Source organism: Zingiber officinale, chromosome 8A, assembly GCF_018446385.1.
Source record: "Zingiber officinale cultivar Zhangliang chromosome 8A, Zo_v1.1, whole genome shotgun sequence".
Lineage (NCBI taxonomy): Eukaryota > Viridiplantae > Streptophyta > Magnoliopsida > Zingiberales > Zingiberaceae > Zingiber > Zingiber officinale.
In genome coordinates, this window is record NC_056000.1 from 2,926,898 (window position 1) to 3,034,375 (window position 107,478).

The 107,478-nt window shown below is 39.2% G+C and overlaps 9 protein-coding genes and 1 pseudogene across 10 annotated transcripts; 5 read left to right on the forward strand and 5 right to left on the reverse strand.

Moving 5' to 3' along the window:
* Window positions 1-18,788: 18,788 nt before the first annotated feature.
* On the reverse strand, window positions 18,789-26,136 carry LOC122011914 (leucine-rich repeat receptor-like serine/threonine-protein kinase SKM1). Of its 2 annotated transcripts, XM_042568347.1 has the most exons (12): window positions 26,045-26,136; window positions 25,869-26,001; window positions 24,058-24,205; window positions 21,938-22,003; window positions 21,598-21,669; window positions 20,143-20,214; window positions 19,924-20,067; window positions 19,591-19,671; window positions 19,449-19,520; window positions 19,300-19,371; window positions 19,126-19,197; window positions 18,789-19,039 (listed from the first exon to the last, which is right to left on the reverse strand). In XM_042568347.1, the coding sequence occupies exons 2-12, from the start codon at window positions 25,954-25,956 to the stop codon at window positions 18,949-18,951; spliced, it is 978 nt and encodes a 325-aa protein (XP_042424281.1). In that variant the 5' UTR covers window positions 25,957-26,001; window positions 26,045-26,136; the 3' UTR covers window positions 18,789-18,948. The 2 variants fall into 2 exon arrangements, with proteins under 2 accessions (XP_042424281.1, XP_042424280.1); XM_042568346.1 differs by having other exon boundaries at window positions 25,869-26,125.
* A 1,904-nt stretch (window positions 26,137-28,040) lies between these two features.
* Window positions 28,041-31,930, reverse strand: LOC122011915 (DNAJ protein JJJ1 homolog). Its single transcript, XM_042568348.1, has 3 exons — window positions 30,218-31,930; window positions 28,587-28,648; window positions 28,041-28,472 (listed from the first exon to the last, which is right to left on the reverse strand). Exons 1-3 carry the CDS (start codon window positions 31,853-31,855, stop codon window positions 28,415-28,417), a joined length of 1,758 nt encoding a protein of 585 aa, XP_042424282.1. The 5' UTR covers window positions 31,856-31,930; the 3' UTR covers window positions 28,041-28,414.
* A 326-nt stretch (window positions 31,931-32,256) lies between these two features.
* Window positions 32,257-33,794, reverse strand: LOC122012658. The gene is made up of 3 exons (XM_042569265.1): window positions 33,517-33,794; window positions 33,276-33,424; window positions 32,257-33,095 (listed from the first exon to the last, which is right to left on the reverse strand). The coding sequence occupies exons 1-3, from the start codon at window positions 33,762-33,764 to the stop codon at window positions 32,431-32,433; spliced, it is 1,062 nt and encodes a 353-aa protein (XP_042425199.1). The 5' UTR covers window positions 33,765-33,794; the 3' UTR covers window positions 32,257-32,430.
* Window positions 33,795-34,140: 346 nt separating this feature from the next.
* Window positions 34,141-35,413, forward strand: LOC122011645. The gene is made up of 2 exons (XM_042568023.1): window positions 34,141-34,466; window positions 35,008-35,413. The coding sequence occupies exons 1-2, from the start codon at window positions 34,274-34,276 to the stop codon at window positions 35,304-35,306; spliced, it is 492 nt and encodes a 163-aa protein (XP_042423957.1). The 5' UTR covers window positions 34,141-34,273; the 3' UTR covers window positions 35,307-35,413.
* Window positions 35,414-35,595: 182 nt separating this feature from the next.
* On the forward strand, window positions 35,596-36,368 carry LOC122010462. Its single transcript, XM_042567004.1, has one exon. The coding sequence runs from the start codon at window positions 35,757-35,759 to the stop codon at window positions 36,159-36,161; it is 405 nt and encodes a 134-aa protein (XP_042422938.1). The 5' UTR covers window positions 35,596-35,756; the 3' UTR covers window positions 36,162-36,368.
* An 845-nt stretch (window positions 36,369-37,213) lies between these two features.
* Window positions 37,214-46,866, forward strand: LOC122011916 (cyclase-associated protein 1-like). Its single transcript, XM_042568349.1, has 10 exons — window positions 37,214-37,621; window positions 38,120-38,288; window positions 38,406-38,470; window positions 42,959-43,277; window positions 43,369-43,516; window positions 43,653-43,762; window positions 43,873-43,928; window positions 44,019-44,075; window positions 45,072-45,215; window positions 46,486-46,866. The coding sequence occupies exons 1-10, from the start codon at window positions 37,343-37,345 to the stop codon at window positions 46,570-46,572; spliced, it is 1,434 nt and encodes a 477-aa protein (XP_042424283.1). The 5' UTR covers window positions 37,214-37,342; the 3' UTR covers window positions 46,573-46,866.
* On the forward strand, window positions 38,478-42,952 carry LOC122011918 (annotated as a pseudogene).
* Window positions 46,867-53,117: 6,251 nt separating the features above from the next.
* LOC122011917 (homeobox-leucine zipper protein HOX19-like) lies at window positions 53,118-54,424 on the forward strand. The gene is made up of 3 exons (XM_042568350.1): window positions 53,118-53,632; window positions 53,723-53,802; window positions 53,888-54,424. The coding sequence occupies exons 1-3, from the start codon at window positions 53,162-53,164 to the stop codon at window positions 54,204-54,206; spliced, it is 870 nt and encodes a 289-aa protein (XP_042424284.1). The 5' UTR covers window positions 53,118-53,161; the 3' UTR covers window positions 54,207-54,424.
* Window positions 54,425-54,915: 491 nt separating this feature from the next.
* Window positions 54,916-58,232, reverse strand: LOC122011919 (transcription factor BEE 2-like). The gene is made up of 11 exons (XM_042568351.1): window positions 58,051-58,232; window positions 57,869-57,960; window positions 57,679-57,734; window positions 57,188-57,508; window positions 56,912-57,121; window positions 56,742-56,810; window positions 56,616-56,684; window positions 56,463-56,534; window positions 56,063-56,245; window positions 55,868-55,999; window positions 54,916-55,402 (listed from the first exon to the last, which is right to left on the reverse strand). The coding sequence occupies exons 2-10, from the start codon at window positions 57,882-57,884 to the stop codon at window positions 55,916-55,918; spliced, it is 1,080 nt and encodes a 359-aa protein (XP_042424285.1). The 5' UTR covers window positions 57,885-57,960; window positions 58,051-58,232; the 3' UTR covers window positions 54,916-55,402; window positions 55,868-55,915.
* An 18,372-nt stretch (window positions 58,233-76,604) lies between these two features.
* Window positions 76,605-77,923, reverse strand: LOC122011985. Its single transcript, XM_042568431.1, has 2 exons — window positions 77,245-77,923; window positions 76,605-77,174 (listed from the first exon to the last, which is right to left on the reverse strand). Exons 1-2 carry the CDS (start codon window positions 77,618-77,620, stop codon window positions 76,822-76,824), a joined length of 729 nt encoding a protein of 242 aa, XP_042424365.1. The 5' UTR covers window positions 77,621-77,923; the 3' UTR covers window positions 76,605-76,821.
* Between the last annotated feature and the right edge of the window lie 29,555 nt (window positions 77,924-107,478).

Consider the following 107,478-nt stretch of genomic DNA (forward strand, 5'->3'; position numbering starts at 1 on the left):
TGGTTCCAAACACCTTCCTCATTGATTAAAGACATCACTGAATTAGTTTGTTTCAAATATAATCAATCAAATGACCTCCAGAAGATATGGTTGACAAATCCGTCAATATATAATGCAGTAGTAGCAAATCCGTCTATATCAATCTAATTTGATAAAATTTTAAATGATTTCATTCTTTATTCGTGTTGACCTAATTTTAATTGATTCCCTCCTATGAGAACTAATAATGCAGTAGTAGCAAATTTTAATAAATTTTTAAAAAGAATGATACCCTTATTTAACTTTTCAAATGCAACTGAAAAATATAAATAAATCAATAAAATTAGATTACATAATACTTATTTTTTTCTCCAGCATACATTTCGTCTCACCAGCCCTGTTAAAAACAAATCAATCATATTAATTAAAATAAAAATTAGAGAAGTTAAGAAGCCATTGATTAATGTTGAAAACACTAATTAGGAGACATTTAATCAGCGTACATAATTAAAATCAGGAACAACCATCACCACCATCATCGTTATCATCATAGCCATCATCATCGTCGTCATTGGAAGGAACCTGACTTTGAGCGGAGGTCAACTGAAGGTGTCGCATGATAAATTCTTGCTGTTGGCGCAATGCTCTCATATCTTGCTCCATTTTCGCCCTTTCTAGGTCTCTTTACACCCTTTCTTGGTCTCTTTGTGATATTATTTCCTTCAGATTGCTAACCTCATCAGTCAAGGTATTTACTTGGGTCCTAAGTGTTGTTGAGGAGGAAGATGATCCAACTATTCTTTGGGTTCTGCTCAAGGAACTCATTCCCAAAATCCTTCCCCCTTTTGGTCCTCCACTAGCCTCCAACCATAAACTCAAATTATTGCCAACAGACTCCTCAGACCCCTGACTATCGACACCAGCTTGTGAGCATGATTGGGCTAGCTCGAGTTCATCATATTTGTCCTATTTTTTAAAAAAACATAAAGATATTGATTAGATATAATAGAAACACATATAATATTAAGACATCTACCTAGAGTACAATTAAGTAAATAAATATTTATTCAAACCTTGACTGCTTTTGCTCTCGCCCCACTCCAAGTGTTATTTTTTTTTAAAAAAAGTGCGGGTGAAAGTATCAATGAAAGAGGGCTCCTTCCCTAGCTCCTTGGTCTAAAAAAACATAATTAAAATAATGAAATAATTTGATATAAATAATTAATTTGTGGAAGAGTTAAAAAAATTACCAATCTCCGTCTATGCTCATCTATGTTAATGGAGCCTCCCGCATATATAGCAGATGAGTCACCAGAATTGTGAGATTGATTCATTCTATTCAGGTCACTCCTTTGCTTACTCTCCTCTGTTGCCCAAAACTGGGTGATCCTCTCCCAATTTTCTTCGGTGATGAAGTTTGGTTTTTTCCCCCGATGCTTGGCGTGACTTAATACATGTCTGATGTGATCGCCACATTTTTTTTAAATATTCTGCGGATCTCCATTTCATCATTAGGGTCCCAATTATTTAGCCGCTGAAATGGAAATTTTTTTAATTATATATTATTTTTAAATTTGAATTAAATTCAAGAAAATATACCTTGAACTCGCTCCACCATAGTTGTTTTGTGGCTGGTGGGGTGCTTGAATATGTCATCGACTCTCCTCCCCAATGGTTATTCACAATTCTATTAATCTCGCGAACAACTTGTACAGGATTTTCAAATCTGCATTAAATTACAAACAAATTATGTTAAATAATTAAGATAAATAAAAAAAATAAAATATTTTATAGTACTTACGAATCTCCAATGGGGACTAAAAATTCTCTATCATTTCTAAACTCAGCAAATGAGCTTCTTGCAGAGTCAGGAAGATTTGTGGGGGCTGGTAAATGAGCTGGGGATGGTAATGGCGGCGGCGAATTTGAAGCCGGTGGAGATGGTACATGTGATGATCCTGCCTGATCAGGGGTGGCATAGGTACACTGGCAGGTGATGAATTTGTTTGGTCCTGTGAGCTCCGTCTACGCCCACCACGTCAAAATATATGCTGAAAATTCCAACAATATAGGATAAAGTAAATTATAGATATGATACATAAAAAAAGGACATTTAAAAACCTTACCATTTTTTACGTAAAGCTTATAGAATAAGGAGGAAAAAATATGAGATAGTCACCTCTAATGACCTGTAGGAACAAATACAATGTATTAACAAATAAAATAATTAAAATTATAAATGAGACATTATAAAAAAAATATGGTAAATTTCTTTAAATAATCTAACAAAACTTACCCATCATCAAAAATCAAAGTCATCATTATCGTTATCATCATCCTCCCCCTCCCCCTCCTCCTCCTCCTCCTCCTCCTCCTCCTCCTCCGACTCCTCTTCCTCTTCCTCTTCCTCCTCCTCATCATCATCATCGTCAACATCATCAATTTCACTTCTATCCACGTTTATCACTACACCGCTAGGATCTCGTAAAGTTGGAATAATAAATTCCTCAGTCTGAAAGGTATTTGCAACTTCCTCTTGTTGATATGCAATGTTTTCCCAACGTGCCTCAATTTTTTTTCGTGCTTTGGTTTTACAAACAGCCCACCAATCAATCTTATCACGTTTTAAACTCGGGTATGCAGAATAAAATACTTGGATTGCTTGTTGTGCCAATACAAATGGTTCATATCTCTTATAAAATCGCTTATGATTTATTTCAACCAAATTATAATGTGGATGCACCTTCATCCCTCTAACAGGGTCAAACCAGCGACACATAAATAATATAACTTGCATTTGTGACCCTGGGTATTCTACTTCTATAATTTCATCCAACAAACCATAAAAATCATTGCTTGGACCTCCTTCATTAGATGACGATACACACACCCCACTATTCATGGTATTCTTTCCCATTCCATATTCTTGAGTATGAAAATTATATCCATTTATGAAATATGCTGGCCAAGTGCGTACGAATGATTTTGGACCCCATGACAGATGGATTAGCCATTCTTGCTCAAGGTGAGCTTGATTACCTTGAACCTAAGGTCAAAACACCAATTGTTAAACATATGCATATGATTCAACCAAATAGATATTATTTACTTACATATGATTTGAACCATGCAGCAAATTCTTCTTCGCAAAATCTATCGAACTCTTATGGCGACAATTCAGAATATAAGTTTTGAAATATCCTACTTAAAAAAAAACAGATTATTACACAACCAATTTACGGCATAAAAAGAATTAAAATATAAATATATACTTACTCGTAATACGACGATACTTCTGGACAATTTAGTAAAATATAGGTTTGGGCTGCCCGCCATTCTTTACCAGTTAAATATCTTTGTTTACATGGTCCACTTGGTCGACCAAGGTAGTTAAAGATTGAAAATGAATTGACATTTGGATCAATAGGACCCTCATCATTTTTGCCCGCTTTTCGCCTTTTGCTAGGGACATGAGATTCAAAATAATATGATGCAAAAGTTGTTACTTCCTCCACAATGTATGCATTAACAATAGAGGCTTCAACACGTGCTTTATTTTTCACTTTTTTCTTCAAATGATATAAGAATCTGTTGAAAATCTAATAAATTATGTTAACTATTAATACATAATCCAGCATAATTAGTAATATTTTTCCATTCAAAGAGTTAAAGTACAGGAAAAAAGAAATTCTACCTTTCAAATGGATACATCCACCGAAAATGGACGGGTCCTCCAACTTTAGCCTCATATGGCAAGTGAACCAAAAGATATTCCATGGAATCAAAAAAAGAGGGTGGAAATATCCTTTCCAAATTGCACAAAATGATTGGAATATCTCTCTCTAACTTCTCTATGTGTGAACGTCTCAAAACTGTTGAGCAAATATCATGTAGGAAAATACTTAACTCCGTAATCGCTCCCCATACAAATTGTGGTAAGAGTTCCTTAAAAGCAATAGGAATCAATCTTTGCATTATTATATGATAATCATGACTTTTCAAGTCAAATAATTTGCATTCTTTGATATCAACACATCTTCCAAGATTAGAGACATACCCATCTGGAAATTTCAAAGATTTCAACCATTCACATAGGACACGTCGTTGATCCTTATTTAATGTATAAACTGCTTTTGGCTTTGGTCCCCTACTATTTTCATCGACATCAAGAGTGGGTCTTTTACAAATGAGTCGCATATCTTTTCTTGCATTGAGATTGTCTTTTGTTTTTCCATTGATATCCATCACTGTATTTATCAGATTATCAAAAGCATTCTTCTCAATATGCATTACATCGAGATTATGATGTATCAAATGACTAAACCAATATGACAAATCCCAAAATATACTTCGTTTAGTCCATTTATGTGTATGCCCATAATCATATGTTGTACCATGAGGGTTTTCAATAACAGATGGAAAGTGAAGCACTCTGTACCAAATATCTAGACCTGTCAATCTCAAAGGCGGAAGTGTTCATTCAATCCTATTTTTAGTGAATTCATCTTTATTCCTTCTAAAATTATGATTTGTTGGTAAAAATTGCCTATGACAATCAAAATAACTCGGTTTCTTCCCATGTTTCAATCTGATTGACTTTGATCTCTCCATACATATGGGGCATCCCAAGATCCCAGCAGTACTCCAACCTGATAGCATACCGTAGGCTGGAAAGTCATTTATGGTCCAAAGAAGAGCAGCCTTCATTATAAACATCTGGTTAGAATTAACATCATATGTAGGAACACCTTCATCCCATAGTTGTTTAAGTTCTGCTATCAGGGGTTGCATATAAATATCTATCAACTTCTTTGGATTTTGCGGCCCAGGTACAACCAATGTTAAAAACATATAAGGTGTTTTTATGCACATCCCAGGTGGAAGATTATATGGCGTTAAGATAACTGGCCAACAAGAATAATTTCTTCCTGATTTACCAAATGGAGCAAATCCATCAGCACATAGACATAATCTAATGTTTCGAGTCTCCTTTGCAAAATCTGGATATGTTCTATCAAAATTTTTCCACGCATCTGCATCTGATGGATGACACATGAGCCCCTCTTCTGTTTTATGAGTTGCATGCCAAGTCATGTGTTCTGCTGTTGCCTTTGATGCATACAGTCTTTGTAATTTAGGAGTTAAAGGTAAATAAAACAACTGGCTGTATGATTTACGTCGTTGTTGACTCCTTCTGGTTGTCTTATACCTATCTTGATTACAGAATTTACAAACATCTGCATATGCATCATCTCCCCAATATAACATACAACCATCTCTGCAAACATCAATTCTTTCAACCGGAAGACCTAAATCTTTCACCATTTTTTTCATACTGTAAAAATCAGGAGGCAAAATGTGATCACGTGGCAATGTATCATCAAAAGCTTGAACAATATCATTAAAACAATCTTCGGAGAGATTATGATCTGCCTTTATTTTTAATAGTCTGGTGGTGAGAGATAATTTAGTTTGAGTATCACAATCAGCCCATAATGGTTCATTTGCGGCACTCAACACTTCATTAAATTTGTGATATATTTCATCAAGACCTGGTACATCGGGCTCCTCCGACGGTGATGTATTAGAAACAAACATTTGTTCACCTGTTGAGGGAAAACTAGAACTTGCACCAAGCGTATTGGGAATAAAATTCTGACATCTTGCATCAATTACCATCCTCTGATATGGATTTACTTGTTCATCATAACTCTGATCCCCACTAACAGAGGCTTGGAAATTCCGTTCATTATCCTCATTAGATATGAACGGTTCACCATGACATGTCCAATTATAATAATTGGGGGTAAAACCAAATCTACAAAGATGTTCTTCAACTTTATCGGTGGGTAAAAATTTGCCATTGTGACACTTTCTACATGGACACCTTATCTTCTTGCCATCCATATACTTAACTTGACTAGATGCAAAATGCAAAAATTGTCTCAGGCCAGTGATAAACTCATTAGTTAACCCTTGACGATTAAGTAAATTCTTATTATACATCTAACTTCTTTGATTCTGCATTTTACCTGTATGTAATTATTTAGTTAAACATTATTAAAAGTTACTACAAATTAAATCTTATCATTGAAGACTAAGCAACAAAGAACATCAGATCAAAATGAAGGAACACAATTAAACATCCAACTATAACCTAATTATTTAAAGTTAACTTAATATACAGATAAGAAAATGTATATTAATGTACTTAGGAATACCGAAAAGAGGTGAACAAAAATGGTTGTCCTGATCGTACACTGATATCACGGCAAATTGATCGAGACCTGCAAAAAATAACACAATGAATTATAAGAGCAACTTTCAAATTTTAAATAAAAATGTATACAATATTAATTTCCATGCTGCCGCACTTAACGGGGGTAGCCGCGGCCATCCGGGGGCATCCACGGCCAGCATGGGCAGCCGCATTCCTAGCATCCGACAGCGGCCACAATGGGCAGCCGCTGCCACCCTACGTGTGCAGCCAGATTTGGCCAGTGACTGCCAAGGCCGGTCAAGCAGCCACCTGCGACCAAATGCGGCGACTCGCCCACCCACAACAGCCCACGCCAGGATTCGTCGACTCCCGCCTGCCAGCAGCCACGGCCAGGCAACGGCCAGGCGCGGCGACTCGCGCCTGCCGGCATCCACGGACAGGCCACGGACAGGCGCAGCCAGGCGCGCCGACTCGGCCAGGAGAGGCGACTAGGCCAGACCACGCTCAGGCGCGACGACTCGGGCCTCTCCGCAGCCACCTGCGGCCACTCGCGCTTGCTGGCAGCCACCCGCGGGTGACACCGTCTGCGCGACCATAGAGGGGAAAGGGGAGATGCATGGGAGAGGCCGAGATAGAAGATGCATACCTACACAGGATTCCACCGTCGGAGATCAACGCCGCCGCCGGGGTACAAAGTTGCCGCTGAAATGAGCGCAGATCTGGGAAGGTCGCAGTGGCAGAGACGAAGGGTAAGGGACAGAGACGAAGAGAAACAAAGGAAACTAGAGCCAAACATATTAGATCTAGGGTTTTTTGCATCAAACAAGTTTTGTTACCAATTTCGTCCTAGAATTTGGGACAAATCCTGGATTCATCCCAGATTTGGGGACGAATCCAGGATTTGTCCCAAAATTTGGGACAAATAGATGGATTTGTCCCAAAATTTTTTAAAAAAGAAAAACAATTCAAAGACTTACATATAGACCTAAAGATATCGGAATTTCATAAAACAAGTTTCTATACGTTCGTATCATTGTTCTGATCGTAAATATATATTTATAAATATTTTTGACCAAATATATTGATTGTTTGAATTTTTTATCCTAATTTGACCTAATTTGATTTTAAAAAATGAATCTCTCAAAATATTAATTAAAAATTATGGATGATGATATATTTACAATCCGGACAATAATACAAATCTATAGAAATTTATTTCATAAAATTCCGATATCTCTAGGTCCAAATTTAAGGTTTCTGTCACTTATCTACTAACAAGCATTGCATAACAACTTTTAATTTAGTCGTAAACTATATATGTTTTAAAAAAACATCTACCTAGAGACATCAGAATTTTATGAAACAAGTTTCTATGCTTTCATATCATTGTCCTGATCGTAATTATATATTTATAAATATTTCTGACCAAATATATTGATTGTTTGAATTTTTTATCCTAATTTGATTTAAAAAATTGAATCTCTCAAAATATTAATTAAAAATTATGGATGATATTATATTTACGATCAGGACAATAATACAAATCTATAGAAATTAATTTCATAAAATTCTGATATCTCTAGGTCAATATATAAGCCCTTTGTGTTTTTTTTCTTTTATTTTTAATATTCTCAATTCTGGGACGAATCCTGGATTCGTCCCAGATTTGGGGATGAATCCAGGATTCGTCCCAAATTTTGGGACGAATCCAGGATTCATCCCAAACTTTGGGACGAATCCAAGATTCGTCCCAAAAGTTTAAAAAAATAAGAAAAATCGTAAAACTTACATATCGACGTAGAGACATCAGAATTTCATGAAACAAGTTTCTATGCATTTATATCATTGTCCTGATCATAAATATATATTTATAAATATTTTTGACCAAATATATTGATTGTTTGAATTTTTTATCCTAATTTGACCTAATTTGATTTAAAATTTTAAATCTATTAAAATATTAATTAAAAATTATGGATGATGATATATTTATGATCAGGACAATAATATGAATCCATAGAAATTTATTTCATAAAATTCCGATGTCTCTAGGTCAATATATAAGCCCTCTGTGTTTTTTTTTTTTCTTTTTTTTTAATATTTTCAATTCTAGGACGAATCCTGGATTCGTCCCAGATTTGGGGACGAATCCTGGATTCGTCACAGATTTGGGGACGAATCCTGGATTCGTCCCAAATTGTGGGACGAATCCAGGATTCGTCCCAAACTTTAAAAAAAAGTAATCAAATCGTAAGGCTTACATATCGACCTAGAGATATCGAAATTTCATGAAACAAGTTTCTATGTGTTCGTATCATTCTCCTGATCATAATTATATATTTATAAATATTTTTGACCAAATATATTGATTGATTGAATTTTTTTATCCTAATTTAACCTAAAAAATTTAAATCTCTTAAAATATTAATTTAAAATTATGGATGATGATATATTTATGATCAGGACAATAATACGAATCCATAAAAATTTATTTCATGAAATTACGATGTCTCTAGGTCAATATATAAGCCTTCCGTGTTTTTTTCCTTTTTTTTTTTTAATATTTTCAATTCTGGGACGAATCCAGGATTCGTCCCAATTTAAAAAAAAAAGAAATCAAATCGTAAGGCTTACTTATCGACTTAGAGATATCGGAATTTCATGAAACAAGTTTCTATGTATTCGTATCATTGTCCTGATCATAATTATATATTTATAAATATTTTTGACCAAATATATTGATTGTTTGAATTTTTTTTATCCTAATTTAATCTAAAAAATTTAAATATCTTAAAATATTAATTAAAAATTATGGATGATGGTATATTTACTATCAGGACAATAATACAAATCCATAGAAATTTATTTCATGAAATTCCGATGTCTCTAGGTCAATATATAAGCCCTCCGTGTTTTTTTTTTCTTTTTTTTTAATATTTTTAATTCTGGGACGAATCCTGGATTCGTCCTAGATTTGGGGACGAATCCTGGATTCGTCCCAAACTTAAAAAAAAAAAAAAAAATCAAATCGTAAGGCTTACATATCGACCTAGAGATATCGGAATTTCATGAAACAAGTTTTTATGTGTTCGTATCATTGTTTTGATCATAATTATATATTTTTAAATATTTTTTACCAAATATATTGATTGTTTGAATTTTTTTATCCTAATTTAACCTAAAAAATTTAAATATATTAAAATATTAATTAAAAATTATGGATGATGGTATATTTACGATCAGGACAATAATACGAATCCATAGAAATTTATTTCATGAAATTCTGATGTCTCTAGGTCAATATATAAGCCCTCCGTATTTTTTTTTTAATATTTTAAATTCTGGGACGAATCCTGGATTCGTCCCAGATTTGGGGACGAATCCTGGATTCGTCCCACATTTTGGGACGAATCCAGGATTCGCCCCAAACTTAAAAAAAAAAAAGAAATCAAATCGTAAGGCTTACATATCGACCTAGAGATATCGGAATTTCATGAAACAAGTTTCTATATGTTCGTATCATTGTCTTGATCATAATTATATATTTATAAATATTTTTGACCAAATATATTGATTGTTTGAATTTTTTTATCCTAATTTAACCTAAAAAATTTAAATATCTTAAAATATTAATTAAAAATTATGGATGATAGTATATTTACGATCAGGACAATAATACGAATCCATAGAAATTTATTTCATGAAATTCCGATGTCTCTAGGTCAATATATAAGCCCTCGGTGTTTTTTTTCTTTTTTTTTTAATATTTTAAATTCTGGGACGAATCCTGGATTCGTCCCAGATTTGGGGACGAATCCTGGATTCGTGCCAAACTTTAAAAAAAAAAGAAATCAAATCGTAAGACTTACATATCGACCTAGAGATATCAAAATTTCATGAAACAAGTTTCTATGTATTCGTATCATTGTCCTGATCATAATTATATATTTATAAATATTTTTGACCAAATATATTGATTGTTTGAATTTTTTTATCCTAATTTAACCTAAAAAATTTAAATCTCTTAAAATATTAATTAAAAATTATGGATGATGATATATTTATGATCAGGACAATAATACGAATCCATAAAAATTTATTTCATGAAATTCCGATGTCTTTAGGTCAATATATAAGCCCTCCGTGTTTTTTTTTTTAATATTTTCAATTCTGGGATGAATCCAGGATTCGTCCCAAATTTAAAAAAAAAAAGAAATCAAATCGTAAGGCTTACATATCGACCTAGAGATATCAGAATTTTATGAAACAAGTTTCTATGTGTTCGTATCATTGTCCTGATCATAGTTATATATTTATAAATATTTTTGACCAAATATATTGATTGTTTGAATTTTTTATCCTAATTTGACCTAATTTGATTTAAAAATTTAAATCTCTTAAAATATTATGAAAAAATTATGGATAATGATATATTTACGATTAAGACAATAATATAAATCCATAGAAATTTATTTCATGAAATTCCGATGTCTCTAGGTCAATATATAAGCCCCCCGTGTTTTTTTTATTTTTAATATTCTCAATTCTGGGACATCGTCCCAAAAATTAAAAAAAAAAAAGAAAAATCGTAAGCCTTACATATCGACCTAGAGACATCGAAATTTCATGAATAAGTTTCTATGTGTTCGTATAATTGTCCTGATCGTAAATATATATTTATAAATATTTTTGACCAAATATATTGATTGTTTAAATTTTTTATCCTATTTTGATTTAAAAAATGGAATCTCTCAAATTATTAATTAAAATTTATGGATGATGGTATATTTACGATCAGGACAATAATATGAATACATAGAAATTTATTTCATGAAATTCTGATATCTTTAGGTTTAAATTTAAGGTTTCCGTCACTTATCTACTAACATGCGTTGCATAATAACTTTTAAGTTAGTCGTAAACTATATATGTTTTTAAAAACATCTACCTAGAGATATCATAACTTTATGAAATAAGTTTTTATGCATTCGTATCATTGTCCTGATCTTAAATATATATTTATAAATATTTTTGACCAAATATATTGATTGTTTCAATTTTTTTATCCTAATTTGATTTAAAAAATTGAATCTATCAAAATATTAATTAAAAATTATGGATGATGGTATATTTACGATCAGGACAATAATACAAATCCATAAAATTTATTTCATGAAATTCTGATGTCTCTAGGTCAATATATAAGCCCTTCGTGTTTTTTTTCTTTTATTTTTAATATTCTCAATTCTGGGACGAATCTTAGATTCGTCCCAAAAGTTAAAAAAAAAAAAGAAGAAAAATCGTAAAGTTTACATATCGACCTAGAGACATCAGAATTTCATGAAACGAGTTTCTATGCGTTCATATCATTGTCCTGATCGTAAATATATATTTATAAATATTTTTGACCATATATATTGATTGTTTGAATTTTTTATCCTAATTTGACCTAATTTGATTTAAAAAATTGAATCTCTCAAAATATTAATTAAAAATTATGGATTATGGTATATTTATGATCAAGACAATAATACAAATCCATAGAAATTTATTTCATAAAATTCCGATGTCTCTAGGTCAATATATAAGCCCTCCATGTTTTTTTTCTTTTTTTTTTTTAATATTCTCAATTTTGGGACGAATCCAGGATTCGTCCCAAAAGTTTAAAAAAAGAAGAAAAATCGAAAAACTTATATATCGACCTAGAGACATCAGAATTTAATGAAACAAGTTCCTATGCGTTCATATCATTGTTCTGATCGTAAATATATATTTATAAATATTTTTGACCAAATATATTGATTGTTTGAAATTTTTATCCTAATATGACCTAATTTGATTTAAAAAATTAAATCTCTCAAAATATTAATTAAAAATTATGGATAATGGTATATTTATGATCAGGACAATAATATGAATCCATATAAATTTATTTCATAAATTTCTGATATCTCTAGGTTAATATATAAGCCCTCCGTGTTTTTTTCCTTTTTTTTTTTTAAATATTTTCTATTTTGGGTCGAATCCAGGATTCGTCCTAGATTTGGGGATGAATCCAAGATTCATCCCAGATTTGGGGATGAATCCAGGATTCGTCCCTAAATTTGGGAACGAATCTGTTATTCGTCCCTAAATTTGGGACGAATCTGATATTCGTCCCAAATTTGGGGACGAATTTAGCAACGAAATATTTTTCTGTTGCCAACTTGAAACGAAATATTTTTGTTGCAAATTTCGTTGGAAATTTGGGTCGATATTTATTTTTGTCGTTAAATTTATCCCAATTTTGGGACGAATTATTTTTGTTCCAAAATTTTGTCCCTAAATTAGTGTTCTTTTGTAGTGAATGGACATCTTCTAAAAATTTTCGTCTCTTGCAACACGGCCATAATATAATCAAACTTCAAAGGTAAACTGTTAAAACTTTTTTCAAAAAATATCTCATCTTCAACCTCATAACCATTGAGTTCCATCTCATTTTTTATCTCCATTAAACGAGAAAAATAAGCCTCAATTGTCTTTGTTTTCTCCATCATACATCCTTCAAATTTTCTTTTCAATGTCATCAAGTTATTCCTTTGGACTCTGTCAGTACCTTGATATGTTTTGTCCAAAATATCCCACGCCTGTTTTGCAATTTTAGTGGTGGAAATTTTGACAAACACAGACATATCGATTGCCTGGTGTATCTGAGATAAAGCCAAGCTATCACGACTCTAGTTATCATCATCTGCATCTTTCACTAAATCTTCATTCACAGTGACGGATCCAGACAAAAAAAAGAAAAGGGTGCTCAAAGAAGGGAGCTAGAGTTTGTCTTCCTTCTCGCTGCCCCTCGGACTACAGCATACTGGTGAAATTTTCCGAGAGCAAAGGGGTGCTGAAGTACACCCCCGCTCCCCCTAGATCCGCTACTGCATTCACGTACTTCAATAATTTGTACGCTGTAATATGTGTCTCCATCTAAAGCTTCCAATAAATATAATTCTGTTTTCCTGTTAATTTGGGAACCGAACAAAGAATACTACTATTTGCCATCATCAGTAATCACCAAGGCTTTGATACCACTTGTAGAACCAGCCGAAAATCACAACGTAGGAATATTCTTAAGTGACGAAGAATCAGGAGACCAAACGAAAAACCTTCGCATGCTGGATCGTCTTCGTTTGCTGATTAAGACAGCTCTTCAGGGAGGAAATCGAAACCGGCAAGGCCGAGTAAAAGGAGATCACCAAAGAAGAGAAGAAAAAATAGAACAATTGCAATCCTTTTGTCAAACTAAAAAGAACAGAACTAAGCCGAACAACAATTAGTTTCTCCTTACCTCACAAATAATCTAACGGCAACATTAACATATTTATATGACCCAATTTACCCATAAAACTAAAATAACAGGTTAACCTAATACAAATAGGAAATTACCAAAAAGCCAAAACTAAAATAACAGGTTAAGAGAAAGATGAATGTGAGAGAAAAATATGATGAAAGAGAATGATGAGAGAGAAAGTATGATGAGAGAGAATGAAGAGAGAGAAAGTGTGATGAGAGAAAATGAGAAAAGAGCGTGTGATAGGAGAGAGCATGACGAGAGAAGATGAGAGAGAAAGTATGATGAGACAGGATGAAAAGAGAGAAAATGTAACGAGGAAAAATGAGGAGAGAGAGAGTGACGAGAGAGATTGAGGAGAGAGAAAGTGTGATGAGAAAAAAAGAAAATAGTGAGTGTGATGAGAGAGATTGAGGAGAGAGAAAGTATGCTGAGAGAGAAAGTGTGTTGAGGGAAAAAAGAAAGGAGTGTGACAAGAGAGATTGAGGAGAGAGAAAGTGTGATGAGAAAAAAAGAGAAAAGAGGGTATGATGGGAGAGATTGAGGAGAGAGAAAGTATGATGAGAAAAAAAGAAGGAAGAGAGCGCGATGGAAAAAATTGAGGAGAGAGAAAGTATGATGAGAGAGAAAGTGTAATGAGAAAAAAAGATGAAAGAAAGTGTGATAGGAGAGATTAAGGATAGAGAAAGTATATGATAACATGATGAGAGAGAAAATATGATGAGAGAGAAAATATGATGAGAGAGGATAAGGAGAGAGAAGTGATATGAAAGTAAAAATAAATAAATATATTTTGATATTTGATATTAAGAGAGAAAATTTTAGTTTTAGGTCAAGGGTATTTTTGGAATAAAGGAATATTTTGATTGATGAAAATAGGGTAATGACTCATTGAAGGGGAGATACATGGGAATGAGTTATTACCCAATTTCAAAGATTCATTCCCTTATTTGTATTCCTATTTCTATAATCCAAACATTAACAATGGCAATCAATGATTCTCATTCCCATTCCCCACTCCTATTCCCCTAAACCAAACGCCCCCTTGGTTTATTTTTTCAACATCTCTTGATCCACTACCATTGGAAGCGGCGCCGGCGAATGCAGGCGTCCGATCCGGCGTGGAAGATAGTATTACCTCTTGTTGGTGCTCCTTGTGAGTTTCCGCTCTGAAGAGCACGGCCAGCCTCTGCCACTGCAGCTTCCAATGGAGGTCCTGGTTTATGGAACTCAGCAACACGATGGAAAAGGCATTGATGGCGTTGTCGCTGACCGCAGAGCCACATGCTTCACCCTCAATGTTCAGCGGGGAATTGAATCCTGTGTCATCAGTGGGCGAGAAGAGTGCTGGGAAATCACTTGATGATCATTGAGTTCGGTGATTATCGGCGGCAGATAAATGTCGTGGTGGCTGGAGGCCATCAGGGATCTGAATTTCTTGTTCTTGTGACAACCACCGCTGACGAGCATGTTAAGAAGCGTGCCACATCGTCAGTCCAGTACCGTCGGCACGTCTTGTAGAAGTGTCTGGTAGGGTTGAAAACAAGTCGAGTCGAGCCAAACTTTGTGGTGTTCAAAGTTGACTTGGTTTATTTTTTATGAGCTTGAACTTGTTTAAAGTTTGACTTGAGTTTGGTTCGTTTACATATTATCGAGCTCTTAATTCAAGCTTGGCATGAGTGTGGTTCGTTTAGATGTTATCAAACTCTCAATTCAAGTTTGTTTGATTATTTGAAACTTTTAATTGTTTGATTAATTATTGAACTTGATAATTAAAATTTATTTATTATCTTATTTTATTATTTATTTAATATATTGAAAAGAATTTTATTAATAAATATAGTTCATGAACATTATTCATGAATGTTTATTATTTATTTAGCTTAACAAGATATTTAAGTTTATTTATTTAATTAATATAATCTTGTATATATTATATGAATATAAAAAAATCTTTTATCAAATTGAATATCAAATTTGTTCACGAACACTTGATTCACACTAGTGCCTAGTTTGGGAGAGGTTGTAGTTGTTGTGGTAGCAAATTTAGTGTTGGGCGAGTCGCAACGGGGACACTTGAGCCCCTACGTTGACACCAGCACAGCGGCGCTCCTGTGGCCTCCTGGTCAGTGCAGCTCATGACCAGCCATGATACCATGACTGAGCAGCTAGCTAGCGCTGGCGTGACGACAATTGGGAGGGCGACCTAGACGAAGGTGCAGGGTGAGTCAGTTAATTTCCTGCAGCTAGCTGAGGTAAATAGCCAAAGAAGGATTTCAGTTGTGTTTATTTGATTCATGGACGTACTGATTGAATTGAAAGCTTGGTGAGCTTACTGAATGTGCCTGTGATTCTCATCAAATGATGGTAGTTGATCTGCGTATATTTGGACTTGGATCTGGCGAGATGAACAGAGGATCTTAATTAATTGGAGGGAACTAGGCATTGAATTAATGTGAGACAAGGGCCACCATGCATCTAATTCCAAGTTCCAAATGATTCTACTTATTGTGGACACATGCAGAACAGAGGTGGTTCCACTCGCTAGATAATACTTGTAAATTTGTAAGAAAAAAATACTTTAATCCCCTCTATTTTCGATCCAGTAGTATTTTATCTTTTTCGTATTTTAAAAATAACTTTTAACTCCTTTGATCAAAGTCAAATGTGAAATAAATTTGTATAAGATAATTATATCCTTGTTTTTTGATTTTTTTTAGATAATCTTCAGAGGAAAAAATTATATTAAATTTATTTATATACGAAATAAGTGATTATATTCTCCATCTCTATTAGTGGAATCCATAATATTATGAGTTGCATCTCCTCCCGGATCTGTTCCTGATTCATCCCTAACTATATTATATAAGGTTCTATGAACAAAAGTGAAGGTATAATTTTCTTTTCTTATACAAAAATAAATTTTCTTCATCTTCTTCTAGCTCTTTTACTTTTTCATATATGCACATGAGTCTCACATCTCAATTCACTTACTATCAAAGAAGGTAACACCAATAATGTCAATCCTCAGCTGACAAGTTTTGTTTTATAAGACGCCGAGAGCGGACACATCAACAAACTGACATCAACCACAAATCCGAGCGATTGACAAAAGACACCATCATCGTATACTTCTATATTTTTTATTATCTTATGTATATTTTCTATGTATACATTATCGATTCAACTAATCAATAATTAAAGAGCTACTCTTAAAATATATATATAATTATTTTCTACATCAATTTAATATATTTGTTCCTCTTAAAAATATTATTATTAAAAAATTATCAAAACATAAGGACATAATTATTTTTTATATTTTTTCACATTTAATTTTTGTCAAAAGAAAATTAAATATTATTTTTAAAATATTAATAACATACTATTAGATAGAAAATAGGAGAGATTAAAGATATTTTCTTCAATTTTTTATTATTAATTTGCCCTTCAATAATTCGTTAATTGACTTTATTCGTGGGTACAGGAGCCGAGTCAAAAGAGAGTAGAAGTCTGGCACGGAGGAGCAAGCGGTGCCTGTTTAACCCATGCATGCGTCATGGGTGCGTGTCAGTGCCGATAAAGCTATTGCGGTACTGTGCTCTGATCTGCACCATGTCAGAAGCCTCGGACTCCAGGATCGTTTGTCTCATGCTCTGCTCCTCGATCGCCATGTTCTCGAGCTCTCTCAAACCTTGGCCTCCCAATCAAAACGCACGAAATCTGGAAAAACTTCATCGTTAAATTAGGTGGAGTAGGGAATAGGGATGACCTCCGCGTCGCATAAAAGCGCAATCCAAGGAAGGGCTGTCGCTACCATTTTGCTTTTTGTCAAATTTCCCTTCCCTTCCCTTGGCTGATGAGCAGTGACGAGGGATGAGAAGGTGGGCTGTTTGCAGAAATCCCGGCGTACCACATTCCGTCTACGGCATCCATCGACTTCTTACAGTCATTCATAGAAGCAAGAAGACGCAGTGGCTGTGTGGCTGTGCAATCCACTGAACTGACAGCAAACAGCTCCTCTGGTAAGCGTCGTACGTTCCAGTTGCATATGGATATTAAGGATGAGATAGACAGACGAAGGGCGAGATTTTAATGTTGTCGCCGTTAATTCAATTGCAAGGTTTCCGTTATTAATTTGGAAAGGTTCTGCGTAGCCGGGTGTAGTTGGGGATAGGGATGTAAATGAGTAGAGTCGAGTTTAGTTTTGAGATGTTTAAATTTATTTAATAAGATAATTAAGTCGAGTTAAGCTGAGCTTAAAATGATTGTTTAAGTTTGATTTGATTTATTTTTTTATGAGTTTATGTTAATTTGAAGTTTGACTTGAGATTGGTTCGTTTAGATATTATCGAACTCTCAATTAAACTTGACTTGAGTTTGGTTCAAACTTCAATTCTTTTAGATGTTACATAGCTCTGAATTCAAGTTTATTTGATTATTTGAAATTTTTAGTTATTTAATTGATTATTGAATTTGATAATTTAAATTTATTTATTTTATTTTTTATTTATTTAACATATTAATAAGAATTTTATTAATGAATATTGTTCGTAAACATTGTTCATAAACGTTAACATGTTGAACATATATATATGTTCAAGTTTATTTATTTAGTTTAACAAACTGTTCAAATTTATTTATTTAATTGATCTTGTGAACAAACATAAATAAACTTTAGCAAATCGAATACTAAATTTGTTCACAAACACTTGATTCATTTACAAAAACGCGTAACACAAAATTTTTTGAAGTCTGGTCTAGGTATTTAAGAATATAAATGAATTAACAAATGATTTTTTTTTAAGCCTTTGACTGTGAACATTCCCAATTTATTTTAATGAAACTTTTTTAATAATTTTTTTATAGAACTAAACTAAACATTCCTAAAATTAATCAACATGAGCTACCTAATGCCAACTAAAAGGTATGTAAAGTAAAGTAAAATAAAATAAAAGAAGGCTCAATTTAGCTTGGATGGATAGATTAGGATGATCTAGCCATTAGGAAGAATTGGATTAATTTAAACCAATCATAAATATCTACAATGTAATGTTTTTATTTTTTTAGCAGAATAAAATATATTAAGGTATGATATTTTTTTAAAAAAAAAGTTAATACAAAGATATTTAAATATGACAAATATATTATATGATCAAATTTAAATAATTTTAATATCATTAGTGATATTGTCATAAAGGTTAATAAAGAAAGAAATTCATATAATTAATCAAAATAATTGAGACAAACACAATTTACATGGATATTCTAAAAACACAATTTAATCAAAATAATTTGAATATCATTGGTGATATTGTCATAAAGGTTAATAAAGAAAGAAATTTTACATGCTCTAAAAACTGTCAATCCCTAGGGATTTGAAGGAAAGACACAAGGATATTACATGGATAGTACTAAATACCTAAAGCAAAAACTCTGCATCGGTCAGTTCAAACACCTTATGAACGCCTTTAGGCTTTGCCCCAGGCTTCAATTGGTTGCCCTCAATATACCTGCATCCAATTTTCTTATTTAAACCCTACTTAAATCATGGTATTAGTGCCTATTGTTGGAATGCAGACTGCTTAAAGAAACTTACAGTTCTTTCAAGAAAGGGTGCTTGTATAATCCGTCTGGGATTCCCCCAGTAAATGCATTATGATCCAGGTACCTGAGAAGATTTTCATATGGACCAAAGAGCAAGATTTACTCTAATCAGAAAACAAAACAATATCGAGCTACTTAGGATTGGGCATCTAGGTAGGGAACTCACAAATAAGTCAATCTCGGAATTTGAACAAGCTTCCGGGTCACTGGCCCAGTCATTTTGTTGTTTGACAAATACCTGTGACATTTATGCAAAAATAAATATCCACATCGTTTAAGGAAATTGTAAGCATGAACTCGTGATCGAGCACGCACAGAATTTCCAAGTTGTTCATGTTGGCAAGCTGATCAGGCAAACTGCCGGTCATTTGATTATCATTCAAATACCTACATATCAGACACAATGGCATATTTATCACTGAATGCATATTATGATGGAAGTAAGATATCCACGTACAAGTTACGAAGCGAAGGAAAGACATCTCCATCGCGTATAAGGTCATTTAAGGTCCCTGATAAGTGATTGTTACCTACATCACTGGTAAGAGATCCAACTATTAATGTTCTCCATTTATTCACCACCGTACTATAGAAAGAAAAACTGAGAAGTTTCAGCATCCAATGAAGTAGAAAGCCGAGTCACCGGATTAGTATTTTGAAGGGTAATCAATATGCAAGAAAATGCATGTGTATGCGCACACAGCATGATGCGTATGCAAGAAGACAAGAATATGCAATTAACACAGTAATGCAGGCACAACTGTATAGAGAGAAAGATAGCGAGCAGTACAGATGCTGTAGATTCTTTAGGTTCCCCAACTCAGGAGGAACTTCTCCAGAAAGGCGGTTCTCTTGAAGATACAGATACCTTAGCTCTGGAAGATTAGCAAGCTCCACAGGAATTTCACCTTTAAGATTGTTGAAGTTCAAGTACCTGTGCAGTTTTCAGTAAATCAGCATGGACAAATAAAATCTACATGAGAGAAAAACAAATTGTCCTTGAACTTACAAATGAGTCAGTTTCTTCAGTTGACCAATTTCAGGAGGAATGCCATCTTGCAGCTTATTCCATCTTAGATTCCTAAAGCACAATAGAAAACATGGAAACAGAACTATAATTATATTAACTATCCATCAAATGAGTTTGCAGGATGCAAAGTATAAAATATGTAAAAGCCAAGTTGTTTAGATAGGTCTTGTTTTCACAAGAAAATAACAGTCACCAGAATTCAGTTTAATAATAAAATTAAAAGAAGACCTAACATCAGTCAGGCAGCTGTTATATCTGTATTAAATGTGACAACTATCCCAGATGATTAATATTCAAATAGTCTGATTTGTATTTAGGCAAAACATAATGGTCATACTATCCATCACTAAATGAAAAATCTAAATCTCATTCTCATAATTATATAAAAATAGATTAGAGGGACAATTTTTTGGCATATCCTTGAGATGTGAGAAATTATCATGCTCATTGCTAGCAACTACAAAACATTAATCATTACATTCTCTTCATACAGAATACAAGTTTACTCAATTTACTGACAACATACAATTTTTTTTAACCTAGGCATTATGCATCACTTAGACAACTGGATCCAACCAAACCCCTCACCCATTCTAGTCCAACCTAATTATTTTTGTACTTGAGTCTTTCCATACTTTCATCCTCTCAGAACAATCATTTCTAAAATAGGTAAATGAAAACAATCCAGTATGTGCCAACTAACAAAATCACTAGCAAAGAAATGAAAAACTTCATACTGATAGCACAAGGTTCTAAGGCATATTCAAGAAGGGGCAACTGACAATATTTTCTTGCAGAAGCTAAGTTGTAGATAAGAACTTGCCATCAAAAGTATACTAGTAGTCCCTCACATTCAACATCACTATCCTGAGTGGCAACTATAAGCATGGTGATTTATTCCACTTCAGATGTAAAGGATAAACGTGATATTTCAGTAAGTGTTAGAGAAGTACATTTTTTCAGAGAAAAATAAATACTAAATTGCATAAACCTGAAAGTTGCAGATGCAATAGTAACACTAAGTGGTGAACTCTGCAAAATCACCATGCTTATTTATTCTTCCTCATTGTGCATGGTAAGATTGCATAACATTCAATTAATAACTAATATATTTAGAAAAAAAAGATAGACAAAATAATACTTAAAATGTTAGTTTGATAGGTATAATAGTTTCTCAGGCTTTCTTCAAATAAAATTCAGTAACCTATGTTCATGGTGTTAAGAATTGGACTATTTGTCCGACATTTAAATGCCAACTTGATCCTTGGCTCTAGAAAAGGCATCTATCACTATACAAGTTAATAGAATAGGTTAAAAATAGTATCTAAGGCCTGTGAATTATATCTTATAAAAGAAAATAACAGAGCAAATTTACATAGAAGACATATACTAAAACGCAAAAGCAATGGTGGAGAAATCACTGAAGATTCTCACAATATCTTCAGGTGTCTCAGCTGCCCAATTTGTGGGGGTATAGGCCCAGTCAACTTGTTATTGTGAAGGTCCCTGTCATTGCATAACCAAATTTTAAAATAGTTTTTTATTCCAAAATGAAGCACTTGCCTATGCATGAAATTGCACTTTAACAAGTTTAAATTTCTGAATAACTGAAGATGCAATTAATTGACCATGTTATCACCCATGACTAGTTGTAAACTAAACAAAATTTCTTATGATTTAAGATAACAGATGTGTAATCTTTCATTTATCATAAAGCATGATGGGATAAAGAACAAGTTTAAATATTTCTATGAAGGCAGTTGAGGGTACTAACAGTCTTGTAAGATCCAGGAGATTTGTGACAGCAATGGGAAAAGAACCAACAATTGCATAAACTTCCCTGCAAGGATAAAGGAATGAACTTCAACATAAGATAATGAAGTAGCATACTAACAATCTTGCCTATATTCTAACTTCATTACAAATTTCAGTTTCATGATCGACTTTTCTCAGGAAATTCAAAATGTCAAAACTCTTTAAGAAAATAGTTGTCAAACTACTATCCATCCTTGAAATTGTGCTAGTAGTTTCATTATAATTGGAGAGAAAAACTGAGTTTCCTTCTGAAAATAGGTAGCATTATGAATTCTCAAGCAACAAATTTAAGAGCAAACCATATTTCAAAGTAACAGGAATTTGCTTGACTGTCTTTTCACCAAATTTATAATGAGAAAAAGTTAATTGTATAAATACAATGTCTGAAATTCGTTATCTTAATGGATAAATTTTTTCATTGATTTAACGTTGTTCACATGTGTTATCTTAATGGATATATTGTAAATTGTAGTTACAAACAAGATAGTTGCTTCATTATAATTGGAGAGAAAAACTGAGTTTCCTTCTGAAAATAGGTAGATATTATGAATCTCAAGCAACAAATTTATGAGCAAACCATATTTCAAAGTAACAGGAGTTTGCTTGACTGTCTTTCCACCAAGTTCATAATGGGAAAAAATTAATTGTATAAAAACAATGTCTGAAATTCGTGATATTAATGGATAAATTTGTTATCATGTGCTAGATAAATATATATTGTAAATTGTAGTTACAAACAAGATAGTTGCCTCATTTTGTCAACATTTTCAACAATTTCTTCAACAAAGTACTATAGGCATGTTGGTGTGAATGAGGATGAACTTCTTTAGCATATACAGATGTATAGATACTTCAGAATTATAATGAATGGAAGCATGAAAGTTAGTATATAGCTAACTATTAGATATTTCTTACAGACTCGGAGCAATTTCTGTGAATAGGTTGCACAAGAAAACAATGCATATGACACAAAAAGGGCTAGTATAAAACTTTCACACATTGTTTAGTACATTATAGAGTTCCTATGTTTCCATCGAATACCACTTATGCACAATTTACCATGAAGAATACAATGCTTTATGAAGAGTATTTTCAGAGCTCTCACTGATGTTCTATACGTATTTTAAAATTGAATTGGAGCAAGGTTATAGAGCCTATAGGCATTTAATAGTACTTGTTGTCTATGTTCAATCAGACCAGCTAGAGGCATTGAATAGAATTATCACCACAAGTAAATAACATATTACTATATTAGATAAAAAAACATGACAGAACATGTGTACTTTCAAATGATCACCTTCTGGGTTAATGCATCCTATTATGCCACTACGATCTCAAACTACTAATTTTTATGTTTTATAAATCTACCACCACTAGTTTCACCACTAGGGAAATTTCTTCACTATAATTTGAGCATATCTTAAAAAAACCAGTAGATTTATGAACACACATAGCAGAAAATCTATACTTTTGCATTTAGTACACAAATCCTGCCAATACAGATTAGACTGTAAAAACTAGAATCAAGGACATATAATAGCTGAGAATCTATATTTTGCAACCCTGCACAGTTTTATATTCAGGTAACTTTATGAAAAATATTTCTGGGCATCATATTCCATGAGTTAGTGACAACTAGAGAGATTCAACAAAATGTAATAAGTGATAAAAAAATATATTTTGGGTATCATATTACATGGGTTATCAAAAACTAGAGATGTACAAAAAATGTAATAAGGGATAATTTTGTTGGATGTAACAGCTATCAAACAAGCCAGAACAATGTATAATTCCAAGCAAGTGCACTATTGAAAAATTAATCGTAATCCCATCTAATCCACTTTATATAGTATGAATGAAAATTTATTTACTTCTGAAACAGAAACTCAAAATAAAATCAAATTATGGAAGAAATGTGATGCCAAAAGATAAATTTAAAAATCCCTTAGAGGACAAGTTCATATACGTTGCTACTGATGCAACAAATTTAGCATCCAAGAAAGGAAGTGGAAAAGTTGGAAGTTAGTACATTTGCAACAAAATAGTCTTTAAAGAAGAGAGGATAGGTATTTGACATACAATTCAGTCACAACTCTATAATCTCCTTGTTGTGAGCATGTGACCCCTGACCATGGGGGTAAGTTACCATCACCACATGGGTCTTCTCCAATCCACACATAAACCACTCTCCAACCAAGAGATGCCTTAATTTCATTTAATGCTTTTACTGCAAGAAAAAAAAAAACTAGCTTCGTTATGGAAGGTGTCAAGAATCTTCCATCTATGAATTAAAATGAACTGGCCCATGTTCTAATCTTATACAAAATAAAGTTAAAAAAAATAAAACAAAGTTGTTAGCATAAGAATGAACTGCCAATACTAAGCGAAGCTGTTTCACAAACCATGCACTCATGTAAAAGTTTCGGAAAAGATGTACATGATATTACCTGGTGGCCTTACTCTTTAGCTTTAGTTGAAGATTCTAAAGTAGGAGCATACTCAACAATGTCAATCTTGTCGGGTTTGGTAAGATTGAGTTGCATGTTCTGTAGTTTAGGTTGAATAGTAAATGTTAGTGGGTGGGTGCACATGACAATGGCCTAGCGTGGCTTAATCAACCCAATGAGAAACTATAGGTGATAAAATCCTATCAAAAAAGGATTTTTGAATTGTTTTTTCTTTGGTGGTGGTCACTAGAGAGTTGAGCAAAACTTTTTCACCTCAAAAAGCATGACAAACCTACAACAAGGCCTTAAGCTGTATGCAAAATCTATTGCAAGTTAGAGAACTTGCATAAGAGTTTCTCTTCTTGAGAGTGCTTTTGGCATGAAGGAAGCACAGGACTTTGTTTATTTTCTAAATAGGTGTTGAGAGAAGTCCGGTGAGGATGGAGATGTGTTCGTTTTATAGGGAGAGACTTGTCCATGTGCCTTTTACATATGTGTTAAGTGTATTGCTTCTAACACGAGAGGAGATCCCACTATGTAGCTTTATAGAAGGTTGATCTTTTGTTCCCTAGTGGTACAATCTTCACTCAAGAAGCATACTTTGGTACAATTGACTCAAGCATCTACCTCAATAGAGTTGATTCCTTGATGTTGATATCAACAACAGGTGCTTGATGCCGATATCATTTACCACTAACTTGTGATCAAAAGGACGTCCAAATTTCAATCCAAGAATGGGCTAAACTGTATCGTTCCAATTTTAAACTGAGCCCCCGCGGGCTGGATCAACCGGTTAAGGCATGGCATCCTTGCACAATGAGTCGTAGGGTCGAAGGTCCACGGACGCGCACTGGATGAATAATCTGGGTCGGCTGTGTTAAATTCCGGAGACACCACGCTTTACCCGGGCCAGCATTCACCGCTGATTTACCTCCTCCTAGGATCCCTATGGGGCCAGGCCTAGGGGGCCGCTGGGCGGCGGGATCCGCCTTTTGCACAAAGAATGGGCTAAACTGTTGTCCTTGTAGATCTCAAGGTCACTTCCACGGTATGCCAATAAAGAAGGGTGGACTCTTTTCAACAAGCAAAAAATCAGTTGGCAATGACTTGAGAAGACAATAGATTGCCGGAGAGAGATACCTAGTCATAACAATAAGAAAACAATCGAAAGTTATCAATGAACAAACCAGAAGCCCAATCGACTTTCCTTCGCTCCCAAACTACGAAGAAAGGATATCTTGGTCTACGTCTCAAAACCTCGCTCCCAATGGAAAAATACACTCATTCATCTCTATTAAAAATAAAAAAATTCACAAGAAAAAAAAACACTCGAATGCAAGAGAAAAAAAAAATGCTGCTTTAAAGTTAAATTAGACGGTTCGGGGTGTCAAAGCGACTCGGATCTTGAAATGCAGCAGAAAGCAAAGAAATTTCAAAAAGTACCGTCTCTCTTCACGGTTCTGCATTGGCCGAGGCAAAGGAGAAGAAGGAAAGCCGCGGCAGCCAAGGCAGAGGCGGAGAAGCCAGCCATCTGAGATCTTGATATCGGGGAAGACGAAGAGTAGACGGGAACGCAAGCGCTACGGCGTCACCAGGGGAAGAAGCTCCGTGTGCGTGTCGGCGCTACGGCGTCACCAGGGGAAGAAGCTCCGTGTGCGTGTCGGTGGTGCGAACGCACTCGGCTTTCATTTTTTTTTTTTCTTAAATCACCTCTCGATTTCAGAAATTTTCTTAATATACCCAAAATACAAACATCAAACTTCATAAATTTATTTGTAATTTTTTTATAACCAAATAAATTTAAATTCATGAAAAATATTTTTAAGTTTAAATACATTATATATTTATATTCGACTATTAATGGGCAAATAAAGGTATCATCCGCGACATCAAAAGAAATTGCTTTTATTTGAATATTATCTTAAAATTAGAAACCTACTGCAGCCATACAAAACTGTGAGTCTGTGACCACAAAAGCAGGCTTGAGATAAAGATAATACAACAATATTTTATAAAAACAAAATAAAAAAAATAAGAATTGTTTGTATATTTTGTTCTAAATGAATTTAACGTTCGTGAAATAAATTTGATGTAAAAGAATATTGAAGCTTTCGATCTCAGAGCCGACGTCAACAGCCATCTCCTTCAGCTGCCGCAAACCATTGCTTAAATCATCGAGCCCATCGTCTTGTTTTGCCTTCTGAATCTGCAGCAGACACAAGCTTATCAATCAAAAATCTAAAACTTTGTCGTATCCAAACTCATGAAATCGCAAAAACCTGGATTTTCTCCATTGCTGATGTGGCTCCAGAGCACTCTCGTGGATTCGATTGGCCCTTTCCGTTGGAAGACATTCCTAAATTTTCCCTTTGGATGTATCCTTCCTTGCTTTCTTTATTCTCTTACTCTGGCTCTTGCAATTACATTTAAGGAATTATCCTTTTAACCATCCTCTATCAAATTATATTTTACCCTTATATTAAAAAAAATAACACTTAATTTCCCGTTGATCAAAGTTAAATGTGAACAAAATTGTAAAAAATAATTATATCCTTATGTTTTTGATAATACTAAGAGAAAAAATTATATTGAATTGATATGAAAAATAATTATATATGTCTTTGAGACCCGCTCTTTAATTATTTATTAGTTGAATCGATGGTGTACATAGGGAGAAAATTATATATAAAAAGATAAAAAAATATAGAAGCATTCAGTGATGATGTCTTTTGTCACTCGCTTGAATATATAGTTGATTTCAATTTGTCGAGGCACCCATTCTCGATGTCCTATAAAATAAATCTGGTCAGCTGAGAGTTGATTATCGGTATTGCCCTATTTGATTATCAAATCAATGATAACTAAGATATGAGACTCGTGTGCATGCATAAGAAAATAAAAGAATTTTCGCGTACTAAAAAATATATATTTTTATCTATATTCATGAAACCTTATATAATCATAGATAGAAATATATTTAATTTTTAAATTTATGAAAAAGTAAAGAAAATAATTATTATACATTATATTCAAAGATTGTACAATTGGACGATGAAAATATATATTTTAAATTATTTAATTTTATTTTATTTATATAATTAAATATTAACTTTTATATATTTTCACATTTAATTTTGATCAGGTTAAATATTATTTTTAAAATTCAGAAGAGTAAAAGACTATTTGATAAAAGAAAAATTAAAGGGAGTTAAAGCTAGTTTTTCCTTAAATTTATAAAAGAGAACAACGAAAACGCATTGACCTATTCTTGTTTTTTTGGGAGGAAGAGAGAACACAGATGATAAAAATGATATCGACCGATGAGAGACCCCGGCGAGATGGTAAAAAATGTGTGGCAGAGACGCCTGTTATTTCTTAGCAGAGTAATTGCTATTTTCTTTATGTAACACCATCAATCTTTCCAAATTCTATTCTCTTCTCAAAAGAACGATTTCGTTCGTTCATGCTGAGCAAACATTGTTTTTGGTCCATAGCATTCACTTTAACAAGATCATATTTAATCATGCCACAAATTAAGTAAAAACATTGAAAACCAGGACCTAATGGAACGCATGCGGGTATTTTGCCAAGTATATGATTGAAATAATGCATCTGTAGCTCACAAACTTCAAACTTCTCCATTGTGAATTTCATTATCCATGCAGAAAACATTACAACTGTGGAAGTTGAGTAAGGAATACACAAGGATATTTAAGAAAAACAATCAATAAAATTAATTCTCAAAATTTATCATACATCTATAATTTCGATGCTAAAAGAATATGATGTCTTGCCAATTTAAAAGAAAATACGTCTCCGTGCATATATCTGAAATCCCAAAGACTATCTACTTATCTTCAATGGGTTCAGATAAATCTTACTATACCTGTTTACCAAGCAAAAAACGCAGGCAAACAAAGGGAAAATTCTCTGAAAAGAATTGTCAAAATTGCTTGTCTTGATAATTACTTGATCCAAAAGTCTGTGTTTCACTTGTACTTCAGAAATGCATGGCCAGTGTCACCAAGATGCGCAGATAACTTATTCCTAACATCAAATAACAGAAAATGATGTTAGAACCAAGATGTGCTCAAGCAAAAAATAGTAATAATAAATAGGAGGATAAAGAGTAACAGAAGGTTTGAAGGAGCAATAAGTTACCTTGTAGCAAAGCATTGCCCACATGTCTCACACTCGTTAGATAGCGCTTTTGAAGTTTTAGCCTGGCTCAAATAGCACAAAGTTCATAAAAACAGTTAACACTGCAGTATCATGCAAGAATTGCACAGAGAATTCAATAAACAACATGATATTTTCAAACTGGTTAAAACTCACAAAAATATTGTAATATTGCTGTACCTATAGTCCTTGCAGAAGTGGGTATATTAAATCAGGAACAACAAGATATTGTATACATAAGTTAAAAAGTTCAGTAACTGACAATATTAACTTGAATGCCATTAATTTGGTTTGTAAGCTATATGTCCTTTTTCAGGGTACTAGTAGTGTTTCATTAGCAGTACTCCTTTAAGACAAAATATGACCAAAAATACCTTTTCCTATGGCAAGCAACCAGGGTATTCGTTAACTTGTTTGGCACTGTATATGCATAATGAACTTCACATTAGGATAATCTAACATGTTATTATACTCTCATGTACATGTGTATCCTCTTCTATTTTTCATTTATTCACATACTGGCATACTCTATTTGTCAAATATTCAATGGCTAAGCTTCATAGAAAGAAAAACGTTATAAAAATTTCTCAAGGCAATTTAATAGTCCTATCTTCTCTTCGGATGACCATCAATGCATCCACAATATTCATGAGGTATTTGCTGAACCTTTATGCACTCCTCTAAATGCCCTTCCATGAATGATCACAGACCCAGAGCAATAACACAGCAGTGACTAGATGAGCAATTACAAAATTACCATATAGGCGGTTCTGACTAATTTTAACCTATCATTGCCTCCTTAAATTGGAAGCCAATGTACAAATGTTCCACTATCACCCAGCCATCAATCAAACAGCTCATAAATTCAATCTGAGGCGCATTAAGACAAAATTGCTCTTACTACGAGCTCAGACCCTTGCATAGTTTCTACTAGTAGCTAGTAAAAGCAAGATCTCTAATATACATTACCTTACCTTACCTAGTTATCCAGTACAGAAGAAATTGAAAAGGCTAACTAAATTCAGTATTGGAAAAGAAAAAGAACCAAGAATATGAAAGTTCCCCAATACGGAGCAACTCAAAATCCTACAAATTAAAATAATAACCATTTTCTCATGTTATATTTGCATGCAGAAGTACCTATACTTTCTCTGGTGGAAGAATGCACTTAGCTTCTATTGTATCCTCGTCATCATGATGTAAATAATTCCATTATAGAACTAAGTTAACAGTATGAAAAAAAATAACAGTAATGCTTGAGAATACAATACATACAATACAATAATTGAACCTAGACCAAAGTCTGCTCTAAACAAGCTCAAGTCAGAAAAGACAGTCACCATATATTTCCAATAAAAAAGAAGAAGAAAAAAAGATAAAACCAAAATAGGATACCAGCATGAATTGAATATATTAATGCCGTTGGTAATACATCAACACTAAGTTCAGAATTAAGAAATAGAAGATATACAGCCTCAAAAAATGTTTCGCCTTGGATGGAAAACTTAAATAACACCTCAAGTTATAGCATTTATTAATTTTAGAGTCAACAAGAAAGATCGTAGTAAATTGAGTTTATTCAGGAATTACATGGGAAAAAAAATATGTTTTACCTTTTGCTTCTTTCCTCTAGATAAGTTGTTTGAGTCAGGAGGTGAAGCATTCTTTCCAGTGCCTTTGCCATCAGCCTGTTGTTTTTTGGATTTCTTATTCTTTCGAGCAGATAGATCTTTTCTACTAGCTGCTGACGTGTCATTCGGTGAATGAGGAGATTCATCATTCAACAAGGGGCTTGATTCTTGGTTCTGAACATCTGTTTCTTCCCTACTAACATCATCCCTCTCCTTAACTTCAGAAGCAGCTTCATTATTCCCTTGCGTTGATGTGCTATTCTTGGGGCCGCTTTTTTGGCTACCAAACTCCATGCTTCTTTGTTTAACATTATTAGGATTGTTATTCAACAACAAATCATAACGGTTAAAGTAGTCATTTTTCCTATTCTTACGCCCCGTGACCATTGCTTCCAAAATGTTAGCTTCATCATCTCCCTCCTTGGCATGCTCCTCTTCATTATTATCCTCCTGCAATTCTATATCCCCAGGATGCCCTGCTTCCTCTTCATTCTCTGACAACTCCAAATCATCCTCAAAATTTTCAGCAATCTCCTCAAAAACATCACTCTCTTCTGACTCTCGAGGATTATCTTCCTGTTCTACAATCTCTTCATCCTCCTCAAATGTCATCCTCAGTTCAGCAACTTTATCCTTGTGCTTCTTTGATTGCTCATGGTTCTTCCATTGCTTGTCTGATTTAAATTTTTTATTGCACACCACACAATAGAACTCTTCAACAACATTTTTCTTTTTATCATTCTCATCTTCAAAACCATCAAACACCTCCTCCTCCACATTAACTTTTGCCCACTCAGGCTCTTGGTACAACTTTGCCCTCTCCATCTTCTTCCTTTCTTCTTCCTTCTTCCTTGCCTTCTCTTCTTCCCGCCTTTTTTCTTCCTCCAAATTCTTCTTTATCGTCATATCAACCACCCTTTTATCCCTCTTCTTTGCGAATGCTGCCAACCCACGCACGGTATCATTGTATTCCCTTCTTGCCTTCTTCCTCAATTTTTTGTTCTCCTCCTCCATAGCACGTCTGGATCTCCGATTAGGTCCAATCGAAGAATCATATTCATCCACCCATCCAAAGTCCATCACAGTAGAGAAGCCAAGCCAATAATTATAAAAAGCAGTAACTTGCGAATATGGACTATCAAGATTACCGATGAGAGGAGCAGGAGCGAGAGCAGAAGCGCCCAAGTCCATCTGCTTCGCAAACCAGGCCTCTTGTCCGTAGACCTTGGCGAAGAGGTCGCCATATACCTTATAGAAACCCTTGCCGTTGTCGGAATAACCGGAGAAGGCGGAGTTCGAGAAGAAGTCGAAAAGATCGAGGTCGAAAAAAGCGGACGGCTTGTGGCCCTTGGAGGCAGAGGGGTCTGAGAAGAGGACCTGGGAACGGTGGGAATCGTACCAGGCGCGCTCCTTCGGATCGGAGAGAATCTCGTAGGCGTGGAGAAGCTCCTGGAAGGCGGCGGTGGCTGAGGCCGCGTCAGCAGCACCGGAGGCAGCAACTTTGTCGGGATGGCGCTGGAGAGCGAGGCGTCTGTAGGCGGAGCGGATCTCCTCCTGGGAACAGTCGCGGGGGACGCCAAGAACCTCGTAGAGGCACCGCCTCTGAGGCTGCGTCGCCATGGACGACAACCTTAGCCCCTACGTTCTCATCGGCATTCGAACCGCAGGTAGGGCTTTTCTGCGAAGGTCGACGACGGCAAATTTACACCAAAGTCCAGTTGTTTCTCGAAAATACTTAAAATATTGAAAAAGTGAAATTACCAAAAACTTAATGTTTTTTCAATACCTTCTAATATTTCATTTATTTATTTTAAAAAACTCTTAGTATTTTTATGTTTATTAATTGAGTTCACGAACAATCCGTCAAAGTTTAATTGATTGATGATTCTGTAATTAATCAGTAAAAACGAAATCATTAAGAGAACGGGAAGTATCCAAGAAAGACAAAGTTAAAGAGAAAGTATTGGCTTTAAAACGCCCACAAGCCACAAACACTATAACCTTACTGATGTCTCAAATGCTTTAAGGCTTTAAACAGGATTGCAGGCTTTAATGAAAGGGGTAACAAACTGTAGTAAAGCAAGAGAAACGTCATACTATTTCTCACAGTTTGTAACTTATTTCCACCCAACGTTTGTCTCTGATACAACTAATTAAAATAGGATGAATTATCACTGAACTTATCATAACCTAGTTCATGTCTTAATTCCTATTCTTGAGCATTTGATGGAGCCTCTAACGATGTCAATCTCGATCAAGTTTTCTTCTTCGTTGATTTCCGGTAAGAGCTCCATGACTCCTTGTTGCCTCACCACTGCATCCTGTAGAGGGCTTGGCAGGAATCCACTCAATGAAGGCAGTGGCTTCAAGTTCAACAATGCCTTTGTTCCATCATGTGCAAGAAAATGGCCATCAGGGAGCGAAATCTCAATGAGATTTTCGTCGTCGGATATTGAATTCTCTTCATCCTTTTCAGATAACTCAGTGCCCGTGCATGGAGCCTTACTGGTCAACTGATACTCCGATCCTTCAGATTCCAGTGATGCAACTCCTGAGCCAGTAGCTGCCTTCTTGTCTGCAAAACTCTGTGATGGCCTCTGGGCTTTTCCGAGCTGTTTGATAGCAAATAGAGCGGAAGGGGAAAGCACAAGCACGAACAGAGTAAGAAATGCTGAAATCGGATGATCATTGCAAAAGCCCCAGAGGATTAGGAGCAGTAGACAGAGTGCAACAGCCACGCTAGTGTTGCTGGCAGAGCAAAGAATTGCCATCTGATAAAAAAAACAAAATTGTTCTAACATGAGCAATGCTCCAATTCGATCTAAGAAATTCCAATAATAACAGAGGAACTCAGATCGACCTGCAAGGAAAAGATAAAGGGGAAACACTTGAATGCTTCTTATATGGAAAAAAGGTAGTGGAACACGAAGAACGGAGATCAGATACGTAGAAAACTCATAGAAAAACTAGTTTTTAAGAGATGAAATGTAGTGAAAGTTGTGCTTTTCTCCCTACTGGTGAGGCTTTTACCACACTTCACCTTTCCCGGGGCTCTTACAGGAATAGATTACTCTCACCAACATCTGGGTCTTCACTGAGGGCATCCCGTCGGGTGGTCCTGTTCCTAACATGGCTTGGAAACGGGAGCAGACATGTGCAGGCACTACACTCAGTAAATCCAAAGGAAAACTATGCAGAAAAGCGATATTAACATGTTGCCTTGAGACCCCTTCTGATTAAAACTATCTAGTTCATCAAATATACAGAGTACAAGCACTGACCTCGCCGTCTCTGCAACTGTACCGAGGCCCTCACATCCGATGAACTGATACGAAACAAAAACTAGAAAGTAGAAACGATGAGCGCCGTAACAGGGCGAGACAGCAGAGTGTGAGGAGTAGGTGAGCGGATCTTCCGAGCGATCATTAATTGTCCGGATTCCAGGACCGTGTCTGTTGCTTGTGCTGATGATGATGGGTTCAGATTTATGTGGTGTGGGCGTTTTAGTCCGATTCCTCATCCCTGCCATGGCTAACGAGTCAAGTGGAGAGAGTCTCTGTCTCTCTGTTTTGCTTTCTTCAGCACTTGTGCATGCTTGCGTATGATTCCCCACTCATTCTGCCGCAAGTCTAATTAGGGGCCTCGACAGACAGGCTTTTAATTCTGCTCCTGGGCCTTCGCCACAAGAGCAATAATATGAATCTACCAATCTAATCAAAATAAATAAAACTAGGAAATTGTGGATGCGAGTCATCGATTTCAGATTACCAATCCATGACTACTAAACATGGAGAAGAAAATTGCACAGAATTAATTAAATAAAATGAATATTAGTACTGATCACTTTATCAGTATACATATTTGTACGCATCCAGCGTCAATCGCCATCGTCGATAAGCACTCTCCGCTGCCTCTCGTGAACTGCAAACGAAGCAACACTTGGCCACGTTTTCCTCATAAAGCCTTCTTCGCCATTCTCGCATTCTTCTCATAAACAAGGCGGAGCCGCGGAGGGGAAAAAAAGAAGCATTGGCATTAATGGATAAGATTTTGTATGTGCTAATGGCTTTGCTGCTCCTCTTGTGCTCTGCGGTGGCCACGCGGACGGCCGTGCAGCTCTCGCAGGAGGCCGAGCTGTTGCGCGAGGCCGGCTACGGCGATGAGAAGCTGTCCACGGTGTTGGTGGGCGGAGCCGTTGTCTGCAATGCCGGCGTCAAGTCGCTTGTCCCAGGTAATTAATTAGCGTTAATGATTTAACTTCTTATGTGGATCTTAACTTATGATTTATCACAGACTTAATTAGATGTTAATCTAATTGCTTGACTGGCTGTGTTATTTGATTTGGAAGCGTCTCATAAATACTTAATTAGGTGGAATAAAGATAGATACGATTCATGAAGGTACGTCACTTTCGAAGTTTAGCCAAGTTTAAAGCGAGGGTTGTATCAGCTTTACCTTTAAACAACACTGTGACAAGCCATCCTATAATCTTTTTCAACAAGCTTAGAAAATTAATAATGTGGGTTCTAATTAATTAAATTGAGTTAGGAGTTGATGGACCGTAATTAGGCAAGTGACGTTTAGGTGAGGAAGTTGCAACTATACATATATTCAACAGTATGACTGCTATTAATTACTTGCTTCTCCCACGTGTACATAATTTCAGTACTGGTCATTTCATGTAGATTTATAATTTGTAAGTTTTTCAGGTTATTTTAATTGGCATTTGAATTCGATCTACTTGAATCATAATTCATTGGTATAATTTGAAGGTGTCGAGGTTGGAGTTGAATGTAAAATTGGAGGAGGAAATGTGAGATGGGCCTATGGAAAGACTGACGAAAGTGGAGAGTTCTTGATCGATCTTCCTTCTCATCTCCATGCAAACCCAAAGCTCGAAGAAGATTGTGTAGTTCGTGTGCATCACATTCCCAAGGGCTCTTCGACTTGCAATATGGCAATGGGTCGACGATTTAAACCGCTAAAACTATCCTTTGCCCAAGAAGGCACTAGAATGTACTCCGCGGGAACCCTGACACTATTAGAAAGATCAAATAAGTATCATAACTAAGTGTGAGTTACATGTCTATTTGTGCATAGTTAATTAAGAATGTATGACGGCATGATGTACTCGTATCTATCACTATTTGTCACTTAATTCAAAAATTTTATTTTTAGATGGCATCGATCTCAACTCAAGCCTTTTCTTTAAGTACATCTGTCATGCATATTTGATTTTCTACAATAGTGATTAATGATAATTAAAAATAAATGATGATACAGTAGTTATTTGATTGGGGCTTTATGCAAAAAGTTCATCATCGCATCGGCCAATAACCAGCCAGGTAGAGAAGAGAGTAATAAAGCTTTATTGGCGGTGTGATGACAACAGGGAAGCTCCGTCGAAAAGGTTGCGTGGAAGCGAAGAAGGTGAGGGAAGCGAGTCCTCGTCAACTCCATCGTCTCCTCTCCTCTCAGCGTCCAATTGACTCACCTTCCTTCCTAAAATTCCGGTGGATCAATGGAGGCAGAACTCGGCTGCGGGAGGAGATCGAGATGGCAGAGGACCGATTCTTTCCTCGCGAGCATCGTCGTCGGGAGATCCTACGGGTCCCGGCTCATCCTCGGATCGTCGCCCATTGCCGCCGAGTGCGCCAGGTACGCGCGGATCTCAAAATCGTTTAGATCGCCGGAGGAGCTCCCTCCGCCGCAGCCGCGGCGGAGCAAGGCCGGCGCTTGGAGGTTTCTGAGCCAGTATTTCTCCGGTAAAAGGCTCCGTGAATTGCCGAATATTGATCATGCGGACAATAATTATTACGAGGAAGGAGAAGGCACGAGGGAAATTCACAAGAACAAAGATAGAAAGAAGAGAAGGGCTTCGTGGCTGCCAGACCCGGAAAGGCGGTGGCCGGTTCAAGGCTGGTAGACGGCCGGGAACAGAGATGATTAACTTGTTTGTGTGTAGATTCCTCAGCCCAGAATTGTTTCAATTCGTCGTGAATTAGAGATTGTTCAGTCGAGCGATTAGCGAAGATCATCAGAAGTTGCAGAAATTCAATAATTTTGTTCTCCTGTTTTAGATTTCTTATTTCATGTTTGTGTCTCTTTGGAATCTGGATTCGATTTATCTTTTCATGTTTGTTTTTGTTGTGAATTTGGAATTTGGAAGCAGGGAAATTTTTAGAATTAATTTTCTTTTGATGGAGGCCTAATTTTATATAAAAGGGAATCGACTTTGTTGGCTTAGAACGTGAAAGCCTCTCGAAGGCCCTCGGACTAGGGGTATAATCGAATCAACTCGACTCGAACTCTTTGATGTTTGATTTTAACTCGTTTATAATAAAACCGAACTTGAATTTTATTTAACCAATATATTCATGGCTCACAAATTTATTCAAATTTTTATCGAATCTAAACAAGCTTAATAAATATAAATTATAAATTTAAATATTTATTAAAAATTAAATTTTATATTTTAAAAAATTTATAATATTTTTGTTAAAATTTATAATTTTATTTAAAAAATAAATTTAATATATTTATCTATATTTTTCATAAGTAGAGTGTAAATCTATAAATTCAATATCAAAATTATTATTTTTTTATTTAAAAATTGATTTATAAGAACATATTCACAAGTTAATGAGTCAAATATTGTAAAACTTAAATTTAATTTATTTATCTTAACGAGTTTCATTAAACGAGCACAAACAATTTACATCCCTACCTCGGGCTATTATACAACGTTAAGGTACTGAAGTAATTTTCTACGCATTAGCATTCCGAATTTCAATTACGGGTATTTTTCTGTGATGGAATAAAAAATTAGGGAACGAAGGGCTTTTAAGATTAATGGAATCCTAAGAGCGGAACGCTGGATTAAAAAAAAACGATGGGTAATTTAGTCCTTTCATTCTTTTTCTTCCAACAGTCCACTGCCAGGTAAACTGCGACTAAACCGACACCAAGCCTTTCGGCTAAACCAACCGCCCATGAAGTCCACGAAGCAAAAGAAGGCAGCTGCCAGCCTAAGCCAGCCGTGCGCACGTTTCTCGAGTCCCTCTAAATACCCGGACCAGCCATCCGGGCGGAACCCTAACTGGCACCATGCAGAAGGAACTGGTCGACAGGTTGGAGGCCGCGGTCTCGCGCCTTGAGGCCCTCGCTGTCACCGGATCTCGAGCGGTGCCGCCGGGCCTCGTCGACGAAGAGCCCGACACAGTTGATCCTGCCATCGCTGCATTCGACGAATTGGGCCAGAACTTCCTGCGGCGGCTTTCTGCCGCCGCAGATAAGATCGGGGGAAAGGTACAGGAGGCCACCAAGATCCTGGCCGAGGCCTTCTCCGTTCTCAAGGAGCTCCTCGTCAAGGCCAAGCATTGCCAGGTCTGTTTCGGCTGATCTGATCGTTTCCGCCTCTACTTTGCCTTCTCTGCCGAATTGTCTGTTTCGTTGCTGGCGCAAAGGCCCGTCGACTCTTTTCTATGACTGAGAGGATCTTCTAAATCTGATTTTCTCGTTCAATTTGCTTGTACTTTTGAAGAGGGCTACTAAATTACTTCTCACGTATATAAGTATCTGCATCAGTGCGTTTCTATATGCGTGCTTTACTTTGTTAGTCTGAACCACCTCACCTAATTGATCGGACTGTTTACTGTATCGACGATCTACTTTTAGCGGTTGCCATTTGATGTCAGGAATCATTGATGACTTCCAGCAACCAGAGCTGATTGCGAATTTTTACTTTCTAGTCGATTTTTGTATTTCATTTTTTTCGCACTGACCTAATTCAGTCAATTACATTCATTCTTGAATATTTACGGAATGCACCTATGCATTTACTTGCCTAGAGTGCATCGAATGTGATCGCACTTCTCTTTCCAGAAACCTGACCTAGATGGTTTACAAGAGTTCTTGAATCCACTTAATGAAGTGATCCTTAAAGCAAGTGCCTTGACAGAAGGAAAACGGCCGGAATTTTTCAACCATTTGAAGACTTCTGCAGATAGTCTTACAGCCTTGGCGTGGGTAGGTTACTTGGGAAAAGATTTAGGTGAGTATACTTTTTCTCCTGTTAGCTAGTCATCCTTTCTTACTGTGGACAACTTGGAATTTTATTTGCAATCCTGACGAAGTTCTTCTCATTACTTTTATATGTTGCATCTTCAAGGCATGAGTATGCCAACTGCTCATGTGGAAGAAAGTTGGCAGATGGCGGAATTCTATAATAACAAGGTATGCACTTTAGTTTTACCTTGTTCGTCAAATGATTTGGGCACATGATATAACTTCCACATGGTCTTTATTTTCTTTTATGCTTTGTAATTTGTCTATTTGAAGAATTATTTTAAGTCAATCAGATGGCTGGGGAAAAAAATGATTACTTTTACCTGATGCTACTTACCCTTTATTTCGTCTTTACTTATTCTGTGCAATCACTTTCGTAGCTGACTCTTCAAGTCTCTGGTTTCTACGGGTCGGAGGATTTGGTTCTCCTTTCGGTTCATCCCTGAATCCTCATGGGATACGAATCTCGTGCTTTTAGTATCGAGATCGTGTATACATAGTAGTCCCAGACCATAAACACACATTTCATCGAACAAGTAATATGTAAACTCAATAGATTAAACATAATAGTGTTTACACATCAAAGGGGCTAATCCGTACTCCTAGAATCAAGAAAACTACTCCATAACGAGGGAATTACAAACCAAAGATATTAAGAAAAGCATTCATACAATCTAAATAAGAGAATAGAAAAAGAAATGCTTAGGGAAAAGATTCCAGGTGTCTTCGGAATGATTCCTTGCTTCGGAGGTGGATGGATCGTCGAAATGGATGAAGATGATTGCTCTAAGGTTTCCCTTAGAAGAGAAAACCCTCTCCCCAGGAAGGGGACGGAGTCCCCTCTGGTCTAACATGCCCAAGCAAGGATTTGCTTTACCCTTTTATACCTCCCCCAAGCTGTCCAGATCTGTAGATTTATATGGCTCCATCAAAATTAGTTTTTCGCTACTTAGACTCGGTTTGGACCTTGAATCAAAGTTGTAGATCTTGAAATTATTTACATTTTGATAGGTGGTATGACCTGTGGCTCAAACCGAGCCAAAAATTATGGTCATTCGAAGTTTGGTCTATAGTTTGGACCAGAGATTGACACGAGCTGTACCCACCGATATGATCGCTCGTGTTTGGCTTGGGAAAATAGGCAAATTTAACACGACTGTGCCCGACAACACGAGTGGCCGTGGTGGATCTATTTGTTGTCATTTTAGCACTATTTTGCCCCTGATTTCTTTTGTATAAACATGCTCGTGTCATGGGACATTGTCGGAGTGCGTTCCCTTATTAAAACTTGATTTTGATGGTCTTTGTAATCCTTTTTCTTTGTGGACACTTCGTATATTTAGTTCGATAGTGAGGCTCGATGATGATGCATGGTTAACTTGTGTTATTTATCTCTCTTGATCGTAGGAGCACGCCCGTGTCATATGACATGGCTAGAGCGTGCTCTTTGCTCCAACTTCACATTTCAATTGATTTATGCTCCAGAAATCATGTTCTATAAATGAAAACAAACAAAGAGTAGTTCTCTGAACCGAAAGAGTAAAAGTAATAAAATGATGTATAAATAGCTGAAAACATGATATATATACATATGAAATGGGATAGGATGTGTGACAAACTGCAATAAAAAACCTATATGAAATGCACACATCAGTGTGTGCGCGCACACAAATGGCTAGTTATACTCATGGGTTGAGACAAGTCATGCTAGTTTGATGTAGGAGGATCCGAATATCTTTCATACTATTTTTAGTAAGTTTTGAGCGTTTTAGCATTTAAGATATTTTTGGTATTTAGAGTAATTTTTGTCTTTCGTCTTTTGTATTTTTTTGGATTTTAAGTCCGTTTATAAATTTTAGGATAGTGAGTCTGTTAATTATTTTTCCTTTCTTTTAAAATTTCTTTCCTTTCTTTACATCTTAGGAATTGAGGTCTATATGTTAGGAATTTCCCTTTTTTGTATCATAGGATTTGGAGTCTATATAAATAGATATAAACATATGTTTAACTATTTGAGAGATTATCCTCTAACATTAAATAAGTTTTTTTTTGAAAAAATATGGAGGATGGCGATTTCTCTTGTTTTCTCCTCCAATTCCTCCTTGTTAGTCCGCAAGATAATCGCTATCATGCTTGACGTTAGTTAGTATCAGATTGAGGAAGCCAAGCATTAGATTCAATGGAAGGTCGTCGTGGTCATGGTTACGATCACAACAACAGGTGGGTTCTAATTGAGGAAACAGAGCACCATGATCGTAGCATTCTGGACATGATGACAATTAAGGATTTGGAGTGACAAATTGCAGATTTAACTCAACTTCTAGCAGCGACGACATGAAATCTTGAAGATCATCAGATCACAGATTGTGGATCTGAGTATATCTTTGAGAACCCTTATCATCATACCAGGGATGTCATGGTTGGAAGGAGTCTTATAGAGACCTCGAGTTTCGGGTTGATCTAGTCGAATTTTCTAGTACGTTACAGAAGCATTGGGCTTCGTTGATTTGATTAACGAAGTGGAGCATATGAAATTATAAAAAAATTCCAAATCGGATGAAGGTGAAGCTGATTGTCATCAAACTCAAGGGGGAACATCGGCGTGGTGGGAGCGTTTGCGGCGCTCACGAGTCATGATCACAAATTGGGAGAAGGTGAAAAGTTCATTTTCTTCTTTTGGTTACACTTAAACTTCGTTCTAGAGACGATTATGTTTTGCCATGGAGAATGATAGCTTCGATACCCGAAATGACATGGACATATTCGAAGATGATTTAAAGGAGGAATTTAACCTAGAAGAAGTTGATGAACCTCACACGCTGCAAGTTGTGGAAGATGCTATAATTAAATCTCGATCTTAAATTGGAGACGAGACCAAGGCAACTTATGAACTAGTTTATGATGATGATGCTGAAGAAGAAATTGATGAGGACGTTGAGGATATGACCTCTCAGAGTTTTATTCAGATGACAAGGAAGATAATAGCTATTCGTTATGGCACCGGAGAAATCTCTTGCTTTGTAAGTCAAGACCATGTTGTAGTTGGTGATCTAGTTGTCAATGGTCAGGTTTCCATCGAGGCCACCAAAGAGCCCAGTATCTCATTTCTAGTGGCAAAATTTGATGGCATTCTTGGACTTGGACTTGGGTTCAAGGAAATATCAGTTGGGAATGTTACTCCTATGTTGTACAATATGATTGAGCAAGACCTTGTCAAGAACCTGCTTTCTCTTTCTGGTTAATCAGAATTCTAAGGAAGGGAGGGAGGTGAAATTGTATTGGGAAGAGTTGATCCAATTTATTACAAGGGTGAAGATACATTTGTTCCTGTGACTCTAAAAGGCTATTGGCAGTTTGGTATGGGTATGCCCTTATTGATGGATTCTGTGCTGGTGGTTGTGCAACAATTGCAGATTCAGGAACTTCTTGGCTAGCTGGTCCAAGTACCATTATTGCTGAGATTAATCAGAGAATTGGAGCTGCTGGTATCATTAGTCAAGAGTGCAAAGCAGTTGTTGCCGAATACAGGCAGCTAATTCTCGACCTGTTGTTGGCACAGGCACAACGTGGCCAAATTTGTGCTCAGATTGGTTTGTGTAGCTTCTATGGAACCTGTGGCATTAGTATTGGCATTGAGAGTGTAGTGAATAGTTATAGAGATTCCTCAAAAACTGTTGTTGGCACAGGTCCAACTTGGCCAAATTTGTGCTCACATTGGTTTGTGTAGCTTCGATGGAACCTGTGGCATTAGTATTGGCATTGAGAGTGTAGTGAATAGTAATAGAGATTCATCAAATGGACTTCAAGGCGATACAATTGATAGAAATTTGAGTAGGCCGAAGAAGGCAACAGATAGACAAGACAAGTTAAGCAATGTTGAGGTTGACAATGTAGTCAAGCGTGTTAGATATGTTGCTGATTTAGTGCCACATGATCTTCCTCTGGGGCTGCCATCCGACACTACTATAAACTTGAGGATGAGTTCATTTCAATCCAGGATGACTATGGTATTTAAGATATTTTTGGTATTTAGGGTAATTTTGTCTTTTGTATTTTTTAGTTTAGGAATTTTAGGATTATGAGTTTGTTAATAATTTTTTCTTTTTTTTTTATAATTTCTTTTCTTTCTTTGCATCTTAGAATTGAGGTTAGGATTTCTTTCCTTTCTTTGTGCCTCAGGGTTTGGTGTCTATATAAGCGTCTGATTAGCTGTTAGAAGGATTATCTTCGGTTATTAAATAAAATTTTCTTTTTCAGAAAAATCTGGAGGACGACAATTTCTCTTCTTATTTTCTCTCAAATTTCCCCTCCTCGTTACCCCCACACGATAATCGCTATCCGTCCGGCGCCAAGTTTTAATATTTGGATCGACCATATCAATCCTATTCCTATAGTGAACTCTATGCAAGACTACAAAATTACTATAATTCAAATCTCTTAAATTATGTGGTTCAATTTTATCCCTCACCCCTTCAACTAATAATTGATCTGAACAAACTTTTGCATGGGTTTTTCATTTCTTTAGCTTTATTCCCATTGCGGTAGTTTGCTGACTAACTTTCTAAGGTATTATAGAATTGGTTTGTGGTGTGATGGTTGCTTCATCATTTACACTACCTTGCAAAATGCAAGATAACTTACAACTTTGGTATCCAGATTCTTGTGGAGTACAGGAATAAAGATGCAAACCATGTAGAATGGGCAAAAGCTATGAGGGAGTTGTACATACCTGGGTTGCGGGACTATGTGAAGAGATTTTATCCCATAGGTATTGTTTGGGGATCGTCTGGTGCTGCAGTTCTTTCTACATTGGCATCTGCTCCTGTGGCAAAAGGTCCTCCAGCAAAGGCCCCCCCTGCCCCTCCACCACCTCCTTCAGCACCTCTTTTTACCTCTGATGCTGCAACATCACAACCAAAGGAGGGAATGTCTGCTGTCTTCCAAGAGATCAGCTCTGGCAAATCAGTCACTTCAGGCATGTAACACTTACTGGACAAAAAATGATTGAACTTGTACAATCTTTTTTTCTTCTAAGTAAATAATTAATACAATTTTTCATCTGGAAGGTCTGAGGAAAGTCACTGATGATATGAAGACCAAAAACCGAGCAGATCAAACTGGTGTTGTTGCTGCTACTGAAAAAGGTTCTCGTGCTAGTTCCTTCTCCTTCCGCAAAGAAGGGCCTCCAAAACTCGAGCTTCAAATGGGTCGCAAGTAAGAGATGCTTTTCTTTCTTTTTTCCCAAAAGAAATATATTAATTATAGTGTTTTTAATACTTCTCTTAATATAATCTTCCAGTTATATATATTTTCTCCTTCGAGTGTAACCTGTTAGTTTCTGTATCTTTAGATGGGTTGTTGAGAATCAGATTGGAAAAAAGAACCTGGTTATTGATGACTGTGATTCCAAGCAAACTGTATACCTATATGGGTGCAAAGATTCAGTTTTACAAATTAAAGGTAATTCTGATCAAATGTTAGGTTTCTTGTAAAAAATCATTTTTGTCATTTTAATGGGACATTCTGAAAAAAAAAAAAGGGAGGAAATCTAAGCGATGTTTGTTATACAGGAAAAGTGAACAACATTACAATTGATAAATGCACCAAGATGGGTATTGTGTTCACGGTCAGTGCGTAAATTTGTACACTGATAGCCTATGTGGCTTATTATGCATATCGTCATGGACTAACAATTTCTCTAAATATTTGTTATTAGGATGTTGTAGCCGCTTGTGAAATTGTGAATTGCAATGGCATTGAAGTGCAATGTCAGGTACCAAACCATATCTGGTGACTTGTAGAATTCAGACATTTGTTTGGAAGGTGCCTAGTTTTTATATTCCACTTTACTTACAGGAGCATCTGGAATGCTAATTCTGGACTTGTTTTTTCTTGGTTTTTTTAAGGTTACTAGTGCCTTTGAGAAAATGTTAATTAACTCTCTAATTCTCTTTCAGTTGTAAGAGATCTTTGGATTGAAATTTGCAGAATTTTCTGCCTTGTTTTCTCCATTTGAAAATAAACTATTGTGTCTCTGTACTTGTTCTTGAGTCACACAGATAATTGGATACGTTTGTCTATTGCCCATTGATATAGGAATCTAGTTTGAGCTTCTGCAGTATGACAGGAGTTTCTCAGTCATTCTTTGTAATTGTGCCTCAAGAGCTGCCCTTTTTCTGGAGCAGAGTAACTAGCTCACCATATTGGTTGGAAATTAGGTCCAAAGGAAGGTTTTTTTTTTGTTGCAGCTTTTCTGGGCTGAGAAATGATATTGCGAAGGTTCCTATCTATAACAAAGAATTTAATTCCTTGTCCATGGGCTGACAAATGATATTGTGAAGATTCCTATCTATAACAAAGAATTTAATTCCTTGTCCATGGGTTGACAAATGATATTGTGAAGATTCCTATCTATAACAAAGAATTTAATTCCTTGTCCAAGCTAAGAACAATCAAACTAATTTTGACCGTATCACTTAGGTCTTGGGAAGAGTAATTTCCACTAGAATCATCATGGGAACTAATAAAAACTGCAAGATAGATTAATTTCCATGGTTGTTTGTGCACTGAACCATCGGCATAGACTTTGATACTTATACTTCTTGATTAAAGCAGATTTATGCAAGAGATTCTTTATAGATTTGTTCTCTTTTTCCAAATAGATTATTTCAAAGAACTATAAATAACTTATTGCATTTACATTTACCATGACACCAGAGTTCAAAGATTTATCTTTTCTGTTATTTCAAATATTTTCCGTTTCATGCAGGGTTCAGCACCAACAATATCAATTGACAATACATCAGGTTGCCAATTGTACCTGGGCAAACATTCATTAGGGGCTTCAATAACTACTGCCAAATCAAGTGAAATTAATGTACTTGTTCCAGGTGGTAGTCCTGACAGTGACTGGGTAAGGCACATTCTAATGCTATCACTTTTCTTAAATTCTGATTAAACAATTTCTTGACCTTATTCATGCATGATGTCAATTCTCTTTTATGTATTTGAAATTTAGGACCTAACATGGGTAGCTAATTTGATATTCTTGTCATATGGATTTTGTGTTTAATTTTTGTGGGATCAACCAATATTTCACCTTTTAGTTCCTTTTCGAGGCTGTTCTGAAGTATGGTAACCAATGAACTATGGAGCCATGGACGTTGCCATCTTGCCTACTTGCATCTAGCTTAAAGGCGTGTCTACTGTAGGGAAAGAAGCAAGAAAATTGGGATCTAAAAGGCACTATAATGTCTTATTTACCTGGGAGCATAGAAAATAGGGATTGTAGGTTGGAAGGGAGAGAGAAAATTGGAGAGCATGAAACTACCAAAAGCTTTTTGATTGAGAGGGATAAGTGTGAAGTGAAATCGTGAAGTGGAAGACAGTTTTACCTCCTGCATACCTCCTGTCATTTGCCTTCTGTAGGTTTTTGCTGGCAGGCTCCATGCAATGCAAGCTGCAAATTCAGAGCAGTTCTGGACGCTGCCACTGACATTGTTGCCAGCCAGCACTTCTGTGGCACTAGACAATTTTTCTCTCCGGATACTTCTCCTATGTCTCCTGTTGATTTTATTTCTGGCTTCTTCCTTCCATCTATTGCCTAAATTTCTCCTATTATTTTTTTTTTGTCTAAAATCTTCCGAAGTTAAAATGATCCAAGTCGACCTTCCTAGCCTTTGAAAAATGTGGTTGGCTTAATCAAAGTTGAGTGGGTATATGCAAAACGCTCAAGCATTTTCATCATGTCAGGAAGCTGAAATTTCTGCAGCCCAATGGACCTCTTAGCAATCTGTCCAATTTAGGATATTCTTGCAGTAAACTTAATCAAATTTAATTGAATTTATTTGAAGCACAGCTGGTAACAATCGAACACTGGTGGCGTTTCAAAATCTCCACCTCTTACTATGGTGAATATTCTACAAGTAGTATATCATGCGGATTTCAATTGGAAATATTTTTGTAGCTTTCATGCTTGCTCTGTTTTGACACATGAAATTGAAAAGAATTTATGTTGACAAATTGTTAGACCCAGAACAATTTTAATGCACCTGAACACTCAGCACCAACCTTTTGGGCTTGTTGCTTTGAAATTCAAGTGTTTTTCATGCAGCAAGTATATGTAAACCGTCGACTTGTAAGTTTTGATTATGCACAGTCAAATCTATTCCTTATTGTTGTAGGTGGAGCATGCTTTGCCGCAGCAGTTTGCCCACAGTTTCAAGAGCGGTCAGTTCGTGACAACGCCAGTATCACACTCAGGTGGCTAGGCACGTTCCATCGCCACCTGTCCCATCATATATATGGACGCGCGCGCGCGCGCGCACCTCTATTTGTGATTATTATAGAGATGGAAAATGTTGCAAATGTTATCTTCTTATGATTTGTGTATTTGGGTTATGGTTCTTGTCATCTTGGTTCATTTGTTTGTTTTTGAGTTGCAGAAGCTTAGCCTCTCAAGTATCACCTTGGTGTTGCAGGCGTGTTTGTACTGGTATTTGTAAGTGTGAGATATTCAATTTCTCACTTAAATTTGCAATGGCGAGAGTTTGATTTTGTTACAAGTGATATTAGGCATGTAAGGTGAGTTTTTTAAATTAGGAGCCTCTCATGTTTTTTTTAAGAAGTCCTGAAATTAATAATTGCCATAACAAATAAGGTTAAAAAATAAAATATTTAAAATTTCTATATCTGTAAAATTTAAATATTTAAGATTTTTGTCATGTTAATTTAGGGGATCATTTTTATTTTAATAATAAAAAAATAAATTATAATAATATAATTTTAGATAATTAATTATTTTCAAATTAATATAATTTTTAGTTTGTTTTTTAGTTTTCTTCTCGATGTTATTATTATCTTTTATTTTTGAATAGTTCCATAATTCAATTTCATATACTTTTCTTCTTTCACTCTAATTTTTTTTTCTTTGCTTTTCTTCCAATACACGTAAAAAAGACCTAATTCAAGCTCTTATTCTAAAGATTCACATGATGACATCCACATGACTCCGAATTATTAAATAAAAAAAATTTGGTAACAAAAAAATATATAAATAATAATAATAATTAGCACTGTCCTTACCAAATCATTTGGGTCGGCAATAAAAATCATTGGGAACATTTTCTATTCCAATCAAATGATGAGTCAACACGTGCTATCATTGATGATGAACCCTATTAAAATTATTATCCATTTAGGTTTCATGACCTCATACGCATATTATTTTATGCACTCAAACCTAATTACGAAATTTGTCCTTCCCTCACTCTTCAAATCCCAAACTAACTGATTATTAAATGGAGTACCATGTATTAATTACATGCATGAGTTTAGTGTCTACTTGATGAGTCCTAGCCACCCAACCAATTACTTGTAAGTTAGAAGATCTTTTAAATCGATCTCCTAAAAAGATACAATTAAATATTGCAAGTGATTGTTAATATTATAAAATACATAAGACTAACTTAAGATGATAAGCTCAAGTCGTCATGGTAGGTAAATCTATATGTCCTAATATGACCTTATCTTCCACTTCATTAATTAGTGCGGATTGAATGTCTCATAATCTATCTATTTAATATAGAATGTTAGTACAAAAAAGTAAACATATTTTAATAGATAAGTGGCCCTCTTCTTTAATCATCATTTGTTTTATTTAATGAAATTGTCAAACTTATCTTCTACTCCTTGTCTTCTTATTCCTATACCAACAATGATGATGCACAAAAGCAATTATGTATTTTTTAGAATTGATTAGATTTTCTTAGGCATAAGATTATTATTGCATTTGAATCTATATATGTAAGATTCACCACTTTGTCTAAGTTGAAGATCCTTAAAGGTAGGGGAATAAGATATGACCTAACCTATACAATCAAAGTTTTTACCACTACCTAAGTCTAGATTCAACATTCCATGATGAGGAATATCTTTTTAATTAAGTAGGCTCTTGGCATGGCTTGCACATCAAGTGATTATACTTAACATGATGTCACATACTCCAACACATTAAACAATCTATTCTTTTTCATTGGTATATCATTTATTTATTGATCAATTACTTTCCATCTAATTAATTATGATTCATGATGGATATATAAGAATCAAGAGACCTAATAATGTTGACTGTCGAACAGTAGTGGAGCATGTGCTTTTGTTTTGGGCCCTTGATGTTGTTTTCAAGCTAAACATGACACGAGTTTGAGTGGATTAAACAATCGAAGCGAGCACGACTTGTGTTTTCTTGTATTATTAATCATGAGCTATGTCAATGTCTCTCCTTGCAAGGAAAGACACTTGACATTTCATGGGACCGACTTAATTGTTTATCTATATGTTGAGAGACTTTCATGGAGAAGATATATATATGAAAGTAAACACAAATAATTGGTAGAACATTAAGTAAAGTAACCTTGAAAATTTGAACTAGTATTTGCTAATTAACCACACAATAATGATAATTAAAGGAACAATATATATAAGAGACAAATAAAGCATGTAAGGAAATAATTTAAGATGTGGACTAATTAATGATTTTAACAGTATTGTTGTGGTCCAAAGATACATCATAAATCTTTGGCATAATTATGAGACAAATAAATGCTTTCACGAGGATGATTAAGAAGAATAATATAATGCTATTAATTGGTTGAGACAACTAAAATGCAATTTTCTCTAACTAAGAAATATGAAGAAGTTGGCAAAATTGCAAGATATATATAAATGTATCTTAAGTGTGAAGCAAGAGTTAAATGGCCCACATGTCCTTCCTTGTCCTTGTGCTTAAGTTTAATCATTTTTCATGAATGGAGGCCATGATTACTATGTTGACTCAAGGCCGAGTCGAGTAGGAGTGAGGGGATGTTGGCCTCCAAGTAGAACTCAAGGTAGACAAGAGGCCCCCACCCCAGATTTGAGGATTTGTTGATGGTGATGCCAAATGATTCATATCATCTCCATGTGAAGTAAGAATCCAAACTTGTCTTACTCACACCAACTCATACATATACTATGTGGTCCCATAATATATTGAGATTAGGCCTAATATTCTTAGTTAATGATCATTAATTGTGGAGTGGAGTGGAAGCCCATTGCTTTCTCTCTCCTTTTGCACCATTGACATTTGTGGATGAGGTAAGGGTAGAAAATTAAAATATATATATATACATGAAAAAGGTAGTAATGGGAATAAATCCTCTATCAAATTTTGTTTAATTTACAAGTCATATTACATGACATGTAAGCACCTTGAAAGGTCAATAATTAGATGTAAAGTTAGGGCCGGTGATAATTACAACTTCAATTTATATCTATTTGCCTTCGAGGCGAACGCAGACATATGGCTGAATACAGAGCATGCAGCCGTTGGTCTCTCAAACATCAACTGAGATAAGTATGAGTATTTTTTTAACTGTCGGAAAGTAGAAGAGATGGAAGTGCGTGGGCTCAGCGCACAGTCACCGCGCACGAGGCCTGACTTGCATGTTCATGCATGCAGACGCAGCTGGCCGAGCAAAAGCTCAACAGATGCCTTCCCTGCAAGAAAGAAAGTCCAGGACGGTCAGCAGCTATAGCTATAGCCCACCCCATCCACCCACCCACCCATCCAGGAAAAAAAGGTCTAATTCCTTTAATGATGCAAGCTAAGGTGCACTTTCCAACTGCATCAATCCTTCCCTTCACCACCCCCCCCTAAAAGGCCAGTTCAATCCATTCCGGAAACTGAGTGCTCTTTTCCCTTAGGACAAGGGAAAGGAAAAGGGTGTGTGATGGCTTAATCTTAGAGGGACAGGAAAACAGTGCTGCCATCCGTAAATTATAATTGTGCAGACCACTTGGTCGGCTGCGGTTGCAAAAAGAGTGGCTCAGAAGAGACACGGACTATCTTGTGCTCTCCAATTGGATCAATTCTCTCTTCTTCCTTATCCCTTTCTTTATCTCGCACCTCGAATTAATATACATATTATTTATTTATTTAGTTATATATTGCTGGCTGCTGAATCTAATGCTAGTGCTTCGCATGATGGCAAATCATTGGCGAGGCAGCCGCCCATGCGTCAGCGGTGCCCGCGTGGCGCCGACGGGAGGCGCAACACGCACGCTGTCGGCACGAGGATTAATTAATGTAATAGGAGAGGAGGCGGGCGGATCGGATGATACTGTTGGAGAAGAGATAGAGAATATTTAATTATTCAGTTGAAGAGTCATTGCATTACATATTCTCTAATGATGGGGATTTGTTCGGTTGCGTCCAAGTCAATGCATATCTTATCATCAGGCCATTGCATGACAGTGATCGTCGAATTGGTGTCAGAAACACGCATCGCAATGATAATATGGCCAATAAAGTCAACACGTATTAAGCTAAGCGTACGAGAAAATGGATATTTGCAGTGATCATGGCTTCTCCCAGAGTTCCACTGCCTCTCAGTCGTAACTTGATCAAGATCCAGAAAGAAAGAGAGGAATATAACCATCAACAATTCCAGTTTCAGCTCCCCAAATTACGTTACACAAGAGCTAGATACAAGAGTCCCATGTTGATGTTACTAATACTGTACATTATTCAGATTCCCACCCGCTAGAGTCAATCAAACCAGTTTATTTTATTCAATTCAAAATTTTAATTTAATCTTTATTTTTAAAAACATCAGTTAATTCAATTCGATTTTAATTTTTAAATTAAAAAATTTAATTAACCGAATTATTTAAATTCTTTAAAAATAAATTTTAAATTTTATGTATTAGGATTTTTATATAATTTATAAGATTTGTTTAATATTTTATATTTAATATTATTTATAATTTTTGTTATTTTAAGTTTGAATTATGATTAAAAAAATCAAATTTCAATTATTAGTTTTGTATATATATTTTTTATTATTATTATTTTTAAATAAATTTGGTTAATTCGGTATTAACCGATAACTATTTTTTTAATTCAATTTTAGTAAAATTTCAATCTAGTTTAGTTAGACAAAATTAAATCAATTTTTAATTAATTTAATTTAATTATTGATTGAACTAATTGAATTCTTATCCCACCCAACAGCTCATCTCATGTGAGACTTTCATTAATGTTGGACCCTCAAAATATAAATATATAAATATAGATATATAGTTGTCAAGATATATACACAGAATGTAAAAGAAATATTTGACTAATTAACATTGGTGGATCTTAATTATCTTCTCGAAGGTCATTTGAATAAGTCATTGTTTTGCTGTATGACTCGATCAAGATCGAGTCAGTAGAAAGGTCACTGGATTAGATGTGACTTCTTGAATGATATGGTGCAAAATTAATAATTAATGTGTATTTGATGGTAATTGAAGTTGACGTTGACTTGCAGTTGTAGCCATCATGAGTTGCAACAGTCGGTCATTATTGTTGTGTTTGAGTTATAGATAGTGTTTTGTTTTTAGGTTAATTGTTTTATTAATTCATTTTTATGATGAAATTCGATTCGAAAATTATCTTAAATTTGATGATTAATACTCTATATATTTATTTTCTTAAGCATGATTAAATTCAAAATCCAAAACATTTAATTAGTGAGAAGTTTAGATAGTTTGAGTCTATTTGTGCTAAGGGTGGGAAAAAAATAATGATATACTGCACCTACTGTATCAAAATATATCAAAGTATATCGATTTAAAGGTAATTTAAAAATTTTGGTATGGTATTATATCGTATTAAAAATTTAGGTATCGGTATTGGTATAAGATTATATCAAAATTTTTAGTATACCGTATTGATATCGAAAATTAACTATATACAATATAAAATTTATGTCATATCGAATTTTTAATATATTGAATTTTTTGTATAAAAAAATTTGACATGGTGTCCACAATTTTTATTATATCAATTTTTTCAATATGGTATATGGTGTAGGATTTAAATTTCAATATACCAAACTACCCCTAGTGTTGTGCAACATTGCATTTTTGTAAATGACAAGAGACTTGTTATCTCACTTTCATAAATTTAGAATAGTTATTTAGTTTAATAACTATTTAGTTAAATAGTTCATATTCAAATAGTCTAAAAAAAGTTAGCTCAAACAATCTAGTTTTATTGTAAGTTTTCTAATTATGCTTCTTATACTCATTATAAACAATAGATCAATGATCTTGAAATATGTTTAATTTAATAATTAAATAATTAAATTGGAATAAACACAATCTAGCTGGGTCTGACAGATACACCTATCAATTTAATTTGTGTTTTATTCACGCATGAGAAATAATGTTATTGTAATATTAGATATAATTAAAACACCAAAATTATCACACTCTTGGCGTGGTGCAATATATCATTCCCCTCTACTCAAAGTATTAGGTCATTTTATAAATACATTATCACAAGCCACCTATCAATCTAGTGAGCTCATCTCACCTAGGAGTTGTTCATTGGCCTCCCTTTAAATTTTCTTTAGTACTAATAGTGAGTTAGGTTGTCACACTTGGATCAAATTATATTTAATTTAGTTTTTTTGTGTGTTAATATGTATACATCCTCCTAAAATATATAAAGTTTAGTTAATGATGTGTCTAATATATTATCCACTCAAGTTTTATTTTCAATTATTTTCGTTCACTTTTTTATTTTTTAATTTTTATTTTAATAATTTAGGTATTTAATTTTTATAATCTATTAAATTCCGGAGGCGATAAAAGTTATTAGAATTATAGGCTTAAATTTCACATTAACTGTTTGGAAAAAGGCTTCTTTCACCAATTTTTTTTTTAATTTGCTGTTGTTGTTGTTTCTTTGCTAGCAATCATAGGCATATATTCATACCTTTTTCTCTCTCTCTACCAATATAAGATAGACGCAGTGGAGGGGAGGAGATGAAGAGGCAAGTAGCTAGCTACATGGACATGAATCCTCAACATCTTTGTGACACCGGACTTTCTCTAGACTTGGCTATTGGTCCGGCCGCCAGCGCAACTTCCACAGCCGACCACTACCGCCGGCAACAGCCACGGGAGTCAGCCTCCCTCACCTTGAGTCTCGCCGCTGCCGCCGACGACGATGAGGTGCTCAAGGCCATGCAAAGCACTGTGAATACAGGGGAAGAAGTCCGGCCGCTGGCGTCCCCCTGCAGCGCCGTCTCGTCTTTTTCCTCTGCCTCGGCCGCTGCGGTCTGCGTTAAGAAGGAGAAGGACGTTGAGGAAGTGGAGGCGGAGAGAGTTTCTAATAATTGTAGGGCGAGTGACGAGGAGGAAGATAACAACTGCAGTAGGAAGAAGCTTAGGCTTACCAAGGAGCAGTCTGCTCTGCTCGAGGACCGATTCAAGGAGCATAGCACTCTTAATCCAGTAGGAACTGATCGATAATACATATATTCCACCTTGCTCGTTTGTTTTCTCCTAATTTTTAATCAATTTCACGATCTAATTTTCATGTAGAAACAAAAGCAAGCCTTGGCCAAGCAATTGAATCTTCGTCCACGGCAAGTCGAAGTTTGGTTCCAGAATCGGAGAGCAAGGTACGCATTTTTAATTTGATCCTGGCTTTCTACCTTCTTTTTTTCCCTTATAAATTAATCAAGAATCAATCAAAATAAAATACAGGACGAAGCTGAAGCAAACGGAGGTGGATTGCGAGTTCCTGAAGCGGTGCTACGAGACGCTGACCACCGAAAACCAGAGACTGCAGAAGGAGCTGCAGGAGCTGAGGGCCCTCAAGTTCTCCCAGCAGCCGCCGTTCTACATGCAGTTCCCGGCCGCCACCCGCTCCATGTGCCCCTCCTGCGAGAGGATCAGCAGATCCACGGCCACCGCCACCGACGGCCCCAAGATCGTCGGCAGTGCCGCCTCAGTAGTAGTAGCAGCGCCGCCCAAGTCCAGCCACCACTTCTTCAACCCCTTCACCAATTCCGCCAGATGTTAATCAACTCAACTAGATCAGTTAATACAGACCTCTAATTCAAATCCCCCTACACCTTCCTCTTCTTCCTCGGAAGTTAGTTTATATATGTTTAATCCAGTTGATTTTGGTAACTTGATGATGCTCAACTTATTAAAATCCATATGCAGAGACGTAGTGCAAGTTCTTTGTCGTCATCTTTGTACAGATATTAATGCTATATATAGAAGAAATTACATTAATTCTTGGCGTAATCATCGATTATCTCTCTGTGTACATACAAACTCTTCCCATGTTTCAAATTCAACTAGGAAGAACAGAGTTTCGGTGAAGTTGAAGGCGATCGATCGAGGGCGGTGCAATAATACTGGAGCGTGTGTCTGTGGGATGAATGAGGGAGGGGAATCACAAGGCCTGATGATATTTTTTTCAGTTGCTTGGGTGGGAAAAGGGAAGGCGTCTGTGGTCTGTGAGCTGATGGGGATGGATCATGGGTTGCAATTGAGTGAGGGTGAAGGAAGGAATGAATGGGATGCTCATTAATGTTGGGCTTGCCAATGCCTCCTTCCTTCATTTAATTCCAAGGCAGCTATTTGTGGGTCCGACACACCCATGTGGCTCCCTGGCCCACACGGCCCCCACTGGGCCCCGTAGCATTGCATGAGGTCCTCAACAAATCTCTCTTACCTTTCTCACATGATCGCCCACTCTCATCTCTTTGGCCCCTTGCAAATGCATGCCCAATTAATTGAGTAATTCAACTTCTCTTTCGATGACATATTGTACTTTTTATGGTGAACAAAGAAGATTCTTGAGCATTTCTCTAGAGTCAAATGTAAAACAGAAACAAGATATTTTGAAGCTCAACAATGCAACGGTTTTGCGTCTGGGAAAGAAAGCCATATAATCTCTGACCATATCTGAGATGATGACCAATCAATCTAGGACCACTCTCAATTCTCATGCTATGCTATGCTATGCTATGGCCTGTGGGGATGGATATGCTCTGTTAATCGCAGAGGCCAAGACATTCAAGACGAGCTCCCAGATGCTATTCCTTTATTTTTTTTATCTTTTCCCATGTGATCTTTGAGCCATCAGCAACCTTTTGTGTAGTTCTTGGTCACAAGGAGATTACTTGGATCCTACAGCGCAGAAGAAAGCGACTCACTTGGATGTTGTCAGACGAAGAACAGGAACTAAAGTTTTAATCTTTGTACCTGCGATTACAAAGTAGAATCATTTCAAGAACGTACTACCACATGATCTCTTCTAGGTGGTCCAAGGTATTGTTAGAATATTTGACACATATATTCTCCTACATTTGGCTACGAGATCACTTTGATATTGTGCGAGGCGAGGATTGTGTATATCTAGAGTCGTGCAGTGCTGCGTCATTGTCTTACAACGTGTGATTCTCGAGAGGTTTAATTTGTGTGCTTTCTTTTCATGTACGTTTACAATGATTGATCCAAGTAAAATATCAAGTAGCACGATTGAGATGGTGAATGATTTTTAAGATTGACTTTAGTTAAGGTTCGATAACATCCTTAACTGCTGAAACTAAGCTGATTGCAAATCCAATAAAGATGAAGATAAAAGCTAGCTAGAAATGTGAACAGACGCTTGAAGTTAGCCATCACTGCATTCTTAAATGTAATTGGTTGGGAGGATAACTGCTATACCTTCACTGCATCACGGGCTCTGCCATCAAAAAACTTCCATGAATGCACCTACCAATGCATTTGGTCTGTGGCAGCTTCACTTGGAACAGTGTTCGTGTTGTGGAGCTCATCCTGCCATGGACTTGGTAGATTCTGCCATGCGCCATGTCAGAGGAGAGCATGGGCAGACGAAGAAAGAAATGGATTAAAAGTTACCTGAGACAGTTGTGAGACATGTAACAAGGGAGAATGCTGCAAATCCTCTGAATTATAGGCAACGTAAGGCATCTCAGGTTGAGTGATTCTTTGATAGGTGGAAGCATACAAGACAGAATTGAAGTCGCTCATTCCTGGTCCAAATGCAACAACAGACGATCCGCTGTAGCACGATTGAAGGACCTGAATGAACAAAATTCAGTTAACATCAGATGCAACAGCATCCTTTGATGGCTAGCAGTCTTGGCACAACGATAAGGTAGTCATGAAAGCTAAGTTACTTAAATTTTTCTTAACAGAATTGAAAAGAGTCTCCATGCTATGCAAGGGCTAGACAATTTACATTGATCCTTACCATCCTCTAAAGCGAACGAATAGGATTTACATATATTGATCTTACATCTTTTGGAAGAATTTGGTCGAGATCAAAGTTCATTTCCGGATGGACAGCCGCAAGCTTCATTGAAAGGAACTGCACATTTCAGTAGTAAAAGTTTGAGTTCTTAACTCCGGCTGATGAATCATGTCTTAATTAACAGGCTTTAGGAGATACCTCGACTTGGCGCTGCAATGACTGTACATAGTTGATTATCTCATCCAGCATCAAAGCCTTGCCATTTATCTGCAAATTTGCAATGTAATGGTTCAATGTGCACCATTATGAAAGAAGCAAAGCAACTACCTTGTTGCATCCTGGGACAAGATCTTGAAGAAGTTTCATCCTTTCACTGATCTTTTCCCTTCTAACCTGCATGTTAAGATGATGATAATGGTCATCATAATAACAATTAGAGAAACTGTAATCATAATTCAGAAAAGACAGTGAGTGCTTCACAATAAACCACCTACTCTTTCTGCAAGGCTGTGAATATTGGTGGCCTGGCCTCTCTTGGCCCTGACATGGATAGAATCATTCTTTGAAGCATCAGCATTCTCAGAAACTCTGCCATTTTTACTGCTTCCAGGGCTCAATTCATTCTTCTGCTTCTTCTCATCTTTCCCTGGAGGATCTCTGAAACGCTCGAGTGAAACATGTTGCTGCATTTCAGCCTTCACATTCTGATAAAGAAATGGTTTTGCCTCAGTACTTAAATGAGTTCATACATATAACCAGAGATTTCTTACTTGAAAATTATTATTTCCTTGAGAGTGGAAAGGTAACTGTCCACCTCCAGCTGCAATTTTCCTCTTGTAACCTTCGTCAATGGACTTCATGTCTTCATGAGATCTTCCATTGTGAGAGGGTGCAGCACCAGCAGCCAAATCATTGAGTTCTTGATCTTGCGTTAACCTGATGTTGCAGTAGGAGGACATTCTATTTGACTCAGTGAAGTTCATCCTCTGCACCACACTGAGGGAATCCCAATTGTTTCCCGAATACTCTTTGGAAGCTATCGCAGCTGAAGATGCTCCAACAAGTCCAGATGGTCGAGCGGAAGAATACATCTGTGAACAATGGCAATTTGCATCGACATCAAAAGAAGAGTTTGATCGAGAAGGGCTGAATTCAAGGTTCAAACAGATGATGTGGGAACACGGGTAACTTTTGCTTTAGGTAAAGAATTGAAGGAATGTTGACTGGTAATTTCTTGCAGAACTCAACAAGGAACATTTACCCTTGGCAGCTTTAAATCAAGAGATAAAAAGCAAAAGAAGTCACTTGCAAAGAATCCTACACATAGAAAGCAAGATAGAGGAGGAACAAATGTCAAGCCATCAAATCTTGCATGAACCAGCAACATTGCTCTGAGCCCACAAGGATCACATATCTCCTACTTCAGTTCCCCAGAAGATAGAAAAGCTAACCTTTTGATCCGAGCATAAAGGAATTGTCTTGCTCCTTGAACTGGCAGAAAAAGAATTGATACAATCTTCCTCTTTTCTTCTTTTCCAAAGAGCTTCAGTTCAAACAAGCTGAAAGCACTCATTATTACATTCTTAAGAACCGTTATCAATCAATGAAATAAAATGTGGAAAGAAGTGAAAACCTGCAATAAATGAGAAGTGAAAATATGGCTACAAATAACTGCTCTTTGGAAATAATCTCAAAGCTCAACTCTTCCAAAATTTTGACCTCAGCTAAAGCAAACAAGAAAAGGTGAATGAAAACCCAAGCCTTAAATCCTATCAAGAATAAACACCTCCAATAGAAAACGTTACCTTTAGCAAGCTAAATGCTCATGAAGAAGAAAATGAAAAATCATTAAGAAACATAAAACAATCTAAGCATTAGGTGATTCAAAGGTAGATAAAGAGAGCGAGGCATGGCTGGTCTCACTGTTATTTTAATGCTTTTATGGGATAAAATGGATGGCAAGGTGATTCTCTTCCACACCAAACTGTGTAGGTGCAACCTTCTACTGACACAGTGCCAGCCATTTCTGCACTCATTTTTCCAACTACCAACCCATCACACAGGTACAAAACCCTTTTTTCTCCTTTTTTTTTTATCTGAAACATGTGGGAACCTTGGGATCCTTTTTTCCTTCTTGTCCTTTACGCTTCAAAAGCTTGAGCAAGCTTGCTTGGAATTGAATGCTGGAACATGGTCAAAATGACAGACATCAAATAGTCAACAGGATGTGCACTATCACAAATCCATCACAATACATAAGTGGCAGACAATGAAAGTTATGATTAGATTAATGTGGCCTCATGATTAAAGAAGCAAATCAATCCACTGAAGAAGCCAGGTCCTTGCTATAAAAAAAACACACTTTGCCAGAAGTTTTGTTTGATCGCAGTGCAATTTTTATTTCTTCATTTAATTCTAATGATTACTTTTACTTAATTTTATTAAGTAAATTTATTTAATTTAACTATGCATTTTCATTCAGTTTAAGTATATACTTACATTTATTTAAAAAAAAATACTTTTATTTAACTTATAATTTTCATAGGCATTGCAATTTGGACTATATTTTTGATAAGTACATTTATTTTATTCAAAGTAAATGTATAAATAATTGTGAGCTTTTAGATGCTTAATTACTTTCTAAAACAACACAATTTTTTAAAATTAATCTTTGAAAGCGAGAGATCATCATCTCCACCACTACATCAATGCCCTGCTAAAAACATGAAAGTCACTCTCGTGATGCATCTCAATCATTCAGCAATAGAATGGCTCCATCTCTTGCCTCTCTCGTGATGCTTCTCAATCATTAATTGAATCATAGTGTCTTTTAATTTTAGGCTTCTCGAGTTGTGGGACTTGTACACTGTGCATAAAACGAAAGGTAGCACGCAATCACAAGGCTTGCTTATGTTAAGCCAAGAACCGGAATGTTGAGCGAAGTGTTTGGAGATTATCAATGGGATTGTTTTGGGTGGACTGGACAAGAACTGGAATGTAGTAAAGTGTCGAGTGTGCAGTAGCAGTGGCTGGCTGCCACTTCACATGGCGACTTACCATCAATGACAATTAGTATTGGGACCAGGGAGTTGTGTGTATTCCCCCATGCACTTGTTGGCGCACTTGTTGCTCTTTATTCTTCAAAATTCAAGTTAAGGTTGCATGCTTCCATTAAGTGGATCAAAGAAGGGTTAATTCGATCCTGCCTGTACAGGCATTGCCCCAACCTCTCACATTGGGATGATGGGACCCACATTTAAGTAGTGGGTCCCACCACCTCATTGTGAGAGGTTGGGGCAGTACCTGTACAGGTAGGGTGAAATTTACCCCAAAGAAGAAGGAATGAGTTTGCTAGGTGCCATGATTGTCATGTGAAATCATGGCATTGCATTCATACAATGCCACTCGGTGATAGTTAATAGAGGGAAAAAAAAAATATAACAAAATATATAGTTGTTTTACTATCCATCGGATTCAATCATTATCAAAACACCAAGAGCTAAATAAGGATCAACTCGACTTGAATTAGCTCAACTGATAAGGAGTTACAAAATCTTAGATTTATTAAAAAAAGATTTATATATAAAAAATCATTGATTCTCCACTCCTGTCTCTCTCCTCTCGACCATTCTACGGAAAGCTTTTTCATTGCAACAATGAAAAAGCTTTCAGTAGAATAACTAAGTAGTCATGATTTCATTTTTAACTATGGTATATTACAAAGAACAAGAAAGGGGGAATAAATTTTATACTAGCGCCTGTCTTCTTCCCTGAATGTTGCAGGCAAGTGATGGATGCTGTAAATTCTTCGAGATCCCCTGATGGTTCTGTGGCCTTTTTATGCTTTGTTCATTTCCTATACTACATTTTTTCCTCTGTTCTCTTTTGCATTCCCTCTGTGCCATCTTCAGTATGTTCAAGCTCACGCTTGTCTTTTCCTCACATACCTTTTTTTTCTTCTCAGGTATGTATACAAGGGGATTTCTTGAGAGCAAGCATGAAGTTTTTGTTGGACACAAATAATCTGCCGGAGATTTTAGGATATTTAGCTGAATTTAAAATTACACCGAATTCAAATTCAATTTACAATTGAGATGACCTGAGCTAATAATCTCAGACTGCCAGCAGGGGCTGGTTTTGAGCAAATCGTCCGAGTAGCAAGTCAGGTCAGCAGCTCGGATCGGCAGACCAGCTCGGCGGGTCGGCAGACCAGCTCGGCGGGTCGGCAGCTCAGCTCGGCGGGTCGGCAGCTCGGGTCGGCAGACCAGCTTAGCGGGTCGGCAGACCAGCTCGGGGGGTAGACAACTCAGCTCGGCGGGTCGGCAGCTCAGCCGAACAGCAGGTCAGGTCGGCAGCTCAGTCGAACAGTGGGTCAGGAGGATTGATCGAGGCCTGCGAGTTCGCAGTTTCCTTGAAACAGATTCGCCCCCACCTCCGGCTGTGCTTCGAGGCCTATTCCGGAGGTCTGTTTCCCAGGATATAACGATCTGACCGTGGACTCCACCAAGCACTGGTGGTCACGACGAACTGAGTGGCACCCGATCACTATCACGGGGGCTCTGTCGAGTAGGAGTTGTACGATAGAGGGGAACGAGGAGGAGGACCTTTGCTTTTGTTGCTCTCTTTTCTTTTCTGCCTGTGATCACAACCTCCTTATATAGGAGCTCAGATCAACGGTAGTGTTAATGACCTTAATGGTCATTATTAGCCGAACAGCGAAACGACCACCGTTTCACTCATTATTATTCGGCCGGTTTTATTCTGCATTAATCTCGAATTAATGTATCCATTTTACAGCAACAAAAAGTTCAACGTGGCAAAATGTTGGTTGTTCTGTTTGGGCAAATTTTTTGCCCCGACCGGTCCGGCATTCGTGTGCGCAAGTCGCGCTCGCGCACGAGTCAACTTGGTTCAATGCAATCCGGGCCTTGGATTTGCACCCCCCTGCGCACCCACGCGTGAGAGAGAGCCTCTCCCCATGCATTTGTTCACATCCTCAATGCATGTGAATCAATATAAACCAACAAACTTGCCTTGAAACTTCCAATGTGGGACTAAAGTCCCATTCACAATGGAGCTTCTTCTCTTCCACCTCTTCTCCATTCACACTTATTCAACAATCCCCCACATGAATAGAGATATGGTATGTGATAGCATTCAGCAGTTGAGTCAAGTATAGGATAAGTAGGGTTTACCCTTTGAACCTTCCCTTGTGAAGATCTGGTTGCTTACTGGCTGATAGTAGACATGATGTCCTTGAACTATACTGCCGTCTGTGTAAGCAGTGACAAATCTCACCCAAGACTCTCCCTGATACAACTCAGTTCTCATGAGTGTGTTCGTTCTTGGCCATGAACACGCCTGGTTCTGTGAGAAGCTCTAAGAATTGTGCCTCCAATTCTCTTCGAAGCGGCCCCACTTCTTTCTCACATAGGTGATCCCTCAAGAGTTACCATCTACTCTTTTTGATCATTAAAAGCTCATTAGCTTATCCTGCTCTAGTCACTGTTTTAATGGGCTACCCCCACAGTGTGTCTAGTCAGTGCAGATTAGTTGTCCCTTTGAACCTAGTTTTTAGGATCTCCAGTCAGCATAGGTTGGGTGTCCTCTGCACTGATCACTGACAACGGCATCAAGCTCATTCCCTGTGATGAGCTTGCAACTAACTCTCGATTTAACCCTTTGGTTAGCGGATCCGCTAGGTTATCCTTTGACTTCACATAGTCAACAGTGATAACTCCAGTTGAGAGTAGTTGTCTAATGGTATTGTGTCTACGACGTATATGTCTAGACTTACCATTATACAGATGGCTCTGTGCCCGACCGATTGCTGATTGACTATCGCAATGTATGCATATCGCCGGCACCGGTTTCGCCCATCGTGGAATATCTTCTATGAATTGTCGTAGCCACTCAGCCTCTTCACCGCACTTGTCAAGAGCTATAAACTCAGATTCCATCGTGGATCTAGTTATTACGGTTTGCTTAGAAGATTTCCAGGAAATGGCTGCACCTGCTAGAGTGAAGACATACCCACTCGTAGACTTAGAGTCTTTTATATCGGATATCCAACTTGCATCGCTGTATCCTTCGATTACAGCAGGATATCTCGTATAGTGCAGTCCATATTCACGAGTATACCTCAAGTACCTCAGTACTCTTGTTATCCCTTTCCAGTGCTCAACACCGGGATTACTCGTGTATCTACTCAGTTTGCTTACTGCGTAGGCCAAGTCTGGTCGAGTACAACTCATCAAGTACATCAGACTTCCAATCACTCGAGAGTACTCTATCTGCGAGATACTTTCACCTCGATTTTTCGATAGATGTTGACTCGTATCTATCGACGTTCGTGCCAAAGCAGTATCACCCTTGGTGAATTTTTCAAGAATTTTGTCCACGTAATGGGACTGACTAAGAACAAGTCCTTCTGTCGTTCTAAGAATTTTGATTCCCAGAATCACATCAGCTAGGCCCATGTCTTTCATGTCAAATCTTGAGTTCAACATATCTTTTGTGGATTTGATTATCTTATCATTACTCCCAATGATAAGTATGTCATCTACATAGAGGCACAAGATGACATAGTCACTCTCTGTGGCTCTCATGTAGACACATTTATCACATTCATTGATCTTGAATCCACATTCCTTCATGACATTATCAAATTTCTCATGCCACTGCTTTGGAGCTTGTTTCAAGCCATATAATGACTTCACCAATCTACATACCTTGTTTTTCTGTCCTGGTACAGAAAACCCCTCAGGTTGGTCCATGTAGATTTCCTCTTCTAAATCCCCGTTTAGAAAAGCTGTCTTTACATCCATTTGATATATTTTGAGATTCCATAGAGCGGCTATAGCCAACAATACTCTAATGGAAATTATTCTCGATACCGGAGAGTATGTATCGAAGTAATCAAGGTCTTCTCGTTGTTGGTATCCTTTGATTACCAATCTGGCCTTGTATTTATCGATCGTGCCATCTGACTTCATTTTCTTCTTGAAAATCCACTTGCAACCTAGTGGTTTACTTCCCGGAGGAAGATCCACAAGTTCCCAAGTGTGATTTTGCAAGATAGATTCTATCTCAGATGCAATTGCCTCTTTCCAGTGAGGTCCATCAGAAGAGCCTACAGCTTCTGAGTAACTACGGGGCTCACTCTCCAACATAAAAGTGATAAAATCCGATCCATAGAATTTTTCTACCCGAGCTCTTTTGCTCCGTCTAGGCTCAACCTCCACTGGTTCCTCATTGTCATCATTTTCTTCTTCGCCTTGTGTTTCATTCGCCCGTTTTGAGGAGCTAGCATCCTCACGGGTCTTATACGGAAACACATGCTCGAAGAAAGTGACATTTCTCGATTTGATTATCGAGTTCCTGTGTATCTCCGGTACGTGTGACTCATGCACACAAAATCGATAAGCACTGCTGTTATGTGCATATCCAATAAATATGCAATCAACAGTCTTTGGTCCTATCTTAATCCTTTTCGGATCAGGTACCAATACTTTGGCAAGACACCCCCACATTCGTAAATATTTGTAGGACGGTTGTCTTCCATTCCACGACTGATAAGGGCTCTTATCTATTTTCTTCCGGGGCACCTTATTTAAAAGGTAATTAGCTGTTAACACAGCTTCCCCCCACATGGACTCTGGCAATCCAGAGCTTAATAAAAGAGCGTTCATCATCTCCTTAAGAGTTCGATTCTTTCGCTCAGCAACCCCGTTTTGCTGAGGAGTATAAGGAGCTGTTGTTTCATGTCTGATCCCATGTTCAGCACACAACTCAGCGAACGGTGACACATATTCACCGTCTCGGTCACTTCGAACCACCTTAATCTTTCTATTAAGCTGGTTTTCAACCTCGTTCTTATAGAGAGCAAATTTCTCTATAGCTTCATCCTTACTTTTAAGAAGATACACATAACAGTATTTTGTGTTATCATCTACAAAAGTGATGAAGTATTTATTTCCACCACGCGTTGGCGTACCTTTTAGATCACACACATCAGTGTGAATTAGGTCAAGTGGTTCGTTACTTCTTTCAATATGTTGAAAGGATGACCTTGTCATTTTCGCTTCAACACAAATCTCACACTTGTGTTTTGGGTCAAGGTGGAATGTAGGTATGCTTTGCATGTTTATTAATCTACGCAATACATCGTAGTTAACATGCCCTAGTCTACCATGCCACAAACACGAAGACTCAAGCATATAAGTGGAAGAGCTTTCAGTTTTATTTATCTTGGGCCTAATAGCCATTACATTGAGCTTAAACAGCCCATCAGATACATAGTCTCTTCCTACAAACATCCCATTTTTGGACAATACAACTCTGTCCGACTCAAAAACAATGCGAAAGCCATGCTTGCTTAGAAGTGATCCGGACACTAGATTCTTACGAATCTCCGGAACATACAGCACATTGTTCAGAGTGAGGTCCTTGCCCGAGGTCATCTTCAGCACCACCTTTCCTTGGCCTTTGATGTTCGAGGTTGCTGAGTTCCCCATGAATAGTTTGTCTCCAGTGACTTCTTCGAAGTTGTGGAGCAGCTCTTTGTTACAGCAGACATGTCGAGTGACTCCAGGTCGATCCACCATTGCCGCGGGTTTGAACCGATCAGGTACATAGAGGTCGTCCATTTCTGGTCCCTCGTTCGGGTTGGCCTCCTGCTTCTTCTTCACTTCTGCACTCCGAAGATTTGTGACCCACTTTGTCACAGTTGAAGCACTTCCCAGAGAATTTCTTCTTGCTGATGCTTCCTTTGGGTCCCATCTTGGAAGACTTGGGGTTCTTCCGTTTCGAGCTTTGTCCGTGCTCGACCACGTTGGCTTTGACAGTAGCCGGAGAGAACAACTTTCTCTCTGAACTCTTGTTGTCTTCTTCGATGCGAAGTCGAACGATGAGTTCCTCCACATTCATCTCCTTCTGCTTGTGCTTCAGGTAGTTCTTGAAGTCCTTCCAGCCGGGAGGCAGCTTCTCGATGATAGCAGCCACTTGGAAGGTTTCACTCAGAACCATCCCTTCTGAGTGGATCTCATGCAAGATCACCTGAAGCTCCTGGACTTAACTGATCACCGTCTTGGAGTCAACCATCTTGTAGTCCAGGAATCTGCCCACGATGAACTTCTTTGCCCCTGGGTCCTCCGTCTTGTATTTCTTGTCTAGGGACTCCCACAGTTCCTTAGTCGTACTCTTCATGCTATACACAGCGTACAGCGAGTCGGCAAGGCAGTTGAGGATGTAGTTTCGGCAAAGGAACTCAGAATAAGTTCATGCCTCCACTGTACTGATGGTTTGCGCATCAGCATCCTCAGTGCGCTTGGGAGGGTCCTCGATCAAGAACCGAGCCAGATTGAGTGTGGTCAGGTAGAAGAGCATCTTCTGCTGCCACCTCTTGAAGTTCAGTCCACTGAACTTCTCTGACCTTTCCCCATGACTGATTGGCACAGTTCCAATCGGGGCGGAGGGGGCCTGAATGTGTTGAGTCTGTTGCACCTCAACAGTTAGTTCTGTGGTCATCTCAACAGAATCGAGTCTGTTTCAAGATTGTTAGACACAAACAATTTGCCGGAGATTTTAGGGTATTTAGCTGAATTTAAAATTACACCGAATTCAAATTCAACTTACAATTGAGATGACCTGAGCTGATAATCTCAGGCTGCCAGCAGGGGCTGGTTTTGAGCAAATCGTCTGAGCAGCAAGTCAGGTCAGCAGCTCGGGTCGGTAGACCAGCTCGGCGGGTCGGCAGCTCAGCTCGGCGGGTCTGCAGCTCGGGTCGGCAGACCAGCTCGGTGGGTCGACAGACCAGCTCGGCGGGTCGGCAGCTCAGCTCAGTCGAACAGTGGGTCAGGAGGATTGATCGAGGCCTGCGAGTTCGCAGTTTCCTTGAAACAGATTCGCCCCCACCTCCGGCTGTGCTTCGAGGCCTATTCGGGAGGTCTGTTTCCCAGGATACAACGATCTGACCGTGGACTCCACCAAGCATTGGTAGTCACGGCGAACTGAGTAGCACCCGATCACTATCACGGGCGCTCTGCCGAGCAGGAGTTGTACGACAGAGGGGAACGAGGAGGAGGACCTTTGCTTTTGTTGCTCTCTCTTCTTTTCTGCCTGTGATCACAGCCTCCTTATATAGGAGCTCAGATCAACGGCAGTGTTAATGACCTTAATGGTCATTATTAGCCGAACAGCGAAACGGTCACCGTTTCACTCATTATTATTCAGTCGGTTTTATTCTGCATTAATCTCGAATTAATGTATCCATTTTACAGCAACAAAAAGTTCAACGTGGCAAAATGTTGGTTGTTCTGCTTAGGCAAATTTTTTACCCCGACCGGTCCGACATTCGTGTGCGCAGGTCGCGCTCGAGTCAACTTGGTTCAATGCAATCCGGGCCCTGGATTTGCACCCCCCCTGCGCACCCACGCGTGAGAGAGAGCCTCTCCCCATGCATTTGTTCACATCCTCAATGCATGTGAATCAATATAAACCAACAAACTTGCCTTGAAACTTCCAATGTGGGACTAAAGTCCCATTCACAATGGAGCTTCTTCTCTTCCACCTCTTCTCCATTCACACTTATTCAACAATCCCCCACATGAATAGAGATATGGTATGTGATAGCATTCAGCAGTTGAGTCAAGTATAGGATAAGTAGGGTTTACCCTTTGAACCTTCCCTTGTGAAGATCTGGTTGCTTACTGGCTGATAGTAGACATGATGTCCTTGAACTATACTGCCGTCTGTGTAAGCAGTGACAAATCTCACCCAAGACTCTCCCTGATACAACTCAGTTCTCATGAGTGTGTTCGTTCTTGGCCATGAACACGCCTGGTTCTGTGAGAAGCTCTAAGAATTGTGCCTCCAATTCTCTTCGAAGCGGCCCCACTTCTTTCTCACATAGGTGATCCCTCAAGAGTTACCATCTACTCTTTTTGATCATTAAAAGCTCATTAGCTTATCCTGCTCTAGTCACTGTTTTAATGGGCTACCCCCACAGTGTGTCTAGTCAGTGCAGATTAGTTGTCCCTTTGAACCTAGTTTTTAGGATCTCCAGTCAGCATAGGTTGGGTGTCCTCTGCACTGATCGCTGACAACGGCATCAAGCCCATTCCCTGTGATGAGCTTGCAACTAACTCTCGATTTAACCCTTTGGTTAGCGGATCCGCTAGGTTATCCTTTGACTTCACATAGTCAACAGTGATAACTCCAGTTGAGAGTAGTTGTCTAATGGTATTGTGTCTACGACGTATATGTCTAGACTTACCATTACACAGATGGCTCTGTGCCCGACCGATTGCTGATTGACTATCGCAATGTATGCAAATCGCCGGCACCGGTTTCGCCCATCATGGAATATCTTCTATGAATTGCCGTAGCCACTCAGCCTCTTCACTGCACTTGTCAAGAGCTACAAACTCAGATTCCATCGTGGATCTAGTTATTACGGTTTGCTTAGAAGATTTCCAGGAAATGGCTGCACCTGCTAGAGTGAAGACATACCCACTCGTAGACTTAGAGTCTTTTATATCGGATATCCAACTTGCATCGCTGTATCCTTCGATTACAGCAGAATATCTCGTATAGTGCAGTCCATATTCACGAGTATACCTCAAGTACCTCAGTACTCTTGTTATCCCTTTCCAGTGCTAAACACCGGGATTACTCGTGTATCTACTCAGTTTGCTTACTGCGTAGGCCAAGTCTGGTCGAGTACAACTCATCAAGTATATCAGACTTCCAATCACTCGAGAGTACTCTATCTGCGAGATACTTTCACCTCGATTTTTCGATAGATGTTGACTCGTATCTATCGACGTTCGTGCCAAAGCAGTATCACCCTTGGTGAATTTTTCAAGAATTTTGTCCACGTAATGGGACTGACTAAGAACAAGTCCTTCTGTCGTTCTAAGAATTTTGATTCCCAGAATCACATCAGCTAGGCCCATGTCTTTCATGTCAAATCTTGAGTTCAACATATCTTTTGTGGATTTGATTATCTTATCATTACTCCCAATGATAAGTATGTCATCTACATAGAGGCACAAGATGACATAGTCACTCTCTGTGGCTCTCATGTAGACACATTTATCACATTCATTGATCTTGAATCCACATTCCTTCATGACATTATCAAATTTCTCATGCCACTGCTTTGGAGCTTGTTTCAAGCCATATAATGACTTCACCAATCTACATACCTTGTTTTTCTGTCCTGGTACAGAAAACCCCTCAGGTTGGTCCATGTAGATTTCCTCTTCTAAATCCCCGTTTAGAAAAGCTGTCTTTACATCCATTTGATATATTTTGAGATTCCATAGAGCGGCTATAGCCAACAATACTCTAATGGAAATTATTCTCGATACCGGAGAGTATGTATTGAAGTAATCAAGGTCTTCTCGTTGTTGGTATCCTTTGATTACCAATCTGGCCTTGTATTTATCGATCGTGCCATCTGACTTCATTTTCTTCTTGAAAATCCACTTGCAACCTAGTGGTTTACTTCCCGGAGGAAGATCCACAAGTTCCCAAGTGTGATTTTGCAAGATAGATTCTATCTCAGATGCAATTGCCTCTTTCCAGTGAGGTCCATCAGAAGAGCCTACAGCTTCTGAGTAACTACGGGGCTCACTCTCCAACATAAAAGTGATAAAATCCGATCCATAGGATTTTTCTACCCGAGCTCTTTTGCTCCGTCTAGGCTCAACCTCCACTGGTTCCTCATTGTCATCATTTTCTTCTTCGCCTTGTGTTTCATTCGCCCGTTTTGAGGAGCTAGCATCCTCACGGGTCTTATACGGAAACACATGCTCGAAGAAAGTGACATTTCTCGATTTGATTATCGAGTTCCTGTGTATCTCCGGTACGTGTGACTCATGCACACAAAATCGATAAGCACTGCTGTTATGTGCATATCCAATAAATATGCAATCAACAGTCTTTGGTCCTATCTTAATCCTTTTCGGATCAGGTACCAATACTTTGGCAAGACACCCCCACATTCGTAAATATTTGTAGGACGGTTGTCTTCCATTCCACGACTGATAAGGGCTCTTATCTATTTTCTTCCGGGGCACCTTATTTAAAAGGTAATTAGCTGTTAACACAGCTTCCCCCCACATGGACTCTGGCAATCCAGAGCTTAATAAAAGAGCGTTCATCATCTCCTTAAGAGTTCGATTCTTTCGCTCAGCAACCCCGTTTTGCTGAGGAGTATAAGGAGCTGTTGTTTCATGTCTGATCCCATGTTCAGCACACAACTCAGCGAACGGTGACACATATTCACCGCCTTGGTCACTTCGAACCACCTTAATCTTTCTATTAAGCTGGTTTTCAACCTCGTTCTTATAGAGAGCAAATTTCTCTATAGCTTCATCCTTACTTTTAAGAAGATACACATAACAGTATTTTGTGTTATCATCTACAAAAGTGATGAAGTATTTATTTCCACCACGCGTTGGCGTACCTTTTAGATCACACACATCAGTGTGAATTAGGTCAAGTGGTTCGTTACTTCTTTCAATATGTTGAAAGGATGACCTTGTCATTTTCGCTTCAACACAAATCTCACACTTGTGTTTTGGGTCAAGGTGGAATGTAGGTATGCTTTGCATGTTTATTAATCTACGCAATACATCGTAGTTAACATGCCCTAGTCTACCATGCCACAAACACGAAGACTCAAGCATATAAGTGGAAGAGCTTTCAGTTTTATTTATCTTGGGCCTAATAGCCATTACATTGAGCTTAAACAGCCCATCAGATACATAGTCTCTTCCTACAAACATCCCATTTTTGGACAATACAACTCTGTCCGACTCAAAAACAATGCGAAAGCCATGCTTGCTTAGAAGTGATCCGGACACTAGATTCTTACGAATCTCCGGAACATACAGCACATTGTTCAGAGTGAGGTCCTTGCCCGAGGTCATCTTCAGCACCACCTTTCCTTGGCCTTTGATGTTCGAGGTTGCTGAGTTCCCCATGAATAGTTTGTCTCCAGTGACTTCTTCGAAGTTGTGGAGCAGCTCTTTGTTACAGCAGACATGTCGAGTGACTCCAGTATCGATCCACCATTGCCGCGGGTTTGAACCGATCAGGTTCAGCTCAGAGACCACATCGCAGAGGTCGTCCATTTCTGGTCCCTCGTTCAGGTTGGCCTCCTGCTTCTTCTTCGGCTTTCTGCACTCCGAAGATTTGTGACCCACTTTGTCACAGTTGAAGCACTTCCCAGAGAATTTCTTCTTGCTGATGCTTCCTTTGGGTCCCATCTTGGAAGACTTGGGGTTCTTCCGTTTCGAGCTTTGTCCGTGCTCGACCACGTTGGCTTTGACAGTAGCCGGAGAGAACAACTTTCTCTCTGAACTCTTGTTGTCTTCTTCGATGCGAAGTCGAACGATGAGTTCCTCCACATTCATCTCCTTCCGCTTGTGCTTCAGGTAGTTCTTGAAGTCCTTCCAGCCGGGAGGCAGCTTCTCGATGATAGCAGCCACTTGGAAGGTTTCACTCAGAACCATCCCTTCTGAGTGGATCTCATGCAAGATCACCTGAAGCTCCTGGACTTGACTGATCATCGTCTTGGAGTCAACCATCTTGTAGTCCAGGAATCTACCCACGATGAACTTCTTTGCCCCTGTGTCCTCCGTCTTGTATTTCTTGTCTAGGGACTCCTACAGATCCTTAGCCGTACTCTTCAAGCTATACACAGCGTACAGCGAGTCGGCAAGGCAGTTGAGGATGTAGTTTCGGCAAAGGAACTCGGAATGAGTCCATGCCTCCACTGTATTGATGGTTTGCGCATCAGCATCCTCAGTGCGCTTGGGAAGGTCCTCGGTCAAGAACCGAGCCAGATTGAGTGTGGTCAGGTAGAAGAGCATCTTCTGCTGCCACCTCTTGAAGTTCAGTCCACTGAACTTCTCTGGCCTTTTCCCATGACTGATTGGCACAGTTCCAATCGGGGCAAAGGGGGCCTGAATGTGTTGAGTCTGTTGCACCTCAACAGTTAGTTCCGTGGCCATCTCAACAGAATCGACTCTGTTTCAAGATTGTTGGACACAAACAATTTGCCGGAGATTTTAGGGTATTTAGCTGAATTTAAAATTACACCGAATTCAAATTCAACTTACAATTGAGATGACCTGAGCTGATAATCTCAGGCTGCCAGCAGGGGCTGGTTTTGAGCAAATCGTCCGAGCAGCAAGTCAGGTCAGCAGCTCGGGTCGGCAGACCAGCTCGGCGGGTCGGCAGCTCGGGTCGGTAGACCAGCTCGGAGGGTCGGCAGCTCAGCCGAACAGCAGGTCAGGATGGCAGCTCAGCCGAACAGCAGGTCAGGTCGGCAGCTCAGCCGAACAGCAGGTTAGGTCGGCAGCTCAGTCGAACAGTGGGTCAGGAGGATTGATCGAGGCCTGCGAGTTCGCAGTTTCCTTGAAACAGATTCGCCCCCACCTCCGGCTGTGCTTCGAGGCCTATTCGGGAGGTCTGTTTCCCAGGATACAACGATCTGACCGTGGACTCCACCAAGCATTGGTAGTCACGGCGAACTGAGTAGCACCCGATCACTATCACGGGCGCTCTGCCGAGCAGGAGTTGTACGACAGAGGGGAACGAGGAGGAGGACCTTTGCTTTTGTTGCTCTCTCTTCTTTTCTGCCTGTGATCACAGCCTCCTTATATAGGAGCTCAGATCAACGGCAGTGTTAATGACCTTAATGGTCATTATTAGCCGAACAGCGAAACGGTCACCGTTTCACTCATTATTATTCAGTCGGTTTTATTCTGCATTAATCTCGAATTAATGTATCCATTTTACAGCAACAAAAAGTTCAACGTGGCAAAATGTTGGTTGTTCTGCTTAGGCAAATTTTTTACCCCGACCGGTCCGACATTCGTGTGCGCAGGTCGCGCTCGAGTCAACTTGGTTCAATGCAATCCGGGCCCTGGATTTGCACCCCCCCTGCGCACCCACGCGTGAGAGAGAGCCTCTCCCCATGCATTTGTTCACATCCTCAATGCATGTGAATCAATATAAACCAACAAACTTGCCTTGAAACTTCCAATGTGGGACTAAAGTCCCATTCACAATGGAACTTCTTCTCTTCCACCTCTTCTCCATTCACACTTATTCAACAGTTTTGTCAAGGGTAAGTGGACCTTTCACTCCATCTCAATGGCTGGAACTCGAAAGCCAGACCTTGATTGATACGGTGCGTGATCGTGGGGTCAGAGAGATGACATGGTCGGGAGTTAAGACCGCGGTATGATTAAAAGTCAAGTTCTCGTGGAGGTCAGAAGTCAAGTTTGCGTGACGGTCAGAAGTTACGCTTACGTGGTAGTCAAAAGTCTGACTCACGTGGAGGTCAAGGATCCGGCCTACGTGTAGTTCAAGGGGCTCAGTTGCAAGATAGGCAGGGTTAGACACGAATGGCGTCTCAAGAATGGACCTGTGTCGAGTGAGGACTCGAGTACAGGTCGGGATTGTGCCAACCAAAAATACAGGTCAGGGCTTCTAGCTTTGCCGCACAGGATACAGGGACAAGCGTACAGGTCGGGATTGTGCCAACCAATGAAACAGGTCCGGGCTTCTAGTCTTGCAGCACAGGATACAGGGACAAACATACAGGTCAGGATTGTGCCAATTAAGGATACAAGTCAGGGCTTCTAGCCTTACGGCACAGGATACATGGACAAGCGTACAGGTTGGGATTGTGCCAACCAAAGATACAGGTCAGGACTTCTAGCATTGCGACACAGGATACATGGACAAGCGTACAGGTCGGGATTGTGCCAACCAAGGATACAGGTCAGGACTTCTAGCCTTGCGACACAGGATACATGGACAAGGATACAGGTGGGGATTGTGCCAACCAAAGATACAGGTCAAGACTTATAGTCTTGCGGCACCAAGTACAGGGACAAGCGTACAGGTCGGGATTGTGCCAACCAAGGATACAGGTCAAGGCTTCTAGCCTTGCGGCACAGGATACATGGACAAGCGTACAGGTCGGGATTGTGCCAACGAAGGATACAGGTCAGGACTTCTAGCCTTGCGGCACAGGATACATAGACAAGGATACAGGTCGGGACTCAGGAAAAGCGGAAGCAAACCGACGCATACAGGTCGGGACTCAGGATAGCTACAGGTCTGCACCCACAGGTCGGGATCATCAAGTATAAAGAGCCAATACAGGAACATTGGAATAAGGGGGTCGGGCGCTACACGACAAGCAAGCCAAGGAATCGTAACAACCTGTCAGGAAATAATCACTGCCTATCAGAAAATATGCCAATGGTCTGGTGTATACATCCCTAGGATTCCTTCCTAGACCTATAGAAGGACGTCACATGTCATCCACCACCAGTTTGACATCCGACATTCCCTGACACCCGTCAGACTCCAGAAACATCCGTTGCAGTATAAAAAGGGATGTTTTGTCCCTTACGGAGGTACCCTCACTCATCATTTCATACTCGTCTTCTACTTTTCGTTCTTTCTCTGTGTTTCTGGGAAAAAAGTACCTGACTTGAGCCTCGGAGGGCCTGATCCTGGGACTTTTTCCCTGGTTTCTGGACTCTAACGACTGGTGGGCTCGTCTGAGTGTGCAGAGAATCCCTGCTTCATCATCTCCGTCACCAGCCCCCATCAGTCGCTCGTGTGAGCTCTCCCAGAGGGTGCCAGATCAACCCGGCTTCGCAACGACTTTTCGTCAACACTAGCGACCTCGCGGCCCGCCTTCATCCGACTCAGCTTCCGGACGGGATCATTGATCTATAAATACATTGTTGAAAATATGACAATTCCACCAAATCTGCTCATCTCCGTAAACAGAGATTTTGGGTTCCCTCCATTTTCAGCTGGATATTTTAGCTCAAATACATGTAAGACTTCCATTCTCATGGCAAATGCAAGGAAGCAATTTTCACAAGTCTTTTGTATCTTGTTGCTTGATTGAAGATGCTAAGCTTCTTCTTTTGATTTGTCAAGTAGAAATTAAGTGTCTCTTTTGTTTGATTGAAGTAAAGTGTCCTTTTGTATCGTGATAATGGAATTTCAATTTAGTTACTTGGTAGAAAATAAAGTTGAAATGCTTTTTCTTTTTAGTGTAATACTCATTCCTTTTTCATATCTTGCTAAAGCTATTACACTCAACTGCAACCCCACATTTTATTCTTATAGTGTTCTACTTCATAGCAAGTGCAATTGTATCTGGTTTCTGAAAATTTCCTTTCTGCAGTATGAGCAACTGAAATGGTGATAGGTGTAGTGTTTTTATTTAGCATAGTTTCACAACTTCTGCAGTAGGATGGCGACAAGCAGGAAATGAGGATCCAAAGCCTTGTAGATGTCGCCGAACGGATGGGAAAAAATGGTGATCGTTCAAGAAAGCATGTGGAAGGCTGTATCGACCATGCCGTGGAAATCATTCCTGCCACAGCACATACAAAATGTGTGGCCATTGTGTCTGGTGATGAAATTTCTGGCAGCCTCACCAATTCACTGCATCAGACTGAATATTTGCAGACAACTGATTGCTGCCCTTCACAATTGGACAATTGGACAGGTAACTCTCACTTGTGGTTTCATTTGGCACTAATATTGTCTTAAAATCTACATTGTTTTAATTTCTTGATGGTATTGATTTTATCAAGCTGGAAGATGCCATCTAAGCTAATGAGCTAAGGAAACATCATTAGGTGTTGGGCTTGGCACAAAGTGACCTGCTTTTTGTTCATGGCCAAAACCATGCCATTTAGTTCAAGTGCTTTCGGTGGGAAACAACGTGTTTTGAGCCAACATCAGAAATGCCAAGAACCGATGAAACCCCGCCAATAATTGGTTAAAAAGAGAGGAAACCAATTGCCGCTCAGTTCTATTGATTTGAGGTTTATCCTATCATGCGCTTGACACCTGTGTATCTACATGTACCTCCCTCCATATCCGTGAGACCGACACTAGGGAGGCCGTTAATGGAGCATGCAAATTTTTCATTACATGAAAGTGATGCAGTCAATATGGTGCGAGAAGTAGGTGTACCAAGGCATATAAGTCAATATCAGAAAGGTTTGATGTCGATTTCCTGCAAGTCTACTATGGCCGGTTCACTCAGAGAGGTTCACCACCAATGAACAAGGCAAAAACCTTTCTCCTCATCTATAAACTTCTTGGCTGATGGATGTGATTTGAGCAATAGGCTAGAGTCATCTACTCATGTCCTTCAGACGAATTCACTCCGGTCCATGTCTAGCGGCGTCTGGAGCAGTCCAAGGGCTGATAACCACAACTCACCTGAAAACAAGGGTGGCCTGTGTGATGATATTCTTAAAACTCCATCGGCAAACATCAGCATAGAGAAACAATGAGTTGACAATGAACTCATTGATCGACAAACATTGGCAAGTCATCGTTATAATTCACCATTGATCGAGGGTCTTCAACAAACTCTTGGAATGGTTAGCCTCAAAATTTGATATTCCACAAAGCATGCTTGTTTCTGAAGACACTACAAATTGAAACGTACACTGTTATCATTTCACACCAAACCTATGCCTGTCTACAATCAGACTCGTTGTTGCTTTTATTATTCACTTAAAGAACTTGGCTATTTTGTCTGCATTAACCTACCCAAACATCTTAAAATGTCAACTCTCTTTAAATACATAATGTGCAGTTTGGTGGGAAGCTTTGCCTTCTGGTACCCAGACATTTTGAAAGTTGCAAGTATTATTTTACTCATAGGAACATGCATGCTTACCTTGTTCAAGATGTGATAAAGTTTCTAATCCATCAATCCTTCAAGCAACTTTAGCATAAATTATATGCCTTACTAATTAATAGCCTTCAAAGCAGTCAATCTTTGGAATATACATAAATGATCATCAAAACTTTAAAATTAAGGAGAATAATCATAGGACTCATTGACTAGTTAACAAAAGTTGTTATAGAATATGGTTTTGCTGAATAAAATTTAGCCAATCATTAGGAGAAAAAACTGATATATTTACTGCTACTTTTTCTAATCTCTGAATCACCAAGCTTAAAGCAGGTGTAGTATCGAAAATTCTTTGATACTACTCCAAATCTGAGCATTAATTAGTGTCTCATTCAATTATGACTCTGTCACATCTAGTTCAACGAGAAAGTGCATGAAAAGAGTAAGTGCAGTCATTGAGTCTTTAATTACAAGTTACTTCATTTGCTCATCAAGAAGCCAATCTGTTTGCTGTGGCATGCACTGTATATATGTGCCTGGTGGTTGAGACTTCAATGATAAGAGTAGACACCTACCATTTTTTGAATGCATTTTGAGAGTGATTTTGTGGTCCCTTCATTAGCTATCATTATATTTCTGAAACTATGCAAAAGCTGCAATATGTGTACTTTTAAGTAACCTCCTACACATCTACACCAAAAAGTCTAGCATCTCTAGGATTACATCTTCTCTGATATCATGGAAGATGACTGCTTCTAAATCAAATCCAATCTCTCTCACATGAGGTTGCAACTCATACCATTTCCTCCTGGTATTGGACATCTCTGTAGATGTCAAGTGGAGAGTCTCATCAGCAATCTCAGGGGCTAAACTTCCATGGCAATGTAGGATGCTTTTGTCATCTTTCTCATTGTTCAACACGAATTCCTCTGCCTCATCAAATTGTTTCCCTGAGTTAGCAGCCGGGTCGGCGAAGGTTGAACAGCAAGCCAGCTCAAGCAACTCTTGGAAGACATTAAAATCTTTTATCTCTTGTGCATCTGCTATAGAGAGAGAGAGAGACACGTGATGAGATAATACAATTGAATCTCTAAATCTTGACAATAAACTTACTGGAATTTAAATGAGCAGGAGAGTCATCTCCACTGGAGTGCAGGTCAAGAACAGAGACAGGGCTGAGCTGCTTCGACTCATCCACGGAGACAGGAGAAGGTAGGTGGTGCAAGGGAAGGACGATCTTTTTCTCGCCCCAGTTCAAGGCTTTCCCATGGAGAAACTTGGTGAGCATGCACTTGAGGAGCTGAAATGTGCCGAGGCCATGCTTTCTGGTAAGCCTCTTGGTGGTCCAGCAGAGTGGCGTTGGGAGGCTCTCGTGGTGACCTTTCTCAATGAGGTAGAGGTCCAACAAGAAGGGCTCCTGTTGCTCCGCCAGGATGTCAGAGAGCCACCGGCCGCTGCCGGTAGGCGACGGCTTGGAAGGACAGGCCATGATTAAGAGGGATGTGAAGAAAAAAAGGAGAGGATTTGAAGTGGGGAAGGTGAGCTGCGGTACTTTTAAACGAGAGAATAGTGAAGAAATATTGGATTGGAGGCAGAGTTAATGGCATGGCAGAAGCGAACTGAAACACTGGAGAATCTATTTGTCAGCTCGTCTTTTTGTTGGTGCGTAGACTCGGTGATGGTGGTGGAAGCTGAACGCTGGTACTGTCGACCGATTCATTTCTAGCTCGTCTACGTTTTTTTTAGAAACTCTTTATTATGAATATTCCAACGCCACGTGAATTCTATTCTAACACCGGAACTCGTCCATAGAAAAACTAAGAATACGAAAAATCGAATTTCATCACGAGAATGATATAAAAAACAAAGAAGTAAAAATATATAGAACCGGATTGAAACGTCATTATCGTTGTTGTCCTTTAATATCCTTTAATGTCATTTGAAATATTTCTAGGATTGATGGCTAGGTTAATGAAAAGTCTAAGAGCTATATTAAGATTACTTTAAAATTCTGAATATCTCCTTTTTATATAAGAATTTAATTTGTTATTTGACCATAAATATAATGATAACGGATTGGATTAAAAAGGTCTACATATTGAATCCGTATTCAATAATCCAAAGCTCAATAAATATAAGTTAGATCATTTTAAAGGATTTAGATTGTATTTACATATTCAACTTACAAATGAGCTCATTTAATAGGGATAATAAAATTTAATAATCTCCCACTTAAATTACATGTAAGTTATATGTGAACATTACAAGAAAATTCTTATTAGCAATACTCAAAAGACATCATTTTTATATGTCAAAATCATCATTTTTTACTTTTTAAGAACAGTTTTAACAAAAATCATTGTCTTTAAATTTTTTTTTTATCAAAGATAACAGTTTATGAAAAATTATTATTTTTAAGTAATTTTTTGGGACTACGATAATGATTTTTGAGAACTGTTGTCCATTTGCACTTTTTTTGGACTACGATAATGGTTTTTTAAAAATCATTGCTTATTTGTGCTCTTTTGGGGACTACGACAACAGTTTTGAAAATCATTATCTATTTGCTCTTTTTTGGACTACAACAATGATTTTTAAAAATTATTATATTTTTTCAAAAATTTAATCCTTCTATTTTCTTCTCAAGCCAATTTTCTAGCAAATTTCATCTCTTCCATGCCTTGGACACCGCCAATGACCCCTCTTCCTCTCTTCCTCCACCAAATCTAGCGGCTCCAACTCCTTCACCATCATCGACAGTCAGGGGCGTAGCTATATAATTCTCAGGGGGTGCGGTCGCACCCCCTGGAATTCAAAAAAAATATTAATATGGTGGGAAAAAAATTTAAAAAAATGTATAGTCATAAATTTTAAAATTTTCTCATCTTTTTAGCAAAAAAAAAATCCAATTAAAACCCTTTCAACCTAGCCCATTTTCCTCTTTTCCCAAGTCAATTTTTTTTCTTTATCCGTTTTTCTTCTTTCTCCTTTAATCCTGAGCTTTTATTTTCCTCTTTTCATTTTTTTTTCTTCCTATAATTTCTTTCATATTTTTTTTCTAACTCTAATTTTACCCACAAAATATTTCACGACATGTCGCTGTCGTTATAGCCTAAGTTGTTATCGCTGGACACCGACTGCTACCATCGTCACTGTCATTTGTTGCATGGTCGTTGTCTTCACTTGGCTAACGTCGTCGCTTTGCCGATGCTCCATAAAAAAATACTTTTTAATTGAGGTGAAATTTACTTAATTGATTTCTTTTGCTTAGCTGACACCATTGTTTGCTGCCAGCATTACAGTCATCGTTCGTCGACTCCGTCACTTTGCCCCTCCTGAGTGAAAATCCTAACTACGCCACTGTCAACAGTAGTTCATCTCCTCTCTATCCCTCTCCTCAAGCCTCCACCATATCCGTTCCTCATCACCTCTTCCTCACGCCAACACAAGAAGACATCCGACGCCAAGCTCCTGATGCTACCTTCCATCCATCCTTCTTCTGTATTTCCGACCATCTTTTCTCTTCGGGTTAGGAGAGAAAGATCTGCTACTTCATCTCCACCTCCTCTTTGGGTTAGAAGAGGAGATCCAACCACTTTGTCATCCAACAACCCTTTGACAGCCCCCTCTCCTCTTTGGGTTAGAAGAGGAGAGTTTAGTTCATCTCCTTCACTTTCGTACATCAACTATTCCTCTCTTCAGGTTAGAAGAGGAGAGCAACCTTCTTTCGACGATTCTGACATTATCCCCTCCATATGTAATTGCTTACAATTGTCATCCATTTGTGAGTTTGTGTTGATTTCTTCGTGTGTGGTTTATGTTTTTTGTTGGGTTGTTTATTAAGTGTTGATTGTTCATTTGCAAGTTAATGCTTATATTGAATTGATCTTCCATGATTAATTTGGACATACTTTATTTAATTTGATTCATACCTATAATATGTTCAATAAAATGTCTATTCACTTAGTTAGACTTTAATTATTGCAACTAGTTTAGTTTAATTTTGTGCAATGCTTTTTTTTTTGTTGAATTTAGTTAGGATGTGTACTCTTGTTCTTAATTTTGGAGCAATTATGTTAGATTATGTAAGGTTTCGTTACATGTCAAGTTTATGTCATGCTTACTTTATGCTTTTATAAATTTTCTTGCAATTGTAGTTTAGGGTAGATTATATTTCCATTACTTGCAATTGTAATTCAACTCTTATTGATGTACGAAGGAGCTTAAGATTATTTAATTCAAACAAGCAATTGTAGTCCATTACTTGCAATTGTATGAAGGAGCTTAAGATTGTGTTATATCCTCTCTAGATTGTGCATTAGTCAATGGGTTACCTTGTTCTTTGATTAGTTGTTATTTCACATTTCAATTTTTTATATATTTTGATAGCACTTATATTGATTTCTATAGTCATATGATTAATGATGTTTCTTAATGACCTTTCAAAATAATTAATCAAGCATATAACTCTCTTCTTTTATGGGAAGCTCTTATCATATTTAACTATGTTAATACTGCTACTGTCCTTGAATCTTTGCAAACAATAAACATATTTAGGATTTTTCCCATTGTGTTTGTAATTTTGAAATTTTTTGTTCAATGATGTGATCGAATCTAATTGATTTGCGTCCTCTATAATGTAACTACATTGTAGCTATGTAGGCAATGTTCATCTTTAAGTTACTAAACCATTTCTTCAAGAAGTTTTTCAAAGTATTGGTTTGGTCGAGGGGTGTAAGCTTTCTTATTAGGAAAGAGAATTTTAGTTAAATTCTTAATGTTAAAAGAGGGTGATCATCTAACTACTTTGATGGATTTTTTAGATTTTACTAAGCCATTGATTTTATTAGTTTTTATGCCAACTTTTTTATTTGTTTTAATTGTAGCCAAACTTAAGCTTGTTATTAAACATGCCTATTTGGATGTGCCACTTGAAAATTTGTACATGGCTTATTCATGAAAATTGTTGGGTCAATTACAAAAGATGCAAGAGACTTGATTCAATTCAATATTTATTGTTCATGCAAGTACAATATCTAAAAGAAAAAATGTAGACGACTTGATTTCTGAACTTGAAAGTACTTCGTGAGTTTATAAGTAATAAATACTCTTCCTTATGTTTCACATAAAATAATAAAGTAGTTTATGTTTTCACCTTTTTTTTTTTTCTTCTCTTTTTTTACCTTCACTCTTTTTTTGAGTGAATATTCTTGTTGTTGTGTTACTGACATGTTTTGTTTTTGCTATACATCTAACTCATTTAAACAGATTAATGGTAACTTATGTAGAATCTGATTTATATGTTGCTTTTTTAAAAAATAAAAAATCTTCTCTTTAACTATCATCTTTTTATGTCAGTGGGATGCAAATTATTGAAACACTCAAAATACAGATGGAGATGCAAAAACGACTTTAAGAACAATAGAGGTAAGTTCCATGTACACTATGAAAAGATATATGATATTTCTATTGTTTTCATTTCTTGTAAATTTCTAAACGGTTCAGGAAAGGAGATGATAATAGATTTGTATGGATGATTACAGGGAGCAACAATTACATGTTATGTGGCACTACATCCAAATCTCAAGGGTGTGACTAGGAAGTACTTCAACGATTACAATGAGGACACGAGTAACCACACTAAGGATGAAGCACTAGCAAGAAAGCTTTGAGATATAAGCGAAAATATGTTAAAAGCCAATGAGTAAAGTGTTGGACCATATATATGCTAGGGGGGTGAATAACATTTTTGAAAATCGCGAGTTGAAACTGTTGGATCGTGTCGCACCTGAGAGGAGAATGAATCACATGGTTTTTTTTTAAACTTGTATTTTCTTTTCAAATTTAAAAGAAAAGTATGCAGCGAAAACACAGAAATAAAAAACACAAGTTAGAAGATAAAATCAGATACGGTTGGTTTACTTGATTCGAAGCCTTCGGCAACTCCTACTCCAAGACTCAGGTCCCACGGACCTATCGATGGGTAATTCACTAAACAACCACTTCCTGTACCCTCGGAAAAGGAAATTGTGTATAAAGAAAGATAGAACAAGTGTAACACACTGCACTTGTCCATTTTGTAGATAAGTAAGTACACAAATTACAAGTTCATTACCCAACACCTTCGAAGATTGTCAGCTTAAGCTCAGTATCGATTGGCTCCTCGACAGTAGTCGGGCGCAATAGCATCGTAGCAGAGTCATAGCAGGAAGTCGAGGCAGTTGGAACCTCAAATGGACGCGTAGAAACTCGTATGGAAGTTGTTCTTGAAGCTTAGGTCGAGAAGCCCTTATAAGGGCTATGGAAGGTTCCTTCATAAGCCTTGAAGGTGAAGGCGCCTCCAATGCGGCAATTCTGATCCCGAACAAGCTAGCCCTTATCTGCGACGATGTCTAAACTTTATCCTGCGGAAGGCACCTTCCATGCACTGGAGGCGCCTTCTATAAACAGTGCCAAGGCGCCTTCTACTGCTTGAAGGCACTTTTCATCCCCTAGAAGGTGCCTCGGGTACTGTTCATCTCAAGCTTTTTGCACTCTTATTACTTTGCAAAGTGTGTTAGTCCAGTAAATCAAATAATAACCTACAAGACAAGTGTTAGCACAATCATACCAAGTAGTAATTAGATCATGTCTCTTAGAGATTAGGATCTAGTCAAAGTCTTAGTTTAGGAATCTTAAATGGACCTAAACTGGACCGACACCTATTGTTCCTTAATCGGAATGCGTCCTCATCGAATCACTCTTCTCCAGTGACTTACTTTTACTTACCAATTTGTAGTCGGTTGACTAACCTCTGAACCCACCAGGTTTTCATGTCAGTTGTTAGGTCCGCAGATCTAACTGGACTTCTGCGAGTTGTCAGGTCTTGCGGACCCAACTGAACTTTCTACCAAATATCAAGTCGGCCCATTAACCTATTTAGACTTCGCACTAGCTATCTGGTCTCTCGGACCTATAGCTAGATTTCAACCTAGTGCCAAGTCCTTTAGACCCGTCAATTCCTGCACACTTGGTAAAGTGCTTAGTGCACAAATACACCTAACTTAACTCATTTGTCATTCATCAAAACTTGAGTCAGACCGTTAGTCCAAACTGCACCAACAAAAATGAGTTACACAGTAGAAAAAAGAATAGAGATGAAAAGCTAACGCTAACACAGGTGGTTTTATTTAGTTCAGAGTCTTTGACGACTCCTACTCCAAGGCCCCCACTCGTTGAGTGCTTTCGTTAGACAATCACTATAATCACGAAGCAATTACAGAATTTAAATATAATTATAGAAATTAAATTATACCGACAATACAACTTTGAAAACTTGAGCACAGGTTGTTGGCGTAGCTTTTAGGTATCTCGGAGATCTTTTCGAAGCAGCGCGTGTGTACGAAAGTTGTAACAATTGATCTTCTGAAGCTGCTAGTCGAAGACCCTTATATAGGCCCATTCCAAGCGCTTGAAACCCCTCCGGACGCCTGGACCATGATAACGTGGTGACCTCTCGTCAAAACTTGACCCGCGAAGTTTTATCCACCTTCGGGCACCCGGACCCTCTCCGAGTGCTTGGACCGTCGACGTGCTCTAACTCAGCTCCTGAATAACTTTTCTAGTCCAGGCGCCTGGACCAATTTTGAGCGCTCGGACCACCTGGGTGCCTGGCCAAGCACCCACTGGTTGTAGTTGGTCTGGGCATTCAGACCAACTCCGAGCACCTGGACACACTTTTTACAGCTTTTCTTTCCTGCAAAAATAAGTTAGTCTTGGCAAAAAAAAAATTTTTTTTCTTACAAAACAAAGTTATCACAATTCAACAAGATAGTAGTAGTAATTAGATGTTGTCTTCTCGAGACCAGTATCTAGTCAAGGTCTCAACTTAGGTTTTCCAAATGGACCTAAGTTGGACCGACCCTATAGTTCCCTCAGCAGGGAATGCATCCTCATTAGATCACTCCTCCAGTTACTTACCTCCACTTACCAATTGCAGTCGCTTGATTTTGTCTTTGATCCACCAGGTCTTCCCACTAGTTGTCAGGTCTCATAGACTCAATTGGACTTCGATCGATTGTTAGGTCCCCCAGATCCAATCGAACTTCCCGCTAGATATTGAGTCCCGCAGATCTAACTGGACTTCGTACTAGCTATTGGGTTCTATGGACCTAACTGAATTTCAACTTGGTGTCAGGTCCTTCAGACCCGTCAACTCCTGCACACTTGGTAAAGCAATTAGATCACAAAACACTTCAACTTTAAACCACTTGTCATTTATTAAAACATGAGTTAGATTATTAGTGCAAATTGCACCAACATAAAGAACATTGAAGGCAAGAGGATAAGTAGCATCTATCAAGATTTCTTTAAGTTCATACAATAAGATGTAATCGAGAGGAGTAGTTTTGAGTGTCTCCTAATTAAAATTTCTTTATCTGTGAGTAATTATGTTTGTTATAGAAGTGCAAGGATGATAATTTGTATATTTATCTGGGTTGTTTATTTAATAATATGTTGTTGATTGAAGAAGATTTGGTTTTCATTTATCTTCTATTTATCTTTGGTATTAAAACACAATAGTTTAAAAAATATTACAGAATTGTTGTCTATCACGCTTAAAGACAACGATTTTTAAACATTGCAAAACTATTGTCTTTAGTATTAAAAGATAATGATTTAAAATTGTTGTAAAATTATTGTCTTCGGTATTAAAAGACAACGACTTAAAACCGTTGTCGTTGAGCTCACTTTTAACAGTAGTGTCAATTATAACAGTTTTTAAATGGTAAAGACAACGGATAAAATCTGTTATCTTTTAGTATTTTTGTTTTGAAATACAAGTAAAACTTTAGTTAATATCAAACTTTATGAGTATAAGATACCCTTATAAATAATTTGATCCATTAAATTTATTGATATAGGACTAAATATGTTACAACTACTGTATATAATTGTAATAAGCTCTAACAATAATCATAATACCAATACATTAATGGCATAGATCAAGATTTGGATGTATAGTATGGAAATTATATGAAATATTATCAATACATGTCAATTTTCAACTGGTCCTAAGATGACTTCAAAAGAGGTCATATCATATTTGTAAATACTTTAGACTAAACTGCAAAAATAAATCATAATCCAAATTTTATAATCTTTAAAGGAATCTATATCACATTTACAAACATTAAATGTTAAACAACAGTAGTAAATCATTATATTGAAATTCAGAATGTCTAACAAACATATAAAATCTCATGAATATTTTGAACTTTAAGTACGTACAATAATAAAAAAAAATATTTGTCTTTATTATCAAATATAAAGAATAAAATAAATATAGACTTTCATTAGATGAGTTCTTCTTTTATAAGGACTCTCATATTCATAATATACGTATGAAATACCTTAAGCACCAAACCTTTGGTAAGTGGATCGACCAGCATGTAATCTGTGCTGATGTACTCTACCATGACCTGATGACTCTGAACTCTTTCTTTAACTGCTAGAAATTTGATGTCGATGTGCTTAAACTTTGATAAACTGTGGTTGTTCTTGATATAAAGTTCTGTGGCCTTATTATCACAGTAGATCCGTAGTAGTTTGTCAATCTCATCAGCGATCTGCAATATTATGATGAAGTTCAACAGCCAAATCCCATGATTGGATGCTTCATAGCATGCTACCAACTCTACCTCTATAGTAGAAATGGCTACTGGCTTCTGCTTGACGCTCTTCCAAGATATAATCCCTCCAGAAAGTATGAAGCTCGAAGTGAACCTCCTGTTATCTAAGCATCCAACAAAATCAGAGTTTGAATAACCAATCACCTCCATGTAGTATGACTTCCGATATTCGAGTATATGTCTTTTATTTCTTTAGAAATATCGCATCACTCTCTTAACCACTTTCCAATGTGACAGTCCTAAGTTACTAATATATCTGTGTAGCATCCCAATTATAAATGGTATATCTGGTCGTATATAAATTTGTACATACATGAGACTTCCCATTGTTGACGTATATGAGAATTATTCTATCTCCTTTATTTTAAGTTCAATTCATAGGCACTGCTGTAAGTTAAACTTGTCACCTCTTGACATAGGTGTGACACTAGGTGTATAGTTCTATATATCATACCTTATAAGCACATTTTCAATATAAGCATGTTATAAAAGTCTAAGCATATCTCTTGAACGATCACGATAGATTTATATGCCTAAAATAAAGGATGCTTCACCAAGATCTTTCATTTCAAAATTACTAAATAGAAATGACTTAATTTCATGCAGCATACCATTATTATTGCTCGTAAGCAATATATCGCTCATATAACAAACTTGCTTCCACTAAATTTGACATATATGCACTAATCAATGGGGTTCTTCTTAAATTTAAATAAAGTAATCACTTGATCAAATTTTTAGTTCTACTGACGGGATGCCTATTTCAAGCTAAAAATGGACTTCTTTAATCTACATACTAGGTACTTTGAGTATGTGAACTCAAAGTTCTCTGGTTACACCATATATATAGATTCCTCTGTCTCCATGAGGAATACAGTCTTTGCACTCATTTGGTATAACTCTAAATTATAATGAGCTATAAGTGTTATGATTAGCCTAAATGTGTCTTTCATCGATACAGGTGAGAAAGTCTCCTTGTAATTAATGCCTTTCTTTTGAGCGAATCTCTTGGTAACAAGACGAATCTTATACTTTTTGATTACCCTTTGAATCTTGTTTAGTTTTAAATATTCATTTGCAACCAACGAGTTTCTTATCTTCACGTAATTCAATAAGTTCTCAAATATTATTGTCTGTCATAGACTTCAACTCTTCTTATATACGTTAATATACCTTTTAGGGTTAGAACATTGTTTGAACTTTTGGAAAGATGCAGGATTACTTTCCAACCTTATGTCAAAATCATACTCTTGGAGATAAACATAATCACAAGAAGTCATGGTTCTCTGTTCCCTTTGGATCGCGTTAAAGGCAATTGTACTTGAGATGGTTGAGATATGTGATCATCAATATGAGGCAATATCTCAATTTCAGTGGTAAACTCCTACAATTGTATTGGAGATGACACGATAATATATTTGTTGGTGCAACTTTAGGTCAAGGTTGACCTGGTTGACCCGACTCGAGGTGACTTGACTCGAGTTGTATTTTGATGTTTGACTTGGGAAGATTGTCGGTGCAACCTTAGGTCAAGGTTGACCTAGTTGAGTTGCATGTCGATGTTTGACGAGAAGAGAGTTGTATTCTTGATGTTTGACAAGAATAGGTGTTTGGGAGATTGTAGGTGCAACCTTAGGTCAAGGTTGACCTGGTTGACTTGATTCACGAAAAGTCCAAGTATGGAGACTTGGCACTGGAAAAGTCCAAGTACGGAGACTTGGCACGGGGAAAAGTCCAAGCAGGTAGCTTGGCACGCGGAAAGTCCAAGTATGGAGACTAGGCAGTGTGGAAAGTCCTGGTGAGTGAAGCCAGGCAGTGGGAAAGTCCTAACTAGGATGTTAGGCAGTTGGAAAGTCCTGGTGAGTGAAGCCAGGCAGTGAGAAAGTTCTAACTGGGATGTTAGGCAGTGTGAAAACCCTAGTGAGTGAAGCTAGGTGAAAGTCCTGGTGAGTGAAGCTGGGCAAGGGAAAATCCAGATGGATCAAGGATGATCGGACATCTGGTGTTGAGAAGGTTAAGTAGGTCAAGGGAGTGACCGGATACTTGACACGAAGAGAAAAGTTCAATTGGGTCAAAGGGATTGACCGGACACTTGGTGAGGAGTCTTAGCAGGTCAAGGGAGTGACCGGATGCTAAGCATGATGTACCAACAGGTCAAGGTTGACCGGATGTTGGTTTGGGAAACTTGGGACTTGGTTTGGGCAAAATTGCTGGATCGATCTGCGACCGATCCGGTGACGTTGTGTATCGATCGGTGCGTGACCAATCGGATAACAAATGTAAGGCTTCTGATCGGTGGGGACCGATCGATGGAGCCTGATCGGTCCCCGGACCGATCGGGAAGTGGGATCGGTCCGGGGACCGATCAGATTCCACAGAGTTGGGCAACTCTCTGAAGCCTTCTGATCGGTCAGCACAGGCCCTGATCGGTCCCCACGACCGTCGTAGGCAAAACCGATCGGGCTGATCGGTCCATCTAACCGTTGAGTAGCAACGCTAGTTTCTTCATCTTCTTCGCGGTATAAAGGGTCGAGGCTGCCGCACTCTCGCTTCTCCTTCCTTCCGGTTGCGAAGTGCTGCTTGAGCTTTGTTGAGCTCCTCCTTGTCGAAGCTTTGCGTGAGCTTCATTCCACGACTGGATCAGCTGCTGCTGAGTTGCTTCTGTCCGTGAAGTTGCTACTTCATCCGGGACCCCAGTCGACGAGAAGGCAAGCTACTGTGTTTACATTCCTGTTGTATTTTATTCTTGCTATTCTCTTGTACTTTTAGCTTGCTGTTGCAAGTGATTGTGGCGAGGTTTCTCCACCCACAAGAAGTTTGATTTAGCCGGTTTTCCGGGGACTCATCCACCGACAGATTGATAGGCTTCGTCCACCTTACGGACACGCCGAGGAGTAGGAGTTTCATCTCCGAACCTCGTTACATCCTTGCATAGAGGTTTGATTTCTTCTCCTGTTTTCTTTCTGCATTTAGTTTCCGCTGCGCTAACCCTAGTTTGTAGAAAGAAACGCGAACAATTGGGGTCGGCTATTCACACCCCCCTCTCTAGCCGTACGAAGAGATCCTATCAAGTGGTATCAGAGCAAAGGTTTGCTCTTCATCGGATTAACACCCGGGGAGCACGAGCTAGAGGATGGATCTACTCGGAGAAGATGTCACTATTCCACCCTTCTACGAATGCGGTGACTTCGCGTATTGGAAGGTAAGGATGAAGTACTTTCTTATGACTAACATAATGAATTGGTTTTGTGTACAAGAAGGTTTTACTCCTCCGGTGGATAAGGAAGGAAAACCTCTTGAGAAGAAGGAGTGGACCAGAGAACAAATTCACAAATCCGAAATCAACGAAGAGGTAACGAGAATAATTGAATTTTCATTGCCTACTAACATCTTGTGTAAGATAGATTACAACAATGCCAAGGAATTATGGGATAACTTGGCCAAGTACCATGAGGAGAGCTCCACTTCAAATCATGAAGAGGAGACAAGTGAGTCATCAAGTAGCTCACATCATGGAGGAGAGGAATTAGAAGTTGAGGGTTACTCAACATCTAAGGACGAAGAGGAGGAGAGTTCTTCTTCAAGTTCGGAGCAAGAAAAAGAAGCTTCTACCTCCGAAAGGGATGAAGAAGAGAGCTCGCATCCACCCTCAACCCTAGGTAACTCAAGCAATTTAAGTTCAATCAAATTACACATTATGTGCTTTGAGTGTAGGGAACATGGACATTACAAGAGTAAGTGTCCGAAGAGGGTAAGAAAGACTCCACCGACGCCAAAGGTCAAGGAAGTCGGAGTCCCGAAACGCAAGGGCAAGGAGCACATCGTGTGCTTCCAATGCAAGCAAAGGGGACACTATAGGAGCCATTGTCCGAGGGGGAGGCAACCTCACAAGGGCAAGAGACCGGGCACATCGATAGGGGGAGCTAAGGCAAACCCTAAGGTAACCTCTAAGGTTCATTTTTGCAATTCTAATAAAATGCATGCTAGGAATTTTATTGCACTTGTCGATAATAACAAGCATGATAACCTTAGGAATCAATACATGTGCTTAGGAGCTAAACATGTGAGTCTAGATAAGGATAATTCTAGAAAGGCTAACCCTAGGATCAACCCATCTAAGGCTAAGGATAACCTAGGTAGGAATCCTAAATCAACTAGACATATGCCTAAGAATACCTCAAGGAAGAGTGATAAATCAAAAATTGAGGTATTAGAGAAGGGGAATCAAGTCTTGAAGTCAAGACTTGATACTTTGGAAAAGACTCTTAAGAACATGGAGAAGTCATCCCTAGGGATTAAGGGTCAAAAACCAATGTCCAAGGACAAGAAAGGTATGGGTCACAAACCTAAGTCCCAAGTGGTCAAGCCCACCTATCATGATGTTCCATTCGATTATGGAACAAAACCTAGGGCTAGGAAGACCACCAAGGTCACAAGGGGAGTCACCCTTAGAGTTGATCTTGATGAGTCCCAAATGACCAAGGCTTCAAAGCCTAGGAGGGTCATTAGGAGGGTTGCTAGGGAAGTCATCCCTAGTGAATATTTAGTGAACCCAATGAGCTCACATAGATATTGGGTTCCTAGGAGCATCTTCTCTATCCCATAGATGGGTTAGAGAGTGTCAACTCCAATTAGAAGGGTAGTTAACCCAACTTTGAGGAAATTGACACTCAAGGAGCATTTTCAAGGTTTTGATAACCTTTGAAAATAAAAAAAAAAAGAATTATTATTTACTCCTTGAAGAGTAAATTGTGCCATATTTGAAAAATATCGATTTTAATCTTATTTGGCACAATTTAAGAAAACCTAGAGAAATACCATAATTGGGATTTTGGTTTTCTCTTAGGGATATATGGGCAATGTAGGGTTAGATTTTAAGTTAGCTAAGGCTAAGGATACTTAGATAGGGAATTTAGGTATTTTATTTGTGCTAACTTGCCATGATTGGTTGTCATATGTCATGCCATGACATCATATGTATTTTATTATCATTTGAAATGTCATGATAATGCTTAGGCTAGTTTATATGTCATGCTTTATTTAAGTTTTCAAACTTTATGCCATGACATCATGACATTAGCACATGTTTTTACTTATGATATCATTATATGTCATGTCATCATCTCTTGCATTATAATCAATGAAATTGATTTGAGGACAAACATATAATTTGATATTGAGATCAAATTGGTGTTTAGAAAATGCATGAGAACTTAGCCTAAGTTGACCTTAACCCATATCTCACATCAAATTGACTTGAATGTGGTTTGATACACCTTAGATGTGTGTGAGATATTAGGATCATGAGTTAGGATCAAGGTGCATTGTCCTTGTACCTAGATGACCCTAATTCAAGAAATTAAGGATCATAGGGAAAGCTTGTGTACAAGTCATGTACATCTAGCCCTAAGATTATGGTCCCAAATTCAAATGGTTTTAAAAGCATTTTAAAATTGATTTGAAAAACCTTGATGAAGCTTTCCTAGTGATAGCATTCATCATTGAACATTGTGATACAAAGTTGAGTTAAACTTGAACTATTTCAAAGTTTTTGAACTTTGTATCAAAATTGAAAAATGGAAGTTATTTTCATAGAAAACTATTTTTCCATGATAGTATATGTTATGAGGAATGTATCCTCAAAATTTCACAATTTTTCGAATTTTCTGAAATTTTCTAGGAGTTTCTGAATTTCGGGAAGGAAATTTCAGAAATCTGCCTATCAGAGTCTGGATCAGTCTGGGGACCGATCCAGGTGAAGGCCTGATCGGTCTGGGGACCGATCCATGGGGTTTCTGATCGGTCTGGGGACCGATCAGAGCGTGCCAGTTTCTGATTTTCAGCTGTTGGTCTGAAATTTCAGCTGGAAGTTGGGTTTTGTGGATTTCTAAAGGTTTGGAACTCACAAAGACATTGTTGGTGCAATGGTCAAGGGGGAGTTAACCTTTAGGGGGAGTTTTACCTAATTGTCAAGGGGGAGTTGACTGTTAGGGGGAGTTTTTACTCCTTAAGACTTTTGAGGATTAGTGATATGGGATTATCACTAAGTTGATTGTTGAGTTTAGTATCAAGGGGTAAATTAAGAGTTTCAATGAAAAGTATGAGACTTTCATTAGGAAGAAACTCTTGACCTTGATACTCTCCTTTTTCTTTTTGATGTGTGTCAAAAAGGGGAGAGTGTTCATTGGAGAATTATTGGAGAACCCAAGTTAGGTTATCGGGTTAACCTAAGCTAGGGGAAGAATGTCAAGGAATGTTCGAGGAAGAACATTGGAATTCTTTTTGATGTGTGTCAAAAAGGGGGAGAATTATTGGAGAACCCAAGTTAGGTTATCGGGTTAACCTAAGGGGAGAATGTCCAGAGAATGTTCAAGGAAAGAACATTGGACATTGGAAGATGGTTGGAAAACCTAAGTTAGGTTATCGGGTTAACCTAACTTAATTATGGGTTTTGTCAAACATCAAAAAGGGGGAGATTGTTGGTGCAACCTTAGGTCAAGGTTGACCTGGTTGACCCGACTCGAGGTGACTTGACTCGAGTTGTATTTTGATGTTTGACTTGGGAAGATTGTCGGTGCAACCTTAGGTCAAGGTTGACCTAGTTGAGTTGCATGTCGATGTTTGACGAGAAGAGAGTTGTATTCTTGATGTTTGACAAGAATAGGTGTTTGGGAGATTGTAGGTGCAACCTTAGGTCAAGGTTGACCTGGTTGACCTGATTCGCGAAAAGTCCAAGTATGGAGACTTGGCACTGGAAAAGTCCAAGTACGGAGACTTGGCACGGGGAAAAGTCCAAGCAGGTAGCTTGGCACGCGGAAAGTCCAAGTATGGAGACTAGGCAGTGTGGAAAGTCCTGGTGAGTGAAGCCAGGCAGTGGGAAAGTCCTAACTAGGATGTTAGGCAGTTGGAAAGTCCTGGTGAGTGAAGCCAGGCAGTGAGAAAGTTCTAACTGGGATGTTAGGCAGTGTGAAAACCCTAGTGAGTGAAGCTAGGTGAAAGTCCTGGTGAGTGAAGCTGGGCAAGGGAAAATCCAGATGGATCAAGGATGATCGGACATCTGGTGTTGAGAAGGTTAAGTAGGTCAAGGGTGGCCGGATGCTTGACACGAAGAGAAAAGTTCAAGTGGGTCAAAGGGATTGACCGGACACTGGTGAGAGTTCTAGCCGGTCAAGGGTGACCGGATGCTAAGCATGATGTACCAACAGTCAAGGTTGACGGATGTTGGTTTGGGAAACTTGGGACTTGGTTTGGGCAAAACCAAGCTGGATCGATCTGCAGACCGATCGATCGTTGTGTATCGATCGGTGCGGTGACCAATCGGATAACAAGAGATGATCAGTAGCCCTCTCTACGGACCGACAAAGACTGATCGGTCCCCGGACCGATCGGGGCAGTGGGATCGGTCCGGGGCCGATCAGATTCCACGAGAGTTGGGCAACTCTGCGAAGCCTTGATCGGTGCGGGACCGATCGGCCTGATCGGTCCCCACGACCGATCGTAGGCATCCGATCGAGCTTGACCGATCGGTCACGCCCTAGCCGTTGAGTAGCAACGGCTAGTTTCTTCGCTGTCTTCTTCGCAGGTATAAAGGGGTCGAGGGCTGCTGCTGCACGACTACTGCTTCTCCTTCCTTCCGGTTGCGAAGTGCTATTGTGCTTGAGCTTTGTTGAGCTCCTCCTTGTCGAAGCTTCGCGTGAGCTTCATTCCACGACTGGATCAGCTGCTGCTGAGTTGCTTGTTACATCTGTCCGTGAAGTTGCTACTTCATCCGGGACCCCAGTCGACGAGAAGGCAAGCTACTGTGTTTACATTCCTGTTGTATTTTGTTCTTGCTATTCTCTTGTACTCTTAGCTTGCTGTTGCAAGTGATTGTGGCGAGGTTTCTCCACCCACAAGAAGTTTGATTTAGCCGGTTTTCCGGGGACTCATCCACCGACGGATTGATAGGCTTCGTCCACCTTACGGACACGCCGAGGAGTAGGAGTTTCATCTCCGAACCTCGTTACATCCTTGCGTAGAGGTTTGATTTCTTCTCCTGTTTTCTTTCTGCATTTAGTTTCCGCTGCGCTAACCCTAGTTTGTAGAAAGAAATGCGAACAATTGGGGTCGGCTATTCACACCCCCCTCTCTAGCCGTACGAAGAGATCCTAACAATTGTTGGGGTTGCAAGGTTGCAAACATAGTCCCATATTGAAAACACATGGAAAAGATCATGGGTTTATAAGAGAAAGATATCTCCATTGGCATGAGGCCTTTTGGGGAGAGCCCAAGAGCAAAACCATGAGGGCTTAGGCCCAAAGTGGACAATATCATATTATTGTGGAGATATTTAAATTCTTTTCGATCCTACAATTGGTATCAGAGCCCGGACTGCCATAAGGTTTAACCGCCGACTGTGCACAAGAGCTATGGTCTGATTGAACCATGTGAGTACAATATTGACCTCGAACAAAGAAAGTGGGGGCTCCTATGTTCGGATCAAGAGGACCAGACACCAGGCAGGAAGTCCTAGTTGCGGCTAGGCAAGGAAGTCCTAGTAGGTCGGGTGGACCGAGGGGCAGGAAGTCCTAGTTGCGGCTAGGCAAGGAAGTCCTAGTAGGTCGGGTAGACCGAGGGGCGGGAAGACCTGGTGGGTCAAGGATCGGACGTGGGAAGCTCATGGTCCTTTGTTTGAGGGGGGGATTGTTGGGGTTGCAAGGTTGCAAACATAGTCCCATATTGAAAACACATGGAAAAGATCATGGGTTTATAAGAAAAAGATATCTGTTAGGACCAAAAGTAGCTAGAGGAGGGGGGGTGAATAGCTCGTCGCGTTCGCTCGGTGCTCGGCGTTGCTTGTTCCTTCAAAGATGTGCAGCGGAAATACAAAGAAACAATCACACAACGCTAACACGGTTGGTTTACTTGGTATCCACCTCACAAGAGGTGACTAATCCAAGGATCCACACCAACACACACACCCTCCACTAAATAAAACTCTCCTTTATGGTAACTACCAAGGGCGGAGAAGCCCTACAAGACTCAATACAAGAAGAGAGGGAAAGGATACAAGAAATACAAGCTTACAATGAGTATAAACCCTAACCCTAGCTTCTCTTCTTGGCTTTGATCCGCCTCTTGACTTGGAGAACTTCCAAGATCCTTCAAGAACTGGCGATCTGAGCTTTGTGAGTGCTGTGGAGGAGCTGGCGAGAGATCTGAGATGAATCTGAGAAGATCTGCCGCAGGCATCGTGCGCCTGCGGCCTTAAACGATGCCAACGGTCGGATCCCGATCGATTCGAATATTCCCAATCGATCGGGAGGCTTTGGATCGATCCACGGATCGATCCGGAGCGCCTGGCTCGAAAACACGGATCGATCCACGGATCGATCCGGCGCTTATCGCGTGAGGGCCCCCAATCGATCCATCGATCGATTGGGACCTCGATCGATCCACGGATCGATCCGAGTCTCTGATTGACAGTCTGGATCGATCCACGATCGATCCAGGCCGGATCGATCCATCGATCGATCCAAAGACTTGATTTTGTCCAAACCAAGTCCCAAACCTCCCAAACCAACATCCGGTCAACCTTGACCTGTTGGTATGTCATGCCTAGCATCTAGTCACTCCCTTGACCTGCTAGGACTCCCTTACCAAGTGTCCGGTCAATCCCTTTGACCCACTTAGACTTTTCTCTGTGCCAAGTATCTGGTCAATCCCTTTGACCTACTTGGACTTTTCTTTCATGCCAAGTATCCAGTCAATCCTTTGACCTACTTGGACTTCCCAACATCAGATGTCCGATCATCCTTGATCCATCTGGATTTTCCCTTGCCTGGCTTCACTCACCAGGACTTTCACCTAGCTTCACTCACTAGGGTTTTCCATCTGCCTAGCTTCACTCACTAGGACTTTCCTTCTGTCTGGCTTCACTCACCAGGACTTTCATACTGCCTAGCTTCACTCACTAGGTCTTTCATTTTGCCTAACATCCCAGTTAGGACTTCCCAGTCAAGTATCCAACCTTGACCTACTTGACTCTTCTTCAATCAATATCTTATTGTCAAACATCTAAACCCAAACCAAGACTCAGCTTGGTTACCCAGGTCAACCTTGACCTGAGGGATATTGCACCAACAATCTCCCCCTTTTTGATGTTTGACAATACCACAATAACACTTACAATCCCATATGTAAGTTAGGCTAATCCCATAGCCTCCTTCTTCATGCCACTAGGTAATGAAAGCATAAATTAAGCTCTTCATTCTCCCCCTAAGAGGGCAAACTCCCTCTAGGTAATGAAAGCCTAACTTACTCCCTTTCATGAGTCCTTTCATTCTCCCCCTATGACCTTCCCATAGGTAATGAAGGCCTAAACTTAACCATACATTCTCCCCCTATTGGCACACATCAACCCATCGTTGGACACACATCAAACTATGCTCCAATTCTGGGCACACTTCCAACAAATCCATTTGTTGAAGACTCTCCCCCTGAAGAGTTGCTCATCGTGATCACAACTTCACTCATTGTGATCACCCGATAATGAGATCCCATACCCGTCATTATCACCTTAACTTCTCCCTCAATGTTGACAAATACCCAACCTTGAGCATTTTCAACCACTTGAGTGTCCACTTGAAATAATGAGGATATCCACTCCCCATTTCTCCCCATTTCAAGTTTAAAGGCTCAACCTTGAGCAAGTTCACAACAGAAGGTTAACCACCTTCCAAGGTTCATGAAAATAATTTTCATGTCTTTAAAGAGTCCCTCCCCCTAAAGACATGGTGGTAACTTCTGTCATTGCACCAACAATGACTTGGAATCCCTAAAACATTAGGAAACCCAAATTTAGAAGTTTTGAGGTTCAAATATTCAAAATTTGAAACACACCTCAACCTAAACTTCACCTTAGCCTTCCTTAACCAATCCATCCTTGTTTTCGCATGAAAACACCCTTTTTATGGATACAAATGTATTTTTAGGGGTTTGGAATGGTTACCTAGACTCAAAGAGGTTCAAAGATGCTGAAAACAAACCTTCCCAGCCAAATTGAGCTTGGATCGATTGAGTTGAGTTCCAATCGATTGAACCTTAATCAATCGATTGATCGATTCCAGGCATCGATCGGCTGATCGATCCATGAGTCTCTCTGCTCGCGGAAAATTCGCTTTAATCGATCCATGGATCGATTCAGAACTCCAATCGATCCATGGATCGATCGAGCTCTGATATTGCTGAAATCCATTTCAGTCAACTTCAGAAACCCCTAGAAAATTCTACAAAAATCCAAAAATTATGAAATTTCGTGTAGACATTATTTAGGGCGTTTACTATCACAAAAAAATAGTTTTCTATGAAAATACTTCATATTTTCAACGATTGACACAAACTTGAAAACTTGCAAAAACCTTAGTGTTTTCTTCAAGTTTGTGTCTAACTATTCAATGGTGATTACTATCAAAAGATAGCCTTCACCAAGGTTTTCCAAAATCATTTTGAAAACATTTTCAAAACCAATATCCCATCATGTTCCTTGGGCATAATGCACATGACTTGTACATTAGCTTTCCCAATGATGGGAAAACACATAACTATGTGTTTTGATGAATTTAAAAACTCAAAGGAATGCACTAAATCAACATCTTGAGTTTTGTTCATCATCCTAACATCTCACTTGTATCTAATGTGCACTAAAACACATACAAGTCACCTTATAGTCTTTGTGAGATGTAGATTTTGGTTTTGCCCTAATCTAGGGATCATGCATATCTATCTAGGCATTTTAGAGATATTAGACATCCACCTAGGATGTCACTTGTTAATAAGTGTTGTTAAATGTCATTTGTCCTTAATTACAAGGAATTAAACTAATGCATGATAATGTTATGGCATACATCAAAATAAAATAACTTTCAAAAGAAAGATTCCTATAACTACATGATGTATGAATGTCATGACATGGTATTTTTGAGTTTTTCATAGTAAAACATGAATGCAAAAATAGACATGATGTCATGGCATGTGATAGGCAAACAATCATGACAAAATTTAACATAAATAAAATATACCTAGATTAACTATCTAAGTATCCTTAAAGTCTTAGCTAAACTTACAACTTAACCTAGATTGCCCTAAAGTGCTTCAAGAGAATGCCAAAACCTAAATTGGCATTTCTAATTTCCTTGATTTAATGTATGCCAATTGAAAATAAACATTTCCTCAAATGTTGGCATATTCCATTTTTCCTCAAGAGTGATTACATAAATCAAGGCCCGGATTGCCTTAAGTTTCCAAGAGAATACCAATATCCCAACTTGGTATTTCTCAAGGTTTTCCAAATTTGTGCCATTTAAGATAAAATCAACTTTTCACCATTAGGCACATTTTACTCTTTCAAGGAGTAAATAATAGGTCCATTTCATTTTCAAAGGTTAACTAAAACCTTGAAAATGCTCCTTGAGTGTCAATTTCCTCAAAGTTAGGTTAACTACCCTTCTAATCGGAGTTGACACTCTCTAACCCATCTATGGGGTAGAAAAGATGCTCCTAGGAACCCAACACCTATTGGTGCTCCTTGGATGCTCTAGGTACTCACTAGGGATAACTTCCCTAGATACCTTCCTAGTGACCTTGTTGGGCTTCTTAGAAGCCTTGGTCACACTTTCTAGGTCAACTCTAGGGATAGCCTCCCTTGTGACCTTGTTAGTGACTTTCTTAGACTTCTTAGAAGTCTTAGTCACTTTGGTTGCAAAGATACTTCTAGGGATATCTTCCCTTGTATCTTTGACTTGACCTCTAGACTTAGGGTTTGTTCCATAGCTATATGGAACCCTATGATAACTAGGCACATCCTTTTTAGCTTTGGGTTTGTATCCCAAACCTCTATAGCCATTGGATGACCTTTGTGCTCCTAGCCCTAGGTATTGCTCATTTTGCCCTTTAAGGATATTCTCCATCCTTCTTAGGGTCTTTTCTAGTTTGTCAAGTCTTGACCTCAAGACTTGATTTTCTATCATTAAATCCTTAGGTTTTGGTCCATGAGCATTTTTTATCTTGGGCATGTGTCTATTTTCCTTAGTGTTTTCGCCTAGATTTTTACCTACAATCCTAGCCTTAGGTGTAGTAGTTTTAGCATGAAAAGCTATATGTTTTTCTTTAACGCTATCATGCTTTCTATTTTCATGGTAAATAGCATTAAAATGATATAAATTTGAACTATCATGCTTTTTACCATAATGTAAAGGAGTAGGCTCAATAAATGTTACCTTCCTTTTTACCTTAGAGGCTCCCCCTTGACTGGTGCCTCCTTGAGCCGTGACCACCTTCTTCCCCTTGGGGCATTGACTTCGGTAATGCCCTTTTTGGTTGCAAGAAAAACACACAATGTGCTCCTTGCTCCTTTTTATTCCGGGGATGGTCTCCTTGGGCTTCGCCTTGCCCTTTTGTGCCACTTGGCCCTTCTTCTTGACCAATTTAGGGCACTTGCTCTTGTAGTGCCCATGTTCCCTACACTCAAAGCATATAATATGATTTTTATTATTAATTGAAATATTTATACCTTTGCTTGTAGGGGTGGCATCTTTTTCTTTGGATCTGGAGGTAGAAGCTTCCTCTTGATCGGACCTTGATTCTCCTCCATTTGATTTTTCTTGACTTGTGGAGGTAGAATCTACTTCCTCCTCTTCGTCTCTTGACCCGGATGTAGAAGCTTCTCCTTCTTCTTGATCCGGTGTCACCAAGGATTGCTCCCCCTCAATCCTAGAGGTGGAGGCTTCATCATCTTGAATATGAAACAAGGAGTATGCTCCCTCCTTGTTCCCTTCGTTGCATTCCCTTGAGGATGAAGCTTCTTGGATCTCCTCTTCTTCGGAGGTTGAGCATCTCTCAACCTCGGAATCCTCCTCTTGGTCTTACTCCAAAGAGTCACCCTCTCTGGATTTTTCATGATCTTGTACAGTGGAGGGGATCTCTTCATGAAGCTTAGCCAATTTGCTCCATAATTCCTTTGCATCTTCAAATTCTCCAATTTTGCAAAGGATGGTGCTTGGCAATAAATTGACCAAGAGCTTGGTCACTTTGTCATTGGCCTCGCACCTTTGGACTTGCTCTTGGCTCCACTTGCTCCTCTTGAGAACTTTACCCTTTGAATTTCTTGGAGCCTTGAAGCCTTCCATTAGAGCAAACCATTGCTCTATCTCCATCATAAGAAAATTTTCGATTCTTGATTTCCAAGAATCGAAACTCGTAGAAGTGTATGGTGGAGCCACCCTTGTGTCAAATTCAAGTCCATCTTGGAATTGCATCTTGAAGTTGAGCTTGATAAAGTCTTGAACTTGAAGAATTTGCTCCAACTTCTTCACCCTCTAGCTTTTCTTGTTATACTTGACCCTTCCGGCAATGATTCCGGTGAAGAGCGGCCTCGCTCTGATACCACTTGTTAGGACCAAAAGTAGCTAGAGGGGGGGTGAATAGCTCGTCGCTCAGCTCGGTGCTCGGCGTTGCTTGTTCCTTCAAAGATGTGCAGCGGAAATACAAAGAAACAATCACACAACGCTAACACGGTTGGTTTACTTGGTATCCACCTCACAAGAGGTGACTAATCCAAGGATCCACACCAACACACACACCCTCCACTAAATAAAACTCTCCTTTATGGTAACTACCAAGGGCGGAGAAGCCCTACAAGACTCAATACAAGAAGAGAGGGAAAGGATACAAGAAATACAAGCTTACAAGCTTACAATGAGTATAAACCCTAACCCTAGCTTCTCTTCTTGGCTTTGATCCGCCTCTTGACTTGGAGAACTTCCAAGATCCTTCAAGAACTGGCGATCTGAGCTTTGTGAGTGCTGTGGAGGAGCTGGCGAGAAATCTGGAGTGAATCGGAGAAGTCGATACCGCAGCCATTGCACGCCTGCAGCTATAAACGATGCCAACGGTCGGATCCCGATCGATTCGAATATTCCCAATCGATCGGGGAGGCTTTGGATCGATCCACGGATCAATCCAGAGCGCCTCTGTGCTATGGAAAAACGCCTAGATCGATCCACGGATCGATCCAGCGCTTATCGCGCGAAGCAGCCGCGTCCCAATCGATCCACTAATCGATTGGGACCTCTGGATCGATCCACGGATCGATCCAGATCCTGGATCGATCCACTGATCGATCCAGCACTTGATTTTTGTCCAAACCAAGTCCCAAACCTCCCAAACCAACATCCGGTCAACCTTGACCTGTTGGTATATCATGCCTAGCATCTAGTCACTCCCTTGACCTGCTAGGACTCCCTTACCAAGTGTCCGGTCAATCCCTTTGACCCACTTGGACTTTTCTCTGTGCCAAGTATCCGGTCAATCCCTTTGACCTACTTGGACTTTTCTTTCATGCCAAGTATCCAGTCAATCCTTTGACCTACTTGGACTTCCCAACACCAGATGTCCGATCATCCTTGATCCATCTGGATTTTCCCTTGCCTGGCTTCACTCACCAGGACTTTCACCTAGCTTCACTCACTAGGGTTTTCCATCTGCCTAGCTTCACTCACTAGGACTTTCCTTCTGCCTGGCTTCACGCACCAGGACTTTCATACTGCCTAGCTTCACTCACTAGGTCTTTCATTTTGCCTAACATCCCAGTTAGGACTTCCCAGTCAAGTATCCAGTCAACCTTGACCTACTTGACTCTTCTTCAATCAATATCTTATTGTCAAACATCTAAACCCAAACCAAGACTCAGCTTGGTTACCCAGGTCAACCTTGACCTGAGGGATATTGCACCAACAATATCTCCATTGGCATGAGGCCTTTTGGGGAGAGCCCAAGAGCAAAACCATGAGGGCTTAGGCCCAAAGTGGACAATATCATACTATTGTGGAGATATCTAAATTCTTTTCGATCCTACAATATTGACTCACTACTCCTACTAGATGTGCAATATCCATAATGTGTGGTATGGAAACCATGCCACTACTTATTACACTAGTAGTGACCACATGAGGATTGCTAATGTTTTTCTCAAAAAATACTTCCCTAACCTTAGTGCTCCCACTATCCTCAATGAGTTTGGCGTTTTCCATTTCGAAGAAAGATTTATTAGGAGATCACAAAATTTATAGCTCCTGAGCTTCTTAGAGTAACCTACGAAATTGCAGTTAACTGTTATTGAGTCTATTTTTTTTTGTTAGGCCTGTAAGGCCTAGCCTCAGTTAGACAACTCTCGACGTGTAAATGCCTAATGCTAGACTGTCTACACATCCATAACTCGAATGAGATTTTAGTTACTGATCCTGTCCGAACCAGAAGTCAACAGACGCTGGGCACGTGGCGCTCCAAGGCTCGCTGATGTAGATCTCCAACTAGTGTCGAGATACTCCGGCTATCCTGCACAGAAGTCGAGCCGGGAAGGGGATTCCCAGCGACGACCCTCCGACGCTCAAGTCAGGTAAATCACGATGAACAAGGTGGCTCCAGAAGTCTCAGAGTACGTACCAGAATCCTTTGTCGATGAAACCTGAGGTTCTTTATATAGAGCTGTGAAAGGTTTGGGCACGCGTACCAAGGTGCATAAGTGTCCTCTGTCCTATCCTAGGTATGCGGCTGTCAGAAAGCTTACCTGTCCTTTCCTAGGTACGCGGCTGTCAGAAAGTTTACCTGACCCATATCGCTACAGTCAAAGCATGCCCTCGATGGGACGGTCACAAGATTTGGAGCATGGCACACACGTGAAACCTACAGGTTGTCAAAGAAAGAAATCCTCTGGCCTTTTCCTTTGCTCCAAACTTGTAGTCCGAGCGGACAGATACCTAAACATCCGACCGGACATCCGCAGTGGTTTACTTGTGCTTTGTGGAGACTAACAAACAGGGGTGCTTTATGACTGCGGTCGGTCAAAAGGTCAGCTCGGTCCATGACCTTTTTAACTGAGCGTCGGAACCCCGATTTGACAGGGTGCCTCCCAACTACAAGTGCGAGCCGGCCGGGCCCCTCCGGGTACTCGATTCCATCGGCCGGCCGGCAGTCCAATCGGACCGGCCGTCTACGGCCATCCGTCCGGTCGGACCACACTCTCCTCTGGGTGGGCGGCTGTTCCGGTGACTTCCCCTTGGCGTTGACTTTGCAAGAAAGGGGGGGCCCACTCTTACTACCGGATCACTTGCCTTCCCTTCAAGTCTAGTAGAAGGAGGAGCATAGTCCAACTGACTGGACTGTGAGTCTAGCCGAACGGCTCTTCCATGCTAATCTTCTCCGCCCGGTCAGCGGCAGAGATATCCTTGAATGAATCAATGATGGCTTTCGCCGGATCTCCTTGCGTTCTGCGCCAATCTTCGACATCAATGTCGATCATACCTTCATTAAATGCTCCGAATGATTGACTGCCACGTGGAGCAATGCCATCAGAGTATGGAGGCGGTTGCATGATATTTTGATGTGACCGAAGCAATTCGAAATAAACGGCTAGATGTATGCATTGATTCCCGTGACCTGGATCCGACGGTGGAGGCCGCCCGGCCCTCACCCTATAAATTCTTCATTTCCTCCTCACCTTCACACGCCTCCGTCACCTCTATTGTTGCTTTCTGCGCTCTGGAGCTCCGGCGATCTCGCTTCTGCCCTTTGACGCTATCCGGCGCCTTTCTTCGATCCCTCTTCCCCCAGTAAGGTTTTAGATCTCTCCTTTTTCCTTTCCGATATCTAATTCGCACTTCTGCTCTAGTTTTTGAAACTCCATTTCCTCGTCTTTGAAACTTCCTTTTTGATTTCTTCTGTCCCGATCATGGCCAGTTCTTCTCATCCCGAAGAACAATCTTTAGGCCCATGGTATACTACCATGCGATCTCGTTTCGAACAACGGGATTTTGATATTTTGGCTGACAATTTCGAAATCCCCGAGGATATCGAAGTTCGCCTAGCTGGTCCCGCCGCTCGGCCGCGCGGAGGTTTCTGTGTCTTCGCGACCAATTCATCGCCGGTCTGCGGTTCCCCGTACATCCTTTTATAGTAGACGTCAGAATTATTTTAGCGTGCCGCTCGAAGTTTAGTACCAAATACCTTCCGTCTCCTCTGCGGCGTTGTCGTTTGTTTAAGATTCACAACATCCCCCTCCGACCGGAGGTCTTCTTTTATTTCTACAAGCCGAGCCGCACCTTTATGTTCCAAGCTCGGCCTTCTTCAATAAACTACCCACTTCCAATAAACATTGGAAGGACTATTATTTCTACCTCCGCATGCCCAGTCAGCCAAACTTTCCGACCCAGTGGCAAGTCAGTCTCCCTCCCCCTCCCGAACTGAAGAAATTCAAGACCCGACCGGATTATCTTCATGCCGCAAATGTACTAGCCGGTCTACGGCTTGACATCAACAAGCTTCTTCACGAGGGAGTGATGTACATTTTTGGGCTGAGTCCTATACGGACCCCACTTCCGACCGGCTTCGGTAAGAACTTTGCTTTGGCACTTGCTTTAATTGCTAACTGATTTCTTTTTCTCTTCCTGCAGCTGACATCGTCATGGACTCGGTGATGGCCGGCGTTCTAAAGAGAAAGGCAGCGGCGCTGGAGGCCGTGGCAGCCAAAGAAATGAAGGCGCTGGGTATTCAGCCGGTCGGTTCTCACGAAGGAGAAAGCGGCACCCAGGCTGAATCGGCCGCTCAGGCCTCTCAACAGCAGGTGGACAGCGGAGCTACCCCTCCAGGGAACCAACGGCCCCCGAGGAAGGGTCCGTTCGGGAGGAGGATCAGCCACTGCAAAAGAGACGCCGAGTGGAGACCCCGCTACGCTCGGCTACCTCCGCGGTCCAACCCTCTGACCGGGCCGCCTCGACTGCGAAAGGGAAGGCGCCTGTGCCCGAGACCATTTCGTCCGACCGGACGCCTTCTGACTGGGACGAGCTGACTGCTCCGGTCGAGGCCACTCCGGTTGAAGCCACTCCGGTCGACACTCTCCCCCCCGCTCGCCGTTCAGTCCAACGTTCGACCATCCATTCGCGGTCTTCTGCGCCAGCTTCTGATCCCGGTCGGGCGATCCCTGGTCACGGCCGCACAATACGGGTTACTCTTCATCTTCCGAACACTATTACTTTGAAAGGGCCCCTCGCCGAGATGTGGGCCGACGCTCGGGCGCGCGTAGCACTGATCCCTCTCCAGAACTTAGCCAACAGCCACATGCAAGCGGCTACGGGGGTAAGTTCTTCGTTGTTTTTTGTTTTTTGTTTTGCCTAAAATATTTCCGCTCGGCTTCTAACAACTGCGCCTTCTCGTTTCAGAGGTGGGTGGAAGAGATAGCAGTTTCCAGCCGTCTGGCTATGGCGGACGAGGAGATAAGGCAACTGCGGGCGGCAGGTGGTCCGAGCGGCTCCCAAGGACCTTCCTACTCCGAGCTGCAAAAAGAGCTGGAGAAAGCTCAAACACTGCTGGCTACTGAGCAGAAGAAAACAGCTGACCAGGCCCACGCCCTAGCCGAGTCCGAGCGACAGGTCAAGTCGCTTGACACAAAGATAACTCTTGCCACCACTCGGAAGAACACAGCCATCTCCGATCTGGAGAAGAAAAACGTGGAGGCCCGGGGCCTGGAGTCGAAGATAAAAGAGCTGACGGAGCAGCTCGATCGGGAGAAGGCAGGCCGCTCGGCTGATGCGGAGAAGATCGAACGTCTGAATGAGGCCCTCACAAGCTCCCAGGCAACCTTCAAAGAATACCAGGATGCCGAGCCGAGCCGAGTCGCCGCTCTCCGACAAAGCCACATCCGATCGCCCGAGTTCTCGGAGAAAATTTGCGAGCGGATGTACTCGGCTTTCGACTTGGCAATTACGGCTACTATGACCTATCTGAAGTCGAAGGGCCTTCTTCCGGAGTCCACCAATATTCCGGGCGGTGATCAGGTGGAGCTTCTGAGCAACATTCCGAGGGACCTCTACGACTACATCGAGTAATTCTTGTAATTTAGCCGCTCGGCTGATCATGAACCCTTTTGTATTTAGGCCACTCGGCCTAAGGTTTTAATTTTAATGAAATGCTTTCCTTTAGTGTATTTTATCTTCTTGCACTGTCCCCTTGCTAACACTTGTGCTGTCCGCTCATCTCCTGTCACATCACACCTTTGGAGAATCGCTGGAGTATTTTCTCCAGCTCTTCCGTTCGGTCGCACATAATTCTGTGTTGCTACCAAGAATCGCTGGTTATGAGACGATCCGAACCTCTCGATGTTCAACCTCGGAGCTCGACGGTTGGCCTGCTCGGATTATTTATAGACGCCGACTCGTCTCTCGATTTTTAACGACGGTGCTCGTCGGCGCGGATATTTATAGCCGGTCGGCGCGGCTCTCGATCTTTAACGACGGTGCTCGTCGGTCTTCCGCTCGGAGGGTTTATAGACGCCGGCTCGTCTCTTGATCTTTAACGACGGTGCTCGTCGGTCTTCCGCTCGGAGGGTTTATAGACGCCGGCTCGTCTCTTGATCTTTAACGACGGTGCTCGTCGGCCTTCCGCTCGGAGGGTTTATAGACGCCGGCTCGTCTCTTGATCTTTAACGACGGTGCTCGTCGGTCTTCCTTCGGAGGGTTTATAGACGCCGTCGTCTCTTGATCTTTAACGGTGCTCGTCGGTCTTCCACTCGGAGGGTTTATAGACGCCGCCTGCCTCTTGATCTTTAACGACGGTGCTCGTCGGTCTTCCGGAGGGTTTATAGACGCCGGCTCGTCTCTTGATCTTTAACGACGGTGCTCGCGGGTTCTCCGCCGGAGGGTTTATAGACGCCGGCTCGTCTCTTGATCTTTAACGACGGTGCTCGTCGGTCTTCCGCTCGGAGGGTTTATAGACGCCGGCTCGTCTCTTGATCTTTAACGACGGTGCTCGTCGGTCTTCCGCTCGGAGGGTTTATAGACGCCGGCTCGTCTCTTGATCTTTAACGACGGTGCTCGTCGGCGCGGATATTTATAGCCGGTCGGCGCGGCTCTCGATCTTTAACGACGGTGCTCGTCGGTCTTCCGCTCGGAGTAGCTCTTTGCCTTTCCCCAGCTTGGATAATGCCTTCCTGGCCGCACGGCTCAGGATCTACTTCATCGAGTATTTTGGCTCGGATAATATACCTCCGTCCGAATGGCACGGGGCCTTCGATCTTCGAGCGTTTGGCTCGACCCATTTACCTCCGGCCGAACGGCGCGGGGCCTTCGTGCTTCGAGCGTTTGGCTCGACCAATTTACTTCCGGCCGAACGGCACGGGTTATTTGCTTACAAGTCTTAACCACATAAACCTCCCGGCCGATCGGCTCGGGGGCCTTCGCGCTACGATGATAATGCCTTATATTCGCTCCTTTGACTTTTCATCTCTGCATTTCAAGTATTTAGTCGAAAAATGAAATACACAGGGTGATTTACAGTGATACACCTTTCACCCCGCCCGGTAAGGCTGGAGGTGGTTCGCGCTCCACGGCCTATCTAGCCGCCGTCCATCCTCGTCCTCCAGATAATACGCGCCCGAGCGGAGCTTTTCGATGATTTTGAAAGGGCCTGCCCATGGCGCTTCAAGCTTGCCGACGTCGCCGACCGGCTTGACTTTCTTCCAGACAAGATCGCCGACTTGGAACGATCTGGGAATTACGCGCCGGTTGTAGTTTTGCTTCATCCGCTGACGGTATGCCATCAGCCGAACGGACGCCTTTGCCCTCTCCTCTTCTACCAAGTCCATGTTTCT

Bases quoted from the DNA above. Each gene is read 5' to 3' on its own strand.
- LOC122011914 (XM_042568347.1), bottom strand. From the start codon at position 25,956: ATGGCTGGCTTCTCCGCCTCTGCCTTGGCTGCCGCGGCTTTCCTTCTT. The intron at 19,672-19,923 runs GTACTGCTCGCT...ATCTCTTACCAG, and splicing joins CTAAAGAATCTACAGCATCT to TGATGTAGGTAACAATCACT. The intron at 19,040-19,125 runs GTAAGTTTCTTT...AATTGGATGCAG, and splicing joins CACCCTTTCTTGAAAGAACT to GTATATTGAGGGCAACCAAT.
- LOC122011916 (XM_042568349.1), top strand. From the start codon at position 37,343: ATGCAGAAGGAACTGGTCGACAGGTTGGAGGCCGCGGTCTCGCGCCTT. The intron at 43,517-43,652 runs GTAAGAGATGCT...CTGTATCTTTAG, and splicing joins GAGCTTCAAATGGGTCGCAA to ATGGGTTGTTGAGAATCAGA. The intron at 43,929-44,018 runs GTCAGTGCGTAA...ATTTGTTATTAG, and splicing joins AGATGGGTATTGTGTTCACG to GATGTTGTAGCCGCTTGTGA.
- LOC122011917 (XM_042568350.1), top strand. From the start codon at position 53,162: ATGAAGAGGCAAGTAGCTAGCTACATGGACATGAATCCTCAACATCTT. The intron at 53,633-53,722 runs GTAGGAACTGAT...ATTTTCATGTAG, and splicing joins AGCATAGCACTCTTAATCCA to AAACAAAAGCAAGCCTTGGC. The intron at 53,803-53,887 runs GTACGCATTTTT...AATAAAATACAG, and splicing joins TTCCAGAATCGGAGAGCAAG to GACGAAGCTGAAGCAAACGG.
- LOC122011919 (XM_042568351.1), bottom strand. The intron at 56,685-56,741 runs GTTGCTTTGCTT...GCAAATTTGCAG, and splicing joins TCCCAGGATGCAACAAGGTA to ATAAATGGCAAGGCTTTGAT. The intron at 56,246-56,462 runs GTAAGATCAATA...TTGTTCATTCAG, and splicing joins ACCAAATTCTTCCAAAAGAT to GTCCTTCAATCGTGCTACAG.
- LOC122011915 (XM_042568348.1), bottom strand. From the start codon at position 31,855: ATGGCGACGCAGCCTCAGAGGCGGTGCCTCTACGAGGTTCTTGGCGTC. The intron at 28,649-30,217 runs GTAAAACATATT...TATTTGAGCCAG, and splicing joins CTAGAGGAAAGAAGCAAAAG to GCTAAAACTTCAAAAGCGCT. The intron at 28,473-28,586 runs GTAACTTATTGC...ATTTGATGTTAG, and splicing joins GGGCAATGCTTTGCTACAAG to GAATAAGTTATCTGCGCATC.
- LOC122011645 (XM_042568023.1), top strand. From the start codon at position 34,274: ATGGATAAGATTTTGTATGTGCTAATGGCTTTGCTGCTCCTCTTGTGC. The intron at 34,467-35,007 runs GTAATTAATTAG...TATAATTTGAAG, and splicing joins CGTCAAGTCGCTTGTCCCAG to GTGTCGAGGTTGGAGTTGAA.
- LOC122012658 (XM_042569265.1), bottom strand. From the start codon at position 33,764: ATGGCAGGGATGAGGAATCGGACTAAAACGCCCACACCACATAAATCT. The intron at 33,425-33,516 runs GTCAGTGCTTGT...TTTTCTGCATAG, and splicing joins ACAGTTGCAGAGACGGCGAG to TTTTCCTTTGGATTTACTGA. The intron at 33,096-33,275 runs GTGAAGTGTGGT...TTTTCCTTGCAG, and splicing joins CTGTAAGAGCCCCGGGAAAG to GTCGATCTGAGTTCCTCTGT.
- LOC122011985 (XM_042568431.1), bottom strand. From the start codon at position 77,620: ATGGCCTGTCCTTCCAAGCCGTCGCCTACCGGCAGCGGCCGGTGGCTC. The intron at 77,175-77,244 runs GTAAGTTTATTG...CTCTCTCTATAG, and splicing joins TCCTGCTCATTTAAATTCCA to CAGATGCACAAGAGATAAAA.
- LOC122010462 (XM_042567004.1), top strand. From the start codon at position 35,757: ATGGAGGCAGAACTCGGCTGCGGGAGGAGATCGAGATGGCAGAGGACC.